This window comes from Haemaphysalis longicornis, unplaced genomic scaffold (genome assembly GCF_048455015.1).
Source record: "Haemaphysalis longicornis isolate Haplotype H1 unplaced genomic scaffold, Haemaphysalis longicornis Haplotype H1 scaffold_6, whole genome shotgun sequence".
NCBI classification, from domain to species: domain Eukaryota; kingdom Metazoa; phylum Arthropoda; class Arachnida; order Ixodida; family Ixodidae; genus Haemaphysalis; species Haemaphysalis longicornis.
Genome location: NW_027526407.1, coordinates 2543366 through 2687544, shown reverse-complemented (window position 1 = coordinate 2687544; position 144179 = coordinate 2543366). Strand labels below are relative to the sequence as shown.

The following is a 144179-nucleotide window of genomic DNA, read 5'->3' as shown; positions in this document are numbered from 1 at the left end:
ACTCTGGGGTTAGGCTTTTTAGGCCTGTCTGTAGGCTTGGAAGTCTGTGGCCGCTCCTTGTGCTGCGTTGCAGGCAGGAACGGCCCGACATTCATCTCGTCGTCGGATGTCCGAGGGGTGCCCGACGGACCGGGCCCCCCGGACTTGGCCCCCCCTCGGGAGCCCTTCGTTTGAGCCGCCACCGCCGAGGGCGTCCGGGGCACCAGAGGTGGCACGGGTGGTGCGGTGACGGTGGGAGCCGGTGCGGGTCCCGTGGTGTCCATCACCTCGGTACCCTCCAACGGACTGGAGGACGGGGAGACAGAGGCGGGAGCGGCACCGGTCCCGACAGAAGTGGTTTGCACCACAACCGCTGCTGCCTCAGCAAGCGGCGTGGTGCCGGGTTGGGCTGCGTGAGGCAACCCAGCGGGGGGCGGGGGCGGGACCAGGTCAGACTCGCTGAACTGGGTCCCTGTGGAAACCAGACGCCACTCCGCCCCCCAGCGAGCCGCGTCTGCGTACCTCCCCAGAGGGAAAGAGGCGAACCTCTTTCGCGCCTCTGGGAAGGTGATGTTCTCCGTGACCTTGATGTTAATTATCTTTTTTTCCATTTGGAATTTTTCACACTTGCGGGAGTGCGCTGCATGCGGCCCCCCGCAGTTTACACAAGTGAGAGTTTCGGATGGGCAGTTCTCGCTCGGATGATCGTGTGCCGCGCATTTTGCACACGTCGTTTGGCCACGGCAAGAGTTCGTACCGTGCCCGAACCTCTGGCACTTAAAACAGCGCCGCGGGTTCGGGATGTAGGGACGGATGGAGCAACGGATGAAACCTGCGTTTATGTATTGTGGAAGAACTGCGCGGTCGAAAGTCAAGATAATGTGTTTGGTCGGAATCTCCCTGTCGTCTCTGCGGATAGTGATGCGTCTCACGGCAGTGACGCCCTGATCCTTCAAGCCGGCAAGGAGATCCGCATCCGTTTCGTTCAGGAGGTCTGTCTCGGATATCACACCCTGCGAGCTGTTGAGGCTCCGATGGGGTGTGACCCGGATGTCGAGATCAGCCAGTCTAGTCTGAGCAAGAAGCTTTGCAGACTGCTGCTTGTCATTTATTTCAATTAGGAGTTCACCAGACTTTTGATTTTTGCACTTATACGATTTTCCTACTATGGCTTCAAGATACTTGGCAATCAAGAAGACTGACTGAGATGCAAGAGGGTGGGTTGGATTGATGGATTCCATGACAAGAAATCGAGAAAAATTATCTGGTTCAGGAAATGTCAAAGATGGCAATAAAGGAAAAGATACTTCGGTGCGGCCCCTTTTCAGGGACCGATCACGTTTGGGGGGGGGGGGTTTAGAGAATGCCATACATCATAGTATAAAAGCAGGGGACGGGGGTTCTTTCTTCTCAAACCTTACCCTGATAGCCTGAGAGGTCCCGGAGCTCCCTGCCTGGTAAACAGACAGGGAGCCCATCCGCTGGAGCTTGACCTGGGCTCCGACGGCCACCGTTCGTGGTTTCTAACCCTCCACCTATAAACACATCGCCACGGTTGGATCCAGCTTATGTTTGGGGGCTCGGGGTCCGCGGTATCGCCAGTACCGTCACCAAGATTGCTCAAGGTGCCCCGTGCGGGGGAAATGCATATTTACCGCTTAAATATCAAACCCCCACTTGAAGGTGTTAAATTACCTGTAGGCCTTGGCAGAGACGTCTCACTACATAATCTTTGAGTGTTATTGTCCGAGTGGAGGAGAAAAACATACCTTCACCGGTACAGCAAGAAGCACTCTTGTAACCAATAACAATGGTGATTTGTTGTACGTTGTCAGCAGCGTATACTTAGATTTTGACCTCCAATCGCTCCTGTCGAACGCTCCTCGAGTCCACTGTCTTCAGCCGATTCTCGCTATTTCATCCCGGCTTTGGTTAATTCGCATTACTTTTCTCCAACACCTGTGAAAGTGAAAGCCCAATCCACTTTTTAAGGAAGCCCGACGAGATACATCACGTAGACAGTTTTGCTCCTGTCTTACTCAAGTAGCCCATTGGCCAACTCAACGTGCCTTACGGGATCTAAGAATATATAAAGGGTAAGGGCTTCATCAACACCTTCAATGTTGGCTTCCTTAAGCATTGCTCCACCCAGGCCACATTCTGATGAATTAATGGACCAAGGTGGACGTGCGTTTTCCTCAGTGTGCTGCAGTCATCCTCGCCTGTCATGTTCAAAGAGCATTTCATTTTCTCCCACGTGGTGGTGTCTCTTCACTAAATAAACCCGCCTGCGCCCTACGAAGTTGCAAGTGCACCCGATATAGCGCGCTAGAAGGAAATTGTTACGGTGGGAATACCAGAACGTCTACATTACCTACTTAGGTAGGTCGCAGACGGAAGCCTTTTGGCTTACATACTAGACATTTTCTACAAACCTCACTGCGGGTAATGGATGTATGATTATTGAAAAGTATTCTTGAAGCATAGCGAAGCTAGCATATGTATCGGTGACATGCGCATGGATTTCCAAGACTGGTTTTATGAGGGTTCACAGCCACTCTCTGTAATACCTTCCAGGTTTATTTTCATTCTGTCAATACGGGCAAAACTGCACAGAAAAGTCCAAGCAGAGATCACACCCTCTATACCGAATACAATGCAATATTGCTCACCAAAAGGCAGCCTCAAACAGGAGGAAGCCCCACAAAAACTGCAACACAGAAAAAAAACTATAAGCCAAAATTGACTCAAATCCCCGCCTGAAAGTCTAAAATAATTGAAATACACTGCGAACAGTGTGGCAAATAGCAAACATGTATGGCTTTCAGAAAGATGACAAAGCAAATACTGACTGGTTTTTCACACCAATGGCAGAGGAAGCATGACCATAAAAAATTCAAAAAAGACATTGTCTTTGCAAAGTGAAAAACATGCACTCAAATAGAAAAAGAGAGACGGTTTCAAATAGGAAGAAATTTCACCAAGAAATTGGGAAGACGGTGTCAGTTTTTCAGCAGGGTCGACTACCACTATTCGAATTACTGCCTTACCAAAAAAGAATAGAAACAGGCCAACAGCATACAGCATACAGCCTATAGGGCGGCCTTGTAGTATGCTTCTGTACCACCAAAGAAAAAACATCAGCTGGTAGTCGTATAAACTACCTTGGATAACTCAGTAAGCAATCTATAACAGCAACAAGAACCGCTTGCATGAAACTAAACCGGGCAGAAGCTTTTTTCAACGGGAGGGGTTTCCAGATGACATCACTATTACCAAAAATAAACACAACCTCACTACAGAAATGTAAAAAAAAATTGGGTGTTTGTACTTGCAGTAAACACAAATCCTTACCCCAAGAAGAAAGGAAGACAAGCCTGGGACATGTTCTTGACAATGCAGGTTGCGAAAGATGCTAACCTTATCTACGTGATCTATAGTAGTCTTTGGCCAAGCGAAGGACTGGAAATGCTCACTCGAGAACACCAGCATAGAAGAAGCAAGCACTCGCGCCCTTCACATTATACAACCGTCGTGAAATTACCCACTCTTTAAACGCCATTCAAAACACTACCAATTGGCGAATCAACAAGATGCTTTGAGGAATGATTCCCACGTTGGCCATAGAGCACTGCCATGTCATGTGGACGTCAAGACATGAGAGACTGCGGAATAAAAAAATTGCGGACCGATCTTCGCGTGATCTCATCAACACTGAAGCATGGGATCTGAGCTCTTTTCTACCCACCCCGTTCTGTTTCGAGAAGGCCTTAAGAGGTAAGGACCAGACACAACAGCAAGCACAAAAAGCTTGCGGCTTCAACAGTTCAATCTTTCAGACAATAACAAACAAAAACTTAAGTGGCGGAGCAGGTGGCCATAACGCCTCCACAACTATACCATGAAAACTGCAATACATGTTGAAGAGCCACCTAGCCTTTACCAGGCTAGCTGGTGTTGCCACTATATATATACCTCAGCCGACAAAACCACCAATCAGTTTGAGGTAAGGCACACAGCTCTGGCACACAGAGGCAGCTGTCATCTCGACCCTCGAAATGGGCGACGCATATTGGATGCCCTAGCCAACAATTTCAACTTAGCCACATGCAATTTTGTAAGAGATGATGTCATGCCCCCCTTTTCCTCGGCTTGGTTGTCACTGCCATCGAGCAAGGTTCGGGGTGTGTAAGAATATTCTACAGGCCAGGAAATTTGCCAAGTCCTATTGAACGTGCCCACAGCAAATGAAACGTGATGAAATTATGGGGCGAGGGGTACAATCCCGGCTTCATTTTTGTGCGAATGCAGCATGAACCTAGGTTTCAAAAAAACGAACATGCATCTTATCCACAAATTGTATGCAAATACTGTAAGGGCAATCGCAACACTTGACAAAATGCGTAATTAGGTTACAAGTGTGGGTGCTTGAGTTGTTATAATTCTGTAAGAATCAAGTATATCGGTATAAACAAGCGCACCTGAACCGAAAAAAACTGTGCAAAGGGTAGGATTTGTATTCGTAGACGCTATTTGCTGCCAAATTTAGTAATATCAATGTCGAAGAATATCACGGCAACTCGCTATCTGACAGAAATCATCAAACCGAAAACAAACACCCAAGAAGCAAAGATGAAGTACAGAAGTCCAATGCTTCAGTCAGTGCAGCCTCTAAAGATCCCCAGGGGTTCAAAATTAATCCGCAGCCCTCCATTACAGCGCGAGTCATCGCCTGCGTTGTGTCCGCGCGTATAACCCTGCAATACATCAATCAAAACATAGATGGTGCCATAAAAGCGGTGTAATGTAGTATTCTCCTGAGCTGAAGTAGTCATTTTCTGGTTCAAATATTTGAACCGTCTTTTTGACAGTAAAAAGTGGTATGAAATATTGTGGTATTTGCTGTTAGGACAATAGACGTTTTTTAACTGAGTGCACACGCAACAAGCTAATAATAAAATAAAGTAAATCCTGTTTAAATCACAAATGCCATCTTGAGGAAGATGATTAACCAGTGTCTATTAGCGCTTTCTAGTTCTGTTAGCACTGGTGCTGACGTGAAATTAACAAACAAGATTAACTTAAAAAAAACAATTTACCATCTATATTGCGGACATAACAGAGTGCCGTGTTTACCAAACCCATGTGTGCTCGGAATTTTTCACCGCTGCTAAACAAGAAATCGCGTTCTGCCACAAGGTCCGACGTCAGTTTCCTCTACCATATTTGTCCGGGTTACCGCAATATCATCCGGGGATGAAGTTTACACACCCCCTCTTTTTCTCTTTTACCATGCCCACTCTAAACAAAAGGCGCGGTTTGCTCAGCGTAACTTTTCCCACCCAAAGACATTTTATACTTCATGGTACTTCACGGGCCCATCGTATTTCTAACAAACCGAAAACGTCCTATGGTTTTGTGTAACCTTGGTGCATAAAGTTTCGAAGGTGTGCTCGCGAACACGCTAATCCGCCTGTGTTTAAAGGCAATTTTAGGAAGGCGAACAATCTGTCGTGTTTTATCTTTTTACCTGCGGCTTCGGAAGTATGGCAGTGATGTCATTGAACTTTCTTTTTCTAGTGTCTTACCTGTCATATATTTGGCTCCGCGTATTTCTCAAACAAGGGAATTGCCGCTTAAAATCATATGATGGTCGTGTTTTTCCGGATTGCTTGCCGAGGATGCATAATAAATGTAGCCTCCTGAAGCAATTGTTTTCTTATAGGTTGGCTGTAGGGTTCAACGCGCCCAGGCAACGTAGGCGATGAAGCGTGCCGTAGTGGAGCGCTCCGGATTAATTTTGACCACCTGGAGATACTTAACGTGCGCCGAAATCTTGTAGACACGGACGTTTTTGTTTGTCGGCTCCATCAAAAAAGCGGCCGCCGTGGTCGGGTTTCGAACCCGTAAGTTCGTGCTCAACAGCAAAACTCCTTAGGCACTGAACCACAGCGGCGGGTAATTATTTTGTTATAGCTACTGCCGTTTGAGAGCCATAAATATAAAGCACACCTTAAAGTACTGCTAAATCAAAACAAAGAGGAATATCTTCGTGCTATATAAACAAACAGGTGCACAAAACAAGATTGTTGTTAAAAAATGGACGTAAAACACAATCGGGCATTTTGTCCACATCATGAGAACATACGTTTTATTTTCTGGGGAATATTTTACGACAACACAATGTTCTGACGTTATGTTTGTATATATTATTTGGTGGTGAAAGTAACGCTGAAAAGTAGAAGTAGTAAATAGGACTGCTTAATATAGATCCCACGTCTACAATGGAGAGCCTACATCATCACATCAACCTCCTAAATAAACGGTAATTATAAATGACAAAACCTCTATGGTTCTATTTCATGTCTACAAAACCCCAATATTGTGCAAAAGTAGCTGCGTTAGGTAATAAACTCCTGTATGAAAAATGTGGCTTTTTTTAAAGGTCTCTACATTCATCGAACGGAAGCGGGCTAGGGCTAATGGCCACCCAATATTTCGTATTGTGTTTAAATTGTAACTGAAATTTGTATACGGCGTTTATTTTGAACATTGTCAAAAACACAACACAAGTTGGAGCGGGAAGCTGTGCTCACGGGGGCTTGGATAGAAAATTTTAGTTATGCGGTTAGGAAACGTATACAAAATCGAACAAAAGCAAATAAAAAATAAGACCGGTAGAAAAGTTGCTTCCCATAACGGGCTGCTTCTGGCAAAAGATATGGAACACAGTTTGAGAGTAAACAACTTGTTACGGACAGGTTACACTAAAGAACCACTCAGCCGTTGAACAGCAGTATTTTTGTACAGCACCAATGTAAACAAAACCAGGTTCTTTAAATACCCAAAAACACCATTACTGCGAGGTCGTTCTCTGCTATGAAATTATCCTGAACACTGTTTAAGGTCTAGCGGCATTTGTGTAGCTGTGCAGAGATGAGTGCTTCTTGCTGTTTCGTTATTCTGCAAACTTTAGCGGGTTTCATTGGCGTCACTTTTTAGATAGCCACAGCAGCATCGTATTTTTAAGAGTACATATAAAGTTCTCAATTAAAAAAAAATGTTTTGAGTAGGGGTGGAGGTACGTAGATGGGCACGTGCGCCCTGTGTATAAAGCAACAAATTACTACACTGCAGTTGCTGATTCTGCGAGTTACGAACTTCAAAGAGGTATTATTTTCTCCCGCCCTTATTGTTTTAAGGAATGATGAACCTTATTCAGAAAATAATTCCCGTGTCTATGTTCTTAACTGAAATAACTCAGCCGCTCCAATTGGTATTTTTTCCATTGTAACAAATTATAACCTTTATCACACGGAGAGCTCCTCCACTCGAACAGTCTAATCTACACTCTTGTTTCTGGTACCTGGAGTACTTTTTTGGTCCTTAAAGACGTACTAAGGATAGCGTGTGGACGACCAATATTCTGCTTTTATTAGAGCCCACTTTGAGAGACATAACGGTCATTGTACATGTAATATTACACGCCCACAATATGTATACGTATAAGCGTACATTTACGCATTGTAATTTTGGCCTATTTGGTGATAGAATAGAAATATTACAGAATGTTTTCATGTCCAAGGACCCTCTTTACATAGAGTAAAACCAAAGCCGAAGGTTTCACTTTCAATAAAAAGGAGCAAATATTTCACAGAACAATAACTGGAGTCCCAAATACTTACTATAAGAATCACATTAGCGCAATAGTGTCTTCAATGTTTGCAGGAGGGAATTCTGGTATCAAATATGAGTATAGTACCTATGTAGAGTGCCGAAAGATGAAGCAACGGCCAGATTGCTCACTTATTAAAAGCTATTGATGTTGACGACAATTCAAATCGTTTGTCTCTGTACGGTATTCATTTTATTTACGCATTATTGGTCTCGCTCTAAAGAGCAGTGTTGCCACCTCGTGTCTTGCACGTATATTTGAATCGATTATTGCCAGCATTACATGTTGCTTATTTTGAGGTGGTGTAAAGTTGGGTCCGATCCAAAATTGACACCGAGATACAATGTAAACTGCAGTATGTTTTTTCTCTTAAAATTGACACGAGGTGGACACACACATGGACGTTCTCGACAACTCCGTATCTGAAGTCTTCAGCCGGAGATCTGATAAATTATCGCAAATAAAACGTGTGTATAAATAGACAGCTGTGCGGTTTTTAAAAAAATATGAACGCTGGAGTATCCATTTAGGTCATATAAGAAGTGGCTTGGGAGTAGAAATTTGCTACTATGAGTGTGTTTATATTTGCAGCCATTGCTGAACTCATACGCCTAGTAAGGGGAGCTGGTGAAAGTTTACTTGCAGCAGTACCGGTGATCTGCACCTTATGTGCACTCGTAATGTGTCCTTCTAATAAGATGTTCCGGGTTCATGTACGACAGGAAATGTTGGACAGAAATATTTTATATTTCTTACGTTTAGGAAGGTGAAAACACCAGAGTCTGGCAGGTGAAGGTTTTCGGGTAAGATTTCTACACGCAGTGAAGCTGCTTTGAGAGGTCCCATAACCATGGTCGTGTCCGCACCGAAATGAAAAGAAGCGCCATCATTGTAGTAAGAGAGTACGGCCAAGGCCATTTTCCCCGGAGAGTCCAGTTCACAAGTGAAAGCTGAGGCGCAGTGTGAGCATTTGTGCAGAAGTAAAGGTTTGGTGTCAGAGCAGGTGGTGGGGGGCTTCGCCGCCGACCAACCACCTGACAGCCAGCGGGTCGCAAGTCACTTTTTGCCATCGTTCGCTCTCCGCATCCCTAGCTCTCGATTACCTCTTGCAATTTTCGATTCCTGAAATATAGCGCGCGCTTGTTGTTAGGTTCATAATGCTCAGGCGAACGGCGTAGCTTCTTGTGGCAGTGCAATTGCGGCTTCAAAACTTATAACTATGTACTGAAACACCACACAAGATAAGCTTTGCGTCTCACTACAGATAGCCACAGAGGGAGCTAAGATTACGCACTTCTGTTTATAGTGCATTGCAACCACACCCCACAAATGGACTGCTAACAAAGTGTAGCTCCGAAAAAAGATTTGATTTCTACCAAACTGCCGCCTTACTGTTGGAAATCATGCGGTAAAGCTGTGTTGGAAACGTTTTACTTGTGTGAAAATTCGTCCCATCTGTGATAAAAGATTTTGTGTCAAACAAGTTCTACGCAAAAACAGCGCTATTATTTGGAGCTACACAAGGACCGGTCCTCTTCCCATGGAATTTGCAAAGTACTCATAACGCGCCTTTTTTGACCCATCCGCTTTATTGTAACGTTTAAATGGTTTTTCCCACTTTCCGAGCACGGCTGTGTATAGTAAATTTTCAGCGTTTTCAAGCATGTCTAAAAAATACGCTTGTTCTGAAAAGAAGAAAAAGGGAAATAAAGTGGCACTATGGCGCAAATAAAAATTCATAAAACGTTTTATTCTTTTTGAAGAAATTCTTCAACCTTCAACCAAATACCACTAGCTGAACCACATTCTCCAACTTGCATTAATAACTTCAAACTGTACCTGAGCTCGGTTTGAGGCGTGACACTGCTGTTCTTAAAACTGGAACGGAATATAGCACACACCCCCCGTGGCTTGCTAAATAGTGAGTTCTGTTGACCGTCATCAAAGCTGAAAGCACGTTTCGTAAGTAGAAATTCACTTGGTACATACATAACAAACGCAATGCAAAGTTTGGTTGTGTTTGGTGCAGAATAAAAGACAGGCATTGATGTACCATCACCTGTCGATTCATTTCTTACCCATACCAGATAACGGGAGCCACGCAATACTAAGTTATCTAGTCATTACTAGACCGTGGTGCTCCTATGAGGTGTGGTTGCGGGAACCATCGTGGTATTATCGAGGTAACTGAGATGCTTATTTTCTTAAAACGCGATTTTAATGGTGCATTGCTCGCTTAGCAACGTGCAAACTTGGGCGAGTTGGTGATGCGCGATGAACCACAGCGCAAACGACCAGACAACACTTGATAGCGCTTCGTGTGTCCTCTTCCCATAGTCCGTTGTCTCGTCGTTTGCACTATGGCTCGACATTTCTCGCTTGTCGTGTGCACAAAATATCGGAGGCCACTTCTCGAAAATTCGCACTATTGTATCAGAAATTATGATTCCCGCAACGTCTTACACTAAAGAGAATTTACGAGCCTGCGCACAAGTTTAGTGTTTAATGGGCAGTAGTGCGAAAAGAAAATCAACCCATATATACTTTCTGAGCACGGAGCCAGCCACACCTTTTCTGGCTTGGTTTGATTGTAGCATATCTCATGCACTGGTTGCCAAAATTCAGCAGTAATTCCTTATTAATACCTAATGCCTTCTGTGAACTTTGGCGCTTATTACTGTGCAGCTTGGTGTGATTTGCGACAATAGGGGACAAGAAGTAAGAATCGTTGAATGATAAAGACAAACCTATCAAACAGTATTTTTTAACCACAGCACGTACAAAAAGTAGGCCCAAGGTTTCTCCATTAATACAAAATATTTTGTATACGTTTTTGTTATTTCCTACCAGGATACAAGAAGACAATTTACCGAGAAATTGTGGTTCTTTGCGATTCAAAATTTCGCGCTCAGTTCCTGTTTGAGAGAAGACTTGTAATTTATAATTTCTACATTTTAATTTCCTTCAATGCCGTAAGCACTGCCTTTCTTAGGACAATCGTGTAAGAGAAGCCTAGTCCCGCTGTATCCATTCTGTTTTGGTTTGTAACGTTCGGGGTTGGACTATCTTCTGCATAGTAATATTAATAAAATTGTCAATGGATTTGATTGCTTGATGGGGAAGTTTGTGCGGTACCATTCTCATTAAGGTGAAAAAATCCCGCCATCTCCACAAAGTGAATCATGATGAGAGGGGCGAAGCTGGAATGCTTATCGCTGAAACCGTGAAACATTCGCCAGCACATCATATAAAAACTCGACACGTGGAGCTTTCCACCGCTCCGTTTACAATCCCGTCGACGACGTCGATGTTTGTGGTGATTATGTAGGGCTTGTTTGCGACGATGAGAGTCTCCATGGGTAAGTTGGCGAATTCTGTGTGTGACATTTTAGCCACCTTGGCCGTCGCTGTCTGCAGAGCGTCTTGTGTCGCGTACCACCGGGACATGGGGTGGTGGTGGTGGTTCCAGTGAAATGGCGCGTACCCACTCAGGGGGATTGGCCAGGAAATGTGCGCCTTACCGAAAGAAATTAGGTAATGCATGTCTTGAGCACGCAGGTGACGGACGGCAACCTCTTCTTCTTCCTCTCTTCCTTGTTGGGTAGCAACGAACGCGTTGAACGTCTTGACCTCTTCGGCCAATCTTTGGTTGGCCAATCCCTATGGGGATGCTGCCACAATCATCATCATTCCTACGTGTATGGCAGCAACTAGGGACGGGACAGGGCCCGAGCAAGAGTCTTGAGCTCGCTGGCGACGAACCACAACGTCTTCTTCTCCCCCTCGCCCTTGTTGGATGGCAACGAACCCGTTGAACGCTTTGACCTCTTCGACCGTGCGCGAGGTTTCACGTGCCGCACCGGTCCCAACGCTATCCCGAGTGACAGGCTGGGCGAGTACAGAGACCCTTTGCTCACTTTTTATGAAATCATTTCCCACTATCAGCTATCCCGGAGGACACTCCAATTACCTCAGCCCAAGCTCACACGACCACAATCCATAGCTTTCCGAATGCTGCAGACGAATACGTTTCCGACTAGAAGCAGGTTCAGTCTTATCCTGCCTTGCATTGAACCTAATTGCCTTAACTGCTCAGAGGCTTACTGCAATCTTAAACACATGCTCTGGCAATGTCCTGCGTTAAGTACGGCCACGGACTACAGCACCGAGCACGAATGGACAAGCGCTCTCTCGAGTAACGATCCGCACAAGCAACTCATGGCTGTCCAGAGGGCCTGTGAGAGGGCGGAAGACCAAGGTCTCTCACCTCCTGCACGGGTGTGGCCAGCGACTACCTGATGAAGACCCCTAGAGGCCATCCAGGATAGTCCCTCAGGACCTTTAATAAAGTTCTTTGTCTGTCTGTCTGTCTGTCTTCGGCCAATCTTTCGTTGGACAATCCCTAGGGGGATCCTGACACAATCATCATCATTCTGCCATGTACGTCCGGGACAGGGCCCGAGCAAGAGGAGCTTCGCCCCTAAAATAATTTGTGGGTCATCTTCAAACTTAGGTGAATACATCCGTAATGCAGTGTTTCTAAGAACATTTAATTAAAGCTTAGCTAAAGGTTTGTGAGCGCCATTGCAGGTGGTCATTTCTCGCCATAGCGGCTCAGTGGCTGAGAATTGCGCTGCTTAGCCCGCACCAACAATACGATTAAGAGTGCGACGAGCAAAAAGGCGCGTGTGTCAACATAATATTGCACACTTTTCTCGGTAGTTTAAATTCAGAATATTACCTAGCCATCTGCTACCGCGCCCTTCATAGCTTAAGTGAACCTACCCACTCCAAAAAAAGAGCACGCGGTGGTTCTAGCAAAGACCCCAAAACATAAAAAACGCTGAAAAATATTTGCTCTATGCACTAGAAGTAGACAATCTGCATCTTCGTACAGTACGAAAATAATAAATCTTATCTGAATAGGCTCGGCAGTTAATTGTTAAAAACCTAATTTAATTGAAAACTCCCGGCAAAAACGCATTGCCAACCCAAAATTCGGCATGTGAAGTACACAAAACTTATTTTTATGGATTTAAGACACCTGAATTCACCATCGCTAATACTAGGTGAATCTCCATTATTGGCGAGATATTCATATGGTATAGAAAAACACATTAAACAACATTCTCACTACTCTGAAAAATGATGTTTGGTTAGTAATGTTTTTGTCCGTCCAATGGCATGTGTGTTTAAAAATGAAGACATTGAAGGAAAGAAATGGTTTAGAAAATACCACGCGTATTTGACACAAGTAGGAAAAGTAAAAAATAGAAAATACGTGTGAAGGCGTCACCCTTTTACCAAAATGTTGTTCTTGCAAGACGAGAAAATAAGTGCAGTCTTTAGTTTTCGAAACATTTCGGCAGGTTTCGTCTTTCGTGATGTGCGATAAAACAAGAAAAGGTAAATTGCTTTTTTGCATGCTGCGTTTGCTCATCATTGCCAACTTTCACATTTGCGTTAGCACTTCATAAAAGTAATAAAGCAGCACACTGCAAGTGAAATAAATATTTATTCCACAAAACGCTTTCGGCAAAGGCCAAGAATAATGCGATCATACTATCCTCACTTTTTTAGTAAAGAAAATTTGTTTGTGCGCTATTCGGCATGCCATAATGTTGTCCAGTAAGAAAACAGCCTGTAGTGGCTTTCTCCCTGAAGAATTAGAAAACACTATGTCACGATAAACCAGGAAATAGGGGCGTTCATTTGCTGTGGCGGCGACAGAGTTTCAGGGCCTCTTCACCTCTTCAGGTATGTTGAGATTTATTGAAAGAAAAAGTGGGGTTTCCCCTAAATTTGCTTAGCTGATGTGGATTTTGTGCAGGCAAATATGTACGGGAGTGTTTTTGCCTAATACAAAAACGTGCTCGGAATAACGCAAACTGTTTCACTCAGCATATTGTTTATTGACCTAATCTTTTCCTTCGATCATTTATGTGCTAACACAACCCACATGCCATACACTAGTACGGCGAGGTGGGTGTACGTTCACCGTCATACACTTGGCAAAGGGCCATGGTGTCTGTGTTTCATTTATTATTCCATTTTACTGTCATGCTACAATTTTCTACCGCAATGAAGCACACCTGTCTATTTTTTTGTTAGCTTTAACTTGTTTCCGAGTGCCACCGATGTACGCACGCTTCCTTACTCTCAGGAATATACAAATTTCGCGCAAGCATTGAATGCCCGTGAGCGACATTTTTACAACCTGCTGATGTTTACATTTCTGGCATGCATCAAACCATATTCAGTGAATGATTGAACTCATTCCTCTTGAGCAGCGCCTTTGTTCCTCGCCTAATGTATTCGTAATGCCAGAAAGGGCCGGCGCTGAAAAAGCAGTGAATGTGAAGTTACATAAAACCACACAAGCCACTCATAAAAATACCGAAATTCTATACCGAATATCACGCAGGATATCATTTAAAAGTAGAGAGGTTCATCACATTAGAACCTCTGGGGTTGGTGAACGACCAAAAGTTATAAAACATAGGCTTAATATACAAAGTAGGCCCAATGTGCAGGCAGTATCTGTGTGCATTCTAGTTATGTATGTTAACTCGGAAAAGTCTAGGTATCTGTGTTTGTCGATAATCCTCGCGTTCATATCACGCAAAACTAACAACGAACGGCCCCCAAATTCTCCGATAACCCAGAAAAAGACACCTTAATTTTCACAGAAACACCACAAAAGTTACAAAGTTCAAAATGATATTGCCGCGAACCATGCATTGGTTTGTTTCTTTATTGTTTGTTTTTGATGCATGGCCATGCCCGGCTCTGTTATCTGTGTCCCAAGCGGAGCGCGTCTTCCATTTTTTATTTTTATGCCGCACGGGCTATCGTATTCGGATAAACAGACTGTTCCGCCCTAACGTCACTAGCCCAGAATAATCTTTTTTGATCTACAATGTTCTGGATGTAAATCGATGGTTCCAGAAACACAAGCGCCGAAAGATAAAAGCCTGCAGAGTAGACGCCGCGGCATTCGACTCTCGACGCTCGCCTATGCACGTCACTTTCTTTACTGCGGTCTCGCCGCCTGTGTATTATTTCAGTTGCTAGGGGAGCACACGTTCGCTCCAATAAACTCGTTTTCTTTGAAGAAAACTGAATCGTCTTTGACTTTGTGAAATCTAGTGGAGGGGGTGGGTACGCACCCTTCATGCTCCCTACAACCTCTGGAAGCCGCCAAGCCAGTCCAGCAAGAGCCATTCGCCGCCTCCAAGGTTTACCACCCGATCTCGGTCTACTACCGGAGAAAGCGAAGTGTGAGCACAGGCGTCATCGTTCTTTCATAACTGTTACTCGAATGGCCAATCCCACCTAGAAACTCATCATCAGTGTGGCGCACGCGAGACCACACCATCTTCTTCATCTTTCATCCTCGCGCCTTCTTGACTATCGCTTTTTGCAGCGGCCTCTCGGCGAGATTGCATCGTCATTAAACGCGTCCTTCAAGTCTCCCCTGTCCCAGTCTCGCTCGCACGTGGTGGCGGTACACCTCGACCCACGTACGCTCTCCCCGGCTTCTCCCTGGAGCTTCGCTGAGGTCGGCGTGTCCATCTTCCATAAATATGGACACGCCAGTTGCGAGTTAGCGCCGTCGTGTGTGTCTTCTCTTCTGTGTCCCGTATCTAGCGCTACTTACGATGAACGATGTCCATCTTCCCACTCCAAGCATGCCGGAAGGCGATCCGACCAACCCTGCCGATGGCCCAGCAACCGCAAGCCCACTTGCCCCAGCGTGGATGATCACCAGCCCGCAGCGAGACCCTCAGAAGTTTTCAGGGCTCCCTGGAGACGACGTAGAGGATTGGCTCGACGATTATAACCAGGTGAGCGCCTTCAATCGGTGGGATGATAAGCTCAAGCTCGCCAGCGTCAGTTTTCATTTAGGAGAAGTCGCTAAGACATGGTACCTGAATAACAAGGAGGACTTAACTGACTGGTCGTGGTTCACCGCAGAAATACGTCTAATATTTGGCACGTCCACTTTGCGCTCAGACGCGGCCAAGAAGAAGCTTGCTGAACACTATCAGCAGCCCAAAACCGTCGCTGAGTTCGTGACGGAGGCTTCGATGATCGAGAGGACCCTGGACATGCATTCGAGGCAATACGAGCGACCACTGAACCCGTTTTTGGCGAATCCCGTCAACGCCCCTGGATTCGCGACGGAAGACTTGCGGGAAACGATCCGCGCTGACGTTCGCGAAGAACTGAGAAGGCTTTTCCCAACCACGCCGGAACCGTAGATCGCCTCCATCATGGACGTGATCCGAGAAGAAGTCCAACTCGCACTGGAGAATTCTACGCCGTCGAAGCACCCCGTGAAACCACAAGTGATGGCCTATTCCGCGGCTTTTCGTAGAACCCGGCCTGCTCCAACCCGTCGTCAAGAAACCGGACGGTCGGACCGCCGTTCACTGTCGTCCGCACGACCCCATGCAGCCCAAAACCCGACGCCGAGGAAGACCGACGTGTGGCGAACGCCCGATAATCGCCCGGTGAGCTACCTCTGCAAAAATACCGACAACATCTACCATCGCTAGCCTTACAAGAGGCTCGGTTTGCGAGTATTCTCCATCGACGTACCACGCCCCCGACCCGGCCAGCGCCCTACTGAGACCGACGAAGACGTGTCGAACACCAACCGAGGACCAGCCCGCTTCAACCTCTCCCCGTCGCCCTACCCGTACCAGTCGCCGAACCGCCGTAGCACTGCGCCGTAGCAAGGTCCCCCAGTCTACTCGGGGAAATCTAAAAGCAGCAACTTCTGGAGGTAAAGTTGCACGACGGCGGAAAAATAAATACCCTCCAACGTTCAACGGCGCAGCGACTCGCTGAAGGCCATGCCCTCAGCACGACGACCCGATCTAACCCTGATGTCACTCCGGAACACGACGACAGCAAAACGGCGCGACGCGTACCCGACATGAACGCACCTGCTGCTGTGAATACGACGAAGATGACGACGCACAGTGGCCGACCGTCAACACGTAGAAGCAGAGATACGACGCCACGACGCACCCGGAACTCGAAGAAGTCGGCGTCCGACGTTCAGCTGTCCACCGACGGCTTTGATGTAGTAGTCGCCCTGATAGACACCGGAGTCGACTACTCAGTAATGAGCGGATCATTGGCGTCTAAGCTGAAGAAAGTTACGACCAGATGGGACGGTCCACACATACGCACAGCAGCAGGCCATCTGGCGATGCCAAGTGGAACGTGCACATCGCGCGTCACCGTAGATTGCACAACGTACCCTGTGGCGTTCGTCGTTTCGTCTAACAGCTCCCGCGACGTAATTCTTGGAATGGACTTTTTTGACGGAAAATGGTGCAATAATTGATCTACAGGCCTAATCTATAACATTTTCCTCTGATCACTGCATCACGCCGGAACCGAACCACGAACACCATGCTGCTATAAGGATCGCCGTCGATCATGTCACGCTGCCACCCCGCGCAAGCTTGATGATCAGCGTCTACTGTAAAGACGCGGTTCCTGACGTCGATGCTGTCGTAGAGAGTGACCAAAGGCTGCTTCTCGGTCATGGTGTCTCTGTCTCAAGAGGCATTGTGCGCTTTAAGCTACGCCAATATCACAATTTGGTCACCAATTTCACCGACCAGTACCAGTTTTTAAACATGTGCGCTGCAATTGCGTTCCTCAAAGAAACGCAAGAAGCAAGTGACTTGATCACGGTTGCCGAATTTGAACGCGCACCCGAAGACACCTTCAAGCTTCCGACTCCCTTCGACGTGAATCCGGCTTTACCGCAAGCAGAACGGAACGAAATATTAGCTTTGCTGCGTAGCTAAAGCGAGTGTTTTTCGTCGAACTCAAAATTACGTCCGACACCTGTAGCGAAGCACCGAATAAAAACTGAAGATGGAGCCCGTCCTACAAGACAGTCACCGTACCGCGTCTCTTCACACGAGCGGGAAGCCATCCGGACTCAAGTCAACGACATGCTCAGTAAAGACATTATACAGCAATGGAAAATCCCCTGGGCAGCGCCGGTCATACTGGTGAAGAAAAAAGACAGCACATTAAAGTTTTGCGTTGACTACCAGTGACTGAACAAAATCACCAAAAAGGACGTGTACCCCTGCCACGAATCGACGACGCCCTCGACCACCTCTGGCATGCGAAGTACTTCTCATCGATGGATCTGAAGACCAGCTACTGGCAAATTAAAGTGGACGACTGAGACCGAGGAAGACCGAATTTATAACCCCTGACGGTCTATACGAGTTCAAGGTGATGCCGTGTGGGCTGTGCACGATGTCAGGAACGTTTCAAAGAGTAATGGACACTCTGCTAGCTGGTCTGAAGTGGCAGACCTGCCTCTTATACTTCGACGACGTTGTGGTATTCGCCCGGACCTTCGACGAACACCTTGCAAGGTTGGAGTCTGTACTCTAGGCCATTCGTACGTCGAGGTTAACGCTTAATCCTGAAAAGTGCCGTTTCGCGTACGAGGAACTCAAGTTCTTGGGCCACGTCTTCAACGCCGCGGGAGGTCTGCCAGACACAGCGAAGAACTCAGCCATATCGAACTTCCCAAGGCCGAAAGAGAAGAAGAGCGTGCGAAGATTTCTCGGACTGTGCGCATACTCCCGGAGCTTCGTCGCAATCGGTGGGATATAAAGAAATGTTACGACGACCGCGGTGCGGTTTCAAAGTATCCCTACCCTCAGGGTATAACCGCATCACTTATGTTTGGTCACAAGCCACGAAAAACTGTGCTAAAACTTGTACCGCACCACAGCGCACCATAAGCGTTACGCCCACCACAGCAGCGATCAGCGCAAAAAATATATTGTCTGTACGACAGTAGAACACTACTTCACAACCTCTTGCTGGTACTAATTGAGGCATTCACACAGTTGGAAGTCTTGGGTGTGGAGTTTAAGAACAGCGTCCAGGTAGGACAACGGAACCAGGAATAGTAAACAGAGAAATCAAAATTGCCTGTTCGAATTGGCCGAATTGGGGGAAACAACTTCTCTTCCTTCGGGATAAACAAAGAACTGGGGGATCACTAAGAAAGACAGAGGTATTGCGAAGAGTCCAATAAGGGCGATCGTATCTACATTCACAAAAAGAACTCATCACATCGACGCTACCATCAATTTCACCCTTCTAAAATGCAATGCCTGAACATGTTATAAGAGCAAGAGGGCTGCGGTTGCTGCTCTACTGGTTCCCTGCCTTCTTTGAAGCGCCACGTAGAGACATGAAACCCAAAGAAGTTCATCATATCTGAATCCGAATTTATATTAGTGAGAACTTAAGTGGCAAGGCGACCGCGGGCAGGTTGTAAATTCAAGGTGCTGAAATGCAACGCGTGTAGGAGCTCAGCTATGGTTTAGTATAAAGTAACGGGCATCCCTTTTGTGATGTTCTCATCGAGCCGGTGTTGCTTTGGCGCTGGGGTAGTTCTATTGTGAGAGAGCCAGGGGTGACACTGCAGGACTGCCTCAACCTTTCCGCGACCGCCCAGAGTCAACGTTTAGGTTTTATCGTTCTACATTCTCGAGTGATCTCTCTATTGGTCTGCTCCTGTTTTTCTCTTCCTGACGAGGCACCTGGAACAGCGTTCGTCTGGCTGGCACCACTTGTTTGCTCTCTCTCTTTCCTGTCTCTCGCCGAGTTTCATCAAGCGGAGTCGAGTATTATTATGCACTACATCGGTAGCCTTCAGCAACAGCGGCTAATTAAGCAGGCATTGTAGTGCCTGATTTCCGGGCATGCTTTTTGCAACTTTAAAATTACTACAGGGGCATGCTGTGGAACATACCTACCGCAATTCCGTTTCATAATTGAAGCCCAAGAACGACAAGTGATAATTCTAGTGACTAACGTGTTCTTGCGTTCTATTTGGTGTTCTTCTTTCACGCGGGCTGAGCATTTCAGAAGGAGGAGACCGGTGATCAGCACGCTATATGCAAATGGGGTCCAAAGTGTTCTGGAGCCGTTGTCACGTAACTGTCAATTCCCTCTCTCAACCCACCTCACACGTTGTTTCCCCATGTCCATGTCCTTCCAATAAAAAGGCAATGTAGATTTACGTATTTATTTTGGTACTACTGGGGCGTGATACGTTTGAACCGTTTGTTACTATTTGGCTTGGTGCGCGAGCCGCGAGGCTTGAGCTATATCCTTTTTTGCATTTGTGGTTACAGTGTTGTTGCTAACGTGTTTTCTAAGCAGCGAATGCTTTTTAAGGAGGTGGTTGGCCCGGTAACGTAAGTAGGAAAACCTCGCCGCGCGATGATGTCATCTCGGTCTCCCCCACCGCTTAACCGTAGCTTGGGAGGGACTCATGTCGCCACCTGTCGGAGGCTCGATACGACTGGTACAAGTATGCCTCGGGAAATGTGCCGCGAGGAGGTGAGATACAATTGGTAAAAGCACGGCTTTGAAAAGCGTAGCGGGGTGGCTCGGATGATCACTTGTAAAGAGTGGTGCAGTTTCGATGATGCAAGGAGAAGAAATAATCCCAAAATGAAAGAAGCCAAAAGCAAGGGAGCGATAGTCTTAGTTAATTCTTATTTAGCTTCTCACATCCCAGGCCACACAAGTTGAACAGTACATCGAACGAGTTTAAAAAACTTTAGCAAACGTTCGTCCCACTACGCCTTCCGCTACTCTTGGAACATAACCGCAAAGCCAGTGGGCACGCGTACATTGTACGCATTTTATTGGCCGAGTGCTCTTTGCCTTTTGAGTGGCTAACCACGACACTACGCGGATAACTTGACCTAGCCTTGAAGCATAACCCCGTGGGAAACTTAGCCGAGCCTACAAGCATAACACGCATAACCTTAGCCGAACCAAGAATAAGCTGGGCGGGGCCTCCTGTTCGCGTATTTTTCCAGTATAGGGGAATTCAATTCCCGAAACCCCTTGTGGGGTGGCACCGTATTAAACACTCGTGGGCAGCAGTTAGCACATTTTCTGCTTGCCAGTGGACTGCAGCTACTGAAATGTCCGACATCACCGCCGAAATTTCTGAATCAGTACGCAGAGTCGTGGATTGACCTGACGATGGTGCTTGGTCCTGTTTGGGAAGATGGTCATCATTGGAAATCCATGACACGCCTTCTTTGTCAGATCATCGCTTAATAGTTTTTAGCCCTTTGTCAATTACATTTCCTCGTAAGAGACGCCTAACGAAAGCGGCTACACGCCACATGATTGAGCACTTGACAAGTGATCCTTGGTTTCAAGATGTCGATCCGCTATGCTTTGCAGCGCCCGAAGCCCTCGATTCTGCAGTTAATACAATTTATACAAAGTTTGATCGTGTCAAAAAGAAGTACGAGAGCGTCCCAAAAAAACACAGTGGAAACATGTGGTGGACCGATTCCCTTGCTAAGGAGAGGTCTGCAGTCTGTGTTCTACGTCGGCATTTTCAGCGATGCAAGGATGCGCTTAAACGAGCACATCTCAAGTTTACCTATTACAAAGCCCTCAGTGACTACAGGATTCACATAGAAGAAGCGAAGGTCACTGCAGCAAGATAGGCGTGTTCATGGGAAACAAGAAGAAGCTTATTCCGGCGTCCCTTTGACGCCGCATTTAGCCGCTATACAGTTCCAACAGTATTGCCGCCTCTTCTGCAACCTGACGGCAGCTCTACAACTGGCGCCATACAATCTGCCGACCTTCTTCTAAAGACGCTCATATCAGAGGATACGAGGGAGAGCGATACGTTGGCTCACATGGCGTTACGCACGTTTGTTGCCCACACACCATATCAGACGGATCACCAAGATGTCTACTTCAGCCAAACCGAATTAATAGCAGCCGCCCGCAGCCTGAACCCTAATTCAGCTCTTCGATTTGACGGTATTACTACTCTTATGACTGAGCTATTAATTACCCACATTTCCCCATTCTCCCTCAATCTCTTTAACACCTGCCTTCAGCTTGGACACTTCCCGTCCCAGTGGAAAATTGCCCGGGTTACGTTTCTTTTAAAACCTGGAAGGCCACGACATCAACCCTCGTCATACCGAACAATGTGTGTTACATCTATGCGGGGGAAGCTGCTGGAGAGGATGCTAAATTCCCGTTCAAACTTCTTCCTTTATCAATCTGGTCTCCTCCATCCTCACCAGTATGGTTTGTTTTACTAAGGGGAAGAATACGACAACTGCCTTGGTGGATCTCCGCCGCTCTCTGCAAGAACGCAGGGATAAAGGAGATTTATCTTTGGTCATATCTTTGGACTTTGCCGGCGCCTTTGACTCAATTTGGCATCCAGGGCTTCTATATTTCTTCCGGCCGCAACGGTGCCCTAGTAATATATACCGGCTATTGCATTCCTTTTTGGAGGGCCGAACAATGTCATTTCTTTCACATTCCGAGAGTATTACCCATGCAGCGACGAAGGGAAGCCCCCAAGGTTCACCTTTAAGCCCGCTATTATGGAATGCTTATATCCATGGTCTGCTCTCTCTTCCGATGCCTGATAACGTATACCTTCAGGCATACGCGGATGACACGATCGTTGTCATACATGGGCATACGCGAAGGCAGCTTGAGACAGCGGCTCGCCAAGCCTTGGAGAGAATTACCACTTGGAGCAACAACGCCAAACTTCGGATTAATCCGACGAAATGTTCCGGTTTACTGGTTTCGAGAGGAGAACGAGGAGCAAGCCGAAAACCCACAGTGAGACTTTACGGGACGTCGTTACGTTATGTGACGGAGATGAGGCTCCTTGGGGTTGTTTCCGACAACCATTTATCCTTTGTCGCTCACGGTAATCACCTTAGAACCATCGTCGAAAACCTTGCGGTCTCAATGGTATGGTTCAGTCGTATGCACACCATTGTAAATAGACAGCATCTTCGCCTATTACATCATTTGGTTGTGACGCCGGCCGTTTCGTACACCGCGCTTGCGTGGTGGTATACGAGTCAACACTCTATGCTTCGGGCAAGAGTACGCTCGCTTCTCAGATCTGAACTGTTTGCGGTCACAGGAGCGTACATGAAGACAAGAACGGCTGCTCTAGAGGTAATAGCTAATACGTTACCTCTAGACATACACCTAGACATCCAAGTACTTATGTTTCTCCTTTTGTCTGAGCGGCAATTCATCATGTTCAACTTGCTTAATTGCGAACCATCCGACGTAGACCTTCCCATTGACTCTCTCACTCATCCAGCCAGATTGATTAAAATTAGCAGCGGGAGGCTTAATGCTGCCGATGCTAACCAAAGGTTACGAATCCCTGGCCTACACGCCTACACAGATGGGTCGAACTCTTGTACTTCAGCTGCTGCTGGCTTTGTTATCATGTGTGGGCCTGGTTCTATTACAGCAGTGCGCCGTTACCGGCTCGTTACCCCAACCTCTTTGTTCGACGTAGAAGCACTACCCCTGAACAAACTACTTAAGTTTTTACTTGATATTTCACCTTCTTCTCCGGTTCACATCTACACCGACAGCCTCTCTGTCCTAACCGCCCTTGACAACCCGTTTAATCAATCCACCGTAGTTCACCAATTGAAAATAGCCATTCTTTCTCTCGGGAATGTTGTTTCTATTCATCTTTATCACGTACCGGGACACTCAGGTGTTTGGGGAAACGAGCTTGTGGACATGGTGGCGGCAAGTGCGGCTACAAGAGGGGAAGATGCCCGCGGTAAACTGTCCAAAGGCATGATGAGATCTCGAATAACAAAAGAGGGTCACCTGCAATGGCAGCGAAGGTGGTCGACAGAAAATAATGACACAGAACTGTACAGGTGGATACCCAATGTATTGGACATTCCCTCCTTCTTCCCTCCACCGAAAAAGCTAACTCATTTGATTACTGGACATGGATGGTTCCCACATTATTTTTGTAGGTTACAACTGACGGTAACATGTCGATGCTTCTGTGGACAAGACGCACATTCCATTTCTCACTATTTACAAGATTGTACAAGAACAGTTGTGCATATTCGACGACTCCACAATGCAATCAGAAAAGCTCTTGAACCACCTCATTTACGGACAGTATTGATAACTGTGTAGCAGTTAAAATGTTAACGGAACTCATTGAGTTTATTTCAAAGGCACTGCCTGAAGTCTGACAGATATCCAGCACCCCGAGCCAAGATGTACTTTTCCGCGAGTGATATGCTCAGTTTTTTCCGTGGTAGTGTGACTGGCTTTTGTTCTTTGCAGTGTGCGGGGCTGCAAAATATAATTTAGCCACATTGTGGTAGCTACCGTATATTGATTCGCTGTGAGACTGGAGTTTTCTCGTACAAGCGCAACATGCACTGACTGTTTTCTGCCTTTTTCTTATGCAGTGTAAAAGATATAGTGGCATGCTATTTCTACCCGCTTTTGAAACTTTGCGAGATATTCTTTCGCAGGCTAGTCATAGGTGCCACTTTTTGTCGACTGGTGACAGCTATATAGCGTTGTAGACCGTTTTTCGGGACTGTGCGATGCCACATAATATGTGCACTGTTTACCTTGTTCTTTTCGCAGTGTGCGGGGCTGCCTTAGTGTGTCTGTTTTTACTTGTACTGATTCTGATTTATGTTTGTGATTGGTGTTCCACCAGTTTGCTATTAGCTGGCTGCCTGTGATTTGGTTAAGCGTGGAGAGTTTGGTTCGGTCCTAAGTATCATTTTTTTTCTCGTCTACAAATTGGTTTCTACATAAAAATATTTTTGGGCTATCCCTCCTCTTGATTTATTTTTTATTGGCTGTTGACATGCCATAGCTTGGCTAGAGCGGGTTTCCTTCCCCGAATTTTTTTTGTTTTTTTATTATGGAGAACACGGAATCAACAAAGGAATAAAGGCGCGACTAGTGCGAAGCTACCCGTCAGTTCATTATTTGACGTTTTAAAAATTACAGCAACGTCTATTTTTTTCTGTACAAGCAGCTCGAGCATCACGTCCGTGTGTATTTTGGTTTATATAATTCTAATATTTTATTTTGCCTAATATTGTTAACAACAATGATGTGCAATACCGAGTTTAGAAGCTAGAAAATATTTCGCCTGCATAATTCTCTCGTTGAAGAATTCTTTTAATTGTGTCGATTGGCTCAATCGTTTGACAGACAGGGCTGTGCCATTGTAGAAAGTTTACTACAACCTCATCAACCGAATGCCGGTGACCCCTGTAGTACCAGTCTGAAGCAGGACCTGATATTAGGTTTCAATAATAAATTCTCGTTATGACAGTGATACAGACGGAAAGACCGGCTAAATTGTGGCGCTTAACAAGCCAAAAAAAGAATATTGTCTTTAAAACCAGCTGCAAAGGGACGCTGTCTCTACTGTTCCGCGCACTGCAAACATTGCGCGACCTTCACCATCGCCATCGCCATCGGTTCTTCAATAACAGAAAAACAGAAAGATGAAAACCCGCTGGCATGCGGCAAGCCGAAAGGAAGGCCCCACCGCCTGAACGGCGCAGGACTTCGTTTTGTTTATGTTCGTTAAAGAGGCCCCGAAAGGCGTTTTGAGAACACTAAACGAACTAGCGCAATTGGCATGTTGGGTATTCAACGTCATCTGCACTAAGCATAACATTTTTAAGTGCAACAGAAAGCTCACACTTTAGTTGCAAAGTTTGTTGAAGAGTTGTCACTCTTTCCTCGGAGTTTTGGGCTCCGCGTCTTGTTGCATGTATCTCATCCATTCCCCCATGTTTTTGAAGAAGCAGAAATCTTGCAATTGGGTGGTATGTTCACTTCCGGCGAAGAGAAGAATCGTGTGGGCAGCGTCGATGGGTCGCGGCCGCGCATTTCGTTATTCAGCGCTTCGTCCAGCTTGCTTAACTGTAACGTATCCGTTCATATTCATCTTTATTACTCCAGTACGATGCTTCCCGTTCAAGCGCGTTGAGAGACCGCATTGTCAGGAGACGCCGACGGCGACAAAAACATGTCAGCCGATCGAAAGTCTGCGTGGTGTGACGTGCTTTCTGACCGAAGGCGCCGACAATACCAACCTGTCAAAGGTGTTCGGGAATCGATCGAGCAGCGAAACCTCTGATCCGAGAACATTTGTGCCGTAATGAATCCGTCTGTCTTTAGTTAGCTTCTACGTTGTGATAAACCAGTAAAGTGCATGAAGCTGATAGAGATCAACACTATCGCTAACGGGATACATATTTCGGTTTACGACGCTTCAGCCGTTCGATTTGGCGACAATTCGTTCCCCAGAGCCGCAAACTGCATATTCTTGGGAGACCAGCAACGCTTGTAGAAAATATTATCTCAGGTAAGAGCAGCAGAGGAGTTACGGAAGATTTTGTAGGTAATAACGAACCAATGTGGACAAAGTTGTTAGCGTTAGGCGTACAACAAAAGCACGGCAAGCACTATTTCTGCCGGGCAAAAATGCAGTCGCAGCCCAAACAGTGCTGTTTCGGGAGAGCAGTCATGGTGGCGGCTTCATGCAACCTTACTCCGCAACTGTGATTCACGAAATGTTCAGTTAACCAGCCAGCAATCTTTAAAATAAGGTATAAAACATTAATGTCACAAAAAGGGTGGGTATCAATGTAGAATACCATTATTTCCCGAAATTTCCAGCCTTTCGTGCGGCGGTGGGTTAAGAGTAGCGCCCAATTATTGAATGTCGCGGTTCGTATCCCAGCACGGTGTTGATTGTTCTTTTTTTCACACCTTTAAATGGCACGGTTGCGAATCGTATTTGCGAATCCGAAACAAAACATTTTGGATGACTTTGGAACTATTGAATCAAACGCCAATGCATCGACTAAAATCACAGGCAAAATTTGTTCTGTTCTGAACTCGTGCTTTGTATATTAAAATGCAATTGTACTTTCACCGGACAAAACACTGATGCGTGCATTTTGTTTAATTTTTATGTCATTTGTAGGGCTGGAGAGTGGGGTAGGAAGGAGTACAGGGCCGTGGCTGCCAAGTAATGATCATCGTTATCGTCATCCTTATTATACGCTGGTCTACTGCAGGACGAAGGCGTTTCCCATCGAGCTCCAACGACTCCTGTCCTGCGCTACTCGAGTCCACAGTTTTCTCCCGATGTTTTGTATTTTATCCCACCTTTGTGTTAGCGGCCTTCCCCTTCTTCTATATCCACCTTTTTGCGTCCATTCTTTTGCCCTAATAGTCCACTGGTTGCCGCTTCGTGTGATTTTATGGCTAGCCCAAGTCCGTTTCTCTTTCTTTATTTGAACTAAGATATCATAATTTTAGTTGGTTCTCTTATCGGGGTAGCACGCCTCTTGTCCCTCTGTGTCATACCTAACATTATTTGTTCCATGGCCCGTTAAGCCGATATGAGTTTGCTTTCTGGTTGTTTAGTAAAGCTCGAAGTTTGAACTCCGTATGTCACCACCGCCAGCATGCACTGGTTTCAGATTTTTAGTGAGAGAGGTAGCTTACTTTTCATTATTTGGGAGTGCTTGCCTAGTGCTCCCTAAAGTAAACCTATTTTGTGCCGTATTTCTCTCTCGTGGTTGCGGTCAGCACTAACCATGTGTCCAAGATAGTTTAATTTTTTTACTTCTAGCGTTTCGTTTTCTAAGTTGAAGATGACGTTTTCGGCATGCTTATTCCTCATTACTGTAGATTTGTTCATATTTATTTTTAGCCCCATGGCCGTACTTTCTGATTGAAGTTCCTCAAGCACTTCTTGAAGCTGTCCTACCGTCTTACTGACAAATACGATGTCGTCCACAAACTTCAAATGGCTTAACTATTCTCATTTCATCCTTAATCTTATGTTTTCCCAGTCCAGATTTCTAAATACCCTTGCCAGACATGCTGTGAATATAATTTGAACGATGGTATCTCCCTATCTTATTTCTTTTCGAATCCAAAATTCATCGCTTTGCTTGCGGAGGGTAGTCGGGCTTCTGCATTCATCATCTATGTCTTCCCAAAGTCTGTGTAAAGCAACAATCAAAAGTTTACAAACCAGGAAAAAGGCAATTTTATGCTATTCCTATTCTGGCAGCAGCCAGATAAACTGCAGTGCGTTTGGGAGATTTTGTATAGTAACTTCAGTAAAAAAAATACGGCATAAAGTACTCCGGCCTGCCTTGCTGGAGAGAAATGGCCCAAATTTGCTGCTTCTGTGGTCTGTAATCTTTTGCCCTCGGGTGTATGTTTCGCAATTCCCGGGATTTTAGTGCTACTAAACCGACTGTGGTGATGAGGGAATCTAACACTTTCTAGTAATCTATAAATATCACGCCAAGGGGTTTATTGTGCTGCTCAAAATTTTATAACACTTTGGTGACGGCATGTGTGTGATCCATATTTGAGTGCCGCAAACCCAGCCCGCTCTCTGGGTTGTGGGCAATCCAGGCCGTCGCTTATGATGCTAGGTTTAACTTTTGTAAACAGCTTATAAACAACTAAGGCTGGTCTGATGGGTCTGTAATTCTTGAGGGTCTAGGAAAATTTCTTCCTAATATTCCGAATAATTTTGCAATTTTCAATGCTGCGGGTACTGTTTTGTGAGTTCAAGAAGTCTCAAAATGCTACAGCGGGCATTTGGAGTACAATATCTCCTCTCTCCTTTGAAAGGTTTACCATCATGCCGGCGCCCCCTGCAGCGTTATTCTATTTTTATGCCTTTGAGAGCCTTCTACGCCCGCTCTTTAAGTAGTATTGGGACATCGCAAGTTGTGCTTGTACTGCTAGTAGTTTCCACTGGTCTAACATCACTTCTATACAGCGGGTTGTAGCATCGTTCTGGAACATTTATTATCTCGTCCAAGTTGTGCGTAACGTTTCCCTGCTCATCTCTCAGTGCGTGCATCCTGTCTTTGCCGATGGCTAGCTTCCTCTTAGTAGCTTTCAAGCTTCCCCCTATTTGCAGCGTTTCCTCGATGCCTGCTGTGTTACATGGACGAACGTCGTTTGTTTTACTTCTGTATATCAGTTTTGACAGCTCTGGTAATTCAATCCGATCTACCGTACTTGACACTTTCTGGTTCAATCATTTGGCAATTATTTTCCTGGTTTTCATAGTTAGTGTTTCTGTTTTTCCTTACATGTTGCCTCTCCTACAGCTGCAGCTGATTCACTGAGTGGCGATGTTAGGTTGTCATTTAGTTCTGTTTGCCCTGACCTCATTCTGCTCCTTCCAAAACGAGAAATTGTATTCAAGAGCCATTATAAAATGCTAGATACGAACCTGACTGATTGCATGCAGTTTCCTAGTTTTTACAAGTTTCCTTCTTTCGCTTTTGAGATTCAGCTAAGCTTGCATCTAACCATTTATTAAACGCTGCTCCGAATTTTATTTAGCACCCTTACGTCTTGCACGATACCCACGTTGTCACTTAAAATGAAGTTAATTTCGTTTTTGATACCATCATGACTTTTTCATGTCCATTTTCTATTCTTCCCATTGCAGAAGAAAGTGTTCACCGACCTCAGTCTATTTCTCCCGGAAAATACTCCACATACTACATACCAAACCCTCCACATATTGCTATTGTCAGCACAAAGCACGTAAAAATTGAACGAACAGCATTTACAGAAATAAAATAGGCTCCAGGCCACCAGGAAAAAAGCGAGGGTAGGATAATTATTTTGTGCAATCATATGCTCAATAGAATAATGAGGAGGATGCGCAGAGCCTCAAAACTCACTTAACTCTTCGGTGACCGCTCGTAGTATCAATTACGGTGCAGTTGCCTAGGAGTTGATAAACACAGGGTCGCACAGAAGTTTTCCGAAAAAGGGAATTCGAAAAGGGAATGCATCGCGCACTCCAAAAATGTACCTGTTCCGTGCCGTGCAACCCTTCGGCTGCTTTTGTGTTACGGTAAAAAATGCTTAGAAGCAAAAAACCATGCAATGTAGAATGGTGCAATAAGTGGGATATGCTTATACATTTTGACAACACGGTTCACATGCACATCAGAAACAAAAAAAATAAATCTAATTTTATGTATAGTACCGACGATTACCAAAATAAACAAGTGGAGCAACGTAAGTTCCTGGGATTAACCTTGACGTCCCGACTTATCTTGTCAACGCATATAAATAACATATGTCCCTCCTTGAGCAAGAAGTTGGGATTCCTGAAGCATAAATTAGGGGTGCCCCCTCCCCACTTAGACTTATTGCATACAAATCCATCGTAAGACCCACGCTGGAATACGGGAGCATTGTCTAGGACTCCTCCTCTAACACTAATAAAGAAAAGCTTTAAAAAATTCAGAGATTGCCAGATTGTTTTACATATAAACGTTTTAAACGTCGCGACTCCCCTTCATCTTTGCTATAGCTGACAAACCTTGAGCCATTGGCCAACCGACGTAAAAATGCCCGTCTATGAAATGACCCAATTTACAATTTGGGTTGGGATGCTACGCTTTAATTTTTTGTTCTTAGTTTCGAAGGTGGAACTCTATTGATTGCTTTCGAAAAGTTTATTAGAACTGCGTCAATCGGTCTGCCCTCGTCAAGCACTAGTGCCATCTCACGAACGGTAACTGCTAATTGTGTTGCAGTTGAAAAACCCTGCCTCTGAAAGCTGCAATCTTTGTTCAAATTGCCTCAAAAAAGGGCCTTCGTTCGAGCCCAGCTAACCGTCGTCCTGTTGCAGAGTTTTTGAAGACAACCGACTTAAAATCCGTTCGGAGCTCTAAAGAAGCTTGGTCAGACTTCCGAGGCTACATTTGCCACTTTGCCTTCTTCATAGCGCTGTTTACAAAGCTTCTTGGTGGTGACAGTACGGTTGCCCCTTTTTCTCCTGCCTGCCGGTAAACGTTCCAGAGGTTTCGCCCACCCTGCAATCGCACAGCGCCTGTAAAACTTTATACCTGCGACAAATAAGTTAGCTTTAGGGCTGTTATTTAACAAAAAATTCAGAGCCCTTCCACCCCGTGAAAAGGGACGGCCAGCAAAGCTGCGATGCCGAGCCTCCACGTGAGGTTTGACTTGGTAGTAGTCTAAGGGGTGCACGAAGTAAAACACATTTGTTTGTAATTTGCGATTGAGCATTGTTCCTGGTTATTAGCTGAAAGTCCAGTCCTGGCCAGTCACTGCTCCTCGCGCATGCTCAGCACGCCTCTTACCGAGCCACGTGAAATGGCTATCAAGCGGCTCCGACGCATCGTCAGACTTGGGTACTGCGCAATTCAGGCGCACACCTGGGCACGCGCCGGCGCCAGTGCGTCTGCCGCGGCCATGACACCACCCAATCCAACACAATCCACTTTAATCTAATCCAATCCAAATCCAAGACAAGAGCCAATCCAATCGAATCGAATCCAATCCTATGCCCCTCGGGCTTGCGAAGGACGGCCTTTCACGGCACACGCGAAACTGCTGAACCTCGGCCAGTTTAGCTTACGCTACAAAACAAACAGGAATCGTGGGTAGAAAATTTATTATAACGCGGGTATGGTAATCCCGGCGCATGCTCTATGAAGGCCCTAAGACCTCTGTAATTTTGTATGATTTTTTTCGTGTCCCGGGGGTGTGGCGCGCAGTTTTACGATTCCGGGGATTTAGGTGGGCTCCGGAACGTGGCGCTACGCTCGCTAGCGATTCCTTTCTACATCGCTCTGGGACCGGAGATGATCTGCTGGATCCTAGCCATTTACAGCTTTGCTGTAAAAACCAGCTTTTGACCGATATGTCGTTGCTTACGCAAGTTGCACCAAGCAAAGCCAGAATCAAATGTTTCGGTTACCCACAAGGATCTTTTGTCGGCAAGTGCCCAAAAGTGGGTCTGTACCAAGAGCTACAATCTAGAGACGGCGACCGTTATCAATAAAATTGAGCGGTGGCTTCATAGGTAGCGCGGTAATCTCACAAGCCGGTGCGATGTTCGGAAGGAGGGGTAGGAAGCATGCAGGGGCCCTTTTGCGAAAACTGCACTGGTGGTGGATGTTGGCTGGTTCACCTCAGTGGCAGCAGGGCCGCCTCTGGTTGGCAACACGCAATAGGTCGTGCTTGCGAAGCTGGCGCAGAATTGGGGCTTCAAGTAGGAGAAGGGCTGAGGACCGAACGTTTCATTTGAACCGAGCGAAGGAAAACATCTGGCTTGGGAAAGCAGTTTAATCCGCGCGGCAGCGAACGCATAAGAGTCGGTGCATGTGATGTCGTGTTGGCGTCGAAAGCCATGGTGTACGACATTAGGGATTGGCACATTGGCTGCTTTGCTAGCATATATAGAAAAGGCAAGGGGAATTTTCGGGCACACTGCATGGGCGACTAAGACTTGCGCAAATTCAGACGCAATGATACATTACTCAGTGAGTTTTAGAGGCGAAGCTCCTCTTGCTCGGGCCCTGTCCTGTCCCTCGTTGCTGCTGCATACGGCACGGCACATTAATGATGATTGTGGCAGTATCCCCTAGGGATTGGCCAACTAAAGATTGGACGAAGAGGACAAAATGTTCAAAGCTTTAGTTCCTACCCAACAAGAAGAAGAGGAAGAAGAAGAGGTTGTCGTTCGTCGCCTGCGAGCTCAAGAATTGTGCCGGGGGTACACGACACAAGACTCTCTGCAGAAGGCGACGGCCAAGGTGGCTAAAATGCCACACACCGAATTCGCAAACTTACCCATGGAGATTCTCATCATCCAAAACAACCCCTACATAATCACCACGAACATCGACGTCGTCGACGGGCTTGTCAACGGATAGTTGGAAAGCTTCACATGTCGAGCCTTTGTATGATGTGCGGGGGAATGTTTCACGGTTTTAGCGATAAGCATATTTGCTTCACCTCTCTCATCATCATTCACTAAGTGGAGATGGCGGAATTTTGTTCTTTCAAGAGCCTGCTGATAAGATAGCAAGCGTAGCTATCTTTTTCAATAGTTGAGCAAGCAGAGATGCTTGGTAATATTATCGTGGCCATGCAGTCGCATTTGCATGAACCCCGCTGTAGATTCCACTAGATTACTGAATATTTATTTATGATGTCGGCGACCGAACTCTTGCGTTTTGAGGACAACAGCGAAGATCTGCTATGTGCCGCCATGCTTCAAATGATGTATTTTGTAGTCTTTGCTATTTCAGGACCGGGAAGCCTTAGACAACGAACTATATCCCCAGCGAAGAGAGGTACGCTTTCGCATGACTTTTCAAAGCAGGCTTCTAGCTGACGATATGCTTGGTTGCGGCGGCTGGACGTTCCCGAGGTCTCTCGCATTTAGCAACAAAATTCGTCCGTTATGTGCAAGTGCTCTTAGGGGTTCTCAGGCAAGGTATTTGCACCTGCCTCGAGAGAAATTGACATTATTGAGCTTTTGGATAGAACTCCACCGGGAAACAACAGTAACACGCGAGAACTGTATTAGCCATTATTTAGCGTGTCCGTTAGGCTAGCCGTCCAAGAAGGCCGGGACGCGGGGCTGCTGAGCATGCTACCGATGTAGGCAGGGCCTTTGACACTCCCTCAGCCTAACTGCCTGGACACATTCGGGTGGAATCAAAGAGAGACACATGTTACGGAGGAACAGCGTGTTTTTATGAGCCATGGTCTTCCCAGGCTAATGTCCGGGTGCGTCATACGCATCGCTGGCATCCTGTAGCGGCATTGCGTTCTCAGAAACACAGACGTAAGCTGGCTTTGGACAGGGGGGACTATTCACTGCGCGATCGAAATAGCTGGAAGTTTGTGATAGAGCGAGCACGCAGTAGTGGTGATGACATGGCGAACCACTGCTAAGAAAAAACCGCTAGCCAACGCCCTTGGCTGTCATGTGCTGTGCCGTATTGTGTGGTGGGTGCCCACAAAGGTGGGCTTGTGCATCCGACCTTATAACGGCGTTTCACGCTTTTTGAAAAATTAGATCATGGGGAGGTTGCAGTTCTACACGTGACAATACATATAATTTATTATGACTTTGTATTACCATCTTCAGAAAAACGGGTGCAGAACAGCTGAAAATGTTGTTTGGACATATATGAAAAGTATAAAAAAACCGCCCAGGAACGGTAGTTTTACAATTGCAATGTAAACACAATAAAGTTTACTAAAGAAATTCCAATGTAGTTGAATTTAGATGTTATTTTGGCTTAAGCACTCGTGCAGTGGGCCTATAAATGAGGCGTGGTGCCCCTGAGCGCAAGGACTCGGGTGCTATTCCGTGCGGCGATGGCAGCTTTACTGATGGAGGCGGCAAGCGAAAATGCCAGTGCCTTCCAGATGTCGGCGCACGTTAAACATCCTAATGTGGTCAACATTAATACGGAGCCCTCCACTACGGCGGGACTCATCGCCTGCGTATCGTCGGCGCAGTAAACCCACACTTATCAATCAATTATTCAAATTTGGTTTGGTGAAAAGTTAGTATACCAGCGTTTTGGGAACACCATAAAAGGTATTAGGAGAGCGATAAAAAAACAATCTCTCGCTGTTGTTTTGGTTTAAACTGCGAAGTATGCAGATTATCTAGAATTGCTTTTGTGCTAATAAAATTTATGAGCATTTTGAATTTTGACAAAACTGACTTATGTTTTTAATGGTTGGCCGTTAGCTTCTGAAAGGTGGGTTCAATCTCGCTTCAAATATTTCTGAGCAGTTACGGTAGAAGTATGGTGTGGCTTTAGACGACGCTCCCAAAATCTGAGTTCATAAACTTCTGCAAATTTCCCTGGGTCACTCACAATTGCTGGCCAATGCTTCGAATGTGAATGTATATAAGAAAGAACATGGTGTCGTTGCAACCGAAGAGAAATTGATTAATAATGATCTCAGGAGCTTTGGATGGGCACTGTCGCCTTTGCGACGCTCAATTTTTAGCCATTGCAGGCTGTAAAATTGCGGTGCGAAGGGAACTTTATAAGGAAGCGTTAGAAGCGCGAAAGGCTCACTTATACGTCGTATGTTCCGCCACTTCCGCTTCGAGAGCTCTCGTTGCCGGCCATCCACAGGAAGCTTTTTAGAGCGCGTTTACGTGTAATTTGTGTGTTTCCACCGAAGGCAAACTCTCTATAATCGCGGTTTGAACAAATAACAATTGATTCTACCAGGGGCTTTTCCCAGGGGCAATCACTTTGCGAAATAAGCAACACACACCCATGAACGTAAAAGCCGCCAGATGACTTTTCCCTCAGCGGCTTTAACGTTCGGTGTGGCGCTAATAGAGCCCCAAAGCAAAAGTGACGGGAACCGAAGACGTGTCTGTGAGCCTATGCGCTTCTATCGCTCAAATGTTTATTGAGGTGATAAGATCATTTTGCACCTAATTCGTGCAGAAAAAAAAACATTTTTCATAAAAAAGACGTTGAAATAATATAGGCGGATTTCCGCGAGAAAAAAAAAAAACATACGGAAATTATAAAAAGGTATATATGCTGAGCATCTGAGACTCGGCCCTCTGATGTCAGCGTTTTAAACCGTGACCCTACATGCGTGACTACAAGACCTGAACAGCACATCTTGTGGCTGTGTCGCTATAACACTGCGCGCCATTTTTCAGGCTCGCGTAGTTTATCAAGACCGATTCAACTTCCTCACGATGTCAGAGTGGGAGGGACTCGAATCAGTGAACAGCTTCGTTTCTCTGGCAAAAGTCGGCCTACAAGCCTACTCCACTGACTCAAAAACTTCGGTAAAATTGTGGTCACGTTGCTGAACCTACCTAATCTAAGTAATTGTACGCTTTGCATTGATACTTTGTGAAATTGGTGAGCACCACACTAATGACCACAGTACAGGGTACAACGAGGCTTAATTTTATATTAACGCTGTCGTTATTCCGGAGCTTGAGGCACAGGTGCAAATTGAGGCGATCTCAAACAGGCGTTACGACAAAGTAGTAGCCGGGGTATTATTGAAGCATACATTGGTAACTAGTGTGGGATTTTATTGCAGTCTGAGTTTTGTTTGTGAAAAATTTGTTCCTGAAAAGAAAAACTAACTTAAATAAACGTATAAACTTTACTGAGGTTCCGTCAAGTATTTAGACTTTGTTAACCACTGTTAGACACGGGGCAAACTCTTCAAGGGCATCATCGTCATCATCGTTGTTGCCTCGGTCGCACATACCGTGACTTTCATATCGTGGACCGAACTGCGCATCGCAACAGATTGTTGAAAATTGTTGAGGGCTCAACACTTCCGCCATTGTTACTGCAATTTCAAGCGAGTGTGTTCGTTTTTGCTTTGTGGCAGCGAAAAAATATTTCCAGAGCAAATCCCGGCAACTTGTATCCCATAAAACTTTTCATGACAGTTTTTGGCAACAAACGAGGAAACTTTTGTTAGTTCCGACTGCGGGAGCTGATGGCATTGCGTTTAAGAGAAGTAACCCCTGCAAAGGATCAGTGATGCTGTGAATTTGAAACTATATTTCTTGTAATCCTGGATGTTTAAATGTCTCCTGTACAATCTTATAACAAGGGTAGAAACGGCATTCAAACTGTCTGCATCTTGAAGAAAAAGCAAACAAAGCGCACGTATATATTCTGTGCTATTACCTGTTCACGCAGCATAGCACGATTATTGAGAAGTGGTGGAAATTTTATTTCACCTTAAGTATTTGTAAATTTAAAAGGTTTCAAATATTGTGCATACTATTGTTATTAGGCTGACATTTCTGGCTGGAATACCCATAATAAAAATTGCTATCAATATCTGTTAAAAGAGGAGGTGCTTTGTTTTTATAGCAAATAAAGGGTGTGTATTGTTTTTAGGAATGTTTATTTTTGTACGGTTATAAGAAACCCGAAATTGCCCTACAATATTTGGTGGAAGGGGTTGTTGTTATGTGGGGTGGTTAGACTACCCATGAGACAAGGAAGTGGGTTATGACATCAGAAGGATGCAAATATATTGATGAGTCCAATAATGTATACATAAAACGAACTGACATATGTTCTATCTGCTACAGTTGCTGGTAAATAGTTCACACAGGAAAATGTAGCCGTCACTTTAGGTGGTCAAGCTCCAAGACGGCCGATGGCGTCGGTACCATTGCTGTGCCACTGTCCGGGTCTAGGAAATACGTGGCGTCGTGGGCCGTACGCTCGCTGCTCCGAAACTACAACTGTGCTTCTAAATTAACGAAATTGCTGAGAGCGTGGAAGGTCACTAGAATGGTGTAATTTGGATTTCGGTTTCTTCGGTATTCGTGTCATGAAAGCCCTGCGCTCATTGGGCTCTCTGCTAAATCCGAACTACCCACGCTCCCTTTAGCATCGTCGCCCGTTCTCCTCCGTTCCATTGCTGGTTTTGTTGAATTTAATGGTATCTAATTACAGAAAGAAGATGCAGTTTGGCTTAGATGTTTCCTGGGTGTTTTGTATAGCCGAGAGATCGCTTACCACCGTGCATTTTCCTAGCTCCCCTTTGGCCAGAGCTTCGGAGTGCGCGGCTGGCATGTTTTGTTTTCCCAAAAGACTACTGTCGTCGATGAGCGGCACCTACATTTTATTTCCAAAACAGTCTTTTTTTTCGGTAGATGAATAAAAAGAAGTACTAAAGTGTTATTTTAGCATTAAATTGGCTATATGTGAGGCTTCCTAACAATATCGCTCGTCGTTAGTTTTTATGGAAGGCCAGACTGCACCTTTTCTAGAATATTTTAGATTTCTTTCGTAGTACTGAAAAAACTGGAATTTTGTTATGCTGCAGAAGCAAAATATACAGAAACATTTCCACTGATAAGGTTATGAGAACTCTGCGAATTTGTTTCAGGTTTCACGAAGATATTCTTCTAGATTCGCCGAACATACCTTCAAAAACTTCAAATAGGAGAGCCCTCAAAAACGCTTACCAGCCGGAACTTGCGGATTATAAAGTTCCATTTCAACTTCTGCGTTTAAAAGCAGTCGGGCGGGCTTTGCTAAAATTTATATATTTTTTGAGATCGTAATACCAAAACTTTGCAGTATACCGCCGTTAAGCGAGTCCATCTTTTCAGCCAGTTGGTTTTCGTTTTACGCACTCGTTTTTTCATGTAGATACCATGCCTAGTGTGGCATACGGTATATATGCATCCTTTACAACCATCACTACGTCAATATAGATTTTCCGAAGTTTATGAAGACTGAGTAAAACGCTCTATTGCTCTTGTTCTAACGATGGCAGTGATTAGACTTAATTTGCAAATCAAAGCGAAAGTGAAGTAGATACGCCTATTTTCCAAGGAAGAACTATTCAGAGCTGAAATAGTAATTAACGCTTTTACAATCAATTCCAATGTGTCAAACAATTGACTGTGTTAGTATCACTGAGAGCTTCTGTAATGTAAATAGACAGTGGATAAACAATAAAAACGGCACACGCAGAGACCATGTTGAGCATTGTATAAACGTTGTGTTTTGAAAGATGGCTCATATTCTCGGCCTTAACGGAACTCTGCAGCATGTATGGACCAATACCCAACACAACCAAGATTTGCTATGTTAGTTTATTTACTGCACAAGTGAAGTTGACCTTGCTTACAGAATAACGCTGGATATGTCAACACTAACGAAGTTTGCAGAGTATATAGACTGTACATAAATGAATTTTCTTAGAATAGGAGCTAACATTCGAAAACATAAGAAGAAATACGATTAATAAACGAGCCCACCAAAAAGTCATCTGCTAGAAAGACCAAATTAGGTGAAGTGTCGAAGGAGCATATATTACACGCATGTACAAAATCAGGGCTAAAATTGTTTGTTTCAAGTACAAACATTCTTGCCGCGGCGATTCACTCGAAAAGAGAGTACATAAATTCCTGTAGAAATTGAATTGGCCAAGTTAACCCATTTTTTTGATGCGGTAAAAATAAGAGGGCCAAAATTGTTGGTTCTATTATGCGTAAGGTGGACCTTTTTACGAATCGTCTTTGTGTGGTTATAGGCATGACAAACTAAATAGAGATTCGATTTTTTTTACGTCAAATTTTAGAACTTCTAGAACAGGTTCAGTCAAGCTATTTTTATGCTCACAGAAAAACTGGTTAGTTGTAGGGTAAGTTTCCTACATGCTATACTTGATGGGCGGTGCTAGTCAGCTGATAAACTAAATGTGTCAGTGGTTTCCTAATGATTTTGAAGCGTTTTCAAGATGATTATATTTAGGAACCTGAACCGCAGAGTCATAGGCCAGTTTAGGGCAAATAATTGCTTCGTCAGTAGCAATTATAGATCTGAAGGTTCAAGAGTACAGTGGAGCCATAGGCTCCCGAGTAATACATGTATTTGTTAGAAATGATACCGGTTTCAAGAATGGCAGGTTTCTTTACTTTTTATTAGGCGAGTACTTCTGTTACAAACAATAAAACTGTTACAGATCAAATAGCGCGATTTTCTTCGTCCGAAGATTAGTGAAAAGAGCCATCATTTCGGAGCACCATGTTTTTCGCAGCCAGTGATGTATAGCTGCCTTGGCAATCCACATTCGCCTCTCTCACCGAATGCAGCGCCGCAAGCATTTGGAATCGTTTCAGAGAAACCACGAACACGGAGGTCGCACCAATGTATATCGTTCCCTAGAATAAAGAAGACAGATAATTATTTTGTCTTGTCAAAGCACAAAAATAATGCAAGTGTCTGAATGTCAACTCAAGTTATATAAGATGTAACAATGCGTTTTTTTCTTTCTCTTCTCCTGACTATCAGGAATGCTTTAAAGGGGGAAGCAAACAACAGACCTTCAATAATAAAGAGGAGATAAAAGAAGTGAGACAACCTTATTATATCTTTGTAAATTACTGTGGTGTTCGGATAGATATTGTTCATTTATCGTCGCAAAATAAACTCGATAGGTGACCGTTTGTTCCTCGTACTCGGCGAAACCAAGTCGAGCTTTTGGAGATCCGTACGCTGCGTTAAAACATCGGAGCCGTCGTTGGTGTGACTCATTAGGTTGTGATGCAGACATATTTTTGATTACAAACTCGTAATTTTTGCTACTTTTCTGGCTGATTTCAGAACAATCCTATAAAGCGTACTCTAGAGTAAAGAGCTTGTTTCTCCCAGATGTACCCAAGAGTAAGATGTTGCCTTTTTCAATGACAAAGGTTGAGAGAAGCAAAACGCGCTGAGAAGAAACGCTATGAAAACAAAGTGACGCCGAACAACCTGCAGCAGTTGTCCACAGCAGATTTTGTATGAAAATAACTTCCAATTTCTTTTTGAATTATGTCCGAAAGTTAAGAATTCATGATCACATCAGGACAACCTTCTTTCAACGTATATATATATATATATATATATATATATATATATATATATATATATATATATATATATATATATACATATATATATATATATATATATATATATATATATATATATATATATATATATATATATATATATATATATATATATATATATATATATATATATATATATATATTGTTTATGCTGTGGTGCTAAGAAAAACCGCAGAGGTTTTGAGAGCGCTGTGAACTAATTTGAACCTATGCTTATACGGAAGTAAATATATTAGATTCTTCTTTCTGCAAAAGTTCCGGTAGGGAGAAAGCAAAGCCACAAAATTTTATTATCCTACTTTTTTTGAACGGAGTTGTTGTAAACAGAATTCCCAAATACGTGCCCGCACTAAGTTTTCAGATGACAAAAATATGGATAGTGAAAACACAGACCCTGTTTATGTAAGAGCCTCAACTGAGAGCTTAATTCTCCTTGCTCGATAGTAGCATCATATAATGAATCCTGAAAAGGTACTGTTTGTATATTATTCTAAGGCATACATGACGCCTTCCAAATTCTATTAAGTGTTGGATTAGAAGCGCACTTACCGGGTGTTTTCGCTTGATAATTCTCTATTTTTCCAATCACTGCAAAAAAGACACAACTTTAAAAACTGCAAAACAAAGACATCAGTACCATATTGGATGCGACCATGTTGTCTAGTTGAATGTGAGTAACCACTGTACTTAAACGAGTTCATTTCACTTCTAACAATAGGGGAGTTTCAGCTATACTGCTTTTATAGTAATCCCTTTCCTGTAGAAATCTACAGGAGTTCACTCAAGAACATAATATGTGGCGGAACGGCAGTAAACGGAGCACCGTAGATGCGTCTGCGTCCACGAGAGAGCGCAAAAAGTTTGGACTTGTTTTCTTACAGTATTGAGCCCTTGACACGCCAAGCTACGAACTCAAAGCAGCACAACAGTTTTCTTATTATTATAAATATTAATAATAAAGCAAAGCTTTTTGCCTTTACCCCCCAGGGGTTCTTTCGCAACCGTTGGTGTCAACAGAAATCTCCCGCGAACAAATAAAAGAATTTACTGGACCGCCAGGAATCGAACCTGGAACTAATAGAGTACCACAGCGAGAGCCCGGTGTCTTACCGATTTAGCTACGAGCCCACGAGGGGACGGGCAAGGCAGGTGGTGCACTCACCGAGCGCATCTACGGGTTTATCCCCTGTATTCTCCCTGAATGCCACGTGGTAGTGTCACCCGACCTCTTGCGCTGATGTGCGCTCCGCCCACGGCATGTCTAGCGCCCTGTGCGCGCCTTGCGGGCGTGATAGAAATTACAAAAATTAAAGGACGCTCACACCAACTGAAGGCATCTCACTTCTAGTACGCCAATGTCCTAAAGCCTGTGACCTCCAGTGTTCAACTAAAAAATCACAGCTCCTTGTCGTCCGCCTTCACACCAAACGACACATCAAGGAACACATTCAAATACGCCTTGAGGCCCAGCACAGAATGTAACTCCGCTTGATGTACTCCCGGACTCTTGGCGACAAGGACTAAAGATTCTCCCTTTGCTTAAAAATATGAACCCCTCACACGACGGGGGTCACCGACAAGGACGGGCTCAAGCGCTAGACCCCACCCTCGGTGGGGATCATGAAGGTTTCCATACAGACACCTGCCAACATCGAGAGCAGCAGTACGTCATCATCGTGGCTACCTCCACAACCAACCTCCTTGCTTGTGCTGCACTCAATACCGAGGACATGACGGCAGCAGAAGAGGCAGCCATCGCCTTGCCTTTCACTCAACCAGGAGTACGTAAGGTAGTAACTGATGCTCAGCAAGCCTACCGGAATTACCAGTCAGGATTGGTGTCCAGATCTGCACTGCGTGTGCTTAAAAACTACTCCCTACATGATTCCGTTCAGCTCATCTGGAAACCCGCTAACGCTTTCATGAAGGGCAACGAATACACCCACCAAGCCTGCACTTTTACCCCCGGTGCTACGGAGCTGCACGAGGACAGTAACCCGCATGTCTTGTTCAAGGACACAACCCAGCATTACCGCCTACTGAGATAGACACTACCTTCGACTTACCCTGACCTTTGCATAGAACAACAAACTACCCTACGGCTCATACAATCCGGCTCCTGCCAACACCCTACGCGTCTTTGCTTAATGCACCCGAATCTCTACGACAATGAATGTAAATTTTGCTCAAAAGTAGGAGCCCTCTGCCACATAATCGGGCTGTGCGACTATAGCCCTGAGCACCCAACTCTCTTTCCATCAACTACTGAACAAGAGCCATTGGAGATGCTGCTGTCCATCCCCTCTTTGACTGGCCAGCTTCAGATGGTGAACAGAGCACAGGCGGCGCGGACCGAATATGGGCTACAGTGAAGAAAGAACCACTCCCCTGGGCCCCAATCTGGGCCGTTCAGAAATCTGAATAGAAGTATTTCCTCCACCTCCTTCTCCCTCTCTTACTCCTCTTTTTCCTCCTCCTCCTACTGCTCCTGCTCCTCCTTCGTCTCTGCCGCCTATCTGGTCGCCTCCGCCCGCCATGGCAGAGATAGAGATTTGAGATCGTCTAACACCGGGTTTGAGGTTTATTTTATAAAAAGTTCCACTCATGTGCTACACCAATGCATTTCATCGCAGCACCGTTCATGCATCATGCACTATTTTAACATTACCAAAACTACCTCTTTGAAGTAATAAAGGGTGTGGTTAAGGGCAGTTTCCTTCTCTCTGGTTTCACTATTTGCAGAGCTTCGTGAGTGAATTTAAGTGAGTCATATGAGTGATGTTTGTGGGTGCCGTTTACAGCTTTGCTTTCCAACCACATTCACAGGGTGGATTGGCGCAAATGTTTTTTTTTTCACGAGGCTTTGAATACACGTGTGGGCTGCCCAAGCCAAAAAAAGGCTTGTGGGGCCGTGCCCAGCAGCGGATGCACAGCAAAGACTCAGCGACGCAAACATTACGTCGTCGGTAAAAGACAAAGCAAAAAATAAAGCATGAAAAAGTAAGAAGAAAGTGCACACGTAGAAAACTGGACGTGTTCGTAAATATTCTAGGCGAAACAGCGCAAAAAAAGACAAGGACAGAGCGTAGGCACAGGGTAGCTGTGATACCCTACGTACACACGATTTAAAATATTCTGAAAAAAGTGGCCAGAGGTATGACGCGGACGTCGTCTTTTCTGCCACTCACAAGCTCTCTAAGCTCAGCAAAATTACTGACCCGGAGGCAACCAAGCAAAGCGGCTGCGGCCTAAATAATCGGCGAGCTTTTATTGAACGTGAAGAAGGGGTAGTCTAATCAAATTTTGTTAACGTGCGTAAAAGTGTACGTTGGTCAAACTGGTGGATGCGTCCATGATAGGCTGCAGGAGCACGTGAGCAATGTGAAGAATGCGCGGCCGGGGAAAGAAGCGGACTGCTTTCTGGCAAGCCATTGTTCGACTTGCGAGGACTGTTTGCCAGAATTTCAAGACACTTCCATCATTAAAATGTTCAAATCACGGCTCTCACGTGAAGTTCTTGAATTAAAACGGATCCTTATCCTTGGTGAGGCATCCGGCCGCATGGCTTCTATCACCTTGCCTACGAAAGAAATTGTCTACGCATGCTCAGATAAACCTTCGGTTGGACGGCTATATATATATTGGCTGTCTTTCAAAATAAAACCAGTTGTTAGTTCAGTGCAGTCCCTGTCGTGTATCTTTCTCTTTCCTTGTCTTTTCTTGCGCTGTTTTGCCTAGAAAAATTACAAAAAAAGAGTTGGGGAATAATACAAGCACAAGAGAATACAATTCAACAGCTTCATCCATTCAACATTCAAGCCCGTAATACCAAAACAGCATCTTTAAATTTAGTGCGTGTGCTAAGAGAAAACAGTACGAACGGAGGTAGTTAATTATAGAATGGACATAGACGGTAGGCCACCGTTCACCATAATTTGTGCGGACCCTCGCCACAACAAAGTGACCTTGTAAGCGGAGGTCACGCTCAGGCGTGTACAGTATACAGTGTTCATTGGACAAAATATATTTGAAGAGGCGCAGTGGCACTGCTGCCACTGGAAGTGCGAGCAAATGTTAGAGTTCCCCAAAAATATCTCAAAAACGCAAGTACGGAGTGGATAATACTGCCTATATTAAACAGCAAGAGAAAATGGCAAGCTTCGTTTTTATTTGTAAAACACCAAAAACAAACGTGTGTCATTTTGCGTGGCATAGGCCAGTAGAGATGGGCTGCCTACAGCGCGGTGTCAAATGGGCTTGCCCACATATTTTTTAATCGCGTGCCTACATTTTGTAGGTTTACACTTATGTCTACAAACTGGGACGCAATTGTGGTACAGGTGGACCATTTACTCTTACGATCGCGTTGTGCGACATGGCCATGTGAGCACCAAGAGTATGGACCTATTGCAGTTAGTTCGTCGTAAGGCTTTAGGCGCATGCACATAATAGAACAAAGCGCTAAGTAGTGACAGAAACAATCGGGAACAAACGCAAGAAACGACTTTCATATGTCTCGTCTTTCGTTTAATAAAAAAGTATATTGACCCGCACGCAGCGCTTGCCCTTTGAAATCTTAGCATTGAATTCTTGTTAATCATCTTGGCATTGACGAGTCTGAGGATTGATTGGGTTTGCAAAATTCTAGGAATACCACCAGTTTTCATCAGACCGGCCACATTGCCACACTTTGGTGGTAGCATTGCTAATGTTCATTGATTGTTCTTGAACGGCTTGTAGAAAATAAGTTTCTGACGAAAGACGAAGCTGTTGGAAAGAGGCACAATAAATCAAGAAAAAAAATCTACAAAATGTACCCGGGAAACCGCGGTGGATGGTTTGCAATGTTTGATAAACTCCTGAAGGCAGCTCTTCCACGTGAAGAGGCAAGACACCGTGGTATAGAAAAGCGGTTAACAACGAAAACAAAGCTCAATCTCCACCCATACAGTTGCTTGTAGATAAGTGCTCGGCAGATAGTGCCACTAAAACATGAGAAGTTTGTGCAAGGTGATCGTAATTTTGACGTTAAGCAAAAGATCACTGTCGCTGCATGCGGCTCCTCATCGAATAAGCCACCACACTTTTTGAACACCGCGATTCAGTAGGCTGTGCACTGCAGTTGATTCCATGAACGTAAGGGATAAGCGTTAGTAATTGTCAAAATGCCAATGCCTTTTTCTTTTCTTTTATTCTTATGGCCTCTCACTGAATATAGCTTCTCTAACTCACACTTGATATGTTCTCTCAAGTTGTACTACGATTCCAGTTTGAGAATATAACAGCAAGCACCATATATTTAATATTTTATTCCTATATCACATGTTTAACAAACCCAAGTAACGTCTAACTATAAAAGCCCCGCAAAATGTGTTAAATGAATAAATAAGCCACTTGGTTTTAACCGCGAAAACCACGTTAAACACAACAAATTACAAATGTCTGAATCCCTTGAATGGCAGAATTTCAAAACTATAAATAAATATAGCAAAATATTCAACAATCAGGGAAGCAACCCAACCTTGGTGCTCACTTTAATTTTAAATCGACAAAAAAAGTACAATCACTCTGAAGGAGGCTACAGAAATTGGGAGTAGACATCAGTGAACAATTTAGTCGATTATGCTATGATCAACACAAAGCTTATGATAGGTTAGCAGCTCCCAAAAGAAAATATTTGAGAGCAACTTTGTTAATAGGTTTATAACAATCGCTTAACATTGCCGTAGATATATTCCAGAGGAGCAGTGAAGCAAGCAGTTATCATTTAAATTGAAAGTGGTTGAACAAGTATTCTGACAGTTATACAAGGTTGAAATGTTTTGTAAGGAGCAAATTTGTTCCCATAGAAAAGGATAAGGTGAAGCTATTATAACACAAAATGAAATTAGGTGATTTCCGAATTGCGCCCAGTTGTCACCCCGGGGCAGACGGCCAAAGAGCCTTGTTCGTGAAATGTCCATATATAATAAAATTTTTTTCTTTCTTGATCTTTGGAACGCACATATCGATGAGCGGCCATTTTCTATCAAGGAGGAAAGAAACGAACGCAATCCTTATACTGAAACTTGGAGAAAATCAAATAGCCAAGAAGTATAAAGCCACAGAAGTCAGCCGGAGAGTGAAAAAATGCTGGAAACACAAACTAACGAGAGAATGCGATATTTCATAAAAAGAGAAAAGCTCCATCGCTCAAAACAACAAGGACTCACTCAAGACACGTCAGCTATCATCGATTTAACCAAGTCTGAAAAGGAAACCGATCTTTGAAGACAAGATAGATTGGTATGTAGTGTAATCTCTGCAGTTATAAAGAAAGCATTTAGCTTAAGCAATTTTGCAGTTTTATTTGTGATTAATAAAAACCAGCCCTGGCGAAAACGGAGAGCTACATCGTCGCTGGCTGGATAAATCAAAGTCGCTACGCTGCGGCAAAGCTGGATCTGGTGGCGCAGCCTGTGAAAGGGAACCGAGATGAATGAGCATGAGTTCGCGAAGGGTACATTACATTACCAGTGAGGAATATGTACAGACCCTACGAGAGGCCGTTGAAAAAATGCGCGCCGACTAGGAGCAATCAAATCTGTGCATTTTCACATCCGGCGAGCTGGAAATCTGATCTATCGCACGCAATGACCGATCAGGAAGCATTCTCCGCTGTTCAGCAGCAAATGCGAACAACTTTGCCCGCAACTCCAATCGAAGCAAGGGGGGATTAAAAAAAAGAGGAGCAACTTCAGGAAACGCAGCAGCGCATCCAAAACGAGCCACAGTCTCCCGACGATTCCACACGACCCCGTTTGGACCAAGTACCCAAAGGCTGCTCTGGAGCGGTCGCTATTAATGCTGGCACTGCTACTCCTGAAGCTGTCGCTAATCCTGGAGCGTGTCGCGTCGATATCAATCTTAAACTGTTTTGGGCAGACTAACTGGAGATATTTTTTGCACTTGTGGGCTCTCAGTTTGCTGTGCCATGCATTAACTAGGATCACAAGCCGCCCTCGCAAATCTCGACCACCCGCTACCCACCGGAGCTCCACGACATATTCGCATGTCGTACGGCTAAATACAGCTTCGTGGATTTGAAGACGTAACATACCCGACGGCTTTTCTTTCGGAAAAACAGAGAGTGCGCCAACTACTTCAGTGCAAAGGGCTCGGGGACCGCGAGCTATCACAATTTTTGTGCATTTTGCGGGGCTTTGCGGGCAAGATGCGGGTCTTCGACTCCGTTCGCCGAATCTTGTCAGTGCCGTATTGGGAAACTTTGGGGCCCGGGGCTACTGCATCCTTGGGGCCCTAATGATGATGATGATTATGTTGACGATGATGATGATAATGATTCCGATTTAGTATGCGAAAATTTTCGAAGCCCATGTTATGCTCTCTGATCAGTCATAAATTATACATAATTTTACGCTTTCCGGAAGCTAATTTCTTGGCTTGATGTCCGGTATTATATAACGGATTTTATCAGGCGTAAAAGTTAGGTATGGTATGATTGCCGGTCCATCACAGATTCACAATTAATCGAAGCGTCGTGTCGCCCTGCACACGCCATGGTACAGAAGAGTATTTTCTGAGAACAAGCACATTTTATTAAGCCTGTAAGGTTTTAGTTTTATTGTTAAGTTCTCCACCTGCATATATGGGAGGGCTCAAAGTCCGCGCAGGCAGCTTTCACTCACAGAAATCTGCCAAACAGTTGGCCGCCACGGCTAACGGGCCAAAATCCTGTAGGTTACCCGCGCCGACGAGAAAGCACGCGGCGGTTAGACCACGCGCCGCCTTTGAAGGAGGTTGGGGGGGGGGAAGGGGGGGGGGTGGCTCGGACGTGTCGCGTAACGCAACCTGTCTATCGCAGCACGATTAGCACAAAGACGATAAGCAGAAAAATGTCGCTTTTTGGGCTAGGGAGCGGTCCGCTACGTGCGTGGGTTTGCGCATGGCTGTCGAACGTTCAGCGACGATGAACTCCAGTTGCGCATCTGTGATGGTCTTACTAGTCGGCAAGCCGTTGCACAATAACGGGTCCCCTTTGGCTTGGAGAGCGACAGGTTAGCACGAGAGATGGCATCAGACAACAGTTTAATAGGTATAGAATGTCTCTGCTCACCCCCGCGCTGCTGCTCCCGTCGGGGCCGCACAACAGTTCCAGCAGTCAGTAGGTCGTTGTCGATCGGTCCGGTCGTTGTTCGGTCGTAACCGGCAGTGGAAACATGCTGAAGCATCTCTTCTAGATTCGGGGTCTACGACGGAGGCTAGTATGGGTGGACCTCTCTTGTCGAGTCCTCAACACGTGTGCCACGTCCACTGTTTTTCGCGCGCTCCTTCGGGGGTTCCTCTCCTCTTGACGCCGCACACAATTGGGACCAGATTTGCGGGCCGCCGTTTTGTCCGCGCCGTCCACCGGCTCATTCCAAAGCGAAAAGCGCCCACCGTTACAAACAGCTTACCGTCCCCGAGTCGCGGTGGGCGTCGGCTTTCAAGACGGCATCGAAGGGGCCGCAAGCAGGATGCGTTTTTAAGTGGACACAGCTTTCGTCATCCCTAGAGGAAAAAGACGTTGTTGTTGCTTTGTTTGGCGTTCACGCCTGAGCTTTTCCCACCGCCTAGGCCTGCTGATTCCCCAGCTCGAAGGGAGCTGCTAGGGTCGGTCTGGCCCGGCGGCCTCTGCGTTCAGACGGAGTGTCGCCTAGAGCATTACGCTACGAATGGAGTCGTGTGGACATGTAGCTTCCGCAACGCTTGTTGCTCAGACAGCCTGCAGAGGCTACAGCACAGAGGCACGGGCTGAAGCCGAACGACCCAGCTAGTGGCCTACACAACCTTTGAACATTTACATAACCATATATACGCTCGCATTCAGCCAGAAATATCGAGTCGATATCAATCACTCTTATTCGATTGAACAAATCCACTAGCTTTATTGAACGGGTCGTCATCGCAATGAACTTCCTTGTCAAGCGCTATACATTGAAATTTCTGGCAGAAACTGTGTATGAGCCCGCAGGGCAGTGCATAACTTGACAATATTTACATATAACGTCCCTCAGGCTTAAACAATTTACTATGTTCTTCAGACGTTCATTCATTATTTGCATGCCTGACCCTTTCTTATATCGAAACGTGCGCGCGCCGAAACATCCGCGTACTTAGATGTCCGTTTACCCAAAAGACTACCGAAACGACCTGTGCCCCAAAAGACCGGAGCCGAGCTCGGGGCCTTTTTTATGTGGCTTCTGAGGCCCGGTCAAGCGGTGTACCCACGACTTTTGGTCCAAGGCGTCTTCTCATAAACCTCGGGAAAACAAGGAAGAGGAGTAGGAATAACTAAATTAAATTGAAATGGACTCGAAGTTTCTCAACCATAACGTGAGGGGCCCCCCACACGTGTTAGCTTCGGTGTGAATGTGAGGTTGAAGCTCCTAACTTCAGATTTCAATGCGGGCAGCGAGCACACTCAAGATATATATATTTTTTTATATGATCGAGCGGGGCCCCTGACAGCTGGGGGCCCGGGGCTGCAGCCCCCGTAGCCGCCGCCTTAATCCGGCCCTGAATCTTGTGCCTTCAGTTCCTACCATACCTTGCCAAAGGCTTTCACTAGGTTCAGCCTACTCTACCGCTAGACCAACTCGCAAGCGTAGCGGACCGAGTCAAAGGCTCCCCACCCTTACCCTCCCCACCACTCACACTTCATGCTGTGGACGTCACAGAGCCCACCCCGATCTCGCACATTATGCGCGGCATTACTCTTTAGCTGAACTCGATTGAAGCACATCTGGATCAACGCCCATACTCACGCTTTGTTAACCATTTTTATAAAGCCCAGACCGCTGCCCTGACGCATCGCATCGCAGTGAGAATGGCAGCTGCTTCCACAATCGTCGCTTCAGCGACAGGGTTCGGAATGTAACCAAGCCTTTTCAGCCAATGGTCAGGAAAACGCCAATGCCAGCCTGTGGAGACGGCCTCAAGGTGCCCATCTGAAGGCCGTCGAATCATTGTCAAATACCAAGTCACAAAGCGGAGTTTATCATCGGTGGTGGTTTCGACATCTGCTGCTATAACTAGTCTTCCTGCATTAAAACCGCCCTTGCATGTCCTCTGACCTCAGTGCCCGCGCCACTCGAGCAATCAGACCTGCCGCACCATGCTGCAGAACATCTATTCCAAAAACCTATGGGGCGGCTTGCAATTAAATTTTCTTATCGCCAACATAGCACAGGCAATCATCAGGTCTGGCTTCACGCCCTACAATTTCCTACCGGACAACCGACATGACGGACGCATTGACGCCAAAACAGGTATCTCCACCGAGACCAGCCTAGCGCCACCCGACACCACAGTATCAAGGTGCTGCCCTTGAGCATAATTTAGCGTGTCATTCACTTCTCCAGAATTCCCAGAAATGATACTCTAAATCTAGATTTTTTGTGAGGTAAGCCACGCAATGGTGCACTCCATTCGTATTACTCCTGGCCCTCCATTTTCCACCCGCGCACGTCACCTTGCTACAGACGGTTTTGGAATGGGCCAAAAAGAGACTGAGGCTTTTCACTGCAACGAAACAGCCCGTCACTCGGAGAGGCCGTACACCTCACCACTTCATCCAGCGTCAGAAAATGGCAGACAGGCACTTTTTCGAGACTACCGCGCCCTCCACGCCCATACCAACCCTGACAGGTACTCTGATAATCACATACAAGACTTTGCCTACCGCTTACACGACAACACCATCTTCACAGCTGTTGGATCTGGTAAAGCCCTGCACGCAAATTTTTCTCATTTCGGATGACGCCCTGAAGAACGCAATCAATAGGCCCTTCGGCATGCTCATGTTGCCTTTCACGATTTTTGGTCCCGGGGCACAGGAGCTATCTACTAATATTTTATTGATGTCGTTGTCAGTGGCCTAGATTTCTTGCTTGACCTATCTGGACGATATTCTGTTCTGATCTAGCCACGAAGAGGACCACCGGCAGCACCTTCACTAACTTCTTTGAGTTTACAGCGGGAACACGAACGTTGGTAAGCCACTTTTCAAGCCACGTTGCCTTGCATCCGGCGCTACGCTACAAACTCAATGGTGATGGCCCCTCCGAATGCTCCTGTCTGTTGAGTCACCTGCCTGCGACTGCAGCACAATGTTTTAGGACGGTGATTGCTACGTCATCTTACGCGATCGCTGCGTTTACCAGCTCCCCAAACCGACCCGTCAGACGACGTACTTCGACTTGGTACTACCTTTCACGCGGTACTACCTCTACAAACTAGCTACAAAGAAGGGAGCGCAGTTTTTTTTTAGTCATTGCATATGAAATTTAAGAGTAATTGGCATTCTACATATCTGATACCCAACGATATCAAGAAATTAATAATGCTGAACAAAATACAAAACCACGCCAATAAACGAAAACTGACAATAATGGTTATAGTGCAAGCAAGGAACAAAATATGGCGAGGAAATTGGCTGCACTTTTGCACAGCGATTTGGCCAACGAGAACTGGATAATTCATTAGGAACGACACTGTAGCGTTGAGTGGAAACAAGAACAAAATAAAAGTACACATTTCGTTGTAAAAAACTGTTCACAGAGAGCCGTCCCACTTTTACACAAACAATGACACCTTGATGATACTGCCTCTCATGCGGCATTACGACATAGTATATTTCCATTTTACATTGAAATGTTTTCCTTCACAAATAACAACAAATGTAAGTGAAACCTACCAAGAGACAGCTTCAGCCACTACCCGGAGGGCGGCCCCACAACAGAACACACAGAGAAACTCAAGCAAAATCATCCTATAAGAATGAAATATGAGTTAAAAATACACAAATACAAAATATTTAGAAGAAATGAGAATAGTACTACTGCGAATATGCCACGCAATGACCCCATGAATACTTCAGTGCGAAATGTCGTAAATACACAGACAAAAAATAGGCAGCAAATAACGCAAAAATCTATGGATATTTGGTGCATTATTTAGAGTGTTTGTACTAAGTAAAAAATAGAGTAATTATCTCTCGTAATGTTTTTGACATTGCTTTTCCATTTGAATCGAAAACGTTCTTGTTTGTAATTTTTACCCGTTATATCTTGATGGTATGGGACGGTTCTCGCTTGTATGGGCACGTTGATTAATGATACACGGGAAGGATTTTGTTTCGTGTTCCTGATGTATTCCTGATTTCGGCCCACGATTTGGTATTCTGATTTGGTTCCTGATGTATTCCTTATTCATGATGTATTGCTGATTTGGACCCACAGGCAGATGAACCTGCTAACCTTCATAGACGCGTTCAACTCTGCGCATCACTCCATTTCTTTTTCTTACCAATACTCCCCGTCTACTGTTAGTTTTTTTGACGTAAACGTCACCGTCTCAGAGGGCAAACCGATCACTAAACTGTACCAAAAAACGACTGACAAGCGACAGTACCTACATTTTCAAAGCAGTCACGTCAAACATTGCAAAACCGGAATTCCCAATAGCCAAGCTCATAATTTTCGTCGAATTTGCTCAAAGGAAGAGGACTTCAATAATAATTGTAAGGAGCTATAGTGCACTTTTGTAACAAAAATATCCCTTTGAAATAATTGAGAACGCTATAGACAGAGCACGAAACCTGAATAGCTCAGACCTTCTCAGAGGCACCAAAACATCCCACGACACCCCGCCAACGAACTTGGTTTTAACACATTCCGCATCTGTTCCCAAATTCTCGTCTATACTAAATAAGCACTATAACATTCTTACCCAAAGTGAGCGCCTAAAACCTATTTTTCCGGAGCCCCCACGGGTTGTGTATATGAGAAACAAAAACATTAGGGGTGTCCTGACCTCATCCAAAATAAGGACTGAAACGACCGGCGGATGCCGTCTTTGCGGGAAGCCTCGATGTCAAATTTGCACGCACATGTCCACAACGGATACCGCGGTCAGTTCAGCCTCTGACTTTAGTCTAAAAATCGGAGGAAACCTGAACTGTTATAGTTCCAATGTGGTATATTTGCTCGAGTGTACGTTTTGCTGCCTAGAATACATCGGGCAAACACAAAAGTCGTTCAGAACTAGGTTTATAACCACAAGTCACATTCCAAAACTCTGCCACCTCTTCCTTTGTCAAAACACGTTAAACTTCCTGGGCACTCTTTTGACCACCTCAGAGCCACGATATTAGAATCTGGGTTTCGCTGTCATCATGATCGACTAATCCGCGAATCGTAGCTCATTTAAAGTTCAAATCCGCATCCCCAGGCGTTAATGAGATTTCGGGGAAATTATCTTTGGTGGGCACATAAGCCATTTTCACCTTTTTCCTTTCTTTCGGTTTTGTATTTCTTTCTTTCTTCCTTTTTTTTGTTTTATTCGCCCTACCGAACACTGTCAGCCACCATACATTCCCCCCCCCCCCTCCCCACGCTTGTCTCTCTCCCTTTTTTCGTGGAATAGTAGCTGCATTCTCAGTATGCCTCCGCTCCCGCTTTCGCCAGCCCCCTTTGGGGGGTTAAATGTGTTATCGCGAACACGCCGTCAGCGCGGTCACTCACCATTTTCTATAAGCGCGGTCCCCCCCCCCCGCTTCTTGGACACTTTAGTACACCCTAAAATTTCTCATTTATTACTCACTTCTTAGCATGCCTCCATCATGGTGTGACATGCTTTTATCATATACACGGAAACTCTTTCACCCTTACTGGCGACCTATATAATAGTTGCTTTCACGCAGGACACACCTAGCTACTTCCTACCTAGCTAAATAATTGGTTGCGTTGCTGGCACGTGCGCTCTTCGGTTACTTCTGTGAACTTGTAAACTGCCCTGAAATTGCCCACGCCGCCAGTAATTGGTATCTTCAGGAATGGATGTGTCACCGACTGCTTCCGTTCTGTATTTGTTGTTCTTGTACTTCGCATTTCGTGTGTCGAGACGTTCCCTGCACCATTCATTTATTCGTGTAATTTGTATGAAAAGTGTTTTTGAAGAGCTCCCTACCCTGTCTTCTTTTTGATGGATGAAGTTGTATATTGCTGGGCTTTTTAGAAAAGAGTTTGTCGTCATGTATAGTGCCACATGTAGAGTGCCCTCCCTTCCCTGTTCCCTCGCCCCAACCCACCAATGTTGTTAACAAGGGTGCACTGCAGCGCATTTTCTTCTCCTATATAGGCGTACGTGCTAGTGCGTTGTATGTTACTGAAGATGATGACTGGTCCTCCAGTCGAAACGCCTGTAAACCACTGTTTTTGCTTTTAGGCGTGCGTCTACAATTTCTCAACTATTTCTTCTGGTTCCTCGAGAAGTTTCTTTTACTGCTTGCTTATATATATATATATAGCGAATCAGAAAAGGAAATCAGGGGCTCGTAGAAATAACACAGAAATAAGGGTTGGCAGCCAAGAAAACCTCGGAAAGCAAAGGGGAGGTTGTGGTAGGTCATTGAAACAGATAAAGAATTTGGAAATAAAGAAAGAAAGAGGAGAAAAAATGCCCGCCTGGTGGGATCTGAACCTACGACCTCCAGAATACCGGTCTGGTGCGATAACCACTACGCTACCGGCGGGGCGATTTCCCCCGTGCTTTCTGGGGTATTTATGTCAATGTAATTTTTTTTCCGGTGCTTGGGGGTGGTAGCTTTTCTCCGCTTTCTTTCGTTCTTTCCAAATTTTTTATCTGTTTGAATGACCTACCACAACCTCCCTTTTGCTGTCCGAGGTTTTCTCTGCTGCAAACCCGTAGTTCTGTGTTATATATATATATATATATATATATATATCTATATATATATATATATATATATATAAATATATATATATATATATATATATATATATATATATATATATATATATATATAGTTAAGAGAAAAGGTTCCTGGCTATGAGGTTAGCTGTACGATAGGGAAGTCAAACTGAAAAACATAACAACATTTATTCTAACGTTTCGACCGGGGGCCGGTCTTTTAGTATATATATATATATATATATATATATATATATATATATATATATATATATATATATATATATATATATATATAATATAAGAGGGTTTTCTGGCTTTATTCTGCAGGCACACCAGCAGCAGTAGTAGAACCGAAGCATCAAGTCGCGCTGTCTAGCAAGTCAAGACGGAGAGCCAACGAGAAGAGACTTCTTCGTCCCAGCGGTGGTGATTGCGACATCCACGAGTTGGTGCCTCTTCTCTGTGTGGCTTCTGTGTCACATACCCCCTCATTGCAAATTGCCAGAGCTGTCCACGCTCCTACATTATTTAAACGAGTATGGTGTTGGCGACGGTCTTCCTTACAATTGCCCCCGGGAACGAAAGAGCCATCCTGGCGACTCAGAGAGATGAAACTACGACGGGGTCAATGTAAGGCTTGAGGCGCTGAACATGGACTATATCTTTGCCGCGGCAACGCTGATCGGGTGAAGGAGTGAGAGGCTCAACCACATAATTTACTGGAGACGTCCGCTTGACGATGCGGTAGGGACCCTGGTAGCGCGAAACCAGTTTACTGTTCAAGCCTAGCGAAGACACTGGAACCCACAGCCAGACAAGCGACCCTGGTGAGTAGCGGGAGTGGTTTAGTCGTGGTGCGACTTCTGACGCTGCTGATCGTCCGTAGTTAACGATCGGGCCAACTCACGACACTCTTCGGCGTGCTTGGCAACGTCTGAGATGAGGGTGCACTCTGACTCATCGGGCCGATAGTGAATTCCAAGAGGGACGAGGTTTGGGCCTGTTGGTGACACATAATGACATAAAACGCGCTAACAAGACGAGGACGAAGAGAGAATACACAAGCACAAGCGCACACCATAGTGAAGTATGATGTCCAGTGTGCATGAAGGCTCACGGCCATACAAAAGAAAAAAACGGAGAGAAGCCAGTCGTGGCCTGCGTGGCGGTGTTGTATGCGTAGGTCACGAATGGTAGTACTGCGTCCCAGACGGAATGGTCCGCCGCGAGGTACATAGCAAGCATGTCACTCAGAGTGCGGTTGAAACGTTCGGTCCATTGGTCTGAGGGTGATACGCCGTTGTAGTGCGATGGATCGTGCGGCAGGATTTAAGAAGGGCCTCTATAACTTCCGACAAAAAAGCCCTCCCTCGATCACTGAGGAGTTCACGGGGCGCCCCATGCCGTAAAATGAAGTGCCGAAGTAGGAAGGAGGCTACTTTGCGTGCGGAAGCAGCAGGCAGGGCGGCAGTCTCGGCGTCCCTGGTCAAGTAGTCGACAGCAACAACAACATCGGTTGCCATCTGCAGTGCAAGGTAGAGGTCCATAAAGGTCGATTCCTGCACGGTCGAATGGTCTTCCTGGACAAGGTAAGGGCTGCAAAGGCCCAGTTCCTTGGCGGGGAGGATATTTTGGGCGTTGGTATGGAACACACGAACGGACGTATTGACGAACGAAGCGGTACATGCCTCGCCAGAAGTACCGCAAGCGCAAGCGCTGGTATGTTTTCGGGACCCCAGCATGGGCGCAATGGGGCTCTTCGTGAAAATAGGCACACATTTCCGAGCGTAGGTGGCGCAGAATTACTAAGAGCCACTTGCGACCTTCGGGTTGGTAGTTGCGACGGAAAAGCAGCCCGACGCGAATGGCAAAGTGCGACGCTTGCGGGCGTAGTATCCGAGAGGCAGCGTTCGTTGATGAGCCTGACAGAAAGTCCAACATTCAGGAAATCCAAGGGTCTTTCTTTTGCTCGGACTACATAGAGTGGATATCCAATTGTGACACGTAGCAGTCGGAGCTCGAGACCCGTTCGCTGTCATGAGGCAGCGGGGAGCGCGAAAGGGCATCAGCATCATTGTGCTGCCGGCCTGAGCGATACATGACGCGAATGTCATACTCCTGTAGCCGCAAAGCCCAGCGCGCTAGCCGACCAGAAGGATCTTTGAGCGAGGACAACCAACAAAGCGCGTGGTGATCTGTGACAACATGTACAAGGCGCCCGTAGAGGTACGGGTGGAACTTTTCAAGCGCCCAAATAACGGCCAGGCATTCTCTCTCGGCCACAGAATAATTTGTCTCGGCCTTTGTTAGCGTGCGACTTGCAGAAGCAACGACATACTCGTCATACCCTGCTTTGCGCTGAGCGAGAACTGCCCCCAAACCAACTTCGCTCGCGTCCGTGTGAATCTCGGTAGGGGCCTTAGGATCGAAATGGCGCAGGATTGGCGGAGATGTGAGGAGATGGCGCAGTTTAGTAAATGCGTCGTCGCAGGCCGTGGACCACTCACACATGCCGCCTTCTTTGCTGAGGAGCTTTGTCAAAGGCGCGATGAGAGATGCAAAGTTGCGAACGAATCGGTGAAAGTATGAACACAGCCCAAAGAAGCTGCGAAGGGCCTTCACAGTTGTCGGCTTGGTAAAATTCTGCCACAGCACGTAACATGGCAGGATGCAGCAGGACACCGGCTTTGGAGACAAGGTGGCCAAGGATAGTAAGCTCTCGGGTAGCAAAACGGCACTTCTTCAGGTTGAGCTGAAGGCCTGCGGTCGTCAAGGACATCAAAATGTGCTCAAGTGGAATCAGATGCGTCGAGAAATCGGGAGAGAAGATCACAATATTATCGAGGTAACAAAGGCAAGTCTGCCATTTGACTCCACGGAGAATATTATCCATAATCCACTGGAAGGTTGCAGGCGCATTGCAGAGGCCAAACGGCATACGTTAAACTCGTACAGGCCGTCAGGAATAACAAAGGCCGTTTTTGAAGAATCAGTCTCTGCCATGGGGATGTGCCAATAACCCGAGCCTAAATCAATGGAGGAAAAGAACTCTGCGCCTTGTAGACAATCGAGGGCGTCATCAATTCGCGGCAAAGGATATAGGTCCTTGCAAGTTATCTTGTTGAGCCGTCGGTAATCGACGCAAAACTGAATAGAGCCGTCCTTCTTCTTGACAAGCACTACCGGCGATGCCCATGGACTGGTGGAGGGTGAAATCACATCACGTTGGAGCATGTCCTCGACTTGTTCATAAATTACGCGGCGTTCAGTGGGGGAAACACGGTAGGGACATTGCCGTAAGGGTGTGTGACCACCGGTATCGATGGTGTGTTCGACGGTGGTGGTACGTCCCAGACCAGTCTGGACAGAATCAAAAGACGTCCGAAATCGGTTCAGCAGTGCGAGAAGCTGGTCTCATTGGGACGGTGAAAGGTCGGCATTAATGGCGCGAAGGAAGACGTCTGCAGACGGGGGATTTTGCTGCTGAAGGAGCACACAGTCCAGTGATTTCAAGCCGCGTTGAATCGTCGGGCACAGCCACAGCGACAACAAACTTAACGGACTCGACGTGGCCGACGCACTCTCCGCGTTGCAAGGTGCACGGACACGAGCCGTAGTTGGAAAGGAGAAGTGTAGTTTGGCTGTTATGGATGGGAAGCAGGGAGAAAGGAAGCCGAAGACAACGTTGCTGGTGACACAGGTCAGAAGGCGTAAAGAGTACTGTCGCATTGGACAGAAATGAGCAGGATAAAGAAGCTAGCACGAGAGAATGAGGAGGAATGCTAAATTCTCGTAGGAACAGGAAGGCAAGACAACGAACTGAACAGCATACATGACGTCCCGAATACCGACACTGGCAGTGCAGACGCCAGTTGGATCAATGGGGTGAGCCGTAGCAGTTCGTAATGAGAATCCAAGATGCGGCGTCCTAATCTTCTTCAAGCGGCGGCACAATTTGGCGTCCATGACAGAAACGGTGGCTCCACTATCGACAAGGGCTAAGATTTTAGCGCCATCTATGGTAATACGAATGACGTTTCCAGGAGAGGGAGGAGGCCTTGGGCAGACCGACGACGGGGCAGTTCTTGCCTCCGGAACTGCGGCGCCTAGTTTTCCGCTCCCGTTGAAACAGGACGACGACGCATGGGAGATAGTGAGCGGCGTCGCTGAGATGAAGACCGACGGCTTCCGAAGTCACGACTCTCGGGCGGCATAGATGTTGTCGGGAACCGCGGGGTAGCAGTGCAGCGCAAAAGAGAGAGTACCAGCGTGGCAGGCTTTTGGAATCGAACTGCCCGTGCGTGCTCATGCACCCAGCACGCGCAGCTCGTCTCTTTATTGTCGTCGTCTTTAATAGCCAGCACCTTGGCGCCGGATAAGAGCGCTGACAAAAGGGCGCTACAGGGCCCCCCGCCCAGACGGAATGTCGAACCTCACGTGACGGCGAGGCAGATGAACGTTGGATTTGGGGGCGAGGAGTTGAGTGTCTATGCCTGTGATGTCTGAGCGGAGTTCGTTGGGTGGCGTCTCGAGGTAAGCCGGTTTGAGGCGGTCCAACGGGACGACTTCTTCTCGGCCATTCAACAGTATGGTGGCGGACTTCTGGGTCTTGTTAAGGACACGATACGGCCCGTCGTAGGAGGGAGTAAGAGGCGCCTTTACAGCGTCTCACCTGAGGAAAACGTGTGTCGAAGACGCCAAGTCGGGATGCACAAAGATGCGGTGGTCAGAAGACCGAGGCAGGACCGGTCGCAGGTGCTGCATGCAGTCCTGTAGGCGTTGGGGCGAGGCTGGGCGAGGAGGCCTGTAAGCGGCTGGGGCGAGGAGGCCGAAGGGACGACCAAGTCCCCAGGAAGCCACAGGGGTGCGCCGTAGACAAGTTCAGCAGTCGAACAGCCGAGGTCGCGACGAAGGACGGCACGCAAGCCAAGAAGCACTACGGGAAGGTGATCGACCCAGTATTGTCGATCCAGACGCGCAGTGAGAGCACTTTTTAGCTGGCGATGGAGCCGCTCAATGATGCCGTTGGCACATGGATGGTACGCCGTGGTATGGCAGTGTTTTGTGCCAAGCAAGCGGCTGAGGGAAGTGAACAGAGTACATTCAAACTGCCTGCCTCGATCCGTGGTAACAATGCCGGGGCATCCGAAACGGCAAACCCATGCCGAAACGAAGGCTTTTGCGACCGTTTCTGCTGTGATGTCCGGAATCGGTACGGCTTCGGGCCAACGGGTGAAGCGGTCAATCATTGTCAGAATGTAGCGGCAATCACGAGAGGGAGGAAATGGCCCGACCAAATCGAGATGCACGTGGTCAAAGCGACAGCTAGGTGGCAAAAAAGGCTGCGCGGGAGTCTTCGTGTGGCGGGTCACCTTGGCTGTCTGACAAGCGAGGCACGAACGGGCCCACTGGCGGACATCCGCATTGATGCTCGGCCAGACGTACCGCTGTGTAACGAGGCGCTGAGTGGCTCGGATGCTGGGGTGGCAGATGTCGTGGAGCGAGTGAAAAACAGCACGACGAAAGGCAGCCGGAACGAAGGGTCTAGGCGCCGCCGCTGACATGTCACACTACAGTGAGCCAGGAACGAATGGATGAGGCATGAGTTGTAGACGGAGGGAACCAGGGTGGTCCCGGAGGGCTTTCAGCTCAGGGTCTTCAATTTGCGCGTACGCTAGGCGTTCCCAGTCCACAACAGATGCAGCACTGCCGATGGAGGTAATGCGTGAAAGTGCATCAGCAGCCTCGTTGTCGGTACCTTTGATGTGCCGAATGTCCGTCGTGAATTCCGAAATATAGGCGAGCTGACGGAGCTCCCGTGCGACGTATTTGGAGGAGTTCGTACGGAAAACGTACGCCAGAGGCTTATGGTCCGTGAGAACGTGAAAGGGCTGGCCCTCCAAAAAGTTCCGGAAGTGCTGGATGGTGGCGTAAATGGCGAGCAGCTCACGACCAAAAACGCTTTAGCGCGTCTCGGCAGGTTGGAGCTTCCGAGAGAAGAAACCCAGCGGGTGCCACTCGGAGTCGATTCTCTGCTGGAGAACAGCGCCAATTGCAACGCTGGAAGCATCCACCGTGATGCGAGTGGGGACGTCGATTCGAGGGTGGAGGAGAAGCACCGAATCGGCGACGGCTTGTTTAGCAGCGTTGAAAGCCGACTGAGCTTCGGGAGACCAGGAAATTGCGGATGAGGAGCTCTTGGTTGTGCGCAGAAGCTCAGTCAGTGGATGCAGAAGTTCGGCACAGTGGGGTATAAAGCGTCGCGAGAAATTCACCAGGCCCAGGAACTCACGAAGCTGGCGGAGGCTGGTAGGTTCGGGGAAGTCCTTCACGGCTTGAACGTGAGAGGGTAAAGGGCGAATTCCTTGCGCCGAGATGTGATGGCCCAGGAACTCGAGCTCGGAAGCCCCGAAGACGCATTTCTGGGCGTTGACAACCAGGCCAAATTGTTGTAGGCGTTCAAAGAGTTCTCGGAGGTGACGCTCGTGGTCTTGGGGAGTGCGACTCGCGACGAGGATGTCGTCAATGTACGCAAATACAGCCGGAAGGCCGCGCGTCACCTCGGCAATGAACCTTTGAAATGTTTGAGCTGCGTTGCGTAGCCCAAAGGGCATGCGCACATACTCAAACAAACCGAAGGGTGTAGTGATGGCCGTCTTCGGGATATCGGCAGGCTCGACGGGGATTTGGTGATACGCCTTGACAAGGTCCACTTTGCTAAAGATTGTGCACCCTTCCAAGTGGCTGGTGAAATCCTGGATGTGGGGTAAGGGGTAGCTGTCGTGGACAGTCTGAGCGTTGAGCGCCCGGTAAACGCCGCACGGGCGCCAGTCTCCACTTTTCTTTGGAACCATATGCAGTGGAGACGCATGGTTGCTGGACGATGGGCGGATAATACCGAGTTCCAGCATATGCTCGAATTCACGTTTAGCAGTCGCCAGACGCTCACCGAAGAGGCGGCGCGGCCGAGCAGCGACTGGTGGACCACGCGTGACGATGTGGTGGGTAACGCTGTGCTTGGGCGGCTGCTTTAGGTTGCAAGGTCTCGTAACCTCAGGGGAGTCTTCGAGGATTCCTGCGTATGGACATGAGGGAAGCAGCGTGCGGATGCCAGTTGGAGCGACAGTAGACAGTACGCCCAGGATGGAAAGGCGTGTCTTGCTGTCAATCAGGCGATGGGGACGCATGCTGACGTCGAGGTCAAAATGGGTGAGGAAATCGGAGCCGAGGATGGGCTGATTGACGTCGGCTACTACGAAGACCCACCGGAAGGCGCGCCGCAACCCGAGGTCGAGGGTGAGGGACCGCAGACCATACGTGGCGATAGAGGTAGAGTTCGCTGCACGAAGCGTAGGTCCAGGTGACTTAGAAGTACGATCATCTTTGGTGGCTGCAAATACACTGACCTCAGCACCCGTGTCCACAAGGAAGTCAAACCAGAAATGCGATCCGTGACCAGAAAAAGGCGGCCAGGTTGTAATGCGAGGTCACATGCCGCCATCAGTGATCTCGCGTCGCGTTTCCCGACCAGCTGCATGGGGAAGTGCAGTGACGGGCGCGGTGCTGGAAAGTGCGATGGTACCAGCAGATAGACGACCTTCGAGGGCGGCGCGAGAAAGAACCGCCTGGGGAAGACGAACGACGGCTAGGGCGTGTGGAGGAGCCGCATCGGCGATCAGGGGATGTCCGAAGCGCTTCAATGGAAGCGGCAAGTTGATCGATCCGAGACTCTAAGCGGGACACGGCCGATAACTCTGCTGTCGAAGCGAGGCTGGCGACGGAGGGAGAAGTCGCGTCGTGAACTCTATCAGCAAGTTAGGCGGCGCGGTCGAGGCTCAAGTCCCCTGCAGCAGCTAAAACGATGCGAGTGGACTGTGGCAAGCGCTGCAGAAAGAGCTCCTTTAAAAGCGCACCATTGGAGTCCACGTTGCCCACGCCCACGAGCTGTCGCATGGTGTTGAGTAGTTGGGAAGGGCGGCGATCTCCAAGCTCTTCGTTGGTGAGCAGGTGCCGGAGGCACGCGCTCTCGGACGCCGTAGTTCGGTCCAGAATACTCTGCTTGAGCCGCTGGTACGGAGAATCGTTCAAAGGTGCACCGATGACGTCTGCCACTTCATCAGCCACCTCAGGAGGCAGGTTACAAAGCAAGTGGCAAAACGTAGTAGTCTCCGAGGTGACGCGGTGCAGATCGAAGACGGCTTCGACCTGGGCGAACCAAACGTGCGGGTTCTTGCGCACGAAAGTGGGTAGACGGAGCTGTAAGACTGCGACGTCCGGCGGCCGCGAGGAAGAGTCTGGCAAACGAGTGCCCGATGGCGCGAGGTTGCTGGGGTCGGTCATGTCTTAGTCCGGGTCACCACTGTCGGGAACCACGGGGTAGCAGTGCAGCGCAAGAGAGAGAGTACCAGCGTGGCAGGCTTTTGGAATCGAACTGCCCATGCGTGCTCATGCACCCAGCACGCGCAGCTCGTCTCTTTATTGTCGTCGTCTTTATTAGCCAGCACCTTGGCGCCGGATAAGAGCGCTGACAAAAGGGCGCTACAATGTCATCGGCGAATACGGGGTGGCCTCCTGCATGAGTAGGGAATGGGCGTAGGAACAAGCTGCGGAAGGGTCGCGTCCTGTCACCGTGGCGCGGCGGCAATAGCGTGCCACGTTTCCTGGAGCCCTACAGGCAAGAAAAATTGGGCGATTGTCCAGCGTCCTCCAAGGGTTGGTGAAAGAGGGACCAGACAACACCGGCGGACGTAAAGGCCGAGGGGTGGGGAAAACGACGGGACTCCGAGGCATTTACGTGTCAGCGTTTTCAGCATAAGGTCGTTGAGCGATAGATTCGGAAAGTGTATTGGAGCGGCCATCGTGACGGGGTACATAGAGTCTGCATAAGGCAGGGTTGAAGTCGCTGGAGCTTGGATTATGGTGGTGGCATAGGGCACAGGGGCAACAGGGCAATAACGGGGCTTGACGGGAGTGCAGCTGGGAGGGAGTCAGCGACTTGCTGCTGGATAACGGTCCTGAGTTCAGGGCTGAGAGAAGATTTTTGCTCGGGGACATAGTTGATGATGGACAACTGCCGAGCCACTTCCTCGCGCACAAACTGCTGGATTCGTTGCAACAAAGTACCGTCGCCGTCATCAGCGGCCAAGCTGGAGACAAACTGATTTTGTGCGAGGGGTTGCCGGGTGAGAGCTTTTTGCTTCCGCAACTCGTCGTAACTCTGGCAAATAGTAACGACCTCGGCAAAGTTTGGGGGTTTTTCACCAGCAGCATATGGAAGGCATCGTCGTCTATGCCTTTCAAAATGTGTTATATCCTTTCTGGTTCGGGCATGGCACTGTCAATCTTGCGGCACAGAGCGACAACATCCTCAATGTAAGAAGCGAAGTTTTCACCCCTTTTCTGTGCCCCCTCACGCAAAACGCTGCTCTGACAGGAGTTTTCGAGCAGCGGGTTGGCCGAATGCTTTTAAGAAGTCGTCTTTACACTTAGGTCAAGTTTTTAGACGTGCCGCGTTGTTCCAGAACCATCGCTCTGCGAGCCCAGTCAAGGGAACATCGACATTATTCAGCTTGAGGCGGTTGTGCCAGTGGTTATGGGTACTCACTCTTTCAAAAGCACCAAGCCAGTCCTCTGCGTCTTTCTCGTCGGGGCCGTTGAATGAGGGAGGGTCCCACTCACGAATTGCACCCGCGCAGACGATGGGTGTTGGGACAGGCCGGGGGTCATCATTGCGAGACATGCTGGGAGGGTCGAATGTCCGATTGCGGAGCTCCAGCGTAAGAGAACGAAGATCGTTGCACCTCCACTAAAACTATAAGAGGGTTTTAAGGCTTTATTCTTCAGCCGCACCAGCATCAGTAGTAGCACCGAAGCACCAAGTCGCGCTGTCCAGCAAGTCGAGACGGAGAGCCAACGAGACGAGACTTCTTCTTCATCCCAGCGATGGCGATGCGACATCCACGAGTTCGTGCCTCTTCTCTGTGTGGCTTCTGTGTCGCATACCCACTCATTGCGAATGACCAGTGCTGTCCACGCTCCTACATTATTTAAACGAGTATGGTGTTGGCGACGGTCTTCCTTACAATATATATATATTGTGAGATCAGGCTTCATTGTTGTTTCATAACTGTTACTCGAATGGCCAATCCCACCTAGCAACTCATCATCAGTGTGGTGCACGCGAGCACCTCCCATCTTCTTTATCTTTCATCCTCGCGCCTTCTTCACCATCGCTTTTCACAACGGCCTCTCGGCGAGGTTGCGTCGTCATTAAACGCGTCCCTCAAGTCTCCCGTGTCCGAGTCCTGCGATATATATATATATATATATATATATATACATATTTATATATATATATTTATATCTTTATATATATATATATATTTATATATATATATATATATATATAGTCTGGAAACATGAAAACTCACACAGAGTGCGAAAAAATATGGTAAGTAGAGACAGAGACACACGAGAAAAACATTAAAAAATGAAAGTAAAAGTTTACTGACGTTTCAGGAAGAGGACTTCCTTTCTTCAGAGCTGAAGAAAGAAAGTCCTCTTCCTGAAACGTCAGAAGTAAACTGTATTTTTTTAAAAATGTTTTTCCTGTGTGTGTCTGTCTCTACTTACCTTATATACATATTTATATATTTATCTATATATATATATAATTATATATATATATATATATTTATATATATATATATATATATATATATATTGTCACGTAGCCAAGGACGAAGCAGTTGTTTGGAAAAGAAACAAGTTTATTGGAGCGAACTTGTGCTCCCCTAACAACTGAAAAGAATACAGAGGCGGCGAAGCAGTGGTCAACAAAGTGACGTACGTGCGTCGGCGAGCGTCGCAGAATCGAATGCCCCGGCGTCTGCTCTGCAGGTTTTTATCTTTCGGCGCGCGTGGTTCTGGAACCGTCTATTCGCATCGAGAACATTGTAGATGCAAGAAGATTATTCCGGGATGTTCACGTTAGATCGGAATGCTCTCCCTATCTGAACAGATAACACATGCGGCACAGAAAGAAAGAATGGAACACGCGCTTCCCTTGGCACGGAGATAACACAGACCGGCGCAGCCGGGCGGTAAAAGCAAAACACAAATAAACAAACCCAATGCATGGTTCGCGGCATTACCCCCCCTCTAAGAGTGCATCGACCCGATGCTAACATAAGCGACAGTCCGAAAATGAAAATAAAAGTTCGTCATCGTTCGTAGAAAGGTTTTAAGCGAACCACGTGGACGACTTCGGGCCGCGTACGTCGTCGTGATGTGCCGTTGTCACCATCGGGGATCACCTCGTAGGTAAGTTGGCCAACACGTCGCAGAATCTGGTAGGGTCCGAAATACCGTCGCAGAAGTTTCTCGCTCAGTCCGCGTCGTCGGATGGGAGTCCAAAGCCACACACGATCCCCTGGTTGGTACTCGGCGTCTCGGCGTCGGAGGTTGTAGCGGCCGGCATCCACCAGCTGCTGGTCCCTTATACGAACTCGAGCGAGCTGGCGGGCCTCCTCCGCACGTTGAAGGTATCCTTGGACGTCGGCGTTGAGGTCGTCGTCTTCTACATGCGGAAGCATGGCGTCGAGCATCGTAGTCGGTCGTCTTCCGTAGACAAGCTCGAACGGTGTCATCTGCGTAGTTTCCTGCGTCGCTGTATTGTACGCAAACGTGACATACGGGAGGACTTCGTCCCAAGTCTTATGTTCAACGTCGACGTACATGGACAGCATATCCGCAATTGTCTTGTTCAGACGTTCTGTTAGTCCGTTCGTTTGGGGGTGGTACGCCGTCGTTCTTCGGTGATCCGTGTTGCTGTAGCGTAAGATTCCTTGCATCACCTCCGCGGTAAAGGCCGTTCCGCGGTCCGTGATTAGGACTTCAGGGGCTTCATGTCGCAGCACAACTTGGTTTATAAAGAACTTGGCGACTTCTTGTGCAGTCCCCCGCGGAAGAGCGGCGGTCTCTGCGTAGCGCGTCATGTAGTCTGTCGCTACGACAATCCACTTGTTCTCCGATCGTGACGTCGGGAAAGGGCCTAGAAGGTCCATTCCAATTTGTTGAAAGGGCCTCCGCGGGACGGCGATCGGTTGTAGAAGTCCGGCGCGTCTTGTCGGCGGCGTTTTTCGTCGCTGGCAGTCCCGGCAACTCCGAACGTAGTGGGTGACGTCGGATGTAAGGCGGGGCCAGAAGTACTTCGCCTTAATTTTTGCAATAGTGCGAGCTGTGCCGAGATGTCCGGAAGACGGGTCGTCGTGGGACGCTTCCAAAATTTCGTCACGAAGGTCTGCGGGGATGACAAGTAGATAATTCGTTCTTGTTCCGGGGCTGAAATTCTTCTTCACGAGGACGGAGTTTCTGAGGCTGAATGCTGGTAAGTTACGCTTGAACGCTCTAGGCACGCCGACGTTACGTCCTTCGAGGTAGTCGATCATTACTCGCAAATCGGGGTCGGCACGCTGCTGGGCGGCTAGGTCGCTCTCCGTAACAACCCCGAAGAACGCACTGTCTTCATCGGAGTCTTGTGGTGGTGGGTCGACAGGGGCGCGGGACAGGCAGTCGGCGTCGGAGTGTTTCCTGCCGGATTTGTAGACGATTGTAATGTCGAACTCTTGCAGGCGCAAACTCCACCGCCCAAGACGGCCAGAGGGGTCCTTCAAATTGGCGAGCCAACACAGCGCATGGTGGTCTGTTACAACCTTGAACGGTCTGCCATACACGTATGGGCGAAATTTTGAAATGGCCCATATAATAGCCAGGCACTCTTTTTCGGAGGCAGAGTAGTTTTTCTCCTCCTTCGACAGACCACGGCTGGCATAGGCGATTACGTTTTCGCACCCGCTTTGTTTTTGGACAAGGACGGCACCCAAGCCTATATCACTGGTGTCCGTGTGTATTTCCGTTTCGGCGTTGTCGTCGAAATGAGCGAGCACGGGCGGGCTTTGCAGGCGTTTTTGCAGCTCGCAGAATGCCTTTTCTTGGTCGTCTTCCCAGCTGAAAGCGGTGCTATCTTTCGTCAAGCGCGTGAGCGGCTCTGCAATGCGTGCGAAGTTTGCGACGAAACGCCGGTAGTATGCGCACAGTGCAAGAAATCTGCACACGCCCTTCTTATCTTTCGGCCTTGGGAAGTTCGCTATGGCTGAAGTTTTCGCCGGGTCAGGCAGGACTCCCGCGGCGTTGACGACATGGCCCAAAAACTTCAGTTCCTCGTACGCGAAGCGGCACTTTTCAGGCTTCAGCGTTAACCCCGACGTACGGATGGCCTCGAGTACTGACTGCAACCTTGCGAGGTGTTCGTCGAAAGTCCGGGAGAATACCACAACGTCGTCGAGGTATACGAGGCAGGTGTGCCACTTCAGGCCAGCTAGCACAGTGTCCATGACTCTTTGGAACGTTGCTGGTGCCGTGCATAGCCCAAACGGCATTACCTTGAACTCGTATAGGCCATCCGGGGTTATGAATGCAGTCTTCTCTCGATCTCTCTCGTCCACTTCAATTTGCCAGTAGCCGGTCTTGAGGTCCATCGATGAGAAGTACCTCGCATGGCAGAGGTGGTCGAGGGCGTCGTCGATTCGTGGCAGGGGGTACACGTCCTTTTTGGTGATCTTGTTCAATCGCCGGTAGTCAACGCAGAACCTCAGTGTGCCGTCTTTTTTCTTCACGAGTACGACCGGCGCAGCCCACGGACTTTTCGATGGCTGTATAATGTCGTCGTTGAGCATGTCGTCGACTTGAGTCCGGATGGCTTCGCGCTCGTGGGAAGAGACGCGGTACGGTGACTGTCGGGTAGGTCGGGCTCCATCCTCGGTTATTATGCGGTGCTTCGCCAGAGGTGTTTGACGTAACTTTGAGTTCGACAAAAACACTCGCTGTAGCGACGCAGCAAAGCCAATAACTTGTTCCTTTCTTCTTGCGGTAGCGCCGGATACACGTCGAAGGGGTGCGGAAGCTTGAACGTAGCGTCGGGTGCGCGTTCAAAGTCGGCGACTGCTATCACGTCACTTGCTAGTTGAGTTTCTTCGACGAACGCAATTGCAGCGCCCTTGTTTAAATGCTGGTACTCCTCGGTGAAATTGGTGACCAAAACGTGGGATTTGCGATGCTTAAACCGCGCAATGCCTCTTGCGACAGACACACCGCGGTCAAGAAGCAACCTTCGGTCACTCTCCACGATAGCGTCGACGTCGGGAGCAGCACCTTCACAGTAGACGGTGATCATCAAGCTTGCGCGGGGTGGCAGGGAGACGTGATCATCGGCGATCCTTACAGCTGCACGGTGTTCGGGGTTCGATTCCGGCGTCATGGAGTGGTCGGAGGAAAAAGTTATCGACTTCGTCTGGAGATCGATTATTGCGCCGTTGTCTGTCAAAAAGTCCATTCCGAGAATTACGTCGCGGGAGCAGTTGGGCAAAACGACGAACACTGCAGGGTACGTCGTGCCATCTATGGTGACGCGCGATGTGCACGTTCCACTTGGCGTCACGATGTGGCCTCCTGCTGTGCGTATGTGCGGACCGTCCCATCTGGTCATAACTTTCTTCAGCTTAGACGCAAATGGTCCGCTCATTACGGAGTAGTCGGCTGCCGTGTCTACGAGGGCGACTACATCAAAACCGTCGATGGACACCTTGACGTCGGATGCCGCCTTCCTCGAGTTCCGGGTGCGTCGGGGCGTCGCATCTCGGCTTGTGCGTGTTGACGGTCGGGCACTGTGCGTCGTCGTTGTCCATGTCTTCTCAGCGGACGTCTCGGTCAGGTCGGGTAAGCGTCGCGGCGTATAGCTGTCGTCGTGTTCGGGAGTCTCATCAGGGTTAGGTCGGGTCGTCGGGATGAGGGCATGTCGTGAATCACTGTCTTCGGCGCGTCCTTGCGTCGTTGGAGGGTTTCCGGTTTTTCGCCGTAGAGCAACTTCACCTCCAGAAGTTGCTGCTTTTAGTTTCCCCCGCGTGGGCTGGGGGACCTTCCACGGGCGAAGTCAGCGTTGCTACGGCGGTTCGGCGATTGGTATGGGTAGGGCGACGGCGAACGGTTGAAACGCGCTGGGCCACGGCTGGTTTCAGATAGATACTCGTCGATCTCACGTGGTCGTTGGCCAGGGAGAGGGCGAGGTGCGTCGACGGAGAAACCACGCAGTCCGAGTATCTTGTATGGGCAGCGACGGTAAATGTGGTCGGCCTCTCCGCAGTGGTAGCACAGAGGACGGTTATCGGGAGTTCGCCATACGTCCGTCTTCCTCGGCGTCTGGTTTCGGGCTACCGGGGGTCGGGCGGGTGACAGTGGGCGGCGGTACGGCGGGGCCTCTTGACGGCGTGTTGGAGCAGGGCGGGGTCGACGAACAGCCGCGGAGTATGTCATAGCTTGTGGCTCTCGGGGTACCTCGGATGGCGTAGAAGTTCCCAACGCTTGTTGCACTTCTTCTCTAATCACGTCGGTGAGGGAAGCGACTTGGGGATGCGGCGGTGTTGGGAGAAGTTTCCGCAGTTCCTCTCTCACTATTGCGCGGATAGTCTCGCGTAGGCTGTCGGCCGGGATCCGCGTGCTGCCAAAGTCGTTCTCATTGGCTGCGCCAACAAAGTTGCGGTCATACTGCTTAGCACGCATTTCGAGGGCTTTTTCAATGGTGCTGGCTTCGGTCACGAATTCGGCGACGGTTTTGGGCGGATTTCGGACAAGTCCAGCAAACAGTTCCTCCTTCACTCCGCGCATTAAGAAGCGCAACTTCTTTTCTTCCGTCATTTCGGGGTCCGCGCGGCGAAATAGCTGCTTCATCTCCTCAACGAAGATCACGACACCTTCGTTGGGGTGTTGCGTGCGTGTTTCCAACAAAAGGGCGGCTCTTTCTTTCCGCACGACGGTAGTGAAGGTCTTAGTGAACTCGCTTTTGAACTGAGCCCAGTTTGTCAAGGAGCTCTCGTGGTTCTCGAACCAAGTGCGAGCCGAATCTTCCAAGTAAAAGAAAACGTGCCGGAACGTTTCTGCGTCGTCCCACCTGTTTAATTTCCGGACGCGCTCCAGTTTCTCCAACCATTCTTCTGGGTCTTCTGCAGGGGCTCCTCGGAATGATGGCGGTTCCCGTGGCTGCTGCAGAACGACAGGAGGATTGGCTTGGTTGAGCATGGTGCTGGTTGCGACGTTTTTCTTCTTCGTCTTCTCCGGTAGTAGACCGAACTCGGGTGGTAAATCTTGTACGCGGAGGCTGGCTCTTGTTGGACTGGCTTGGCGGCTTCCAGAGGTTGTAGTGGGCATGAAGGGTGCGTACCCAGCACCTCCACCAGATGTCACGTAGCCAAGGACGAAGCAGTTGTTTGGAAAAGAAACAAGTTTATTGGAGCGAACTTGTGCTCCCCTAACAACTGAAAAGAATACAGAGGCGGCGAAGCAGTGGTCAACAAAGTGACGTACGTGCGTCGGCGAGCGTCGCAGAATCGAATGCCCCGGCGTCTGCTCTGCAGGTTTTTATCTTTCGGCGCGCGTGGTTCTGGAACCGTCGATTCGCATCGAGAACATTGTAGATGCAAGAAGATTATTCCGGGATGTTCACGTTAGATCGGAATGCTCTCCCTATCTGAACAGATAACACATGCGGCACAGAAAGAAAGAATGGAACACGCGCTTCCCTTGGCACGGAGATAACACAGACCGGCGCAGCCGGGCGGTAAAAGCAAAACACAAATAAACAAACCCAATGCATGGTTCGCGGCATTATATATATATATATATATATATATATATATATATCGTGAAGTGGAGTCCTTAGTTGCTGCAGGAATACGCACAAAGTAGAAGTACGCTCTTCGGAGACTTTATTTCCAACGTTTCGAGCTGAGACAGGTCTTCCTCAGGAATGAAGGTAAAATCGTACGGACTCAGAGTGGGGGCGGTGCCCCGAAACACAAGCCACATGGGAAACAAACACACAAACGACCACACACAGCATACAGAGCTTATTCTGCCAAAGGGAGGCGAAAAAGAGCCTTCAAAAAAAAGGCGAAAGGAAGAGGGAGGAACAAGGTGGCAAGGAGGAGGCAAGAAAGAGGCAAGGAGGAACACACTGCATGAACGCGGGTGGTGGGGATAACAGAAAATGCGACGAGTTCACGGGTGGTGAAAGGCCCAAAAACATCCGGTGTCTCCGAGAGGGAAAAACTACAAAGCACACGCCGCCACGAGCTGTGAGTAAATTCACTGAGTAAACTCACCCGCGTTCATGCAGTGTGTTCCTCCTTGCCTCTTTCTTGCCTCCTCCTTGCCACCTTGTTCCTCCCTCTTCCTTTCGCCTTTTTTTTGAAGGCTCTTTTTCGCCTGCCTTTGGCAGAATAAGCTCTGTATGCTGTGTGTGGTCGTTTGTGCGTTTGTTTCCCATGTGGCTTGTGTTTCGGGGCGCCGCCCCCACTCTGAGTCTGTACGATTTTACCTTCATTCCTGAGGAAGACCTGTCTCAGGTCGAAACGTTGGAAATAAAGTCTCCGAAGAGCGTACTTCTACTTTGTGCATATATATATATATGTATATATATAGATATTATGTAGATAAAGGCACCGACGCACGTGAAAATTATTTAACAAAGAAAATTGACGGCCAACGTTTTATGAAGGCGCTTTTCGTTCGTGAGAGTACACTCCACGCTCAGTTAAAATTGTTCTGTACCAAAGGTAACACAGGAGAGGGCAGGGAAGGCAAGGGAACCTCTTGATACAACCGGGTCATGGTTTGAGAGCAGGTAAAAATTGAGAAAATAGAGTAGGAGGAGAAGCAAAATATATTTTCAGAGTTACCTTCTTTTAAACATGATTGAGCGGGATAGAAACAAATCAACTTAAACAGTTAAGTGCTAGCGTAAGTGTCCTGTGGCAATAGGGTAAAGAAAGGTTTAAAAGACACGTCAATGCAACGTATGCCGCACAAATGGCCATATGCAATCGTTCAAACAGATTGAGAACCAGGTGACGCAAACCTGAGACAACACTGTACTTGCGTTGTGGAAGTAGCAGTAAAGGGAAGCACACACAATGGCAGCCAAACAGACAGTTTCGAGAGAAAATGAGCGTACATTCAAATACGAAGGGCAGCAGGGAAAAAATTTATCTTCTACAAAACGTTTTTCGTGCTACAGGCAAACCTCCAAGGTTTAGAGATAGACGATCACACAGAAAGACGATAAGAGAAGGCAATTGGATGTACTCACATGAAGCCCACTTTGGATGTACACATCGGGTCGATACATTGCGGCCTCATGAAATCTGGAGGCCGTCAGCAATGAATATTTGAAAATGGAAGAGAATAAAAGAAGGGGAGAGGAAACCAACCACAGAAGCTCACGTGCTCAAATAGATAAAGAGGTTAGATTATCCGAATTAACAACGGTACGGGAGCTTTCTACCCAGAGCATAATGTTTAGAATGACTCACCAGGTTTGGTTTGGGAAGCCACTGTGCTGAGCAATGTAATTCTAGCACGCAATGTAAACTCGGCAACAGGGTGTCGCATAATATTAGGAGATTATAATCGATGGAAATAAATAAACCGGCATTCTGACAGATTCAGAATTCCTGCGTATAAATAAGACGCGGAGAGTAGATGAAAATGGGAGGGCCAAAATTTTCATCGGAGGAAAAACACATGTCCTGTAAACTTTATTGATGACAAACGACACCTACTTTAACTTTTACATCAGGTAGGCCTCTCGGACCTAACGATAGTGATCGGTTTTAAAACTAGATTCAAGAGTTGGGGCCTTCAGCTGTAGAAACAAATGACCAGGCGCGTTCACATGGGTTGATATACAGAAAGAGGGGCCGGTTTTTGTACGAGAGTGGGTAATACTATTACAACAAGACGACGAGCATGAGAACAACGAAGCAAGGCGCTGTAGTTCAACATCGAAGGAACAAGCAGCTTGGAAGGCGCAGGCGGTGCCGGTTCAGTTTTATGGCCAACACCACGTAAATGATGAAAATACATCGTTCGCCATCTCATGGCTCAGGTACTTTGTCCTGCCACTCCGTAACAATATTAAACCTCAAACGGAAGGGTGTTTCAGTATGGCTTGTGTATTGTTTGCCGCAGATGGTGAATTTACAGGTTTACAACTTTGGCAAAGCCGCAGTAAAAGGTCTCATTTACAGTACCAAATTACCTTGAAGCCATAGTGTCTGTGTACTTCGTGGTAGTCATTCGTGGGCATACCTTACACCGTGGTTTACAGGTGCCTCACAGCAGGATTTGATGACAAAGAAGGCCATAATTTTTCACCGTCTATAAAGAATGCCTGGCCGCTATGAAAATATTCTTTAAAATATTTTTTGTAGGCACTCACTTTGAACACTATTGTGTTGTGTTTTTTTGTGAATATTGTGTTTGTAAATATTGTGTTGTGTTTTTTTGTGAATATTGTGTTTTTTCCTAAGTGTGGATCCCAATTTTTTAAGCGGATGCTAAATGCGTCAAAACGAGGTTTGTTTGTAGATTAGGGTTCGGGTTTCTTTAACGAGACTTTTGGTGTGGTTTAATTACTTATTTGGAGTTATCACATCGCTAATTATCTAATCTGGGTAACTTTTGTTCGAGAGCACGGTTTAAGTTGTCTGCAAATCGAATCGAAATGCGCCTGGGTAGTACAGTTTCACTGGAAACGGTGAGTTTGTCTATAAGGTATTGCGGACTTGCAGCGCCTGACAATGAGTGCAGTGGAAGCGGAAATTCTGGTGCGTATCTGTGAGTTTCCTGCAGAGATTAGTCGGAAGCCCGCACTGAAAATCTGTGACTGAACGCAAAAAACTGTATTTTAATATTTCGTGCCCAGTAACCACACACAGCCCACCACCAACGCAGTGCCAGGTCCATATATATTTAAAATGAAATACATATCCCACCACCAGTGCTTGTATCGTTCTGAAATGCACCTTTTGCTCCACCCAGGCAGCACAGGACTGTTCGGCCTAACTCAAGCCGGTGTACTTTGGCCGGTGATTTTTTGTTCAGCCTTTTTCTGGCAGCCACGTGCGGCCCGTCTCCAAATGTGGACCTTTTGGCCCTATACGGCCGTACTCTAATGGCTGTCCAACGGCCAGTCGACCGGCTTACGTTCATACGGCCAAATTCCAGCCGTAGGGCTCCGGCCAATCCAAAGCCACCCGTGTACGGCCGAAGTACGGCCACCGGAGGACAGCCGAGATGCGGTCGTCGGACTCCAGCCGGACTGAAGCAGCCGAAAATATGGTGGTGATACGGGCATTGGAGTTCAGCCACACTTAGTTAACTGTACTGAGGCTAATCACTGCATGTCACGCAAGCAGATGACTCAGTCGTGCTGTACAGCAGCACAAACCCAGAATTTAGGGTCCACTACACCCACATCAAAATGACCCCGCGCGCAACCACCAACCGTCCAGCCTTCAGCGCAGCCTTGCTCAAGTATCATTTTCAGCTGGCACTAAAATATAGTAATTACACAGTGCACAGAATTGGAAGTTGCTTTAATTGCTGTGCCTCTTTTAACGTCGAATACAGAAAATATTCAAATATTTGCAATGCTGGAATAGATGTATTGTCCATGTCCTGATATCTTCTGTAGGGCGGCTTACCTGCAAAAAATGGGGAAAGAGGGGGGAGGGGCAGGCTCTTGAATTTCACAAAGTTGAAAATGGCGCTTTTCGCAAATTTTATTTAGGACAACCTTCCCGAGCACTTTCATGCTCTGATAAATCAACTATTTTTACAACAGTTGCTTGACCAGTTTTGTTGCATATAAAACCTTTACGAAGCGTTTTCTTGCTACACAAAACTTGAGGCACATTCACTATTATTTTTTTCACACAAAAAGTATGTCCAGTATTTTCCCATTTTTTTGCAAAGAAATTTTCTACTCCATCAACTTTTCTGATCATCTTTCACAGGGGGGGATCCTAGGAAAGGTCGAAGAACTACTTTCGTTTCCAATCTATTTTTATGTTGTTTTTATGAGTTACGTGCGCACCACTTAATACACCATAAGAACATTTCCTCTATTATCGTACTACGGTAAAAAAATTCTAGACGCGTTGCGAATGACGCCTTGCTTCAGGTGGCTGCAGTTGTATCTCTCTGTGTTCACGCAAGAACAGGCGTAAGACTAGAGCTTCATAATTTGTTTGAAACCAATGACATAGCAAAAGTAGTATTCATACAGCAAACCTTGCCAAATACTGCAACGAATAAAGCAATAAATATTTCATTAGTCAAGTTTGAATGCGTAATGTTCTCAACCCGTCGGAGGCGGACTTGAAGCTCCGAAACGTTTTGTATTTATTTATTTATTTATTTATTTATTTATTTATTTATTTATTTATTTATTTATTTATTTATCTGATACCTGCTTGCCTTTGCATACATTACAGCAGGGAGATACATAACACTACGCCATTAATGTGAGATTAAATAAAATATTTCCCGATAGCGCGGTGGGAATTGTCATTATAAACAGTTGGTACAATCACACGTGGAAGATAATCACACTCAAGTATTGATCTAAGACAGAACGAATTGCGCAAGGCGTCACCTTTAAAGGAAATTTAATTAAGCTAGTGGTCCCACTTTGAGATATTTATAATGGCGCTTGGGTATACTTCTCTTTTATTCCAGTTTTTGATTGATATATATTATGAGAAAATTTCAACCTGAGGTTTCGTCTCTGATATTTCCCGTCTTACGATTGAAGTTGACTTTTACTTTCCCTCATGCTAAGTTGACAGTGCCACTTACGTAATACAAATCGCACTACCCAATTCTGTATGTTTTCGAGTGTATCAACCAGCTCTTTGGTGTAGGGATCCCAGAAAACCCATGCGTACTCCAACATTGAGTGCACATGAGGAAAATACGGTTATTCTTTTAAGGTAGGTGGAGGTTCGCAGAAATTTTATATCAGAAAGTCAAAAACACGTGTAGCCGTAACTTTTGTGTGGAGAATATTGCTTTTTAAACTCAAACCTATCGTTAAATAAACTCCTAGTGTTTTATATTCCCCGGCCGTTCTTCAAGCAGTGTAACTTACGGTATACGTACTCAATTGTAATGGAGGTTTTCTTGTAAAGGTGACGTTAACAAAATTTTTAACAGTTAACGACTTTTCTGAGTAAGCACACCAGGATGTTAATATATTAGAATCATGCTGCAGGTATTCGGAATCATGTTCATTCGCTATAGTCCTGTAAATTACAGAGTCATTTGCGAACATTTTCAACAAAGATTTGAGGCCAATAGTAATAACATTTATATATAACAGAAACAAAAGAAAGCCCGCAACGGACCCCTGGGGAATTCCTGAGGTCACGTGAACATATCCGGACCAACAATCATTGAGAGCGCCCAACTGCTGTCTTAGAGATATACTCGGCTATCCGTGCAATTACCGATTCATTGAGTTTATATCTCGCAATGAACGAACGAGAAGCTGATATGAAACACCTCCAACTGCTTTTTTTGCAGCACAAGAAAATACAGTCAACTACTTTAAGCTTATCTATTGCTAGGGCCAAATCGTGCGTGAACTCAATAAAGTGCGTTGAGCAAGAAAAACCAGAGGAAATTTGTGTTTGCTAGGACGCTGGCGATTTGTTTAAACAAAGAATCATTTCCGAAGTGTAGCTAAGCTGACCTTGAAACACCGCAACTAAATTAACATCCAGGATTCGTCATTCACACGGCTTTCTTGTTATGGCAAATTTAAAATAACGTGTGTTTTTAAATAGACAGATATAAAATCCAACGAAGCAAGGCACGTAGTTGAGCCTACCAATGCACGAGCGTAGCCTCTTTTACGTTTACCTCCAACAAAATAGTGCAACATTGTTTTTCACACTAATATTGTAAGAAGAGTAGCCGCAAACTTGCGCTTTTGCGCCCCCTTGCCTTTCTTTGGTGGGGAGTCCTTCACATGGCGCCGGTTGAGCTTCTGCGTTGCGGCCGCTTGCTCGAGCCCTTTACCTCCACTTATTTTGGTGAACCACCGCCACCTCGGGTCGAACATCTCTGCCGGGTCCATGTCTCCAATGCCCTCCATTTCTTGAGGGGGCGAATAGCCTCGAGCAGATGCGTCGACGAAGTCAGCGGGCGAGGCGTGGTAGCGGCTAAGGCTGGCAAGGCTTATCTCCCCCGTCGGTGTGGCACAGTCTTGTGGCAATAAATGTCCTCCCGATGGCCTGAAATATTCCCTGGTAATGTCCAGTGAGTCCTTGCACCTTGCCCCTTCACCTAGAACACTCATTATTGTTGGACAAACGAAGTTCATTAATTTAAAACGTAGAAACATCGAGCGGATAAAAAACGCATCTGCGTCGTTCGGCTCCCTAACGGCTCTTTCTTTACCCAGGGAAAAACTGGTCCGACACTGGCGGGTCTCCTTCCAAACACGTCTGTGCATGAATTCTCGGCGCCCAGGATCATGCGGTTGTTCGGCTGTACGCCGCTAACGGAAAGAATGACGTATAACCTGAGACCTTACGTAGGCTGTTCTCCTCTTGAACACCGGTTGCGAAAAATTCTGTGGCCGTTCGCTTGCCGTAATTTCGCCGAGAACTGCTAACCGATTGAAAAATGTATATTCTGGGGCCTTGTGTCGGCCGGTCTCCTGTATAACACTGGTGGCCCGAAGAAAAAAAATATTGTGCTGCAGGACGCGCGGTTCACCCTTGAAACAGCGAAAAGCGAGGCATCCGCTATCCGGCCGCTGTCCTTTCGAACACGAACTGCCACAAGAATACGGATATTCGGTGGCCGATGGCTTGCGGTGCTTCGGCTGAACACCAATTCCCGAAGGAAAAACGGATGCCCTAAAGCCGTAATTCGGCCGTTCTGTTTCTCAACATCGGCAGCCGAAAGTGAACTGAATATCTGGGAGCCGGGTAGTTGCCGTAGTGCGTCTGAACACAAGCGACCGGAGAAATACCGAAGCGCTGCTTGCCGAATGTTGGCCGCTCATCGTATGATCAGTGGCTGCCAGAACCTGGGTTCTGGCCGGACATGCCAGAAAGCGGCTATAAATGGGCCGGTCTTGGGACACACTTTCTGTGGGCATAGAATATATATCTGCCAAAGTGCAACACTATTTCATATACTGTTAAAAGATAAGCGTTCTGGCACAAAAGGTGTCTCTTTTTTATGCATCGGTAGAGGTGTATGCACACTGGAAATTTATTTTTAGCGTAATAATGGCAGAGTGGTTCACTCTTGTCCAAAACATAGAACCAATGCTTAATTTAGAAGCCCAATTCTTCTGAAAAGTGTACGTCATGATCGTTCACGGTCAATTATTTCGGGGTATAGCGTGTTTATAACTGGAACGCAATTGTGGTATTATTCTGGGCCCAGTTTTTATTGAACGTTTCGCTCTATTTCTGCCATCTCTTCGAGTACATGTGGTTTGTGTGTTTCCTGTATTCCCCTTGTTTTCTGTCTCTATTTTTTCTTGCCTGAGGTATAAACCGTCTTTTGATCCGCACGCATGCCTGCACAACTAGAACCAGATACGTGTTTCTTCAGTGGCTTTTCTTTGCATCACACTATTCTCGAATAGTTCAGTGCCGTAATGAACAACCTCATGCACCCCTCTTACTGTACCCTTGTCCAGTTGGGCTTCAATGACAGGAATATAAACCTTCCACTGGCTGCGCCTTCTTTATCGCTCCCCGCGCGAATTATCTGCTTTAATTACAATCAGAACTACCAAACAAAAAAATCAACCGTTTATTCGGCACATGTCTCTGTATTGCCATATTTTAGTAGCAGCAAGCGAGCTACCTGTGCTGCAAAAGTTGCGCCTCTGTATAGCTTTTGGTTCCATTTTGATTTTCGCGTTTGTTGCAGCTCCCAGTTAAGGGCCCTGACGCATGCAGAAACAGTTTTAAAGACGATAGTCTTTCTTGGGATACTTAAACACAGAAAGTTCGGTCTGTCTGTATGTCTGTCTGTCCGTCTGTCTGTCTGTGACTCCATTCAGTCACCCGGCCAAAGTAAGACAATGCCTGCGCAATAGTCTTATATAGTCACAGCTAAATGTGCCCGTCTAAGTCCAGTGTAATGTTCATACTGGTCAATATTGTTGAAGAACAACAAGACATTACGCATATATAAAACAACAAATTAATACAGAAGTGATATTTGCAGCGTTCTTTTATAAAATATCGTACATGTTTGATTTTGGCGAGAGAAAATACTTCATCAACTTAAGAAAAAAATACCACTCCGCCGTCGCCTGCTGTCGCCCGCGCCATACAACGTCTGGCGGCATTTGAAGAAATCAAGTGGCAAGAGTTACGAAAGGTTCCACTAGATAGGTTACACGTTCTGCTTGGAACGCACGTGGACTAGGGAAAGGCGGTTCTATAATGTAGAAGGATCAACATTTGGGCGAGTTGGTACTGGTTATGTATCATCTTGACGAAACAGCATAAAAAACGGGGACACTAGGAGAGAAAGACGACAGAACGACGCTGTACTCACAACTATTTTTTAATAAACTGCACCACGCATATATATACTATGTCCCCAAAACCCACGTGCGCTCACAACATGACGCACATCGAGATTATCACTACAAAGTAACACCAAACTCTAAGTCACGGACTTATCTAGAAATAAGAATTCTTTTTCTTGTAATGCTATCGACGGCTCACTTATGCAGATATCGCCTCTTTTTCTAATGTGAAATGCTTCGATAACTTCCCTAGCGGTCTGATTAGTGTGAACCGAAAGGATGGTGGTGGCATGAAAAAGCGGAAAACACCCATGCTCGGAACAGTGTCTGGTGACATGTGAATCTTTCTTGTTTGTTAGTGCGTTTTTCTGCTCTAATAATCTTATATTATTGCAACGACCGGTTTGCCCAACATAAACGTGGCCAAAATTAAACGGAATTTGATAGACCACCCCCGTTTTACACTCGACTAGAGGAGACCTGTGCTTAACAGAGCATTTCTTTTTAACTGCAATATCAGATTCTGCCGATTTTCTTTCTATTCGACCACAAATTTTTCCCATCTTTTTTCAGTACCCATTAAGATGGGAAAAATATGTGGTCGAATAGAAAGAAAATTGGCAGAATCTGATATTGCTGTTAAAAAGAAATGCTCTGTTAAGCACAGGTCCCCTTTAATCGAGTGTAAAACGGGGGTGGTGTAAATTCCGTTTAATTGTGGCCACGTTTATGTTGGGCAAACCGGTAGCTGCATTAATATAAGATTATTAGAGCACAAAAACGCACTAAAAAACAAGAAAGATTCACATGTCACCAGACACTGTTCCGAGCATGGGTGTTTTCCGCTTTTTCATGACGCCACCATCCTTTCGGTTCACACTCATCAGACCACTAGGGAAGTTATCGAAGCATTTCACATTAGAAAAACAGGCGATATCTGCATAAGTGAGCTGTCGATAGCATTACATGAAAAAGAATTCTTATTTCTAGATAGGTCCGTGACTTAGAGTTTGGTGTTACTTTGTAGTGATAATCTCGATGTGCGTCATGTTGTGAGCGCACGTGGGTTTTGGGGACATAGTATATACATGCGTGGTGCAGTTTATTAAAAAATAGTGGTGAGTACAGCGTCGTCCTGTCGTCTTTCTCTCCTAGTGTCCCCGTTTTTTACGCTGTTTCGTCAAGATGATACATAGCGGTTCTATAGACCTTGAAGTAGGGAGCCTCGATTCACACGCGTCTTCGCCGTACGGCAGCGTTGACATCGAGACACTCGGTTTGGAGCAGTAGAACGCGGGAAATTTAAAATGATTTAAGCAAACCTTTGGCGTTTTTACCTTGGGAGGAGAGCGACGCAACAGGAACAACATGAGAGGGGAGCGGGAAAGCGAAGGGAGGCATTTACTTGGCAAAAGTCGATAAAGACTATCGTCTTTTGACGACATTTGCAACGAAAGAGAATTCAGTCGATTTCTGAATATCATGGGTGCGAGCGTACTGCCCACGTCGTAACTAGTAACGTTGGTGTCTTTGGTCATGAGAGGGAATTTATACTCACTTTGTAAAAGTTTAAATATGTGTGTGTGTGTGTGTGTGTGTGTGTGTGTTTGTGCGTGTGTGTGTTGAGGCAGCACAGGACTGTTCGGCCTAATGCAAGCCGGTGTACTTTGCCCGTTGATTTTCTGTCCGGCCTTATTGCGGTAGCTATGTTCGGCCCGTGTCCAAATGTGGGCCCTTTGGCCGTATACGGCCGTACTCCCATGGCTGCCGAACAACCAGTGTCCGTCGGCCAGTCCACCGACTTACGTACGTACGCACAAATTTCAGCCGTAAGGCTACGGCCATTCCAAAGCAATCCGTGTGTGGCTTAAGTACGGCCACCGGAGAACAGCCGATATGTGGTCGTTGGACTCCAGCCGGACTAAAGCTGCTCGAAATTCTGCCGTGCTACGGGCATTGCATTTGAGCCACATTACGTCAACTGTACTGAAGCCGGTGAACGACCACAGCCTGCCGCGCAAGCAGATGACTATTTCGCGCTGTGCAGCAGCACAAACCCAGAATTTGCGTCCACTGCATCTACATCAAAATGAGCCCGCGCGCAACCACCAACTGTCCAGCCTTCAGCGCAGCCTTGCTTAATTGTCAGCGTCAGGTGAGACCAAAATTTATTAATTAAACAGTGCTCACAAACGGTCGTTCATTTAATTGCTGAGCCGCCTCTTTTACTGTCGAACACAGAAAATATTCAATTGTTTGCAGAGCTGGAGTAGATGTATTGTCTAGGTCCTGATATCTTCTGTGGGGTGGCGTACCTGTAATAAACGGGGAAAGAGGGGTGGCGTGCGGAAGGCACATATATTAGTGCTTTGAATTTCACAAAGATGAAACTGCCGCTTGTCGCAAATTCTTTTAGGACAATATTCCTGAACACTTTTATGCTTTGACATTCATAAATAAACTATTTGTACAAAAGTTGCTTGACCAGTTTGGTTGTATATAAAACCGGCGCGAATGCCTTTACGAAATGTTTTGGTACTCCACAAAACACTCAGGTGCATTCAATATATTTTCCTTCACACAAAACCTATGTCCAGTATTTGACCATTTTTCTTACAAAGAAATTTTATACTCGATCGACTTTTCCGGTGGTGATCTTTCAAAGGGCTGATCCTAGGAAAGATCGAAGAAGTATTTTCATTTCCAATCTATTTTTCATCTTGTTTTCATGAGTTACGTGCACACCACTTAATAGTCCAAAAGAAGTTAATTTTTGTCTAATCTCGTACTACGTCGAAAAGTTCTAGAGGCGTTGCGAATGATGCCTTGCTTCAGCTGGCTGCAGTTTTATCCCTGTGTGTTCACGCAAGAAAAAGCGTAAGAGTAGAGTTACAGGATTTGTTTCAAACGAACACCAAATGGTAGAAGTATTATTACAGAAAACGTTGCGTACTGCAAAGAATAAAAGAATAAATATTTCATTGGCCAAGTTTGAATGCGTAGGGTTCTGAACCCGCCGGAGACGAACAAGCGACTCCACCAGTTTATTTATTTATTCATTTGTTTATTTGATAGGTGCTTGCCTACGTATGCATTACAGCAGGGAGATAAAAAAACACTAAGCATCAATTATGAGACCAAAAAAACAAAATAATTTTACAAAGCATGGTAAAATTCCTTATTATAAACAGTGGATACAATCATCCGTGGATGATAAATAAACACTTGTATTGATCTAAGATAAAGTGAATCGCTCAAAGAGTCACTTTAGAAAAAAGTAATAATTTGCTTTAAGCTAGCGGTTCCATGTTTGATACGTAGAATTGGGCTTGGATATATTTCTCGCCTTCTATCCCAATTTTCTAATGATAGATATTACGAAAAGTGTTAACCTGAGGTTTCGCCTGTGATATTTCCAGTTTGAATATTTAGCTTTACAAAGTTCCCAGTGCTCATGCAAAGTTGCCAGTGCCAATTACCTAATACGAATCGCAATGCCCTATTTTGTATGTTTTTGAGCATATCAACCAGCTCTTTGGCGTAGGGATTCCAGAAAACACATGCGTACACCGAAATTACGCGCACATCAATGAAATACGGTTGTGCTTTTAAGTTAAGGGGAGGTTCGCCTAAATTTTATCCCAGAAAACCAGAAACACGTGCAGGTGCAACTTTTATGTTGTGAACGTGCCTATTTAACCTCTAACCATTCGTTAAATAAACACGTAGTTATTTATGCTCGGCGGCCGTTCCTAAAGTAGTGTAATATACTGTATACCTTTTGAATTAAAACGAAGGTTTTCGTGCAAAGGTGACGTTAACAGAACTTTTGATTACTAAACGACTTTGTAGAATCAGCACACCAGGATTTTATTAAATTCGAATCATACTGAAGGTATTCAGAATCACGTTTATTCGCTATAGTCCCGTAAAATACACAGCCATTCGCGAACATTTTGAATAAAACTTTGAGGCCAATTGTATATTGTAAGATTTGTAAAATTTCATTTATAACATTTATATATAACAGAAACAAAAGTGGGCTCACAACTGAACCTTCGGGAATTCGTGAGGGCACGGGAACATATCCGGACGAACAACCGTTAGGGCCGACCGGTCGCTGTCTTAGAGAGATGTACCCGGCCATCCATGAAGTAACTGATTGATTCAGTTTACACCCCGCAATGTACTAACAAGAAGTTGATATGGAACCCTGTGATATGCTTTTTTACAGTCCAAGAAAATACAGCAAACTACTTTAGGCTTATCTATTGCTAGAGCCAAATTGTTAGTAAACTCAACAAGCTGCGTTGAACAAGACAAACCTTACGAAATTCGTGTTTGATAGGATGCTGGCGAATATCTTTAACCAAATTAGTTATATCCCAAATGCAGCTAAGCTCACGTTGAAACACCGCAACTAAATTAATAACCATGCTTTGTCATTCCCAGGGCTCTGTTGTTATGGCAAATTTAAAGTAACACTTCTTTCTAAATTGGCAGTCTTAAAATCCCATAAAGTAACAGTGCAGGGCACGAAGTTGAGCCTACCAATGCATAAGCTTTATGTTTATCGCCAACAAAATAGTGCAACATTGTTTTTGGCACTAATATTGTAAGAAGAATAGCCACAAACTTGCGCTTTTGCGCGCCCTTGCCTTTCTTTTTCGTGGAGTCCTTTACAAGGCACTGGTTGACCTCCTGCGTAGTGGCCGCTTGCTCGACGCCCTTTAGGCCACTTATTTTGGTGAACCTCCGCCGTCTCGGCATGCGCCTGTTCGATGTCTCTGACGGTCTCTATTTCTTGAGGGGGCTAATAGCCTCGAGCTGATGCGTCGACGATGCAGGCGGGCGAGGCATGGTAGCGGCCATGACTGGCGAGGATGAGCTCACCCGTCGGTGTGGCACACTCTTCTTGTGGCAATAAATCATACTCAAGGTATTCAGAATCACGTTCATTCGCGTTCTTTTAGGGTTTGTAAGGTTCCCGTTCCCTGGTAATGTCCAGTGAATCCTTGCAGCTTGCTCGTGCATCTAGAACACTCATTACTCTTTGACAAACGAAGTTTGTTCATTTAAAAAGTAGAAACACCGAGCGCGTGACAGCGCGTCTGCGTCGTTTGGCTCCCTAACGGCTCTTTCTTCACTCAAAGAAAACCGGTCCTACACCAGCGGGTCTCCTTCCAAACACGTGTGTGCATGAAATCTCGGCGCCCACACACGTGCCGTTTTTCAGCTGTATGCCGCTTACCGAAAGAATGATGTTACGTAGGCTGGTCTCCTCCTGAAAAACGGTTGCGAAAAATTCTGCGGCCGTTCGCTTGCGGTAATTCAGCCGAGGACCGCTAACCAAATCAAAAATGTAGATTCTGGGGCGGTACGTCGGCAGGTCTCCTTTACAACACCAGTTGCCCGAAGAAAACGAATATTCTCCCGCCGGACGCGTGGTTCGCCATTGAAAGAGCGAATGCGCGGCGGCCGCACCCTAGCCGGTCTCCTCTCAAACACCAACTGCCACAAGAATACAGATATTTTGTGGCCGGTCGCTGGCCGTGCTTCGGCTGAACACCGCTTCCCTAAGAAAAAATGGATGCCCTGAAGCCGGCGGCCGTTCTCTTTCTCAAGATAGGCCGCCGAAAGTGAACATAATATCTGGGAGCCGGGTAGCTGCCGTTGTGCGTCTGAACACAGCCGGCCGGAAAAATGCCGAAGCGTTGGTTGCCGCGTGTTGGCCGTTCATCGTATTATCAGTGGCTGCCAGAACATTGACGCTGGCCGGAGATACCAGAAAGCGGCCATAGACGGACCGGTCTTGGGACACACTTTCTGGGCAACTTGGGTGTGTGTGTGCGCGTGTGTGTGTATGTGTGTGTGCGCTTGCGTGCGTGCATATGTGTGTTTGTGCATGTGTGTGTCTGCGTGCGTGTGCGCGTGTGTGTGTGTTTGTGCGTTTTGCGTGCGCGTGTATGTGTAGGTGCGTGTGTGTGCGTGTGGGCGTGCGTGTACTTCTGTGTGTGTGTGTGTGCGTGCGCGTTTGTGTGTGTGTGTGGTGTGTGCGTGCGTCTGTGTGTGTGCGTGCGTGCGTGGGAGTTTATTTGTGAGTGTGTGATTGTATGTGTGCGTGCGTGCGTGTGCGTGTGTAGGTATATATAACTGAAAGTCTTGAAAAAAAATTCTCACCAAGCCTTACAGTGAACACTCCACAGGTCCCTGTTTCATCCAGGAAGTCCAATAATTCAACCGTGTGACTTTCTGGGCTATCTGTAAAATACATTTCGACAACCTATATTTGAATGTAGGAATCATCAACTGGTTCAATGGACGTAGGAAAAAAGTGCGCTTACGCAGAACGTTAAATATTTGCGCGAACATTTACGAAAATAAATATTTTTTGTAAACGTGCAAACACAAGCTTCAAAAAAATGTTTTCTTACGAAGCGGGATTTATATTTGCAGTTACACTTGATGTAAGAAAACCTGATCTGACTCATTTTAACGTGTAACAAACAAGCCCTGATATCTCGCAGGTGCTTATAGGGCACAACGCTTGCACAAACTTGAGCTAACGTTGTTTTATGAGCACCATTCACAATTTAGGAAGTGTTTTCAGAAAATTACAATTTTGAATAGATTGTGTTAAAACACCACGTCGATGACTTCGCCAAGTCACAAAAAACGAGGCAGCTACTTTCATTTTTTCGAAGCTGTGCGGAATAAAATCCCCTGTCAAGGAATTCATGTAGCTGGTTTCTTCTCGCTCCTGCCTCAAACTGCCAAGGTGAAAAATATCCAGGATAATCTGAAATAGCGAAACAAAACTATGGGAGGCTTTGATAGAGCGGCATACTTCCTTCCGATAAAAACAATAGTAAAGATTGCAAACAGATAACGACAACTCCCTGTGTTTCATATGTGTGAGGCGACGACACACGTGCAAGCGTACTTCGTGCACTGTCTTTTTCGCCGTGAGGAGTGTGTTTGATACCTACAGAATGCTTCATTAAATTGAAAGCCTGCGAAAAGCCTACCGTGCTTTTGGTTGGCTCTTCTGGAGTTTTGGGGATCTCTCCCGGCTTGTTATCCCAATGTTGTGATACAGTGTAAAATTGACAATATTGTAAAACAGTTTTGGACAGCCCCGGTGAGGTTGAAATGTACTGCAGTAAAAAGCACTGAAGTGCATAAAGTCTTGTTGCCGAAAAGTAAGATCTCATGAGTTACCTAAGACAATTGCCGAAAAGCAATAGGTGCCCACAACTGTTGGTGCTGTCAAAACTGTGCACAGGGTTTGTTTGAGACACGGGAAGATTCGAGCCATTTATATCAGATTTTGGATCAGAAACTTTAGCCCCATATGGTCTTCCAAAACACGCATTATAATTATTTAGAGCATTTTTATGATTAAAAAAACGTAGTATGTTAGACAGCGGAGGTTGTACGAAAATAAAAAAAACGTGGTTAAAGGTGCAGCTTTGCTTTCTCCCCAATTTGAAAACTATTGTTAGTAAAGACAATTATGTTATTCTAGTGAGATAAGACGACGGCCAAAGGGACCTATAACGGCTGCACGAACCTTTTATAATTTACGTAAAGCGAACCATTTTTTCAGAGAGATAGATGCTTAAAAAAAGTTCTTGAAAGAACGTAAAATTACTTCATGAAATTATTGTGGTTCCGGGGTCCTAGCACCCTGCTGCGGTTCCCAAGAAAGACATCGATTCCCGAAAAACGACAAGTTTATTGTGATAAGAGCTCGTCCCTCCAGGTCGAATCGTTCTAAAACCCCCTAACCTACTACCCGAGTCCCTTGGGTGGTCCTGCGTGCCCCTGATTTATGTTCTTCCCATTCCTTCCTTGGCCGTCCTTCTAAGAGTGTTGCGGCACTCCAAGGTAGGGAGAATGTGGAAACGACGAAACAGAAGGCAAGACGACAAAAAAGAAAGACGGAAAAGAAGGTATTCGGCGGCACACGCTGCGTGGGCAGAAGAAAACAATACGGGAACAGAAATATATGGTGCTATGACCTGTGGCTGTACGTGAGGACCACAAGAAGAGGGTAAAAGAACAACTGCTTGCCACCAGTCAAGTCTGAAGATCTCAGCGATTTGTTAGGCACCATCTGCACCTCAGGATGCGTTCAACACGATAACTATTGATATTTCCGTGACTAGCCGTCGCATGGGGACACTCCCTACGGATATGCACTGGCTGTCCACAGCAGTAACAGCGGCCAATTTCATCTCCATCAAGAGAGCAGCCTCGCAACGCTCTCTCTCAGCAACTGGTCTCGAAGGATCTCTGGGGTTCAGAGAAGTTTTTGGGAGACCCTTGAGGGAGGGACTTCGGTCAACGACTGGTGAGCCTGCCAGAAAAGAGTCCCTGTGTTTCCAAACCAAGAACCCTGGCTCTAACTGCTATCGGGATGTTTCAGCCGTGGGATGCGCCATCTAGTATTCTTTTCCGCACATACTGCTTGTATCAAAGAGCGGAAGGGCCTAGTTCGCGGGGAGAATTCAAAGCCGCCGCTGTTCTATGCTGCTGTACACTTCGCTTTGGTAAAGTCTCGAAGTGGTCTCTAAATGCACAAGCTGGCTCAATCACCTCTCATGCTGCCAAGGCGGTACCTAATTCAGTTCGGGTACCAGAGCGTCCACGATTGCACAGGGTGGTCTCGCCATCTGATCCATGCTCAATATCATGACCGCACAACTAAGGTCCAAATCACGAGTCATAACGTCGTAAGACGTACATCACCACCTTTGCGTCAGACGCACCCGGGATAGCTTTTTTGAAGAGCTCCTGAATAGGTAGACTGTATTTGAGAAAGCCATTACGTGGATGATGCGTGCGTGGATGTCACTCATGGCGAATCGGTAGTTGCTTTTAGAGGCAGAAAATCTGGGCCGAGAAGTTTCTTGAAGTCGGCCCAGGATGTGAACGAAGCCTGGAGATGCAACCGGCAGTACACGAGTCAGGGCGAGCTTCTCGAAACCCCAATGCCCCCTTGTATACCGTCAGGTAGCAGTAGTCTCCCACGGACTTGCGGTCTTCCTAGCCCATGAATCACAGCACTCCGATACACGAGTGTTACGATAGCACGTGCTGCTGTGCCCCTAGGCTCGCGGCAGGCGGTTGCGCGTGCTTAGACCCTAGAGGGCTGCAACCAGAAACTCGCCAAGCGATTGCCGAGATTCAATAGATGTTCGTGTTCAGGCTTAGCTTAGCGGCGAGCCCCCGGTCGTCCACTCCGGTAGGCAGGATCAGCTAAGAGACTCCATTGTTGAGGTGACGCGGTGGAGCCTTGTCGACCCAGTATCGAGAAAAAAGCAAGAGATTACCAATAGCTGATTGTCACAGTCAAAGAAGATGCCACCATCCACAAGAAATTCTACCAAAGCTATCGAGGAATGCGGACGACATCAGCGACACGAAACAGTGGCCGCTTTAGAACATGGACACGAAAAAGACCGCGATGTCCTTCCCTAGAAAGGACGCTCGACTCCACGTTCAAGGTACCGAATATAGTACCAAATATAGAATACAGCGGCCAACTAAGTTTAGGGTCGCGGTGCACCATATACTTGTCACGTCGTCCTAACAGTCCCCACTCCATCTGCAGGAGCAATCATTGCGGCGCTGCGGGAAGTCTTCGCAGGCCAGGGGTTGCCGGACGACATCGTGTCTGATAATGATCTCGTTTTCGCCAGCGAGGATTACCTGGCATAGCTGGCGAAGAACGGAATCTCTCGATTGATCGTTCCGCCATACCACCCCGCGTCAAATACTGCTTCAAAGCGGGTGGTGCAAACTGTGAAGGACAAGCTCAAGAAGAGGAAGGCTGGGGAGCTGCGGACGCAGGTTGCCCCGGTCGTCTTTCAGTACCGTACCACACGCCACGACGTCACGGGCCGTGCCCCTGGGAGATCCTGTTGGATCGGATAGTGAAGAGTCTGTTGGACGTGACGCATCCATATTTCCGGTACACAGCGCTCGTGGAGCAGCTGAAGCAGAAGAGCTGGCTGCTGATCGAGAGTGCCGTCCTGGGCCTTTGCCGGAGCGTGGGTTTCCAGTTTTTGCCAGGAACGTCCGGCCTGGTCCACGCTGTCCTCCGGGCACGGGGTTTCTCCAGCCAGTGCGTCATCGTTACTCGTCTGCATGTCGGAAGGGACCACGTGGCACCGGCACGCGGACGATGTGAGGCCTCGCCTAACAACCTCAGCCGCCCTTGAGGAAGCCAACCCGCAGTAAAGCACACAACTACAACCACCGCTACCCGCAAAGCACCAGATGCTGGTGCTACTCGCGCCACTGTAACGCCACTCGCACGTCCGGTGCCACCTGCATGGCCGAGCACTGCAGGCCCATCGAATGGCGCGAGAGTGGCACAGGAAGCACCGGATGCTTCCACACCTACGTCGACACCAGTGCCCAGAAGGAGTGCGCCCAGCGGACAGCGCAAGAGCGTTACTCGTCGGGGTAATGAGCGCAGTTTTGTGTTTGTGTTGGACAAACAAACTAGGGGTAAGGGGTGTGAAAAGTATGTGGAGTTCCCCGACCAAATATTTGTTGGCTGCTAATTCCGGTGGCCCCGCAAGGCTCGGTGGACAAAATTGTGCATGGCTTGTCAATAAACACCGACGAGTACACCAGCTCTCGGTCAGTCACCGTCAACACGAGCACGCTGCTGGTCGTCCCTCGGCTGGAGGGTAGCGCCACCCTCCAACGGGCTTGAATGCGGGCCAAATTTTGACAAACAGAATTTACACTTCGGAAAGGAAAATTACCAAGGAAGTCGTCGCGAAGAAGAGAAGGGCGCTCCAAACGCAAATCACCCAGCTAATTATTGTAGCTGATGCTCAAATGCAGCAACGACCCGACAAACAGAACCTGATGGCCACGCAAGCCCAGATAAAGGTTATGGCATCAAGTTTAGAGAAGTGCAACTAAAAGATTAAAGTTATGCCGTGAATGAAGTGGAGGCAAATGAATTTCAGAGAGTGAGAGATTATTACTTGAAAATCGCGACCATCGCTTCGAAGTTCGAGAGCTATCTAAAGATGGATAAGCCAGGCATGCTGTAAAATCCAGCGGAAGCACAGAGAAACCGGCATAGGAAGAAGACATGCAACTCACTCTGCCCAAATTCTATGAAGCTTGTAAGACTACTGAAATGAGAAATAATTAATTTTATTGGAAATTTCCTTCAATGTACTAGATTTCGGGCGCAATACAAATCAGAAATTAACTTGAGGTCTAATATGAGCAAAGCACAGAAATTTAACTACCGAATGTCTACGCTGACCGGCAAAGCAGCCACAGCGATTGAATTCAGTTCTCAGCTCGAAGCAACTATGAACGAGCTATCGAGATACTTAGAGACATTTGGGAGGCAAGAGAACTGTTGGACCTCCACACAAAAGAACTGCTACGACTCGATAAGGTAACATCAGAGTACCATACGGAAGCCCTGCAAAATATTTTCCAAAAGGTGCAGACAGACACATTGGCACGGCAGTCTCTAAGTGTGTTCATTCCAGTACTGAAGCCAGCAGAGCTGCTGATCCAGTTCAAGACACATGAGGCATCACAAAACCGGTCAATAGGTAACAGCGAAGAAACGACGTCACCAATGGGAAAAAAGTGCCTATGCGCAGTAACGACTGAATAATTCCTAAAGAAACAGGTGTGCTTATCCGAGGAGCTCAGTGGGGGCAGGAGATATTAGGTACGGGACCTAAGTTGGAGAAAAGAAAACCGTAAAGCACTACCGCTAGTTTCTTCAGCTCTTCACACAAGGCCTGGCTGTTCTGCAAGCCAATGAACCACCTGAAGGAAGAATGTACGCAAAGCCTGCCTATGGGAGAGAAAAAGAAGCTGCTAACCGAAAACAGATCATGCATTGGATGCACTCGCCTGAAACATACGGTACAGATTTGCAAAGCAATTGTGTCTGGCAAGAGATGCAAAGACCATCACACAGCATTCATATGCAACACAAAAGGCAAAAAGGGAGAGGAATGCACAATGCAGCAATCAGCAACGTCCCCCATGCAATCAGTGCGAAAACCGACTAGAAACTCCCTGTTGCTGCCAACAGCAATATCATGATACAAGGAAAAGCATCAGAAGGCTTTTGTTGAGTACTGCTAAATAGTGGTAGTGAAATAACCTTCATGACAACATATCTCACAGAAAAGATGAGAGCAAATACTCTACGGGAAGAGAAGCTAAGAATGGAATCTTATGGAGTGAACAAAAAATTGCAATTTATAGACGTCGTAAAAGTGATGGTAAAGAGTCGAGAAAAGGAGTACGCTATAGCTGTTGTAGCCCCTAAAGTAGGAAGTAGATCACGCTGCAATCTCCCAGCACACGACCAAAACATGAGAGACAAGTTGTGGGAACTCAGGGTAAAACTGGCGGACGACGAGTCTGAAAGAAAGGGCGTTGGGAAAACTGGTCTTCTCATGGGGTCAGATTTCTACTGGGAGTTCGTCACTGGACAAATACGAGATATTGAGAACTGACTACTGACTACCGAGATCACACTTGGCTGGATAGTGCATCGGGAAGTAGCCACAACACGATCAGACAGAAAGACACATATTGCGGCACAGTACCTCCAGTTGAAGATGGAACTGGAAAGAGTTTGCAGCTTACAAGCCATCCCGGTTAAAGCAAGGATTATCCACTTGAACAAAGGTAGCCTGGTTGCGGAAAATTCACAGACCAGGTGTTGAAAGAAAATGGGTGCTCTAAGGTTAACTTTCCATGGAAACAAAACATCGATATGAGCACCGACGAGAACACTGCATTGAAACGACAATTCCAGCTGACAAGAAGGTTAAACAAGAACGGAAAAGGAACGAAAGGCATGAGAAAGCCACCTTAGTTCAGGAGTTGCGACAACGTGAGCGAAACTTCAGAATGTGAGTGAAATTTATGGTATAAGATGCCGCAGCACGAGGTAATATGGGAAAAAAGGAAACGACAAAACTTCGAGTTGTTTTTGATGCACAACGAGCTCAATCAAGGGAACGTCAATAAAATACAATTTGGAAGCCCATCCTTATTTCAAAAATATGCTTTCGCTACTTCTAAACTTTCGAGAAGAAAAGTTAGATAGAGTGGGCGACCTTGAGAAAGCATTTCTGCAAATTGCAATTCACGATAGTGACCGATATGCATTACGATTTCTTTGGTGAAAACTCGGCGTTAGAGGCGGGCTGACCAACGAAGTCGAAACTTGAACATTGATCAGAGTGCCATTTGGACAGCGCCAAGCAGGTTCCTACTAGCGGCGACAATTAAACATCTCTTTGCGCAAATGATGGATGAATTCCCCAATACCACAGAGAAGCTAATGTAGGACATTTACGTCGTCGACGTACGTGAATTTTGGAGTAAATACGGTTAAGGAAGCCAATAAATCTCTACAAGGAGTCCAAATAATTTTTTTTAACGAGCATCATTGAATCTTTGAAAATCGACGTCGAATGAAGGAAAGCTCAATATTAGCCAACACTAAAAAAGACACAGCCCACCAAGAAACACGATCGAAACAGCACACAACAATACAGGGTATGCGATGGAAACACGCAGAGCTCATGCTGTCATTCCCTGTAGAAAACCGGATATTCCAAGAGACGATGACAAACATGACTAAACGAGGAGGGTCATTGGTGACGGCGAGATTATTCACCCAATTGGACTAGTATCCCCATTCACGATACGAGCTAACACACGATATGAGAGCCCCTGAAACGTGGGCGCAACATGGGCGGCCCGTCACCATCAGATGAGGGCGATTGAAGGAAGAATCAAAGTGAAGAATCAGAACAGTTGAAACGTCTTGAGGTGCTACGATCTTACCCCAACAAAAAAAAGGACATAGAAAGCCGGCACCTACATCGTTTCTCGGACGCAAGCCCATCGACATACGGAGCTGTAGCGTACATTGTGCCCCAGTTCAAAGACAAAACAAAGTAAGTGACTTTAATGGCGGTGAAAAGCCGAGATGCAGGAATTGAAGAGTTATCCTCAGCCAAACTCGAACTCTTGACAGCGGTTCTGGCTGGAAGGATGAGCGAGTATATAAGAAACATTATGCACAAAACTCCGAAGTGCCAGCCAATGAACGTACTCAATAGTAAAGCTACACTGGATTAAAGGAGACGCCAAAAGAAAAGTGTTCTTCAAAGAGAAGAGCTGATCAGATAAGCGAAAGAACCAACCCAGTTGCTGGTTTATCCAGGGAGAAGAAACGCCCGCAGATATGCTGAAACACAGAAGCAGCGGCAAATGTTTTATAGAGTCGTCAATGTGGTGGCAGAGTCCGAGCTTCATGAAACCATAACAACAGCGGCGGAACACCGAAGCCAACGTGAACATCAACACTGAGACCGAGCGAGACATGATAAAATGAACCGAACGTACAGCGGATCAAGCAACGCAATCAATACACAACATCAACACGTTTCAAAGGCGCACTAGCTGCAGAGGAAGTAACAAAGGCCGAAGAGTACTGGGTCAAGGAAACTAAATAGTGTTTTACGCCTTTCCTAATGAACACATGCAGAAATCAAAACAGCGCACTTCAGCTGCGTGGAAATGAAGTACACCAGGGCGATGGAGACATCCAACGACACAGAGGGTGACTACAATTGAGTGCATTAAGAAATCGCCGTACCACTTCCCCAAAATGCATCATTTACCGAGCTTCTAATCCAGCACGTCCATAACCCAGTGCTGCGCCAAGGTGTTCACGAAAATCTCACAAGACTTTGTACAATGCCGGCAAGCGGTGAAGCGGATCATTAGGAAATGCCAAATATGCAAAAGACACAACGCAAGACACGTAGAACCGCCAATACCTCCACTGCCAGAGAATCGTGTATGTGAAGTGGAGCGATTCGAAGTTATTGGGCTAGACTTGACTGAAAAAGTGTACGCAACGTACAAAGTCCAAGAAGTCCAACAACATGTCCTTATTTTTACATGTCCAGTTACGAGACGAGTTAAATTGGAATTGACAGACAACATGACACCAAATACTTTTCTACTGGCGTTTTGACTATTTGTAGCTAGAAGAATACTCCGATAGGTCATATAATCAGGCAACGCAAGGACCTTACAATGGGCTGAAAGACTGAACACATCAGTTGTAGCAATAATTAATAAAACAGTGACTAGTCACATCAGTATGAACCAGATTAAGTGGAAAGCCGTTGCGGAGTGTGCACCTTGGTGGGTCGGTTTTTATGAACGCCTCAAATGAAGCGAGGAAACAACCATACGCAATGTAATCGCCAAGAGAAGAACTTCCCTTGGGGAGCGTCGGACTGTAGCAGAAAGGTTGAAGCAGCTGTGAACAATCACCTGTTGACATACGCATACGGGAGCCCAACGGGCCACTTCCATAAAAGCAGCGCAAATAACTGGAGCAAGCAGCAGTTCCATCGCTCCACGGTCAAGGAACACAGCCGAGACATTGAAGACGCATGAAGAAGCAGTTGTCGCATCACGCAAAAGTCGCGGGGGAGTTGGCGAGATGAATAAATACTTAAACTAGCTTGGATCAGCGGTACCAGCCAGAGCTGCAAGCAGCCAACAGTTATCGGAAGGCGACGCCGTACGCAGAGAAGATAGACGGCCCAGAACGTTTTGGAGAATGAGCCGTATAGAAAGGATGCCTACTGGAAGCGATCGAAAAATAATATCACGTCTTCTGCGATCAAGTGGCAAGGAGTTACTACGAAGGTCGACGAATCATATATATCCGCTTGAAAACTACTTAAAATGAGGGCGCAAATTCAAACCAATGAACAAATTCCGGTGGTAGGGATCCTGTTTAGATCATCAATACCAGATCTCCCGTACAAGGCACAATAGAAGAAGCTTGGCCTCGTGGAGCATTCAGCAATCATCATCTAGTTTCCTCCTCTTGACAGAAAACAATTGACCACTTCCTGTTGTCTTGCCGGCGGTTCTGCTCCCTCAGACATTGTTGGCTGGAGTTTCCCCTCGGGTGCCTGGGTCTTGCGTTGTCGGTGCCTAATTTATTGTCATTTAGGGCAGTCGGGCTTGCATGACGCAACGGGGATGTTTGTCGCGCTCTTGAGTTTAATATTGCCGAACCAGGTCACTTGCCTTGTTTATAAATGGCATCCACCAATTTTTCATCCTTTTTTGAAATACCTGTTGTTACTTTTTATATTGAGTTTTTTGTTCAAAATTTGTTATCATCACTGCATGCTTTTTTTCTTAGTTTAAATATAATTCAAAAGCTTGTTCAAACATGAAACCACAATCAGACTTGGCCAATCCCCCCGGGTGGGTACGTGCCATTCTTGTTATGGCTCCAACCAGTTTTTTCTGCTATTCCTTTCTCATTAAACTTCCAAAGTGGAAACATCCCGCGGTCTCTGATTACTACAAAACCCTTTGGTAGAGCATGTTGTCGTAGCCTCAGAATACTCAGGTTTCTGTTTTGAACAACACGTAGCGGCACCGCCTTTCTTGTCTTTGTAGCATTGTATGAGAGGTCCTCGCTTTCAGAGAGGTAGCTTTATCCTTGTGCATGCTCGAGGCACAAATTCTAAAAAGAGTGCCAGAGTAAATATTTTCATGAAGAGCCGCATGTAACGTTTGGCTGACAAACAAGGCGACGATGAACATTTGGCTGGGTCTTGCCAAGACGAAAGACCCCGGCCGTTTATTTTCTGCGCTTAAGTAGCCGTGTTCATAGCGGGGAAGGGGGAAGGAAAGCCACGAAGGAAAGTAAAGCAGACGAAATGGGGGAGAGAAGGGCGGCGCGATATCACCTAGGGCGAAGGCCGATAGCAGATAGTCCGGTCTGTTACATCTTCTCTTCACACATTTTCAAAACACTGATTTGTTTTCCACTCGTTTACTTGATGGAAGGATGGCCCGTAGTGAAGGCGCTTTGGTTCACTGCGCTTGCATCCTGACCTGCGCAGTCCCACCAGTGGGCTTCCTGGAGTCTCTGTTGAAGTGGTGGTGTTGGAATCATCACCTGGATTAGCTTGTTCCGCCTGGGGAATGCCTGATGGGTTCCCCGGCGTGATGTTGCCTCGATGTCTATCAGGGCACTCCGTGGAGGGCCTCGAGTCGGAGAGCAGGTTACCGTTACCCACGTGGCTGACCTCGCCATCGAAGTTTTTGTCCGTTCGCTCCAAGTGCTGTCAGTGGCGTCTCAGGATGCCATGGTCTCCTGTTCTCACGACGTATGATCGTGGAGCAGTCTCTTTTACCACTTTCGCTCGGCGTGACCAGCTTCCGTGTTTGATCCGGACCACGTTTCCAGCTTCCAAGGGTGGTAGTGGCCTGCCTCGAGAAGATTGACTCTGTTTCATTACGGGGATCCCTCCGTCGACATTGTATTCAAGAAGTGTGGCGTGCAGGCGGCTGACGTTGCAGTAGTTCTCCGCGTGATTGACCGCTGTCAAGGGGAGAAGATTGATAAGCTAACCGACCCAGCCATGCATCACCACGTGACTCGTGGGTTTTCTTTAGAATACGCTTCACGATCTGCACCCTCTTTTCAGCTAAGCCATTTGACAGTGGGAGCTCGGGACTTGACGTGATATGCTCGAAGTCATACCGGTGTACGAACTACGCAAACTCATGCGATGCAAATTGAGGCCCGTTGTCGGTGCAAACTTGACTGGGAATGCCGTATCGAGAGAAGATAGCAGATATTTTGTCGATTACTTCCACCGCCGTGTTACCTCTTAGTTTCTCGACGTCCGGAAAGTTATAATGGGCATCAAACACAACAACGTAGTGATCTCCAGCGAATGTAAATAGGTATATTCCTACGCGATGCCACGGTCGGTCGGGCGTTGGCTGTAGCAGGAGGGGTTCACTCGGTTGGCTGTTTGCGTACTTTCGACATACGCTGCAAGTTGGCGCTCGTTGTTCAATGTCACTGCTGATTCCCGGCCAGAAAACCAATCTACGAGCTCTAGCCTTACACTTGTTTATACCCAGTGGCCTTTGTGAATTCGATTCAGGCACAACCATTCAGGCATCGATTCAGGCATTGATTCAGGCACAACCACTTTGCAACCCTTGAGCATCACTCCATTGACCACGGATAACTCTTCCGCACATGGCTTCAGTACGCCGTCTAATGGCATGCCATCTTCCATTTGCTTGATAGTGTGGCTGAGAAACAGATCTTCAAAGGTTTCCTTTTGTAGTCGCAATATAGTCGCTTTGGTTATGATGCTGGAGACTACTTGCATTGTGTGAACGTCTCCGTCCTCATCTTGGTCATTTCCGCCAGTTGGTAGTGTGGCCCGGGACAGCATGTCTGCGAGTAACAGGTCCTTCCCAGGTACACACTGCAATAAAAAATAAAATTTTATCAGACGGATAAAAAATCGTTGCAGTCTGGGTGGCATATCTCCAATGTTCTTTTGGGAAATCGCAATTAGTGGCCGGTGATCAGTTTCAACCGTAATCATTCGTCCATATACGAACTGATGAAGTTTTTCACGAGCGAAAACAATTGCAAGTGCTTCCTTTTCTATCTAGGCGTATCGTTCTTCACTCGGCGTCAGCGCCCTCGAAGCGTAGCTTAGTGGGCGCCAGTCATCCTCCTTGTGTCTTTGCAATAAGGCAGCAACAATACCCGTTCCTGAGGCGTCCGCAGTTATCTTGGTGTTTCTTTTTTCATCAAAAAGCGCCAGCAACGGAGGAGTTGTAAGCATTGCGCAGATCTGGTTTCATTCTCGCTCATGGGCTGTTGTCCACTCAAACACCGAGAGAGAGAGAAAAAACGTCTTTATTTGTCCGGCAGATATGACGCGACCTAACGTCGCGCTGGATGGTCCCCTGCCATCAGCTACCTATTCGCACCCAGCCTCCGAGGAGACAGTGTATTCGGTCGCTGACGCTCGAGGGCTTCCAACCCTTGCTGAACGGCCTTACGCTGGGCTTCGTATTCCTTGCTAACTACCGCACCGGCCAGGTGTGGTGGTAACGTCTCTGTAGTACCTTCTTTCACGTTACAGTTCCACAGGATGTGAGCCATCGGGGCTCTGTCCTTTTCACACACCGCACACTCGTCACTGGGATACACTTCCGGGCATACGTGCTTGGCTATCCCTGGTGTCCAAACCGCATGCGCTTGTAGCTGTCGCAGCGTTACGGCTCCTTTGCTGGTGAGCTTATGATGGGGTGGCGGGAACACCCGCCTGCTATCCCTATACCATTCCAGAGTGCCTTTGTACCAGGTGAGCGGTATCACCTCGTCGTCGTCCGTCCCCATAGGTCAGGGGTCCGAGTTTACGCCGCGACTGGTGAGCGCGCGTGCCACTCCGTCCGCCTCCTCGTTGAGGTTCTCGCCCGTGCTGACCGGGCCGACGTGTGCCGGGAACCCCTTCACCGTCACCGGCTGCCGCCTGGATTGTAGGGCCCCGCACACCCTCACTGCGCTGGGGGACATGTTGTCTGTAGCGTAGTTCATGATCATCGTTCACGAATCACTAATCACTCTGGAGCACTTCGGGTTTACAATCGCCAGCGCAATGGCCAGCTCCTCGGCATGATCCGAGCTCCACGCCCGAATTCTGCCCGCTGTGTACAGCTCCCCGGAGGTAGCCGCGACCACGACCGCTGCGTACGTGCCCGGCTGGTCTGGATGCTTGGCGACGTCCACGTAGTATGCGCCAGTGTCCGACGCATGCGTTGCTGTGAGAGCTTTTGCCCTCGCGAGCTTTTGTTATTGGTTGACACCGGGATGCATGTGCTTCCGGATCGGCGGCACCTGCAGTTGGCGGAGCAACCCGCACGGCCGTATCGAGCGTCCTGGCCTCGTCTGCGCTAATCTCGCTAGCTGCGCTGTGCGCTGGGTTTCGGCGATTTTGTCTAAAGTATTGTGCACCCCTAGCTCCAGGAGTCTTTCCATGCTAGTGTGCGTATACAGCCCTAGCGCTGCCTTGTACGTTTTGCGTATTATCGCGTCTAACTTCTGGCGCTCCGCCGCCTTCCAGTCGTGAAACGCCGCAACGTAAGCCACGTGGCTGACCACAAACGACTGCAAGAGCCTGAGGAGGCTTGCCTCCTTCATGCCCGCGTGCCGGGTGGACACCTTCCTGATGAGCCGGATAGCCGTCGCCACTTTGGTATCCAGCTTCTTGATCGTAAGTCTGTTGTGTCTGAGCGCGTCAATGTGCAGGCCCAGCACTCGTAGTGATTTGCCCTACGGAATGGCCGTCCCGGCCTTCGTCTTCAAGTTGATTACCGGCGCGGTTGCGCCGCTCCTGCTCCTCCTGCGCGGCGGGATGAGCAGGAGCTCCGACTTCGCCGGCGAGCACACCAGCCCCGTTCCTCGCAGTTGATACTAGATCTCTTCGGTCGCTCGTTGCAACGCGGCCTCGATGTGTCCGTCGTTACCTCCCGTCACCCAGAGGGCTATGTCGTCGGCGTAGATGGTTTATTTGACGTCAGGGAGGCCGTCGACTCTCTCGGGCACCCCGAGCGTCACCATGTTGAAGAGTATGGGTGATATCACCAACCCCTGCGGTGTACCCACGCTGCGCAGTGTCTTGTTGGGGAGCTCCATGTCCCCGGCCGCGATCGTCGTCGTTCGGTCGGTGAGGAAGTCCCTGATGTATGCAAACTTCGCCGTCCCATGTTCACACGGGACACTTGCTCGGGTATTGCCGAATGGTAGACCCGGTCAAACGCACTTTGTAAGTCCAAGCCCAGCACTGCACGGTTGTCCATGGAGCGAGTCGGTTGGTTGATCACCTCGTGCTTGATGAGTAACATGGCGTCTTGGGTACTCAACTTGTCCCGGAAGCCCAGCATCGTGTCCGGGTACAGCCCTGCCTCCTCGAGGTACGACTGCCACCGATTGAGTAGCACGTGCTCAAGCACTTTGCCCACACAGAACGTTAGCGAGATCGGTCGCAGGTTCTCGATGTGCGGTCGCTTGTCCGGCTTCGGAATAAGCACCACCTTCGCCTCCTTACATTTCTTGGGCAACTTGCAGGCACGCCATCACTCGTTGTAGTATCGCATCAGCGCCATGACGGCCGCGTCGTTGAGGTTGCGGAGAGCCTTGTTTGTCACCTTGTCTGGACCGGCCGCCGACCTGCTGTTGATCGACTGGAGCACCTCGCGGACTTCTCAATCTTCAATGTCCTCGTCGAGGCGGGCGTTATCCGTGCCTGCGTAGTCCGGGAGGAGTTCCGGCGGGGTGGACGGAAGGTACTTGTTGTTCAGGCGTCGGCGCACCTCCGGCTCACTGGGCTCTTGCTTAGCCTTGTGCAGGGTACGGGCGAGGGCGTGGTGCTGCGTCCTCTTGGTCTTGGTCTCGTCCAGAAGTGGCGCAGCATCTGCCAGGTGCGACTCTTGTGTATCTGGCTGTCGGCCTCCTGACAGACTGCGTGCCACTGCTATCTGCAGAATACGGCACTATGTTTCTCGATCTCCCGATTGAGCTCAGCCACCCTCTTTCGGAGCTTGCGATTGTGTCGTTGTTGCTTCCCCCTGTCGTGTACGAAATTCCTCGCTTCGAGGGGGTGCGTGAGCCGACTGTCGGCCGGGGGTGCCATGTCGTCCAGCTCGACTTCCGTGGTGGCTGTTCGCGCCGCTTCGTTGAGGGCCTGCGTTCACTTGTCAATGTCGTCTATCTGTTCTGGTATCCCGCCCAGGACCTCGCAATACGTGTTCCAATCCATAATGCACTGCGCTCTGGGTGCCAGGGGCATGGATTTCAGCGGTACGACGATCTCCAAGATGCAATGGTCGCTGCCGTGCGTCTCGCCCGTATTTCGCCATCGCACCCCGGCTCTTGCGCCGGCCGTCTTGCAAAAGACCATGTCAGGGTTGGTGTTCCGCTGTACCGACGTACCGTGCCTCGTGTATGCCGCCGGGTCGTTGAGCAACTGGTATCCAGCGTCCGTGGTCTCCTCGAACAGGCTTCGCCCCTTCGCCGTCGTCTTCGGCTACCTCCACGCGGTGTGTGGAGCATTGTAGTCTCCGCACATCAGTGCGGCGTTGTCTCCGGCCAACTCGTTCACCTTGTGCACGAGGGTCCTGACCTTTTGCTGGTAGTGCTTCGGATTGCTGTAGATGTTGATCACGAACGTGCTCTCTTTCCTTCTCCTACCCGTGACGATTTCGACCGCTCGGTGCTTGATGGCGCTATTGCTCAGTAGTGCGTTTTCGACGTAGGTGATCCCCTTCTTCACCAGGGTACACACTCCCTGCCCCGTTCCCTTCCCAATCGCTCTCGCGCTGGGTGGGCTGGCGTACGAGCGGTACCCTGGCATTTTCGGGGGATCCTCGCTGTGCGTCTCTTAAAGTAATATTACATCCGGCCGTCGGGTGAGTTGCCCAAGGTACTGTTGTGGTGATGCTCTTTTGCCTTGCAGTATGTTCGAATTCCATTGCCAAATCACGAGCTCTTGCCTGGGGGCTATTGCTGCTCTGGCCATACTCGTCGTTGATTGTGTTGTTGATATTGTGCTCCTGCGCTCAGTCTCGCGATAGCCGCTTGCATATGCACCAGCGTCTGCTGCATCGCCTTGAACATCTGCTCGAGCTTGGTGAGGCGGACGACGATGTGGGCCGTCGTGGCTTCCAGCGCCGGCAGCCTTCGGTTCGTGGACTACTCGAATCTGTCAAAGTGCTCTTCGAGCATGTCGAGTCTTTCCTCCACTCTTTTGATTCTCCTGTCGATAGTGCCTGTCGATGGACGGGCCCGGGGTCCGGGCCCGTCCATCGGGACCTCCTCCTGCGTCATCAACTCAGCCGGCGCCTCTGTCTGTACTTCAATCATGGGTGCTTGTGCTTGCCGCTGGTTAGCGAGGAGCATATCGAGCTTCCTGTTCATTCCTGAAATTCGTGTGTCCTGCTCAGCAATCCGCTTCTTCAGGCGCGTATTCTCGTTCCTGAGCTTGAGCATCTCTGGGCTGGGTTGTGGTGGACTCGCCGCTTGTTTAGGGACGGCCTTCTGCTCTGGTATCTCTGGGCTGGCTACGTCGGCCCACGCCACGCGTTCTTTCGATTTGGTTTCTCTGACTCTCCAGCTCGCACTGCGGCTGGCGCTGCGGCGTTGGCTGGCGGAGCGCCGGTGGCGGCTGCTGCGCTGACGTAAGCGACCACGCTCGCCCGCAGCTGGCTCCCCCGCCTGCTCTTGCCCTACCACGTGGTCTCGCGGCTGCAGCTGCGGAAAGTCCGCTAAGCCTAATTGAGGCTGCTTGTGCTCAACGTGTTAGTGTTTGAGGCGAGCAAAGTTCCCAATTATGTAAAGTACGGCGCTATGTTGGTGAAGTGTAGGTTGTACCGGCAGCATTTGGAGGTATGCCGCTGGTGCGGCAAGGTTTGAAATCGAACCGATGTGTCCCCCTTTCCAGACACTAAGGTGTGCTTTGCATGTAACGCGCCGAACCCCGGTTCGGATCACGAAAAAGAGTGTAAACCATGATGTAAGCTATGCAATGGAACACATCCCACCGGGGCGGCGGGATGTAAAAATCAAACACAGAGGCTTCTTTTACTAACCTTCGAAGCAACGCTGTTCTGTCGCTCAATGATGGCAGGTATTTATTATTGTAGTACACGAAACCGAGCATTCTACGCACACCCTGTTTATCTTTTGGGACTGGCATGGCACGGACGCTTTCGATTAAAATGGGACTAGCACGAATTCCGTCTCTTCATATAAAATCGCCAAGGAATATAACCTGTGTGGTGCAGAACACACACTTAGCTGGAACACACACTTAGCCTGTCCAAGCAGTGAAGTGACGCGTTCGTCTTGTTCTTCTTTTGAGTGGCCGCATAATAAAACGCCGTCTCCATAGACGCGCACTCCCGGCAGACCTTCGAACATATCTGTTAACGTCTTTAGGAACACCTCGCTGGCCGGGGCAATTCTGAAAGAAACACGTAAAAAAATAGCGCCAATCCACCCTGTGGCTGTGGGTGGAAAGCAAAGCTGTAAACCGGACCCACAAGGATCACCCATGCGACGTCACTTCAATTCACTCACGTCGCTCTACAAATAGCGAAACCAGAGGGAAGTGAAATTCACTTACCCACACCCTCTATTAATTCAAAAAGATATTCTTGGTAACGTAACGTAATGCATGAAGCATGAAAGGTGGTTAATTGAGTTTTATTGGTGTAGCACATGGGTGGAAACTGTTTTTTTATATAATTAAAGCTCAAACCCGGTGTTAAATAATCTCACCTATCCGTCTCTTCCGTGGCGGACGGAGGTGACGAGATCGGCGTCAGAGGTGGCGGAGGAGTAGGAGAAGAAATAGCAGCAGCTTCTATTCAGATTTCTGAACGGCCAAGAGTGCAGGCCAGGGCAGTGGTTCCTTTTTCACTGTAGCCCATATTCAGTCCGCGCCGCCTGTGCTCAGTCCACCAGCTGAAGCTGGGTAGACAGAGAGTGGCTAGACAGCAGCATCTCCCATTGCTCTTGTTCGGTAGTTGATGGATAGAGAGGAGAGTACTCAGGGCTAGAGTCGCACACCCCGATTATCTGGAAGAGTTTTCCTACTTCTGTGCAAAATTTACTCAGCGTCGTAGTGATTCGGGTGCATTAAGTGAAGACAAGTCGGGTGTGGGAAGAAGCCAGGCTGTATGAGCCGTAGGATAGTTTGTTGTTTTATGAAAAGGTCAGGGTAAGGCGAACGTATTGTCTCTCTCAGAAGGCGATAATACTGGGTTATGTCCCTGGACGAGACAAGCGGGTGACTGTCCTCGCGCAGCCCAATAGCACGGGGGGTAAAAGTGGAGGCTTGGTGGGCGTATTCGTTGCCCTCCATTGAAGCGTGAGCGGGTGTCCAGATGAGCTGAATGGAACTATTTGGACAATGGGTTTTTAGCACACGCAGCGCAGGTCTGAAAAACAATCCCGACTGCTAATTCCGGTAGGCTTTGTGGGAATCATTCACTACCTGAGGAACCCCTCGTTGAGTGAGAGACAAGGCGATGGATGCCTCTTCTGCTGCCGTCATGTCTTCGGTCTTGCCTGACACCCGGTATCTACGTTGAAATGTATCACCTGACCGGCTATTTTGCCGCGAACCATCCAATCCGCTCCTATAGCTCCGGTGACGCCGCAAACGCTGATGTCCAAGATGTCAAAGGTTTCGTCACTTTCTTCCGATTTTAGCACCTCGTTTATATCCTGCGAGCATACTTGCAGCATGCGGCCAAGTGATTTCGTTTCTTGCATGCATAACACGCTTTTCCATATGCCGGGCACCGCTCGGGGGCATGTAGCTTTTTACAATTTCGACACCGAGTTCCATTCGCAAACTTCGTGCGGTTTGTCCGGCGTGTGAAGTCAACGTGCAGGCTTTCCTTTGACCATGCTGCGCTCTGAAGGGCAGAAAGCTATGCGGCTTTGCAAATTTCTTCTGCTTTCTGCAAGTGTACGTCTTTGTCACTTAGCAACTTTTCTTCGACGTTTTGCGTTATTTGTCCCAAAAACCACTTGGTCCCTGATCAGAGACTCTTCAAGTGAACCGAAGGTGCACAGCTTTGCTTGCTTCTTTAAGTCCCGTAGGAACCGCTCAAACTGCTCGGCCTCTTCCTGTGTTCGCAGTCAAAAAATGCGCCTTTCCTAGACTTCATTACCCTGGTCGATACAATAGTCTTCAAACTTCCGCACTAACGTGTCATAATCTTCTCTGTTCTCACCTGCGGCAAACGAGAAGTTGTTGTAGACATCGAGCGCGTCGTCCCCCGCGGTGCTGAGAAGAATCGCTGCTTGCACGGCCGATGGGCGGGGCTTTTCCGGTTCCGTAGCGGTGATGAACAGCTGCAGCTTCTGCTTGAATACCAGCCAGTTTTTCGGGATGTTGCCGGGAAGGTGCAGCGGTTCGTTGGGCTTGATGACGTCCATCTCGAACGTCAGGACGACTTGTTACACCATGTAACGTTTCGCTGACAAACAAGGCGACGATGAACATTTGGCTGGGCCTTGCCAAGACGAAAGACCCCTGGCCGTTCGTTTGCTCCGCTTAAGTAGCCGTGTTCACAGCGGGGAAGAGGGAAAGAAAGCCAAGAAGGAAAGTAGAGCAGACTGAAGGGGGGGGAGTAGGGCTAGGCGATATCGCCAAGGGCGTATGCCCATAGCCGATAGTACGGTCTGTTACAAAGAGTATTAGAAAGAGCGCGCAGAGTATTCTAAACCGCGTGGTCATGTCGCCTTGATAGCAAGTCTTTGCTTGGGTCACCGAATGGTGCCGCCTTTCTGTGACACTTCTTTGCAACGCAAAAGCGTTGTGGGTATTCAGGTCGGTGCTCCATTTAGTAGGTTCATCTACGGCCACGTCGTTCTGTTTTGTTGTCAAGAGCTGCGGTCCTGCTTCGTCAGCCCTCTACCGGAACCTATTCTCTCTATAAATACGGTTATATCGTACACAATATCCGAACTTAAAACGTAGTTTCTAAGTATAGCCCGACGCCACCTATGTAAAAGTAGAATGGAGCATAATCTAGTTTGAACATAAAATATATACACGCAGCGCCAGGACAACTCAGGTCGTTTAGTCCGAGGACAACAGACACGATGGCGCTTCCTTATCAGGGTCTCTGAGCATAGTCAGGCAGTAATACCATGTAGAATTTTAAAACGCAATCGCCAATTCGTCGGAAGTTTTTATTGGACAACTAGACATGGTCAGGGTACAAGAAGTGACCTGGACAGTGTGTTATTTTAAATGGTGGATAGGAAATAAATTTATTGCAAAAACACGCGCGCGGTGAATTGTTCTTTTTTGTGTGTGTTGGTCTATCACGAGGAAGGAAGTGCCGCCTGGTCCGCAAGTAATCATCACGGATACCTGACAGACTAACTTAGATTGGTGCACCACATCTAGGAATGCTCTTTGTGGCACTAACAGCATTACTCACCGGAAAAAACCCCAGCATCCTGGTTTAGTTGTTGGTCCCACTTCCCATGGTTGACCGACCGTATTCCCCTCCCTCACAGAGTTTAAAGGCGCAAGAAAAACTCAGACTCTAGAAGAGAAAACAAGCAAGACAAACCAAGCGCTCCTTCCAACTAACATTTATTAAAGAAACAACTAGCAACAGAGCTTGAATTCCTAATGAGCGAACACAGTGGTGACGTCATATTTGCATAACATATAAAGGCTGGTTGTTTTTTTATAAAGCATAGTTGGAAGTGGCGCTTCGTTTGTTTTGCTTGCTTTCTCATCTGGTGTCCGTGTTTTTCTTGCGCCTTTAAACCCTGTGATCATATCGAACCAACTGTCCCACATCAAGCTATTGTTACCTCTCCCTCAGGCTACGGCTGCCCTACACCAAAGGAGCACGACGGTGGTCAGGCCAGGGATGCAGCAGAGGGTGCTAAGAATTTCTGGGTTCTTTGGCAACGTGCAAAGCGGTACTGTCTAGCGAGGGAAGCTTAGCGGTTCTCCCATAATAGCTTTTCCCCGTTAAGTAGGCTATGAGCGCGGTAAGAGAGGTTAGAGAAACAGGCGAAGGCTTCAGGAAGGCTGGTAGAAAGAATATTTAGAGCGTTAAATGTCATGTTTATGTACGGTTTTCATCTCCAATGTTCGGGTACTGCAACTCATGTGTACGTCATGAAGAAAGCCAGAGATATTTTTTTACTCTTTATATTCTGGAGCGCGCACTTATCAAAGTTTAGCATTACCTCTTTTTCTTGAACTAAAACGATACATTGAGCATGGCGTTTTGCAGAGTTCAAATAGCTTCCATTCCGTAATTTTGTCGCAAAATACCTGTTCATCAGGACAAGTCCTACGTTAACTGGTCCTACTGATGGAATACAATTATTCTTGATGGGAACAGCGCCAAACAAAACTTGGACATGAAAGAACCACGGGACGAAGCGCTACAAGAACTGCGCAAACAAGACTTGAACAAGCAAGAATGACAGAACGAAGCGCAACACGAAACAGAACTTGCCCAAGTTTTCATGATGGGAACAGCACAAAACAAAAGTTGTCCAAGTTTTGTTTTCCGCTGTTATCATCACGACCCTGTGCCAACAAGCCCAACTCGCAGTTCTTTTCAAACAATTATTAAAGGTAAGAAAAGCAATATGAGCCAAAAACCGAGCCTAGAGTAACTCCTGTCAATGCCAGCGTGATTGCCAATGTCTCATTCTAAAATTACATGTAGTGCATTTTGTTTTTAGGCATTGGCCAGCGCAGTTTAAATTGGCAGTGTCGGAAAAGACGTTTTCCGGATGTCTTACTGGCTTTACATAATCCAGGCTATCAAATGCTTTTGGTAAACAAAACACATTACGTCGATTTCCTTCTTAATATTAAGGCCCTCTGAGATATGCGGCGGTTAAGCTGCATGCGTGCGGATATAGAGAAGTGGTGCTAATTGCGCAATAAAATTCTCTCGTTCCTAGGAAAAGGAGTAATTTCAGAATGACATCTTCAAGTATTTTACCTATTGTTTGTGTTAAAAAACAAAAAGTGTGACCACACTTCTAGTTCCTGGTTATATACTGCCACAACACTGACGATGTTTCCTTCACGGGTAAGACACCGATGATAGTTACTCTTTTAAAAAAGTTTGTTTAGGTCTATACTATTAGTGGTGCATAGTTTACCAAAGATGTTGTGGATGTTACCGGATCATATTTATTTTTTGCGGCTACAACAAGGGATTGAATAAAACTTTCGTACTCAGGTAAAGTAAGTGGGTCAGTGTGCTTGAAGAAACACTAATATTTAGGGTAAATGGCCATTATCCACTGTATACCGACTTCAAATACACATTTTTGAGTCTGCATTTATTTGGCATTATTTTCTGAGAATCGACATGTTCTAACATTTATTAACATCAAAAACGTCCCACAGTATTCGCAGAGACTTACGTAATCAGTTTGGTAGAGTTCGTGAAATAGTTTGCTTTTTGCTTTTCAAATTTAGCTTTCATGTCATCGATGGATCTCCTTAGATTACTGTTGGCTGCGGTTGTGGAATTTAATTTCAAGGCTTACTTCGGGCGTTTTCTTTGCGCTTTCGTAGAATTTGTCGCAGGGTATTAGTAGCTTGTGCTAAATACTTTTCCCTTCCTAGTCAGAAGGTGGTTTTCGATGCTGGGTGAACGATAGGCCCAATACTTTTGCCACAGTTTGTAAGGTAAACAGAAACATAGCTTGGAACGTTTAAAGCCACGGAGTTCAATAATCAGGCGATTAATTATTCTGCTATTATATGCACAACTGAAGTGGGGATATTCCAAGCCGGACTTTAGAGTTTGTATATCCTGCAGAACAACGCCGCAGAAGATGGTCTGATGAAATAACATCAAATGTTTCAAAGGTAGAATTGTATCACGAAAAATTACTGTAAAAACCAAAAGCTAAAATATACTCAAACAATGATCCGGTACGGTTATACGCTAATCTACTACTTCTATAAGGTGAAATGAAAGCAATATGTTTAGTGAGGCCTCAGAGCAAACAAAGTGGAACTGCGTCAACTGCCTTTTCATATATATATATACATAAATTAAATATACGATAGAGAAGTGAAACTGAAAAACATACCAACATTTATTCTATCGTTTCGACCAGGGACCAGTCTTTTTCAAAGATACAAATAGTGCTGATCAGTTGGGGCTAAATACATTTCCCTTCTGGGCGGAGCAAGCACATGTATCAAGCAAAACCTAGCCTCTATGCGTAGAAGTATGCGAGCCCCCCTAACGCAATGGGGTGGGGGGCGGAGAGACGCGTTGACATAGTGCCGGGGAACAGAGGGGAAACGGGGGCGTAATCAAGACAGGCGAGGTTATAGGATAAGAGGAAGACGCTGCATGGCACTGAAGTCACCACGGGAAAGCAAGAAAGTGAGGGACTAAGGAGGGGCTCGTTTCCTGCTCGTATCTTAACTGGAAATTGACTGGTTAGGAAAAAAGGGTGGGGGAGACCAGAGTTAATTACGGACGCCTAGTGCAAGCGTTCACACACGCACACACACAAACACACCCACACAAAAAAAGGAGGAAGAAGGAAGAAAGAGGGGGATTGAGACAAGAGAGGTGGTGTTTAGCGGGAGCGGTGCGAGAACCGCAGCTGGGCGGCTGCGGCGGCTGACCTTGCGGGAATGGTCGCCCTATTTATTATTCTTGGCTCGTACTGCTATGCGTCGAGCTTTGTTGTGTTGTGGGTGCATGTTTTTTGGTGTGGGGGCTACCCTGACGGCTTGTCTGAGTTGGAGTGTAAACCGTTCCTTATAGTCTTGCAGTGGTGGTATGGCATATCCCAGCCGTCGCAATGTAGCTCATCCCGTTTGTGTTAGACGTAAGTGTTCCAGTTGAGACCTATGATGCGCCTCCTGTATATCCTCCCACGTGTTATGTAGTGCAAGATGCAATAATATCTTCGTCGATGTTTTTTGGTGCAGTCCTAAGGCTGTCTTATATCCTTGACTAATGATGACATTGAGCGTGGATTTCGGTTGTTTTCAGGGCCAAATAAGGTGTACCGTAAGCTACCCGGCTTATGGGTATGGCTTTGACAATGCGCACTGTGTCTGGCTCTTGCAAACCAAATCGGCGGTTTGACACGCGTCTTATGAGCCGGATAAGCTGGCTTAGTGTCTCCTGAAGCGGTGCAACCAACTGTATGAAGGCCTGATTCATTTTTTGGTAGTATAAGACCTAGGATGCGTAGTTTAGATACATTTGGCACTTTTGTGGTCCTTGATGGTAAGCTCTGGGTCGGGAGAGCTGCGCTTTCGTTGTTGCGCCGTCCCGATGCTGAGAGTGAGGAGAGCCGACTTCTCCGGAACAGATTGGAGCCCTTTATCGTGAATGTAACGTCGAGCTTCGTTTATGGCTGCTTGCAGAGCATTTTGTTGTTTCCCTATTGATGCTGTTGGTGTCCACAGGGTGAGATCGTCCGCATAGAGATAATGTCTAAGATGCGCGATATCTGGCAGTAGGGGAGGAAGGTCCTTCATAGTAATATTGATTAAGAGCTTGGGAAATAACTGAGCCTTGCAGAGTGCCTCGGGAAATTGTATTGAATTTTGTTGGGCGGAGGTGTGCGATGCCATTTGTTGCCGTACGGTCGGTTAGAAGGCTGCGAAGTAGTCGTACATGCGCTCTCCACAATCAATGGAGGCTAGACCTTCGAGGATGGTCTTATGACTGATGTTATCATACGCGCCCTTGATGTGCAATGTTAAAATGCATTTCTTGTGGGTATCGGTGAGGCGATCAATCATCTCTTCTTTCAGTTGCAGCAGGATATCTTACGTGGATAAGTGTCGCCGAAATCCGTACATAGTGTCTGGGAAGTGTCCAATATCTTCGTTTTAGAGAGAAAGGCGATTGTGCACCATGTGTTCCTGTAGGTTTCCTACACATGATGTGAGGGAGATGAGCCGTAGGCTGCCGGGAGCGAGCGGTTTTGTAGGTTTGGTTATAAGTGTGATGTCTGCATGCTTCCATGGAGAAGGCAGCTTGCCGGTCGTTCATTGTTCGTTGATGTAATTTAGAAGAACCTTTAATGCTTCTGTATCCAGATACCGGAGTAATTTGTTTCAAATTTTGTCATTTCCTGGCGATGTATTTCGAGTTAGACGGTGCGCTGCTGACTCTATTTCGACGAGGCTGAAAGGGGCGTCCATTTTTGGTATAGAAGCACCCGTGTATGGTGCCGTAATCCGACTACTCGTGGTAAAGGGGACCGTGACTCGAGTGTTTACGACATGTCGAGAGTGGTCGACCAGCGTTCAACTCTCTTAAGCTTGCTATGGCACCAAGACTGCTAGAACAGAGGCCCTCGCTATGCATGTAGCGAATCAGAATTGGAAATGAGGGGTTGTTGAACATAAGTCAGTGGCGCCACCGTCGCCGCTGTGCGCGGGCGCTTGTTCTTGTCGCTCCACAATATTTCCTTATGTGTGCGGGATACGTGACGTGTGCGTCAAGTAGTTCCTTCCCCACGCGTGGACAGGGTAAGCGGCACCTGTTGCTTCCAAAATGTATCGCCGCACCGTGAGTACTGCAGACTTTTCAGCTCCTGAAAGTCTAGAAGCTCAGTAAGCCTAACGGATCCGATACGGGTGCAGCCACCGCCGCTCTCATCTTCACCCGCCTCCCTGAGCATTTGGGCTTAGTGCTGGGACATAGAAGTGGCTGCGTACACACCACCAGACACCGCGTGGCGAAGCAAAATCCCCGCCAGCGACAACGCCCCACCAGCGCCCGCTACCTCGGTTCGTCCCCGCCGCGCCGCCCGTCGTGTACGCTTGCCGCGTACTACGGGAGAGGCCTCTACCGCAACCCTACAACGCCATCCGCAGCCGCTTGTTACCGAGTGTGTGCGATCTTCGAGCCTCCGGAGCTACTCGATGCCCCCGAAGGAAATGAACGGGAGCGTTTTCGTCAACCGGGAGGTCACGTGACACCCCGCAGCTTGGTGCTCGCCGTCTCTCTCGCAAGGTGCGTCTGCCCGCTTTCGAGGGGAGTGCCCACTACAGACGTATTTTGTGGTCTGTGTTTTCTGGTGTTAGTCGCGGACGCGTGGTTTCCAACTCACCACGCCTGACCCTGTGAGTGCGAATGCGACTCAAAGGGAGACGATTGACCGGAGAAGACTTCGCGATGGGTGTTGATCTGTGCACGTACCGTATTCGAGTAGGTTGCTTTGTTCGCGCCGGTTGCTCTACGCATAATGATTGTCCGGTGTGGCTTCAAGCCAAAATCTTACTCGACATCTGAGCACTGGGGCAAGGTTCTTGCTGGTCTTGTTTTGTCTTGCCCGCTTGCTAGTCTGTGCTGGCGACGCGGAAACAAACCCCGGGCCGGAGAAATTATATCAGGTGTTGGCACTTGTTAAGAAATTGATAACATCAAGCGACAAATTTCAGGAGGAGGTATCTGGCAGATTGAAAGACCTCTAGCTTAGTGTGACGGATATCAAAAGACGCCTGTCTGAGCTCGAGCAATCTGATTCTGTCAGGGAACTTCGTGTAGACGTCAGTAGTGTCAGCTCCCCTGTAAAGGAATCATGCAATCAGCTTAGGAACATTGATTCAAGGCAAACTCAGCAATCAAGCCTTGTTGTTGACGACCTAGACAATCGCATAGGGCGCAATAACCTCGTATTTAAGGGCCTTCCTGAGACCAGTCCGGAAAAGTGGGCAGAGATTGAAGAAACGATCACGAAGTTTGTTGGCGAAAACTTGGACATACACGTCGGTGAGATCAAGCGGGCACGCAGCATAGGTGAAAGGAAAGAGAGAACTGTCCGCCCTGTAGTTGTCACATTTCTCAACACTACAGATAAACATAACATCCTTAAGATTGCATGGAAGCTGAAAGACGTAATGTCGCCACGTGTATGGATTGAGGAAGACTTTTCACCAAGAATGCAATTAATCAGAAAACAGCTGAGAGACTTTGCCGACCCAACGAAGCAACCAGGTGAAAAATACAAGGTACTTTCTAATGAGCATGTCCTGAATAGCCGACTTTACCACCTTGACCCGGTAACTAATATTGTCGTGCCCTTACTGAGGCGCGGAATCCCTGGTACGGAACAGAGTGAGATACTTTTACAGGAGTCAAGCGCCACGGCTCTTAAAGAAAAGTAACTGAAAAATCGTTCGTATTCAAAGGTGTCAATCTTCCTGGGAATTTTTCACATCCTATTTAATAAACAGCACCTCCTATGCTCATTCACTGAACCATGTTCGGCGGATATTGTGCTTGAAACTGAAACGTGGCTTTCCTCTGATTTTAGTGATTGCTAATTGTCATTGGCTCAGCACTTTTCTGCATTTCGGAAAGATAGAAGTGTCTTTCGGTGGTGGTGTTTTTGTGGCCATTAAAGAGAATTTACAAGCCCATTTAGTTGATACAATTTCATGTATAGAGATCCTATGGGTGACTGTACGCGTATCTGCCTCTATACGTTGTGCTGTCGGGGTCTGCTACCATACGCCAGATTCTTCCCCCGAATTTATTGAACAATTAAATGAATCGCTGTGCTTTATACAAAACAAATACCCAAAATACCCAATATTCTTGCTGGAGACTTCAATTACACAGGGATCGATTCGCGGTCAGGTATACCACACGGTAGCACAAAAAAGCATGAATGTCAAGAATTTCTCGATGTGTTATCTTACTTTAGTTTGAGTCGAATGGTCAGATTGCCTACACGTGTCGACAAAATTTTAGATGTTGTGACCATACTAAAAAAACATCACAATATCCTAATGCAAAATGACCGCTTAAAAAGCATATTCCCCGAACCACCACGTGTTGTCTACCGGCGTAATAAGAATTTAGGCGGCTTTCTTACTTACTCTCGTATCAACCGACCGGAAACTACTGGCTGCATGCCCTGTAATAAACCCCGATGTAAAATATGCCAACACATGACCACTACACAGCGCGCCACCAGCACGGCTTCAGACTACTACGGAAATATAAAAGGTAACTTTAACTGTGGCTCCGCTAATGTCGTATACCTTCTAGAGTGCACTGTTTGCAAGCAACAATATATCGGCCAAACTGAAACGCCCTTCCGAATACGGTTCAATAATCACCCCTCTCATACAAAAAGCTGCCCTTATTCGCCCCTGTCAAGACATATGAACAGTCCCGGGCACGCGTTTGAACATCCTAAAGCAACGATTTTAGAATCCTTCTTCAAAACGCACCACGACCGTGAGGTTCAGGAATCTTATCTCATAAGTTTCGGTCAGCCACACTTGGTATAATGAAAGTTACGGAAAACTAACGTGCTTATCCCTCGATTAAAATTGGCGGCCTCATAATTTTTATAACTATGTTCATTAATCCTAACCTTGATTTTCCCATCAGAATTCGCAGAAGCTCTCAAAATAGAGCAGCTTTATTAGCCTAATGCGGCTCAACAATGTCATTTATCCTGGGGAAGGACGCCTCGTTCCCACCAGCACTTAAGAATGTCTAACCCTTTGTGATCCATTTGCGTTTAACCCTTTGTGACCCTACCTATTTAATGTTAAGTTGCCAGCTTCTGTGAAATGCTCTTTTGTGCCCCGTATCTATTCTCTTCATCCGCGGGGGCACACCCATCTTCGCGTCCGCCCCAACCAGTCTCCCCAGCCACTGAATACCTTACTGTATACTCTTTCCTTTCTTTTGAAACCACGATTGTCCAGTTTCCCGCATTGTGTGAACTTGCAGCCCACGTCGCATACCGTGCCCCGTCATGGTGCAAACTTGAACGCTTCTTTGTTAACACGACCCCTTTCTCTCTCTCTCTCTTCCCCTCTTTTTTAATTTTATTATTGGTTGTTAATGTTGTTGTAACATAGGCGTAGCCCGACTGCATGCATGCTCTCCGTTTCCGAAACATCTTCCGCTTCTTCTCACAGTTTTCTGCAAAGCTATATAAGGAATGTGTTCCAAATGTTTGTGACAGCCGAAGAGAGAGAGAGAACAGACTTTATTTACAGATCCTGCGTGGGGTTGCCAACCGGCCGCGCAGGGCTCGGGGCTTCCCCTCTAATGCTCTAGTCTATTAAAAGTCCTAGGGCACTGGGCCTAGATCTCGGGGTGTGCTCCTGGCAGGGCGTCCGGTACTGGGGTCCCACGGCACCCGGTAACCGGGTCCTTGGTCCCCTTTCTCTTCTGCCTAGCCAGGGCCTCCTCGAGCCGCTGGATCGCCCATCTCTGTGATGATGAGTCTATGGAGCGCAACCAGCGTTCCACTTGCTCGGGGTACGTGGCATCCAGGGACTGCCCGTCCCCATCGCGCACTTCACCGCCGCACTTCTTGATGTGGCCGAGTGTCGCTAGTTCCCTTTCACAGACGCTACACACTGGGTCTGCGAACACCTCGGGGCAGATGTGGCGCGCCAACGCCGGGGTTAGCACGCATTCCACTTGCATCTGACGAAGCATCACCGACTCCGCACGGGATAGTTCGTGGTGCGGGGCCGGGTACTCCCTCCTCTCGCCCCTGAATAGCTTTAGGATCTCCCCGTAGTCCGTCAGGGGCTCGAGGTCTTCCTCGGCGTTGGTTTCACCTGCTTCCGCGGAGAGGCTGGTGCTGGCGTCCCGGCATCTGACGAGTTCACGGGCCGCCGCGTCCGCCTCCTCGTTGCGGTTGTCGACGCTCGGCAGCTCCCCCATGTGTTCGGGGAACCACTTGATAACGGTAGTCGGGCTAGCGGGGGTGCTCCCTGCAGCCCGCGAGGCCCTGGCGAGCCCCACAAGCCGCTCGGCATCCCGCCAGACCGTGCTCCTGACGAAATTCTTTACCGCCGTCTTTGAGTCACTTAGCACCGTGCGGGTTCCCGGTACCCCCATCGCCAGGCCTATCGCCGCCTCCTCTGCCTGGCCGGGCGTACTGGCCCGCACGGTGCCTGTGTTGACTAGATCCCCCGTAGATGCCTGGACGACTGCGACCGCGTAGGCGTCTCTCCATCCAGGGTACTTGGCTACGTCCACGTACGCAGCGCCCCCGTCGTGTTGGTATTGCCTGGCCAGAGCTGCCGCCCTCGCCCTGCGTCGGTCCAGGTCCCTCTCCGGGTCTATGTTCTTGGGCAGCGGGAACACAATGATGCCCCTCGCCGCCTCGTCGCTCAGGGGTACTTGCTCTTCTAGCACCCCGTCGCTGCTTGCTCGATCTCCCAGTGGCTTGAGCCCCGCGCGGTCGAAGACTCTCTTGCCCGTTGGCGTGCCGTTCAGCCGGGTCAGCTGCGATATTCGTTGGGCCTCGCTGATCTCCGAGAGCGTGTTATGTACTCCCAGAGACAGCAAGGCCGACGTTCTCGTACTGGGTAGTAGGCCCAGGGCACTCTTGTAGGCCTTTCTGATGGCGGCGTCGATCTTGCCTTCTTCCGCCTTGGTCCAGCGGTGGAAGGCTCCCGCGTATGTTGCTTGGCTAACGACGAAGGCCTGTAGCAAACGCAGGAGCCCCCTCTCGTTCATGCCTCGGTGTCTTGTCGACACCCGCTTCACGAGGCGGGTGGCGATCCCGATCTTTGTCACGATGTTCTTCAGAGCCGTGGTTTTCGTCTGGACCCCGTCCACGAACATCCCCAGGATCCTCAGCCCGGGCACGTGCGTGATCGGTGCACCGTCGCTCGTCCGCACCACGATGCTCCTTGCGGCCTCCTGGCTTGCCGCCTTCCGGTGCCTCCCCGGGGGCGGCAGGATGAGAAGCTGCGATTTTTGCGGCGAGCACCGCAGGCCCGTGCTCGAGAGCGCGGACTCCGCGGCGTCCACCGCGGCTTGGAGATTCGACTCGATCTCCCCGTTGCTGCCGCCCGTGACCCAGATGGTGACGTCGTCGGCGTATAGGCAGTGTCGGACCCCCGGGTTCAGCGTCTCCAGGCGCCTCGCCACCTCGATCATGACGATGTTGAAGAGAAGTGGCGAGATGACCGAACCCTGCGGGGTCCCGACACTGCCCAGCTTCCGCTCCTCCAGCTTCTTGCCTCCCACTTCCAGCCGGGCCGTGCGGTCCGACAGGAAGGCTCGAACGTAGTTGTAGGACCTCGCCCCCAGGCCCAGGCGGGAGACCTGCTCCAGGATCGCCGAGTGCCTCACGTTGTCGAAGGCACCCTGCAGGTCCAAGCCCAGGATTGCCCGGTTGTCCTTCCCGGGCAGCCCGCCCGGAGGGTCTAGGATCTCCCTCTGGATCAGCAACATGGCGTCCTGGGTCGCCAGGCGTGCCCGGAACCCGAGCATGGAGTCCGGGTAGATGCCGTGTCGCTCCAGGTAGTCGTTCCACCGGGTGTTGAGTACGTGCTCCAGCACCTTGCCCACGCAGGACGTGAGCGAGATGGGGCGCAGGCCCTCTATTCCCGGTGGCTTGTTAGGTTTGGGTAGCAGGATCGTCTTCGACGTTCTCCACACTTTCGGTAGAGTGCCGCTCCTCCAGCACTCGTTGTAGTACTTTGTTAGCGCCGCAATCGCCGAGTCGTTCAGGTTGCGGAGAGTCTTGTTGGAGATCTTGTCCGGCCCTGCGGCCGAACGGCAGTTGAGGTTCTGCGTTGCGAGCCTCACCTCCCACTCCTCGATATCTCTGCCCAAGTGGGAGTTGGGCCGCCCCTCGTAGTCTCGGTGGTCTTCCCTGCTGGTCTCTGGTAGGTAACGGTCGTTGAGACGTTTGTGCATCTCTTCTTCCCCCATCTGGCGCGCCGTGGTGTGGAGGATTTGCGCCATTCGGGTGGGTTGGAACTCGTGGCTCTTGGTTTCGTCCATCAGTTGTCTGAGGATCTTCCAGGGGCCGCTGCGGTGTAGTTGTCCGTCGACCTGGTTACATAGGGCGAACCACTGTTGGGCGCAGAGTTGCTTGCTGTACCGCTCGATCTCGCGGCCCAGCTCGGCTATCTTCTTACGAAGCTTTCTGTTGTGTCGTTGTCTTCGCCATCGCCGCTGAAGCGATCGTCTGGCGTCGAGGAGGTGTGCGAGCCTCGAGTCCATCGTTTCGATGTCTCCGGTAGCTTCCACCTCTTTCGTGGCTTTGTTCGTGGCTTCTTTTAACCTCGCGGACCATTCGTCTATGTCGGCTATTTCGCCCAGCTCGGACTTTCTGAACTCGTCCCAGTTTACGAGTCTGTGCCTCTTTAAATTGTCCCTGCTCTGGTCCCCGTTCGTGTGGGCCAGCGGGATCTCTATTTCGATTATAAAGTGATCGCTGCCCAGGTTGATACCGGTGTTTCTCCACCTCGCGGTACCACCGCTGGGTAGCAACGCGAAGGCAAGATCCGGGTTCGAATCCCGGGCAGTGGACGTCCCTATTCTTGATGGCTGTGCTGGGTTCGTTAGTAGCGTGAAACCCGCTTCGGCGGCGTCTTCTAACAGGTCTTTCCCTTTTGCTGTGGTTACCGTGTATCCTAGCTCGAGGTGCTGCGCATTGAAGTCCCCGCAGACTATCGCCGCGGCGTCTCCCATCTTGGCCATTTCTCGCTTCGCTTTGGTCGTGGCGTCTTTGACTTTGTTGAAGAGGGTCTTGAACTTCTGTCCGCTGTGCCTTGGATTGCTGTAGATGTTGGTGAGAAGAAGCGACGTCGACGTCTTCTGCCTTCTACCCCGCGATCTGCCTCCCTTGCCGATGAACGCTAGTTCGGTTACGCACATTTCGATCGCGGTGCTTCAGTTGCCCAGAAATTGCTGGTGTTTCACATGGGCTAGCCCCTTGCGGATCAGCGTACACACACCCTGCGCCGCCCCCTTCCCGCATGTGCGAGCCGAGGGCGGGCAGTCGTGCGCCCGGTAACCCGAGAGTTTCGGGGTTTCCTCCAAGTGAGTCTCTTGTATCGCTATTATGTCTGGCCTTTTCGCTGGCTCCAACGATCTGATATGTTGCTGTAGGACAGCTTTGCGGCATCTGAAACCGTTTGAGTTCCAGTGCCATATTCTGATCTTATTGTTGCTGGCCATCTTGAGGTTTGGGTTCGCAACGGTGTTGCTGTAGCATGTTAGCAAATTGCTGCAGCATCTGCTTTTGTAGCTGCTCGAACTGTTGAGCTATCTGTTGTTGCACTAGCTGGGAGCATCTTTGGATGATCCTCTGCTCCATGGCTTCTAGATTCTTATCCCATTTCTTGTACGTATGTTCTAGCCTCGTAAGTCTATTACTAAGGCCTGCGTACCCTAAAAGGGTCATGGTTTGGGCCTGTTGGTGATGCATAATGGAAACTGAAAGCGCAAAATAGACACGGACAAAGAAAGGGGACAACAGCGTACCCTACGGGTTTCGGTGCTTTCTCCCTGCATTCTAATCCGGTGGCCGTTGATAGTGCGTCGTCGTCGTCTTCTTCTGCCTCTTCGACTTCGCTTTCGCTGACGTTCTCGTCGTCGGATTGTAGCTCGATCCCCCTGGACGCCGCTATGGCCGCCGCCCTGGATTGGAGTCTACCTCTAACCGTGTGCGTCGCTTTCTGGCTGGAGCCGCCCGCGGCCTGCGGTCCTGTTCCCTCCATCTCGACGGGATCTTCCGTCGCCATCTTCTCTTCGGCTTCTTGCTTCTGCCCGCGCTCGGGCCCGCCGCCATTCTGGAACCTTTTTATGATGTTGTCTTGCTTGGCGATGTGTTCGCGTTGTTGCTTAATGGTAAGCTGTAAAGCCGCCATTACTGTCTGCAGGTCTTGAAAGTCCTTTTGCATCTTTCTAACTGTCGCTTTGAGTTCGCGAGTTTCTGCTTTTCATTGTTCGCCGCAACCGCTCTCGCCGCTGCCGCTCTCTCCGCTTTTGCCGGGCCCTCGCTCCGTTGTCTTGGCAACGCTCTGTGGATCGGGTTTCGCCGGCGCCGGCCTGGCGCTGACGTCAGACTTGTTTTTCGACTCCGGTCTTTTCTTGGAAACCGAGCGGCGCCGCGATGCGGACCTTCCGCTCGACTTCGAGCGCCTTCGCTGCTCTTTACCGGATGTGACGTCTGCCCACGTCAGCCCTTCTGGCCTATCCCTGCTTTTACTCCTCGCCGCCTTATGTGACGTAGGAGCTTCTCGAACCTTCTGTGCGAGAAAATCGCTCTTTCTAGCAGGTCTGATGGCCGGGCGGGAAACCGGCGCCATCTTGTTCGGCGCCATCTTGCCTTCTATAGTTTCGTTTTTCAGTTTTGCCGCCATCCGCTTCTTTATTTGCGGTGGCACTTTGAATTTGTTTATGCAGCTCCCTGCCCCTGTGACATGGGAGCCGCCACACAGTTTGCAGCGTGGCCTGCAGTGATTTACGTGTTCTTCGTCGGGATTTTTACGCCCGCATGCAAAGCACACGCTCACGTTGGGCGTTGGGCACACATCTCTCCTGTGCCCGACTTGCCCGCACGTACTACACACCTCACGGTGCTGCCTGTATAGCGTGCATTTCGTTACGAAGCCGCCATATTTCACGTAGTACGGAACTTTCTCTCCGTCAAACAGGATTACTACCGACTCTGTTCTACCGAGTCGGTGGGCCGCCATGATCGTAGGATTTTGCTTGTTAACTAAGCACCGGGTGATTTCTTCCTCGGTCTCGTCAAGCCCTAACCCGCTAATTACTCCTCGCGAAGTGTTCTCCGGGGTGCTCTTATACGCGAACGCTTCATACGTTCGGTCTCCGATGACGACGCTCTTGATCGATCCGTAGCGGAAAGACCTTCCCTCGTTCGGGGTGCTAAGCACGATAATGTTTTGGGCAGCGTTTGGGGCGAACGAGTTGTCCTTCGCTTCCTCTCTGGGTATCTTGGCTGCAGCAATGATTGCTTCGCGCAGCACAGACATCCTCACGTTGTTTACTGCGAGCCCCCCGCGAGGCCTAACTACCACCCGGTGCTCGTCTTTCCTAGCGAAAGTCGGCATTCTCGCCGCTTTTGCCATATTGGCGTTAACCCGAGCCACGTACTGAGCTCGCAGCTCCTTCTGACGCTCTTCCTTGCTTTTAGCGTTCGAAGCCGAGGCTGCGCTGCCTGGCTTACCTGTAGACGGCGATCCTCGCTGCGATGAGGCCTCCGTTTCTAGAAGTTTCTTCCCGCGCCGACGTGGAGTCACTACAATCCACCCCGCACACGAGCTCACTGGATCACAGTCACTATCCGCACCGAAAATGTCCTGTCCGGCTTTATTGGCGGTGCGCAGACCGCTTCCGACGCTCGTCGAGGCACCTCCGCTGTAGTCGTGGCCGTTCTCCCTCGCCGGTTGAGTCGCTCGCTTCTTCGCGGCGGTTAGGCCTAGCTGGCCCGGCCGCCGTTAGCGATCCGATTCCGCTCCAAAATCGGTTGACGAGGTATCCATGACTTGCAGGTCATCGCTAGTCACTTCTACTTCCACTCCGCTAACTTCAATTAGCTCCGGTGAGGCTCCGAGAGCCTGAACAGGCGCCACGTCGACCGAGCACATGGTCTGCGCTCGGCGCGTTCCAAGGTTAGCTCGAACTCCTCCGGGGCCCCATCTTCAGTCACTCAGAGCTTGCTCAAAAATGTGCCCACCTTGATAAGCGTGGTATCCGCGTGTGCCGCTGAGCTTCGCGAAGACGCTGACGCCAAAATTTCGACGTCCGAGTTGAATTTTGGCTACAAAAATGGAAAAATTTGCGGAGCCCACCGAACAGGCGACTGTTCCATGCACGTGCCGCTGTGACAGCCGAATCATGTAACTGTACTCTAATGAAGAGAAGTCCCGTTGCTGCTATGTAAGTAAACCTTGATTGTTATTGTTCTTGCTGTGTATCCGAGTCGTTACTTATACTATATATATATATATATATATATATATATATATATATATATATTATATAAATGTAAACAGTCGGATCCACAAAAAGGACAATACCAAGAAACTTTACACACATAGCGGCAACGGGACTTGCCTTTATGACAGTACAGTTATGATTTTGCTGTCACAAACATGGGAACACATTTTTTATATAAACTGTGCGAAAACTGTGAGAAGGAGTGGAAGATGTTCGGAAACGGAGTGTATTTATGTAGTCGGGTTATGCCCGTGGTACAAAATTAACAAGGCAGCTCTCTAGACGGCGCCACGACAGGGCAACGTACGTTGCCTTGGCTGTAAGCTCAGGTAGTGCGGAAGACTGGAAATCGCGGTTTGAAAAAACAAAAAAGTATATCGTAAGGTATTCAGAGGGTGGGGAGACTGGTTCGGACGGATTCATACAGGCATGAACGAAGATTGTATTTTGGGCGTGCCTCCGCGTCCCGTTGCCGCAACGTAAGTAAACTTCTTTCTTATTGTTTTTCCTCCCTAGCCGACTCTTATACTATTTGTGTGCGCTTTCTGAGTTTTATCTTTCTCTACATTTTTTCCGACCATGAGCGCTGACAGGACCAAAGCAAAGAGCATCATCTGGAAATTTCCGCTAACCGTAACAGCAACAGTTGTGAGCGGGGACTCCATGAGTAAGAATTTGTATCATCACATCCATCCCCCCTGCCCTGGAACCCCCGCTTTTGTTTCCCAGACTGGCGCATGAATTGCTGTCACACGCTCACTGACCGACTTTATCCCTGCCTCAGCCACAACAGTTTTTCGGCATGTTGGCACTAATGATCTCAGCTCTACTTCCACTGAACAACTCTCTCTGACTACCACTCGCTGACGGACCCCATTATTGAATCTCTGCCGAACATTTCAACTATCTACGCCAGTCTCGTTCTTCCCCGCTCCGCTAACCGCCGCCGCGACTACCGCATCTCTGGCTTCGCTCGCGGCTGCAACGAAAAGGAACGCCGTTTCAACGTTCTTCTCCCAGAATTTCGCCGCCACTCACGCTTTGTTCGATTTATCGATCATGGGGTTGAGAACCTTCCAGTTCGCCGACTCCGCGCTGCTACTGGTTTACACCTACGCTTCGAGGGTGTTGCCTTGCTGGCCGTCCACATTCATGCACTCTGCTTCATGGAACAGCTCTGCATTCTCTGGGGTGGCGCGACTTCGCATGTACCGCCAACCAAGTTGTAGCCCCCGGCTATCTTTTCAAATGACAGAGGCTTTAAACTACTGCGTCCAATCCTATCTAGTGTAAAGACCCCGGAGGAGTATCAGGCCAGTAGCTGCCCACCACCGCTCCGCGGATCCACCGTAACCACGGGGCCCCAGGTGAACGCCAGCAGACCATCTCCGAAGTCCACGGACGAGAGTCGCAGGAGCGGCATGCCGCCCCCAGCCGCCAAATCTGCAGGGTCATTACGCCCCGAGGGAACGCTCGCGGCGATACTACGAAGCTCCCCGACTATCGTCGCACCGACAGCATGCCACGCCCAACCTACGCCTCTTCAGATACGGCGGAGCCCTTGGAAACCAACAGCAGCGTGTCCGCCGCAACTTCTGGGGTCCAAAATCGAGCCCTCCGTGCCAAATGCCCATACAACCTTCGCAAGAATCAGCATAACAACAACTGACTACAAAACAAATATCAGGTAACGGAGCCTTCTTCCACATTACAAGACAGTTTTTAAAGTAAAGAAAAATCTCGAAAACGCTTATACGTTCCGAATTGCACGTTTCCGCTCTTGCTAACTATTTGATTGCCGCCTTGGCTACCAGGGGCTCAGGATTAGAATAAAACCTGTACTACCGAACTCTCCACGTCCAGTATGAAAAAATCAAAAAAGGCACTCGATAAAGCATATTTACAATTACCTGAAATATTCCTCAATCACTACAAAACTACGGCCAATTATCTCCGAAAGAAAAAGGCACAACTCAGTCAGGAACTTAGCAAAAGAGAGTTGAACCTTTTAAGCAAATACAAATCCAAGAACGCCTCCGTCATACCCCGAAAAAAAAGCTTGCAAATTTTACCGAGATAGTATTTCTAACACTGGCCACACGTGTAAGAATTTAACAATCTCCGGCACTAGTAAATAACCCCGCTCTGAGAATACAACTGATAATGGCAGCACGACTCTATTACATGCTTCAACTGCTGCACCCCAACTAGTTCAGTTAAACACCACTACTAATACTTTTTCCTCGTCTGCTGTCACAAGAGAAAATCTTACCAGGAATGTAATGAACCTCTCAAGTGTAACCCTCTCCACTGTTCGGAACAACGTCTTGCCAAAGGGCCTAAACTTTTGCCCGGTTACTGGTTTCAACGTTTTAAGGAGTTAAATTATTTCGCCAGAAACTTGAGGGTACGAGAATACTTCTGCAATCACTATGCGGCGGAAGAATCTTGCAGCTATAGGCACCTAGCTATAAGCACTGGACCCCTCCCACACAGCGCGATAGTTGCCTCGACATGCACATCTAAGCTGTCCGACGCGATGTGCGAAAAAGCATAAGAACACAAATTTATTTACACCACTCATGACTACCAACAAAAAAAAGCCCTAGAGGAACTCACAAGCTGTCCCGACATAATTACTCAACCTGCCGATAAGGGAGGCGCCATCGTAATCCTTGACAAAACCGCCTGTGCTAAAGAGGCCAATAAGCAACTATCGGTATCAACGTCCCACAAAGCACTACCCAATGATCCAACTCAAGACTGCAAGCAAATCGTCAAAGGTACACTTGCTGAGCTTGTTCAAAATAACACAATGAAAGAAACCACGGCTTGTTTCCTGATCCCTTTGAGCCCAGTAGCCGGTAAATTCTATCGTCTCCCTAAGATTCTCAAGGTGAACAACTCAGGCCGCCCCATTGTTTCTGGCATCGGCACTGTTACTGAAAACCTCTCGCGCTATGTGGATAATCTCATTCACGAAACTCCGCCCAGTTTTTCCCCCTTCATCAACGAAACCAATAATTTTATCTGAGACATCTGAAAAATTGAAATTCCTGATAACTGCCTCCTAGTCACCTTCGATGTTGTGTCACTGTGCAATAACATCCCACGTGAAGAGGGCATCACCGCTGTATCGCTTGCGTATGAGCAGTAAACGTGCCACAAACCTATCGATTCTTCTACTCTGAAAACTTTTCTTAGCCTTATTCTTGAACTTATCAATTTTGAGTTAGACGGAATTTATTATTTGCAAGGCAGCGGAACGTCAATGGGAACTCAAATCGTACCCAAGTACGCCAATGTCATTCTGGCTCACTTCGAATCAAACTTTCTTTACACTCAATATTTAGAGCCACGGTACTATAAAAGGTATATTGACGGCATTTTCACGGTGTGGCAGCATGGTAATGCGGAGCTCCTCACCTTGATTGAGGCATTTATTGTAGCACATCCTAGTATTTCCCTTGCTTATTCCTATTCAGAACACAGTGTAAACTTTGTGGACGTTACAGTTACAACAACCCAAGGTCGGCTGCAAACTAAACTGTATAGAAAGCCGACAGACACGCGACAGTATATGCACTTGCACAGTAGTCATGTCAGACAATGAAAGCCAGTGATACCTTACTGTCAAGCCACCGTTTTCGGAGAATTAGCACGAACCAAGCCGACTTTGAATCAAACTGTCGAGAAATTAAGACCGCCCTGCTGAATAAGAAATACCCGGAGCAAGACATCGACAACGCTATTGCGCAAGCCAACCAATTAGACCATAACAAAATCTTTAAGGAAAAAAACCCAGAATGTTAACCCGCAAACATAGTTATAACACAGTGAGCCTCCGCTCCAAGAGTCTCAACCGTACTTAGAAAACATCCACGACGCGTTGTATATATATAGATATATAAATAAATATATACATATATATATCTATATATATATATATATATATATATAGATATATATATATATGTGTATATATATATATATATATATATATGTATATATATATATATATATATATATATATATATATAGATATATATTTATATATGTAACGCAGGAGACATGGCGTCCGTCGAACCAACACCTTTATTAAAAACTTCTTCCTCGTCCACCACTATCGCACCGCACCATCTCTTGGTGGCTAATCTCCCATTCCGGCCAACCCTTGTACCATCCATCTGCGGGACGTCACACGCTTCCTCCTCCTCCCGAGAGAGTGTTTGGTGTAGGGACGGATAATATCGTTTTAGCCTCCCCACATGAACAATGTCAGTCTGACGACCGAGTGGAGCCACGCTGCGGTTGATATCATAGTTTACCGCAGAGATCTTGCGTAGGACAGTGTACGGACCTTCTATTATCGCACAGAGTTTGCCGCGGTTGGGATGCCAGGGTGTCTCATATAAGACACAGTCTCCTACCTGGAGCTCTGACGGAAGAAACTTCTTGTAGTAGATGAGCTTATTCTTCTGGTGATATGGGAGGGAATTGTGGACAGCGTTTGCGCGAGTTTCTTGCAGGGTTTCGGCAGTGTTGGAGAGGTGGCAGGGGTATGATGGTGTGCCATACACGAGAAAACATGGTGGGTAGCCGGTGACTTCATAAGGTGTCTTGTTGTACTCATCGACAACCTCTGGAAGAAGGCATGTCCATGGTTTTCGCGGTTCGTCGTTGATTTTGCAGCGGAGGCGAGTAACTATGGACTGATTAGTGCGCTTGTTTAGGCCATTACACTGCGGGCTTTGAGAACGTGTGAAAAGCTCATGAATGTTGTTGTGTTTGAGGAACTGCTCGAATTTGCCTGCGGTGAATCCTGTTCCGCGGTCGCAGAGCAACTTCCGACGCTTTCCAGCAACGAAGATGCTCTTCAGGCAGGAAATGTACGCATCGCATGTCTCATTTCGGTGCGCAAAAGCCCACACGTAACGAGTGGTATGATCAACGGCCAAGTGAATGAACCTTTTTGGAGAACCGTAGTTCGCAAAACCTCCAATGGTGTCCATGGCCAGAAGATCACATGGTTGTTCAGCTGGTGGTAGTGACTCCAAAGATCCGAAACGCTCGGTCTTCGTCTTCTTGCAGCGCTGGCAAGTGTCACAGTGGCGAGTGTATTTTGAGACGTCGGTGATGATGTCAGGCCAATAATATTGTGGAGACAAAAGTCGCAATGTCTTCTTGACTCCAACGTGACCAAAAGCGTCATGAGCCTTCTGAAGAAGAGAAGATTTCAGAGTGGCAGGAACGTAGACTTTTCGAATACCTCTACGCGTCACTAAGGCCATTCCGTTCTCAATGACGTGCTTGCAAGGCGGTTTGTCGTTGGGATGCTCTTGCTGTTGCCCAGCTGATAGAAGCTGAATAATTGGGTTTCATGATAGTGCATCAGCTTCCATGTTATCAGTGCCCTTTTGGTGCTTGATATTGACTTCGTACATGGATAGCTTCAAAGACCATCGAAACAGACGGCCTCGCGGATTCATGATGTTTTTAAGCCACTGTAGTGCAGCGTGATCGGTGACTACCGTAAAAGGTTTTCCATGCAGATAGCAGTGCCATTTGTCGATAGCGTCAATAATTGCCAAGCATTCAAGCTTTGTTATGGCGTAATTGATTTCATGCTTGAGCAGCTTGCGTGAGTGGTATGCAACTGGGTGCTCCCGGCCTTCTTCATCAGCCTGCTTCAAAACGGCACCGATACCTTTGCTGGACACATCACAGTACAGCACACAAGGTTTGGAGGCATCGTTGATGGCAAGAACCGGCTCTTCCGTGACACATTTCTTCAGCTTAGTGAAAGCCAGTTGGCAGTCAGAGTCCCACTTCCACGCAGCGTCTTTGCTAAAGACGCACGTCAGTGGATGCAATTCACTGAAGTGAGCGATGTACCGACGGTAAACATTCACGGTACCGAGAAAACGCTGCAACTCTTTCGGGCGCGATGGTGTGCAGGGCCTGCCTGTACATTCGGTACAGGGCAGTTGGCCGGAATCTCCCATTCCGGCCAACTGCCCTGTACCGTCCATCTGCGGGACGTCACATATATATATATATATATATATATATATATATATATATATATATATATATATATATATATATATATATATTGTTACGGGGCATTACTTAGATTCGTATTCATGTACTGTGCTAGCGGGCATCATCATCAAGAAGAGAGATGAAGAGGACGCTGACGGTGAAGCGCGTTCGCTCCCTGGCTTGCGCGGTGCTCTCTTCCATCGTGGTTTCTTATAACTAGCCTCTGAATGTGCATCGTAAATACACCCCTGTAAACACAGCTTTACCCTGTATCATTTGGTGGAGAGTGCTGCATTGGCCCCGTCCTGCTCTACCTCACCCCTTCCTTGGCACGAGTGAGCCGTGGACGCGGCTGACTCGGAGGTGCTGATCACGGAACTCCGAAGCGGGCGTCATCTCCGAGGCTCCACAATGGCACCGCCTACTGAAGCAACAAGCGCCGCTACGCCACTGGTCATCGTGAGCCAGCCTCGAGATCCTGGTTTTTTCTACGGTACCGGTGATGTCGACGTGGAGGACTGGATCAGCCGCTACGAGCGTGTGAGTGCCCACAACCGCTGGGATCCCACTATTATGCTGGCGAACCTCGGGTTCCACCTGAGAGGTTCGGCGGAGACGTGGCATGACACCAACGCAGCCAGACTTACTAGCTGGGATAGCTGCAAGGCGGAGATGATTGCAATTTTCGGCAAGCCTGCTGGGCGCCAGCTCGAGGCGAAAAAGGAGCTTGCGTCGCGAGCGCAGACGTCGACCGAGCCGTACGTCAGCTATATCCTAGACGTACTGGCCCTTTGCCACAAAGTTGATGCTGAGATGCCCGAGCAAGATAAAATCGACCACATTTTGAAAGGCATAGCTGACGATGCCTTTAATCTGCTCATGTGCAAGGACTGCTCTACCGTAAACTCAATTCTGAGTGAGTGCAAGCGTTTCGAGCAGGCCAAAAGCCGTCGAGTTACACAACAATTCAATCGCCTTCCAAATACTGCCGCCACTTCTTCGTGTCAGGGACCGTTTGCTCCTTCCGGTCAACCACCCTCGGAGACAACTGCGGACGCAGTGACACGCATTGTCCGCCGCGAGATCGAGGCGATGACACCGGTCACCGGCCGCCACTCGACGTCTGATGGCCATCTTCCGGCGATCTCGGTGATACAAGCGGTTGTGCGCGACGAAATTGCGAGCATGGGCCTGCACCCAGTCTGCCACGTGAGCTACTCAGCCCATCATCAAGTTCCCTGCAAGTCGCGTTCATGCAGTCACAATGATCACGTCCCCTGCCCTCCGAATTTCCGCGCGCAACGTCGGCCCTCGTCTTACAGAAACCCGGCGGAGTGGAGGACGCCCGATGACAGGCCTATATGTTTCAATTGCAGGCGTGTCGGCCACGTTGCACGGTATTGCCGCAGTCGCTGGTTCCCTTCCGCTCAAACCTCCTGGAACGACGATACCACTGACCATGCGCCGCGTCGTTTTGCACCTTCCTACCAGCAGCGCACTGCCGACAACCCCGCCGCATCCACTCTGCGGTTTGGCCGCTCCCCTTCTCCCCAGCGCCGACAGTCTCGCTCCCCGCAGCCCCGCCGCTCTACTTCGCCGAACGACTACGTACGTCCAACATCGGAAAACTAGCGAATGCAGCTCCCGGAGGTGATGCTGCATTCCCGACCTCGACCGAAAATCCTCTTTTGACGCTACCTACCAGAGACAATTTACTTGACGTGAATGTGGACGGCGTGCCTGTCCGTGCTCTAATTGATACCGGGGCGCATATATCGGTAATGAGTGCAAATCTCCGTCGCCGCCTACGTAAAGTTATGACGCCTGCTCTGTCGTATGTTCAAGTTGCTGACGGCGGTACGCCGGCCATCGCTGGAATGTGCACCTCTCGTGTTAGTATCGCCGGCCACAACACCACTGTAGTTTTCTTTGTTTTGGACAAATGCCCTCACGACATTATCCTTGGCCGCGATTTCCTGTGTGAACATGCCGCGCTCATCGATTGTTCAGCGGGACTTCTGCATCTGGAGTTACCGGCTTTTGATAGCGACGCACCCCCGCTGCGTTTATGCTCCTGCGAATACGTTCGCCTGCCGAGTCAAGCAGCGACCTATGTTCCTCTCGCTACTTCCACGCCGGTTCCTGATGGAGACTACCTTGCCGCTCCCATCGTAGACGTTCTCCTGACGCGTGGTGTTGCCCTTCCACACACTGTTGTTACCATCAAGCACAACAGTGTTAACTTGCCTCTAATCAACTTTGGATTTCACACTCAAGTCCTTCCCGAAGGACTCACCATCGCCACCCTTGCTCCTTTCTGTGCACCGGACGTTTCTGCTTTTGCTTTGAACCATCCGTCAATTCCCCATGAAGTCTCCGATCCGCTCCTTACCACTCCAGATAAATTTGCACCACTGATCAGCCCAAAGCTATCACCCGCACAAACAAACCAACTGCGCTGTCTTCTGACATCCTTTTCCGACGTCTTTGACTTGAGCGACAAAGCTTTGGGGCAAAGTTCTACAGTCACCCATCGGATCGATACAGGTGATGCGCTACCCATCCATCGGCGCCCGTACCGTGTGTCCCATAGTGAACGAGGCATCATCCAGAAAGAGGTTGACAAAATGCTCGCCAAGGATATTATCGAACCTTCCTGCAGTCCCTGGGCTTCCCCGGTAGTTTTGGTAAAGAAGAAAGATGGCACTTGGCGATTCTGTGTAGACTACCGCCACCTGAACAAAGTAACCAAGAAGGACGTCTACCCTCTTCCCAGGATCGACGACGCCTTAGATTATCTACACGGTGCCAAATACTTTTCGTCCATTGACCTACGCTCAGGTTACTGGCAGATTGCAGTCGACGAGATGGACCGAGAAAAGACTGCCTTTGTCACCCCAGACGGTTTATATCAGTTCAAGGTTATGCCTTTCGGTCTCTGCAATGCGCCAGCTACCTTCGAACGCATGATGGACTCTCTCCTGCGGGGATTCAAATGGTCCACATGCCTGTGCTACCTCGATGATGTCATTATTTTTTCTCCATCGTTCGAGGCTCATCTCCAACACCTGTCCGAAATACTTGCTATTTTGCGTCAAGCGAACCTACAACTCAACTCCGCGAAATGCCGATTCGCCGTGCGCGAACTAACTATCTTGGGCCACCTTGTCGACGCAAATGGAGTGCAGCCTGACCCCGACAAAATAAAGGCGGTTAGAGATTTTCCGGTGCCCCGGTCATCGAAAGACGTTCGAAGTTTTGTAGGCCTGTGCTCCTATTTCCGTCGCTTCATCCGAGGCTTCGCTGATATCGCCCGCCCTCTCACCGACCTTCTCAAAAAGGATTCCGTCTTTTCGTGGGGAAGTGAGCAAGCTCAGGCTTTCAAGACCCTGATCTCACTCTTAACAACTTCGCCCATTTTAGCTCACTTCGATGTTGCCGCTCCCACGGAGGTACGGACTGACGCTAGTGGTCACGGCATTGGAGCCGTCTTAGCTCAACGCCAAACGGGCCACGACTGCGTTATTGCCTACGCCAGCCGCCTGCTGACACCAGCTGAACGAAATTATTCTATTACTGAACGGGAATGCCTTGCCCTAGTGTGGGCTGTCGCCAAATTTCGCCCATACCTCTACGGTCGACAATTTTCCGTCGTGACAGATCACCACGCGCTATGCTGGCTTGCATCCCTGAAAGACCCGACCGGACGCCTCGGGCGCTGGGCTCTGCGGCTGCAGGAGTACTCGTATTCTGTAGTCTATAAATCCGGCCGCCTCCATCAAGACGCTGACTGTCTATCGCGGTACCCAGTCGAGCCTCCCGATCCTACAAGTTGCGACTCACTCGCAACCTCGGTCTTGTCTATTTACTCCTTTCAACAGCTTGCTGCTGAGCAGCGCCTTGACGTCTCCTTGAGCAGGATCATCAACCGCTTAACCGCTGCCCCCTCCGACCCTTCACTGCGGTTGTTCCGAATGAAGGATGGCGTCCTCTATCGCCGCAATGTCCGCCCGGATGGTCCTGATCTGCTTCCTGTAGTACCTGAGCACCTTCGTACAGATGTACTACGGCAGCTCCACGACCTCCAACAGCTGGCCATCTAGGGGTTTCCCGGACCTATGACCGCGTGCGACGCCGTTTCTTCTGGCCGGGGCTCTACCGCTCGGTTCGCCGTTATGTCGGCGCCTGTGACATGTGCCAACGCAGGAAAGTGCCTACCACGCTACCCGCCGGTCTTCTTCAGCCACTCGATATACCTATTGAGCCATTCTTCCGAGTTGGTTTAGATCTCCTCGGTCCGTTTCCCCGGTCTGCGAACGGCAACAAGTGGATTGCCGTGGCCACCGATTATGCGACACGATACGCAATCACGCGGGCTCTTCCGACCAGCTGCGCAACTGATGTAGCCGATTTCTTCCTGCACGACGTCATCTTACACCACGGTGCTCCTCGGCAGCTCCTGACAGACCGCGGACGATACTTCCTTTCCCGAGTAGTAGACGACATCCTCCGCTCATGCGCAACCGTTCACAAGGTTACTACCGCCTACCACCCTCAAACGAACGGCCTCACAGAGCGCCTTAACCGGACTTTAACAGATATGCTGTCAATGTACGTTTCTGACGACCATGGTGATTGGGACATTGCCTTGCCTTACATAACATTTGCCTACAATTCGTCGCGCCTTGATACTGCCGGATTCTCTCCCTTCTACCTACTATTCGGCCGAGAGCCGACGTTACCACTGGACACTCTATTTCAACACCCTCTGCCACCTTCCGCATATGCACAAGACGCCATCGCCCGCGCTGACTTTGCCCGCAACATTGCTCGCGTCAGGCTCGCTTCGTCCCAGCGCTCTCAAAAGGATCGCTATGACTGCCGCCACAGCACCCGCCACTTTGCACCTGGATCCCTGGTGCTGCTCTGGTGTCCTGCACGCCGTGTAGGGCGTTCGGAAAAGCTTCTAGCCAGGTACTACGGCCCCTACCGTGTCGTACGCCAAGTGACGGAGGTCAATTACGAAATCACCCCGCTGGTTCCGTCAGACTCATCCCGCTCTCCACAAACAGACGTCGTCCACGTCACGCGTCTTAAGCCATACCGCTCGCAACCTACAGCTTTACCCTGAAAAGCACCGAGACGGCGCTCCTACCACCGGGGGGGTTGTGTTACGGGGCATTACTTAGATTCGTATTCATGTACTGTGCTAGCGGGCATCATCATCAAGAAGAGAGATGAAGAGGACGCTGACGGTGAAGCGCGTTCGCTCTCTTGCTTGCGCGGTGCTCTCTTCCATCGTGGTTTCTTATAACTAGCCTCTGAATGTGCATCGTAAATACACCCCTGTAAACACAGCTTTACCCTGTATCAATATATTTACAAGAGTAGGCTGTCATTCTGTAGAGCAAGACACAACAGTCTGTTCGTTCTAATTTATAATAAAGATTCTCATGTGGATCCCTGTTTGTGCTCCCATTCTCCTCGAGAAACTTCGCTACACTTTTATTGCTCATACCTAAGAGTATACGGCACTTTTCGAGTACTATATAGCACCACGCCACAGACTGCACTCCTATACAAGGGTAGTAATCGGGGTGCCAAATCGCTGATGTATCTGGATTGAGGCTGTTGAAGAGACGGAGCGTTGACTGTTCGCAGACAAGTCAACCTCTCCCGCCCATGGAGGGAGAATTTGTGAGCCTTTTTCACTGCCCTGCCGGCGCTTTGAATCTTATACCGTAACTTCCACACCTTCTGCAGATTCTAATCAATGCAAGTTTTGTTTACCCATTTATATCCATACCCGCTTCGGTTGCTCCTCCAACCGAACGCCAAAATAAACGATCTTTCCTGCTGTTCTCCAAATACGCTAAAACTGAATAAATGCTTTATCCTACTCTTCCTCAATTCACAGTAAGCACATATCCTGTTGGGTAAGGATCAGCTCAGTATTTGTACCTTCGGTGTTGCAGCAATTTTAACTGCATGGACGCTGTAAACGTGCGCGCAGTACATATAAGCAGCTGATACGTAAAGAAACTGTAGTCTAATTATAAGTCAGTGAGTCATTTGCAAGGTGTCTTAATATACCGAAGTGAGTACTTACCCAAGAGGATGTAGCATTCACGAAGACGTGACAAAGAACTTTGTGGAAAAAGGAAGCAGTGTTTTGCTGCTATAAACAATGCTTTTATACTAAGGGCTTGTGTGTCTTGCTACACCATTTCTGAGATGTGCGAAACTAAAAGCAGTGTTTTTTAGTATTTTAAACGCTGATTTTACACTCAAGACTTGTGTGTCTTCATACCCTCTTCTTGATAAAAATGTGCAATTGAAAGGCTGCATTTGTTTTCCACACTTTTGCGCCAAAATGTGGCACAACGTCACCTATAAATAGAAATACTACAAATGAAATGTCTAGCGGCTCGGTACTCACATTTACTCCAAACAGTCATGGTTCTCTTGTTAATTAGTGTTCCGTTCATCAAAAGGGAATGTTTTCTAAAAAAACATTATAGTTTAGAACATTTTACCTGGAAACACTATTTAATGTCGCAATTCTTTCACAAGTAATAGCCAAGCTTGCATTTTCTCTCCAATCTCTGTGAGTGTTGAAAAGTAGTAGCAAAATATGTTTCAAATGCCGAAATATACTTTTACCCATAAACGGTTTTGATCTACGTTCACAATAACGTGGTTGCTGCTGTAATGTCAGTCGTAAGTTTGAGTGTTACAAGAATGTTTTCGGGATAAAACTTATTCACACTAATAAAGGCTGTCTAAACTTCAGAACTAGAGAAAATTATAAACGCGTTATCACTAAAAAAGCTGCGTACAAATTCGTTGTTGCTGTGACATCAAAACCTCGCGTTAAAAGCCTGCATCATTTTATGCCGAAGAAAAACCACGTGAATATCTTTTTTTAAAATTGAGAATAGTGCACATTTTGGTAATATTTAATGAACCAGCATACTTGTTCATGTGGTAACAGGGGTACATTTACTATAAAGAGGCATGCACGCGATAATTCTTGATACATAGCCTCCAAAATGAGACAAGAACATTCCCGTTACTGAGGTGCTGAACTTTGTTGTGCAACACGTCACATCGGTGACTTTTTATCGGTCGGCCCATAATAGAACAACGTTCTTAGTTCCGGGTTGTTTCAGGTAACGTTGATTTTTTGGGGGGTCGCACGTCTTTTTACCGAAACGTTATATACATTTTCCGAACATTCAACTGGAGGAATTCACGAGTAAGCCACACTCTACCATTATCCTACAGTCATATGTATGATTTACTCTAGAAATATCAGCATATATCATCAGTGAATTACATTCAGGCTTTTAAAATACCATGTTTTAAAAGTTTTACTAATTCATTCTGCACTTGAGGTGTTTCCTTCAGCGCACTGGGCACCGCATTTGTGGTTGATAATTTTCGTCCTGCTATGAAAGTTATGAAAAGTTTGCATTGTTTAAGGATCAATATATTCCCATTAACCACGGCCATCTAAAATTAGAGGGCGTTTTAAATGCACAAAAAATTCACATTCTAATTAAAAGCAATGGAAGACTTCTATGCGACACGCGGGCAAAATTGTGTAACAGTTTTATGAAAATATCGAGTTTCCGTGAACCCCAAATCTAAAGTTGGAGCCGTGTTGTTTAAAGGGTGAAGGGTATTTCCGCAAATACCGAAATTTCACCCTATTTTTAGTGTATTTGCACTTCGCACCTTTTTAATGGCTTACAGAGCTCTAGGGTAAAAACAAACCGCCTAACCGTATTCTTCGTTTCTCCACTCCGTGCGTTTCCTGTACTCGTATCAGTAGAGAATACGTATATCTGATGAAATAGGTTTCAAGGGTTTCGTAAACTTGACCGTTGCCTTGACGAGTAATTCAGAATACGAGCGGTAGCCTTTCGTATAGTTTCAGTGGCGGCCTCTCGTATGCTGATAATTTTTTTCCTTTCGCTTTTGAAGAACTGTCTCTCAAATTTGCACATCTAATTGCTTTTGGTATTCTCGTCATTTGCACATCTAGCAATTGCTTTTGGTATTCTCGTTATAAATATTCAAGGAACTCTCACCAATTTTTTACGCACTTGTACCTGAAGCGTTCTACAAACGCGTAAGCTGTCACTATCGTTTTTCTCTAGAGAACTCTGTGCTGATTGTGATATATTTTAGCTATATTTAGCAATTATGCCACCGATTGAATGACTCCCTAAAAGACCGTATGAATCATGAAAACCCATCCAAATCCGCTTGCTGTGGCGACTTCACATTAGCGCATCTATTCCTTTTACGACGTACTGTTTTACTGCGCCTTTGTGTGGAAAAATAGCGTTTAGAAATCAGAAAACAAAAAAATTGTTGTTTAGAAATTTCCATTTAATTTGCTTTCGTGTTGTGAAATCAAACTACCTTTTCTTCCTATGTGCAACGGGTAAACATAAGTATAATGTCGTTTTGCTCTTTCCGCCCAACCAACCCTTATATGAAGAATCTCGAGTTATAAGTAAATGATATTTATTGATTGGTCTGTTTACTTTCCGTCGTTGGATATATCAACTTTCTTTTTCGTAAACAACTTGCACATAAAAATTGCAAAAACAATACTCAGGCACTTCGCGTTCGGCAATTGCTATGAGTGTCAGAGTAATACCTGATATACGCCGGTAAAGGAGTCGACAGGGCTGCCAGGCGGTAACTCGCCGCCCCGTAGCTTATCGAGAGAATAAAATTTCGGCAGTATATTTTCCCCGCTGTGCCAGCTAATTATATATGTTGATACTTAAGGTAATACGTACCTCAGAGAGTAAAAATTGCAAAAATATACTTCACGCATTTCTTTACTACATTGGTAATTGCTTCATTTCCACCGGAGATGAAAAAAAAAACAAAAACAAAACCGTCCGAGCAGCTTGACACGCCCATTCCATCCTTCTATGTAGAGTAATTGTCATAGCAGTAAAAAAGAAATAAAGAAACACCTTCGCCATATGGTGTAAAAAATCATGACCATGTTGATGACCTTTGCGTTTTTAAGGTGCAACATCGACGCCGGAAAAACAGCGCCGAAGATAGTTATTTATCCTACCCTTCAAAATAGTAAAATTTGTCACCAAGAATAAAGAAAAACGAAGTTCAAAGGCAACAAAACAGATGTTTCAGAGGGACAGATTCTTGTACGCGTGGTAGGAATTTAGGTGGTAAAATTTACCTTCTGATAACAACCTGAAAACGCGCTAATATAAAAACCAGGGTTTTACACGTAAATAGAATAATGGGTGTAGTAGAACTGTATAAAATAATATAGCTGTATAAACTGTGGCACTGCCTGGTTTCTGTACCATCCTAATGCCAGGACTCGTCACGCCTTCAAGAACAGAAAACGATACAGCGCTGACCACGTACTTTGCGGCCGCGCAGGCAAGAGCTTTCGTGGCCGCGCAGGCATTAACGTCCGTGATGGGTTTCAGTGTGGATGGCGCACGTCTACTTCTTGCTGTCCGCACGATGCTCCGGCATTCTATTTCAAAACAATAAGCCACAATTTCACTTCCGGTAACCTTGGGCTCTCTGACACGCCTCGGCAACGTTTTTACTAACCTCGTACGCAGAAGGCAGCGTTACTGTATTTGGTAATCTTTCACCAGCGCCAGCATCGCGAGCTACCACCGTATCCTTCTCCAGGACCTTTTCAACCTGTGTACTCCCCGACGCCGCCCTTTGAGAAAGTGGGCACTATAATTTGTAGGAGCCCTTTCTAAGCCGAGGGCAGGTAATCGTTGGAATATTTTATGTGTAGGGCCTTTTGACAGCGTGCGTCAGGACTGCGCTTCTTTGTAGAGAAACAACCATGTGTGTGTCATCCTTCCTGCCGCATTAGGTTATTCTGCGACACGGCGCTCCGCGAGTTAGCGTCCGTGAGAGTGTTCGCCAGCTTGAAACCAGCATAGCGGTAGAAGCTCTTTATCTCTGTCGCACGCAATATAAGCACTCTTCGTCGCACCTCCCTCAAACAACCTGCATCACTGAGCGTAACTTAAGTATTACCTTGCCACTTGATTCTGCATCATACAGCTGAAAACACAGACCGCACAGATTGTGCTCCAACTAACATAAGGTGTTTTACTCTCGTGGGAACAAAAGAAAGGATACACAGTGCTACATTTTAAAATTTTACGTATACAATTCCGGTAATCACGAGGTCACCCGCAATTCTCCACTCTTGCGCTTCTATGTCCACCTTCCGCAAAACTTCCCAAATAGCACAATTTCTTTTTTTCGAAGAACTTATGCCTCGCCGAAAAACCCGATGACATGCCCGACTCCGCACTCTAAGTAGACAGGATCTAACCAAAAGGCGCTGCGATCTGTGGTAGCTATTATCCACCTATGATCCGCGCGAATACGGTTGATGGTGGACTCTGGTTCACCAGTGAGGAAGGCATCACACAATGTTGCCTACATACAGTAGTGCCTTCTTTACCGGCTCGCTGACGTCAAGTATGCCATAGCTAAAGTCACCGTTTATGACCGTCCATCCCACATGACCTAAGCCTTGCATGCAGGTACTCCATACCCACCACAACTGTACTATTTTACAAGTCGTTGCGCTTCGCCTTACGAGTGGTATACGTACAATCCAAGTGACGAACAGTCACTGCGCCATGTGGTGCAATACTGTCGCAATGGCTATTGGCCAATCACTAGTACAGTGCAGGTAGAAAGGGGAAATTGAATTTCTCTGTTGACTGGCAAAAAGTGGAGGAGGCAGAAGAACATTCGTGCAACCGGCTAACCGCCAGCTAGCGCCCATACCCATGACTCGACTGGCGGATTAGAGACGCTGTAAATACAACCTCCCGGATTTTTTACGCCCTTAGCAAGATATAATGTTTTAATATACCATTGGATACGATACAAATTGTCAAACAAACGTTTATAGGCTAGCTAGCAGGATTTGATTTAGAATATGCACTGTGGACTACGGTGATTTTTTTAATAAAACGCAGTGTCTAGAGTGCCGTCCGACGGCACTCTAGCTGATCGTTTCAGGCATGGCTAGAGTGGCGTCCGGCGACATTCGAATATTTACCACTAGGCTAGCATCGCCGAAAGAGTCTGTCATTGGCGCGTCGGGGGTCTTTCTCTCTCGCATTTGTTTTTGCGACAAGTTGTCAATCGGTTTTTGTTTCTGCGTGACGTGAATGATCCTTTCTTGCGCGCTGTGTGTCAGATGAGGCTAGCTAGGGCGCTACCTGAGTTTGTTGTTTCTTCTGCGTTTTTTACTTTTGGTGCACCCAGAGGATATTTTCGGGAGGTGGTACTGGCAACAAAGTTTTTACGGGCCCACTTCACGCTTGAATACTTATCAAACGTGACACGCAAAAGACTGTATCTTGACCTTCCGGATATTGTTTTGCCTGAGCCGATGTACAGATCCATGTACCGTGCAAGGCCTGGGCAGGACGTACTTAAACGAGTAAAGAGAATGGCAGTGCCGCCATGGGTTAAAACGTTCTTTTTTAAACTTCATGTTGGCGTCCTTCCAGTAAAAACCTGACAAAAAGAGAAAGGTCTATACATTCCATGGGGGGTTGACTGTTACCCATGCAAAAAACCCGAGACGGTTGAACATGTTTTCTTGGAGTGTTGGGATGGGGTCTTCTTTCGGGATGTGCTTCAGCGCACATTAAATAAGGACTTCCCCCTGGATGCCTATGGGACCAGGTTTGTACCCATTCAAAGCGAGGATGGGGTACCATATGACCTCGTCATGGTTCTGGCCCTGCACGGCATTTGGAAATCGCGCATGGCCATCCGCCATCGCGACATCGATGCCAAACGGTCCAAAGAGTACTTTTCTGAGTCTGTTCGTCTGATTATGGAAGTGTGGAGGGCTCAAGCCGAGCCTCCAGAATGGTTGCCCGTGTTTGAAACATTAACAAACATGTAAAAATTTTAGCCATTACTCCGTTAGTCAAGTGCTGGATAGCGTTTTTAAGAGTGTAGTGTCTTGTTTGTGTGTGTCAAAGTATGGCAATAAAGAAAAAGTCGTTGTAGTGTAGAGGATCCCTCTTAGCTTCTTGATCCTAGAGTCGGGAGATCGAGACGGGCTGTTGCCTTGGTTTTTTTTTTCGTTATTTAATTCAGGTGTATTTTTTATGGCTTAGGTTAGTTTTTGTGTTTGAAATGATTTATTTGTGTGCGTTAGGTTATCTTATGTTATGTTTAGGTTAGGTTGCCTAGCGTTACGTTATCGAGAGCGATGTACTGCCAGACTACGCCGGTGGCCGTCGATATAGTGGGGTGCTTATAATACCGTCGGACGACTCCCTGGACACGGCCTGGATAAAATTTGAATCAAACTTCTTATTTTGTGCCGCGGTCACATCAGTTGTTCTGGATAGGTCCGCTGAATATTATAGAATTGAAATGCTATTTTATCGGCTTTTATAATGTGTAACGACCTAATTGGTGTTATTGTAATTAGAAACAGCCTCAGCGCACGCACATTCAAACGAACTGCGCGTGTCTTTTTTATGAGACATCGTAATACAATGACGCAAAGTCGCATGCTCTATAGATATATTGCACGGGAAATAATTCCTCATAATTGTCTCTATTTGGCTTTTGCTATAAAATATAATAGCTGCTTTAAGAATATTTCATTAATTTATCTGGTGATTTGAACCGTTCCTTGATAAAATTTTTTGTATAAAATTGTAGAATTATGCTGCCTCTGAGGTATTTTTATGCGTTTTGTAAAGGCTGTATAGCTTGTCCTCTCAAACTGTACTTGTAGCTGTACACACCGGTTTGAAGTCACGGGAATTGGTTTTACCTTCTTTTGATTTGCTTGCCGGAAAATTCAGCACTTTTCGGTTCTTAGTAAAGGTTCAGCAAGAACAAGCGCGTAAAAGTGCCGAAAATCGAAAACCTTGAGCTTTTTCTAGACAGCTTCTTTCCCGCATAGCAAGTTTTGAGTCAAATTTACGACGGCGCACACAGTGTCGGCACCGAACAGCATCGCACAACCCATGACACGTGCCTAGGAGATTGAGCTAATATTGATACTATGTGACTAAAAGCTTGAACAAAGTCATAACTTTCAGCTGAACAAATATCTGTATACAAACCATTTTGTCCTAAAAAACCCCTTGTTGTAAAAGCGTGTCACTGAGCAAATAATTCTGTAAAAAGTATTTAGAGGCCCAAGTATTTCGAAACAGCGGCTAATGGATACAAGTATATGGAATTACCCGCCAATTAGTGCTACCCAATTTGGGGCGATGCTTGTGATGTTTGTAAATTTGTGGGGCTAATTTTAGGTTGCTTAGGAAACGTTGGCCGCCCCTTTTAGTGAACTGGACTGCTTAGACTGCAAATTGTTGCGTTGATTTTGAAACATTGCATATGCGGATTTTAGGGCCGTCCTCTTGGATATCGCTTGGCTGTGTTTTTTCACTCTATTACCCTGTCTGTGGTAGTACATTTCCGGTTGCAATATTCACAGCTGACATACATGCCGACGGGTACAATTCATGGCAGAGACACTGCTACATGCTTGAAATCTACGGCGATACGGGTGCGTGCTGCCCCCTGTGTAGTGCAGAGTTTCTGGAGACTATACCTAAAAACTAATTTCACGGGCTCTGTACCGCGTTGCCCATCAGCGTGCCCTGGTAGTTTTGAGAGGCCCTTTCTGAACCCACCCCGATTGATGAATTAATTATTTATAATTATAATTAGGTATTAATTAATTAAATAATTATTTGATTCATTGATTGATTCATTGATTGATTGATTGATTGATTGATTGATGGATTGAATGTACGGTTTTAACGCGCGGAGGCAACGCCGGTGATTAGGCGCGGCGTAGTGGAGGGCTCCGGGCTAATTTTAACCACCTGGGATCTTTAACGTGCGGTGAAAAACAAGGGCGTTTTTGCTTTTCACCCCTATCAGAAATGCGGGCACCTTGGCCGGGGAATCGAACGCTCGTCCCTCACGGCGACCTGCGCAGTTGTGAACGCCTTGCAGTTACATTTTCCCGCCAACCCATCTCAGTGCAATGGTCGCGGTGATATTGCTGGGTCTTGCAGTAAACCTGGATATAACGAAGTTAACAAACTGTAAAAGTGGGGAAACGCGGGCCAGTTGGTACGTTATGCTAAGAGAGAAAAAGAGCGCTAGAGACAGGACAAAAGGGCAGACTAGACACCCATAGCGCTGTCACCGAGTTAACGAAAATTCGAAATTTTTCGTTACATGCAGGTTTTTGTTATATGCATGTTTCGAGTTAAGGCTCGCAAGAATTAAGGAGAGACGAAACCAAAATGCTAGACATCAATTATGGTGAACTCACCCTTAAAGGATTGGTTTCACAGTGAAAAACTGGAATGTGCGCCTGCTGCTTTCCCACGAACTTAGTCACTTCAACGCACGCCAAAAAAGCAAGGGTACTTACCCTCCGTATTCCCAAACATAAGTGAAGTATCAATTAGTTGACACTTTGCGCTGCCTTAGCGCAATTCAAGAACTAAACTTATGCTGAAAGGGTGCCTTCTCACAATGTTGGTGCTCTTTTCCGATCTCAAAAGTGTTGAGAAGGTGCTAGCGGGGATACTGAACCCGGCGGCGACTTTCTTCTTCTCGCTGGTAGAGCCAACATTGAAAATTCCGCGCTTGTCTTGAACAGACAAAACTTTGTGTTTTCTTGAAGCATAACTCATCACTGACAAAGCGACATCCCAGCTTGCAGAAGAGACGCACGACTACACACCTACCAGCCGGCCTAGCACCTAACCCACACCGTACTCACACTAGAAACGCATGGTAGTTTGCAACGCTAGCGTAGTTATCGGTTAGGGAATTTTTTTACGCGATTTTTCAAAAAAGGGCAAAGAACAACGTTGATCACCGTAGCGAATTCGTTACATCATGGTTAACCTCGCAACTGCTTCGTTACACAAAGGTCGGAAACACAAGGGTTTCGATGGGACTGGCAATGGGAAAAACTTTCAGGAATTCGTTACATATATGTTTGTTACATCCAGGTTTAACTGTAACTGCTTCGCACGCGCGTTGAGCCTAACAACGTCACAATTAACGCTGGTAAATACTGTAGGATAGGCTGCGTGCACCAGTCATAAATGTTTGCAAGGGGAAAGGAGGCAATGCTTCCACTTTGTGTATCTTTAGGCAGTTAACAGTGACTAGAAAGAGCGGGGAAGATCATGCATTTTATATGCCGTGGTTTGGTTTTTTAGCAAATTTTTAAATTTTGGTTTTCAAGTAAATCTGTTGTTTTGTATTTCGTCTTTAGCCATTTTAACAACTGTCTCACTTGTAGAAATGCCGGATTGCAGTTTCGTTCTCCATTGGGTCGCTTGTTTCTTTCAGGTAAAATAACCCTTTGGAAGGTAATTAAACTTCTCATGAAAGGGATGCTACCCAAAACACTTTTTAGAACTAAATATGTGTATGGGGTTTGCCATTTTATTATTAGTGGTTGTCTTGCAAACAGCAAGAAGAGTTCGTCGTTATTCACAGAACGCAATTGTTTATTTAAAAGCAAAAATATGGACCTCCCATAATGTGCGTGTTTGGTTGGATATTAAATCGAGCCCGAACTTGCACAATGCATAATACAACGGTCCCTAGAGGCGAGGTCGGGGACGCTGCTTCTTCAAGCAGCTTCTGCGGCGATAATTCGGTTCATACGCATTTCAACGACGTGTTGGCGAACTTGTCTGCGAGGTCGTTCCCTCCGCCATATACAACGTACTGGGGATGCACGTGTTCTGTGAAGTTTTTTATAATCTCTATAAACCGGCACGAGTGCG

General features: G+C 47.6%; 1 long non-coding RNA gene across 1 annotated transcript; it reads right to left on the bottom strand.

Moving 5' to 3' along the window:
- Window positions 1-38846: 38846 nt before the first annotated feature.
- Window positions 38847-134823, bottom strand: LOC144141361 (uncharacterized). The gene is made up of 4 exons (XR_013316550.1): window positions 134753-134823; window positions 86233-86313; window positions 40380-40418; window positions 38847-39098 (listed from the first exon to the last, which is right to left on the bottom strand). It is a non-coding gene; the product is annotated as an uncharacterized LOC144141361 (long non-coding RNA).
- Window positions 134824-144179: the final 9356 nt, after the last annotated feature.